The sequence below is a fragment of the Equus przewalskii genome, chromosome 19 (genome assembly GCF_037783145.1).
Source record: "Equus przewalskii isolate Varuska chromosome 19, EquPr2, whole genome shotgun sequence".
NCBI classification, from domain to species: Eukaryota; Metazoa; Chordata; class Mammalia; order Perissodactyla; family Equidae; genus Equus; species Equus przewalskii.
The window spans coordinates 26,867,413-27,009,900 of record NC_091849.1 but is presented as its reverse complement, the minus strand read 5'-3'; the positions used below and the strand labels follow the sequence as shown (position 1 = coordinate 27,009,900).

The window sequence follows — 142,488 nt, the reverse complement described above, 5'->3', positions numbered from 1 at the left end:
GTTCACATGCTTGCTTCAGTGGCCCAAGGTTCGCAGGTTTGGATCCCAGGTGTGGACCTAGCACCACTTGTCAGGCCACGCTGTGGCAGCATCCCACATAAAATAGAGGATGATTGGCACAGATGTTAGCTCAGCAACAATCTTTCTCAAGCAAAAAGAGGAAGATTGGAAACAGATGTTAGCTCAGGGCCAATCTTCCTCACAAATGAATAAATAAATAAATACATGCATACATACATAAATAAATAAAAACAAAAGTGATATGGCAAAATATATGATATAGTCTTTCTCTCAAGGAGACTAAAATGTAATGAGACTATTGCTGTGCAAGAAAATGGTATGAAAGAAGAAATCACTGAAAATCAGTATATCATGTGCTATTTTAAAATCTAGACTGTAGGTGCTTTAGGGTTTAAGAGAATGGTGATAGTATTAACAATTGGGAGAACCATGAAAAAAATTTCAAGGAAGTGAAAATTAGCTAGGCCTGAAAAACACGTAGGATTTGATCCAAAAGGAAGTGAAAAGGGATTCTTCCCATTAGGAGGAAAACATGCATATAGAAACTTGGCAAGAGAATGGAAAATCTGGGCACAATTCTGGAGAAAAAATCATTGTGGTTTTTATTATTAGGCTGACATGGGAGTGGTATAGAAAATTTAAAACTAGGGTTGTTAACCTCAGCTCCAAATTAAAAGTGGCTATTTTTCAGTGTTTCAGTAAACCTCCTCCAATCATATGAAAAAATATTTGTGTGAGTGTGTGTATGATATTACTGGAGAAAGAATTTCTGGCTTTTATCATATTCTCAGAAAGGTCTAAGTTATACCAAACGTACAAATATTGATGTAAAGTTTGAAGATGTTGAAGTTACACAGTTGCTGGTGAAGTGGTAGACAAGTTTCCGGTACTTGTTCAATGAATACGCTTAGGCAACAGAAAACTAACATAGCTTTCTGTCAATGAAATTGTATTTGAGGGAGATAATCACAATAGTTCTCTGTAGGAATGATGAAAATAGGGCAACTTGAAGAGAAGTAAGTTAGTAAGCCAAGTAAACGTTAAGCATTTACAAAACTTATTATTTGCATACTCCTTATTTCTTGATTAAGAAGACTCTTGCAACTAACCTTTTAAAGGCCTCCTTTACCTCTTTGTTCCTAAGTGTATATATAAGGGGGTTCAGCATGGGTGCAATGATTCCATAGAAGAGGGAAACCATCTTTCGCCGGTCTTTGGAGTTAGGTGATGGTGGTTGCAGGTACATGGAGATAGCTGTACCATAAAAAAGTGACACGACAATTAGATGGGAGCCACATGTCCCAAATGCTTTTTGTCTACCTTCAGCAGATTGGATTCTCAACACTGCTTGGGCAATAAAAGCATATGATATAAGAATGAGTGTCAGGGGTATTAGATGGAATACCACACTTACAAAGAATAGTTCAGCCTCATTTGCTGTTGTGTCAACACAGGACAACTTGAGCAGAGCAGGGACTTCACAGAGAAAGTGATCAACTACACGGGAGCCACAGAGTGGCAGCTGGACAGTCAGCGTAGACAACCACACTGAGTTGCCGAAACCAGTAATCCAGGATGAAGCTGCCAACTGGAGGCAGAGCCTTCGGTGCATGACAACTGAGTAATGGAGAGGACGACAAATAGCTACAAACCTATCAAAGGACATGACGGCCAGCAGAACACATTCAGTGGCCCCCAGGGCAAGAAACATGAAAAGCTGAGCCACACAACCACCATAACTAATTACCTTCCTGGCGCTGTATAAATTCACCAGCATTTGTGGAACTGTACTCGTGGTGTAGCAAAGATCTAGGAGTGACAGATTGGTAAGAAAAAAATACATGGGAGTGTGGAGTTTGGAGTCCAGGCATGACACTAGAATAATGGTCAGGTTTCCGAAGATAGTTATGATGTAAGAAATGAAGAAGACCACAAAGAGTGGAAACTCCAGCCATGGTTGATCTGAGAAACCTAAGAGGACGAACTCCTGTGGGATGCTCTCATTTACCCGATTCATGATCAATGTTTCAACTCTTCATTTCCTGAAACATAAAAATTTAGGAAATCAATAAACACACATTTATTGACTATTTTGATTATTTTTAATCACTTTACTACCTGTTTGAAGACATTTACAGAACTGATATTGCTTGTAACATGAAAGATACTTATTTGGAAATGTTCATAATTACCTAAGTATTCTAACATTTAATCTTTCTATATCTGTATCAGCACTTCAAAAATGAAATCAAAAATTTAAAAAATAAATACCTGATTTAAACAATTTTAATAAAACCTGTTCTTTGATTTGTTTTTTTCATTTGGTTGATCTTCATTTGCACTACTTTCCGCCTAGATAGCTATTATTAGGAAGTTTCGGCTACAATCCCTGCCATATTATTTTTTTTCCTAATTTTTCCTCAATGCCAAGGAGATTGTTTTCTCATCTGAAACAATTAAAATGAATTAGACCACCCCCAAAACTATGCAGATAGGTTCTATCAAGCTATCAGACACATTTCAAAGAAACATGTCTTTTGCCTTTTAGGAGTTGGTAGAATCAGAATAAAAAGATGTTATAATATGGAATTTGGAGCCAGACAAGCCTAGGTTCAAGTCTCTTCTGTATAAATCATTAGTTATATCATACTGGGAATGTTTCTTTCTCTCTATGAACTTTAGGCTCCTCATCTATAAATTAGTATAATAATACCTTTCTGCTGTGGTGGTGTGAATGTGAATGAAAGAAACTGCAGTGATCCAAGGTCTCTGAGATGTTCAGAGAGGAAAATCGCCTATGATTTTTAAACTCTAAATATCCTGGAGTTACAAATGGAAAGTGACTTACCTTCCCATTCCCTCCACAACTCCAAAACTGTCAATCTCAACAATAGAGGTGATAGCAACTATCTGATGTGAATTATAAATGTGATCTTTAATGTAAATTGTCTGGCGTAGTGCCACAAACAATGCAAGTGAGAGTACTATAGTCATGCAGGAACTTTGGCACATTTAGAGCAGCGGCTCTTAAGAGCCCTAGGACTGCTGGGCGTACTAACATAAGTCAAAGCTACCAGCTGAAATTTATCCATCTCAAAGTCGTCTCCCTTACTAACACCACCCTCTATTATTTTATTGTGATTTTGTTAGGATAGAAGTGTGAATTTAAGGATAAGAACATAATTTTTGAATTATTGTCGAATGTGTATTTTAATTTTGCTCACGTATTCTTCAGCTCTCAGTACAGAGTGGTAGGGACGATTTTTTTTTTTTAAAGATTTTTTTATTTTTTCCTTTTTCTCCCCAAAGCCCCCCGGTACATAGTTGTGCATTCTTCGTTGTGGGTTCCTCTAGTTGTGGCATGTGGGACGCTGCCTCAGTGTGGTTTGACGAGCAGTGCCATGTCCGCGCCCAGGATTCGAACCGACGAAACACTGGGCCGCCTGCAGCGGAGCGCGCGAACTTAACCACTCGGCCACGGGGCCAGCCCCGGTAGGGACGATTTTTATAGTCCCTCAAAAAATTCCTGTTGCTATACAACTGTCAATAAAATGAAGTATGAGATATAGATATAAATTCAGATATAGATGTGAATGTGCATAAAAGCTGAAATCTTCAAGGAAAAAAACAAGTTTCTGTTCATTTAGCATGCTTCCATGTGTTTTACATAAGGCAATATAATATTGCATATGTCAGTATTCACATATGTGTAAAAATTACCTGGAAGTACACAGAGGTGTTAAAAGTTGTTACCTCCAGGGAGTGGGAATGGAGAGAGAGTAAATAAGACTTTGATATTTAACTTTACTCCCGCTCATTCTAACTTTCAGTAAACAAGTATTATAATACCTTTTACTATAAATATTACTGTATATTATATAATAACTTTAAATGTCTTACTCACTTATACTCTGCATTTTACTACAAGGACCAGCATTGCTTTAGACTTTAATACCATAAAAAAACAAATCTTATAAAAATTTAGCCTTTTGTTTCTTAATGGATTCTTAAAACTGAGTCTGAGTTAAGGCTCCACGTGAAGATTTTCTAAAGGGTGGAGTAGGGGGACATTGGGCATCTTAGTAGCAAAAAAAAAAAAAAAGCCACAGATTAGAAGAATTCTGAAAAGCTGGACAAATGGAATTAGTAAAGGGAGATTTCACAACTTCAGTTTCCTTCAGTTACTCAATTGTTGAAAAAATGTTCTCAAATTCATATAATCGGGGAGACTGTATGCCCCAGCTTACCAGGGCTGCTGAGCTTACTCCTACGGCCCTGATGTAATTACTAAGAGAACCCTTCCATTCTCAGAAGCGTTCTTGTTTGGATGAGGAGTTGTAAGGTCTCCCTAGCTGTAATACTGAAGAGAGAAATAATTTCCTAGTTATTCTTCAGGAGGAATCTCATCATCGAGGACATTGAATTTGTTTCTCCTCCAATCTGAGCCAATGGTCTTTCCTTACTGGCTCTAGACCTGGCATTTCTCCCCTTGAACTCAGCCAAAAGACGGCCTCTCCAAGAAGCCCTCACTGGGAGAGCGGGAATTCAATTCACTTTTCACCATTTCATGCTGAGTTTCAGTAATTACAAAAGTAATGAACTTGCTTTTGTTATTATCAACACAATGCATTGGTTGGTGTGCAGTGTCATAGGTTGTGTCTCTTCATGGTCCACAGTAGTGAGAACATGGGGAAGGGGGAAAAGTATCAGTCCTGGAGAAGGCAGGAGGGGATAACAATGATGGGCCAGAAGGCAAAGCAGGAGAACAAAACTTCTAGGGAGATTGTAGTTCGCCTACTTCTCATATGCTTACTTTTGGGGCAAATTTTCTCCACCTTTCAAACAACCAGTGACTTCAAAATATATCCCCTCTGAAAAAGAGATCTTCCTATTAAAAAGTTGAAATATCATTATGTATTCAGAAGTTCAGTAATTTGTATTGTTATTCTTAATCAGTAACACTAGGTTGGAAGGATTTATTAACAACTGAAACAAACTAAGAAGTCCTTAACTATGTCTGTGAAAGCCCAGCAAGTAGGCTAACTGATTATTTACCTGATTACATCTGTGCAGATGGTGGCCAGTCATGGCCGAGGCCTCAAAAAGCCACACAATCTGTATCTCTGCTCCTGAGTAGAATTCTTTGTGCAGCATCTTCAGAGGCCATTTTTCTCATTTTGAGTAACAGCTATTCCCTTGGTCAACATACGTAGGAACGTCTTTTAACAATGTGAGACACAAAAAGGATCAAAAATAGGTAAGGGAAAGTGAGTATTTTCAAAAGCAGCAGTTGAAAGGAGCTATTTGGACTTTTAGAACTTTCACTATATTTGACTCAGGATATTTCAATTTATATTGCCTAGATAAATAAAATCTATTACACCTCTTTGCCTATATATTGGTTGACATTACATTCTCCAGCCACATACTGGATTTTCTCACTCCATGACTGAGATTCTAGGATTCAGAATGATAAATTTCAACAAAGTCTTGGAAACTTCTTTTTAAGCTTTTACTATGGAAAGAGCATTAAGATAAGAAAGATGACAAGTGTGGTAGTTTTGATCCTGCCACTAAGTCACTGCACAACTGGGAAAGTTTCTCAAAGTCTTTGGAAAGCAATTTAAGCTTCTGTAACACTGGAATTTTCTGTTTTCCATTCAATATAAAAATTGATTGCTTCTAAGTTTTCTCAAATTATCATGCTTCTGTGAATGTATAGAAAGCTTTTATATACTACACTGAGCTCCCATCTTCCTGCTGGCGTATAAGGATAAATAATAGGAGTATTTTATTCACACAACATTGCAATTTGGCTTAGTTAGATGGAAGTTTGTCAATATTTTTTTTCAATTTCATAAAAGATTAATTTGGGCAGAAACCTGAATTAGGAAGCTCAGAGACGTTATTTTCGCCAGCTAGCACATCACCGGCTGAAGGTTAGAACCCAAGACTACACTTCTCTAAAATTTTAATTTTAAGTGATATGATAATAAATAGTTCATAAGAAGAGTGCTCAGAATACTCAAATTTCAGTATGTTTTGTATAATTATTTACAGGAAAGTATTCTACATACCTCCATTTCAAGAATTAGAGAGCGGATGATTCGTGTGTCTGTGTGTTTCCAAGAAGTTTTGAATTCTAACAGAACTAATTAGAAGAATGCAGACTCAACCACCTCTTCATAAGCTATTCAATTGTAAAATGGATATGATGAAGTTTGTTCAACTTCTCCTTGTTCCACACTTTAAGTGGCAAATTCTGAGATCTCCATTCAGGATTAACTCAGAAAATATAAGAATAGGAATAAAATATTGCAGACAACCAGAACATGTTTTTCTGGTATTATATTGGAAAATATTAAGGTATTAACTGTTATTTTCAGAGTTCTCCTCACCAGATGTACAAAATAAATCAGGATAGGGAACTTCCTTTATTAGTGTTAGTCTGTGCTCTAGTTTACAAGGAAAAGTAATAATCCTCATGTGATTTATGTTAATTGACCATGATATCCGATGGGGAGAGAGAGGAGATCTCTGTGAAGTGATCTTTCATTTTCAGCTTAGACTTACTCCACAACACGTTTCTCTAGAGACCATCTCTTCAACTTTTCTCCAAGACAAAAGACAATGACAATAGGGACTAAAAAACTTTATCAAATAAAGATTAAATTTTGTGTCATCAAACCGAGAGATAGCTTCCTTTTCTAATCTACTAAGTGAGTTCTGTGAAGCCACATAGAAAAGAAAACTGCCCATTTGCTTTCAAATTCTATCTGGGGTCAATTCCTATTCGACAAAACAGACATCTATTTAATTTACCATAGAAATATTTTTATTACTTTGTTTTATATATCCAAATATTCTATCTTTTTACATATACATTATATATCCAAATATTCATTATATATCCAAATATTTCTATCTTTTCTTTCACAGATTTTGTATTTCTAGGCTTAGTTAAGAAGCTCTCCATCATTTTAATGTAGTCTTCTAGATTTTGGGGGCAAGATTTAAAAAGCGATTCATATTTTTCTATAGTCTTTTTCATCCTGGATTTACTTTTATATGTTCTACTATGTAGTTCCATATAAATTTTTCAGATGAGTAGACACGGGAAAGATATATTTATAATAATTAAAAAGGTTAGTATCTATAACATGAAGAGTTTTTAAGAAATCCAAGTAAAAACACAAATAACACAATAGAAAAAAAATGCCAAAGAATGTGAATATATAACTCAGAATAACAAATCTATATGAGAAAATTTTGAATTCCAAAATAACGAGGTAAATCTGTTGAAGTAATGATAATAAGCCACTTATTGGATTGAAAAAAAAAACGTATAACCAGCGGTAACTCCTATTCCTAACATTGAGGAAGGGAAAAGCCTACTCTCACAAATTATGGATAGAAATTCAAAGTGTCACTGGAGTTTTAGAAATAAATAGGACAGTTAATCTTGAAAAAAACATATACATCCATCAACCTAGCAATACCATTCATGGAAATCTATCCCATAGAATAAAATTACCAGTATAGAAAGAAACAGGAGCAAGAATTTTTATTGTAACATTGTTTGTAGTGGCCAAAGATGGAGAAATAATTTACTCCCTCAATAGGGAATTGACTGAGTAATAATTACTGTGATATTGAGATATTTCTGAGAAAATGAAGATGCAAGAAAAGTAAAGTGAACTTAACCACATAAAACAATGACTAAAATTCTCTAAATATAATTTTATGCACCATATGCCTGTATGGGATTACATGAGAATGAGAAAAATAAGGAAGGACACTTGTTAGATGCTTAACATGGACAATCCAAAGGGGATAAAGTCTGATATTTGTGGAAGGAGAAGGAAAGGTCATCAAGAGGAACAGGAAAAGAAAACATTGACTTAAACCCCCCAAAATAATATATAATATTCTAAAATTACTCAAACTAATAACAGTTGGTACGTCTGAAAGTATGAGTGGGCATGAGGGTGGGATCAATCAGGGAAAAAATGATGTATGTAACATAAAATTTCCTTTTTTCACAAGTTCTTGTAACATTTAGGTAATTTAAATAAAGTAGTATTTTAAAAAGAAAATAGAAGGCTCAGTAAATAAGAAAATAAGTAAATAAGAAAATTTTAATTTGTAGAATAGACCAAGGTAAACAAACTCAAATTTTTCAGTAGTCCTTAAAGTGAAACATTAAGAAATAATGCCCAGTTATCGAGGGCCAGGAAATAGGAGAGAATCTTCAGAGTTCAATAGTAATACTAACACTATCCTATCAGTGCTCATCGTCCTCACCAATGCCCTACAAAATAGCTACACTTCTGTCTTCATTTTGTTGATTTAGAAACTGAGGCTTAGAGACATTAAACAAACTCCTAAATTCACAGGCTTTTTTGGAAAACCAGGGATAAACTATGAAATCCACACTCTGGTTCATTTGAATTTAATTTCTCCTCCTTGGCTAGTGCCAACCTCTCCCCTCACTCCTTCTTACCCTCATTTGCCAGAGGGCTACTTATTGGCATAGTTCTCTCTTGTTTTGTAAGGGAAGATCTCCTGGAATGCTATAATTTAGTGTATTAATTTCTGACCATCCTACCAACTATCTTATGTCAGAGTGGAACAGACATGGCCACAGTGAAATTTTAGTGACTAACCTTGTGGGTTGGATCCCTCAGGCTATATCTCAGGAAGAACTTCCTATGCAAGGGAGAACTGAGCATTGAGAGAGACAAACCTCTAATAGTACATTAGGAAGCACTAAGTATTAAATACTGAGAGACTAAGTAAAAATCTGAAGACCTATGGGTCAGAGACAATTTCAAACTTAGAGATAATAAAGTCACAACTCATTGCCAAGTAGATATGGAATCTAAAGAACAGCATCTTAGAGAAAAACAAGGGAGGGTCTTGGGCTACTGCCACAAATGTTGATGGGTATTTATGTTTGGATTAATGGTGGCTGAGAACATTGTGTGTGGATGGCAAGGACTAGTTTAAAGTGTAAATGCAAGTAGGATATCCGAACTTCTTTCTCAGTTCCTATTTCCCTTTTCAAGATGGAAAGGTCTAGGCTATCATTGGGTTCAGCATGTAAAGGCTCAGATTAAACTTGAAATATCATGGGATTAGATGGTCTCCTGTGAACTGATATTATGACTCAAACAAATCTTAATTACTGCCCCAGGTGTTAGAGGTGACATGGTTCTGGAAGGATTTGGGCATTTTCATACATGTAATCCTGGCATCTTATCCCAGGAAGTTAGGTACACATTAGGTTAAGGGCACAGCCTAGCTAGGCATCCAAAAAGTAGGAATTCAAGAATGGAGGCTAAATATAAATGCACAGAAAAATTTGTGAATGGTATGAAACTGAGAACCTTACAGAGTTTGATGGCCCTAGAAATAGTATTCTAGTTTGTGGCAGCAAAGGAATGTGTGAGTGTATTAGGAGGAGAGCTGAAGAAATCCTTCACAATATTTATCTCATTCCAATGCCTGAATTGTGTTAGAAGATGCTTTATACTTTTTTCTTTGCACTGGATGCTCAGCAGAAATTATTGAGTGGAAAGAGGCTCTTCCATGTATATAATGATGAATGCTCTGTGGAAAGGAAAAATAGTGAGCGAGAAAACCCATATTTATATAAAAGTTTGGGTTTTTTAGACATTTGCTGAATATGAGAAGCAAATTCTGTGGTAATAACGTAGAAAATCTGAGACAAAGGTCTGTGGAAGATCTGAGACAAAGTTGTCTGGAGTAGGGGGTATAGATGGCCACATAAAAGTTGTGTTTTCTGTAAGAGAATTTCTATAAATGCAGAAAAGACTGGAGATGATGGCTCACATAAAGAAAAATGAGAGTGATGTGGGGAGATGCTGAAATTCTACTAAAGTTATAAAGACAACCCATACTGGAACCCATAAGAGTGGTGATTTTAAAGCAGTGAATACTGAGTTCACCTGGTATGAATAGTACTAATTAACCAAAGGCAACAATGAAGTTTCTTTCAAAAAAGGGCAGTCTAAAGAGTGATTCTCTCACTTTTTCATGATGCTGCAACTAACAGAAAGGAGTTATTTTTGATACAAAGATGAAAGTGCTCTTTTGAGGTTACCTTTTGAAAACAACTCCAGTAGTAAAGCATGTCATTTTTATTGTCACAAAATCTTTATAAAATCATCTTTACATTTCATTTTTTGTTTGTTGCTGGTGTAAATACGATTGATTTTTATGTATTCTTCATTTTTCCAATGACCTTGATAACCTCTCTTAACTATTCATAGTTTCTGTGTAGCCTCTTTTGCATTTTCAATCATGTCATTCCCAAATAATGACAATTACATTCCTTTTTTTTCCCATTTCTTATGCATTTATATATTTTTCTTGTTTTATTGCACCAGGTAGGACCATCAATATAATGCTGAAAAGTGGTGTAAGTGAGCATCCTTGTCTCATCCAGCATTTCACCACTGTGTATGATGCTTGCTGGAGGTTTCTTGTAGATATTCTTTTTCAGCTTAAGGAAATTTCACTCTATTCTTAGTTTGCTAAGATTTTAAAAAATGAATGGGGGTTGAATTTTATCAAATGTTTTGATTGAATTTATAGAGACTTTTTCCCAATTTAAGAAAACTTTGATAAATAACACTAATTGATTTTAAATGTTGCACTGCTCTATTCCTGTGATAAAGTCCACCTGGTTACAAACTCTTGTACTTTCTACAGAATGCTAAATTAAATTTGCTCATAATTGTTTAGGATTTTTATATCTGTTTTCATGGGTGATTGGTCACTGGGTTTCCATTCTTGTAATGTCCTTGTCAGATTTGGTATCCAGATTATGGTGGCCTTATAAAACCACTCATGAAATTGTATGAGTTTGATTTTCAGAGCAACTGTGTAAGAAGTAATCACAAAATCCCTGGGCTGCACAAAAAAAAAACACTTATTTTTGCTTATTAGTTTCTGGGTCAGCTTGATAGTTCTGGTTCCTCAGATCTCATTCCTTTCTGTGGACTGTCTATGGACAGTGAAGTTTGACACGATAATTTTGGTGATCTTGTCTGAAGCCTCAGCTGAGAAAACTGGACCAACCTAGCCCTATTCCATATGTCTCATTCTCCAGCTTGCTATTCTGAGCATGTTCTTAAGGTTAAGTCAGAGGAGCATGAAAGAGAGTTGAAAACATGCAGAGCCTCTGGCATATTCTGTTGACCAAAGCAAATCACAAGACCAATCCAGATTCAAGAGGTCAGGAAATAGACTTCACCTCTTGATGGGAGGAGCTACAAAGTCACACTGCAAATGGCATGAATACAGAGAGGGGTGCAGAACTGGAGAGATTTTGGCAATCAATCTATCACAGTCCACAGTCTTTCTGTATAATATATATAACTACTTTCTTCCAGAATCGCCAAAAATCTGTCCAATCATGGCATCATGCACAAAGTCCAGGATCCCAGGATCTATATGAGGTTTAGATGCAGCTCCTGTTAATCTGTAGACCTACTATAATAAAAACCATGGTGCTCCACCCAGATAACTTCTTCAGATAACCACTTTTCTTCTCCAAAGTGTTGGAAATACTGGCTACTGACGAATCACATCACTAGGATTTCTTTGTTCACGAGGAAATGCCTTGACCAAGGTTATGCCTCCTCTCAACTTTACAAAGGCCCGTTCTCCTTTGCCTCTACTGGGAATATCTTAAAGGCCATTCCAGCTCCAGAACTCCCCAAAAGACTGTCTGAGTTTCAGCCTTAGCTGTAACTGCATTTAGGATTTACCAATAATATGGAAGCTTGCCATCTCTGAGTGGGTCCCAGAGCAGGACAGGGCTCTGCAGTAAGTCCAAACTGCAGCACAGGCATAGTATCCCACGATCTTAGAAGGAGCCATGTGAAATCTCAGGTAAGTCCCAGTAAAAGAGTCGCAGTGCCGCCCTCTAGGGTCTGAAAGCCATCTGCAATAGAAAACCATATGCTTTTCTAAAATCAGCTTTACAGTATTAATGTCTGGTAGGGACAGCGCTCCTTCATAGTTTTAATTTTTCAGTGTCTTCCTAGCTTTTCTTGCATTTTTATTTTTCCATATGAACTTAGTATCAATTTGTTTCAGGCTAATGCTAATGGTCTTTCTTTAGCTCTACCATATTTTATATATTACAATAATGCAACAAACACTTAGTGCTTACTACATGCCAAGAACTGTTCTAAGTGCTTCCATGCATTAAATCATTTAAATATAAAAACAGCCCTTTGAGAATGGCAATATTATTATCCATATTATATAAGTGAAGAAACTGAGATACAGAGACGTTAAATTCAAGGTGGAGATGGGATTCCATTCATTCGAGGAAGTCCTCGTTATTAAACACTTGGACCTTCTCTCTGTGGAATCCACATAACCTCAAAATTAACTTTATCCTGACACACGTCTTTCAGATTTTGGGGAAGACAGAGTGTCTTGGAGCAGCATATATTTTACTGAGACTTTGTGTATGTGATTCTCCAGATAGGGACTATCTGAGTATCGATAGGCTGGAGCTGCATGTGATACCACAGCAAAGGGCCAGGGGAAAAGTGCGTGGTAGTTAGTGAAAATCTCCTAGGACAAACTTCAGAAATTGACATCTTGTGACGCGAGTCTTGATTGCTTATTATTGGACATGGGCTATTGTGATGATACAAGAGGAATTAACTAGGGGGAGCTTATGAAAGCAATATACCATGCTAAGAGGAGTTTGCAAATCTTTCTCCTAGGATTGCATGTCCCATGATTCTGGTGACCGGCACGAAGCTCTACATTCTCTTGCGTCTTTAAGCTAATCTCCACTCCACTCCTATAGAGGGCTACAGCTGAATGAGAAGGGGTTCATGATGTGCTGTGAGGGTTAATTCCAGCATATCTGGAAATAAGAGATATACCTGCCTGGCACTGACCCTAGTCAAGGCAGGAAACATGCTGATTAAGAATGTTGCTGTATAACTGTTGGTGCAAGGAGTTTTAGGAAGGTTTTTACCAGCTTGTCAACATTGTTTATTGATAAGAATGAGATGGATGATTTGCACCTGGTCTCAGTGAAACCTCTGAAGGACTCCGTTGTTGGGTGTGGTTATTTAGCAAGAAGATGTCTATGTGACCAGCAGAGTATAAGAAGCCCCGTCTGAGACTACTTTTGGGGCTCCCTGTTTTCAAGGAGTTCCAGGCATATATGGGTAGTTTCTAATCTGAAACAGAAAGTGCATCCATACAGTTCTTACAGAGAAAGGAAAATTAGACCTCACGCCTGGCTTCTCCAAACCTCTTGTTAGGAAGCAGCCGGTATCTGTGATGCATATCCTTACTTTAATGCTGTTGCTTTTTTGTTTGCTTTCCTAAAATAAACTGTAGATTCTTACGCATTATTTTGGGTCCCGTGAGTCTTCTTTAGCAATGGAACCCTGTCTAACTGCCATTGTTAGTGCACATGACGGTGGTTTTAAAATGGAAAATAGAGGAATTTTCAGAAATGGCTTAATATGGGAAGCCTTCTTGTAGAAGTGAATTTTCAACTGACCATTTAAAAGGTGATATTTATTCAGAAAACACTTAGAGGGTACTTGTGACATACTGAAAGCCTGCCATGTATTTTCACATATTCCATATAATTTAATATATAGGAGAAAAGTAACAGCAAGAGAGAGTTAGGAAAAGCAGGAAAGAATATTTCAGCTAAAATGCTAAACAAATACTAAGATAAATAGGCAGCAAATACTTGTCTTAAATCAAAGAAAGAAAGATTAAATTGTAACATCAGGTCCCAATTAAATTAAATATTCATTTCGAGCCAGATCTGAGGACTAGCCCAGGGCCTTCCCTAAGGAAAATATCAAAGAAGTGGGGGGTACAGAGCCGTTATATACCATCTTGGAACAAAAAGCATACATTGCATATGACAAGAATGTCCCCTTTACAATTGTCATAAGATGCTTAGCTGGCATAGCAGATCAGTGGTCACCGGGTCAGTGGTCACAAGGTGAGCACAGCAGGTCGGTAATTAATACTTAGTTCCCAGGAAGAGATGCTTATCCTTAAAGAAAGGCCGATATGGGGAGAAGTTACATCCCAATCTTTAAAGGCATGATTCTCGTCTTTGGGACATTGTAAATATTTAAAGTAGACATACAGTGCATGCTCAACAAGCCAAATCAGACCCTTCTGGAAAAACACGATCATGCCAAATTAGTTTTAACCCAAATGGCTTCCTAATACACTTCAATATATCATATTGCTTTTTATTTATCACTTTCAAGTATTTAAATAGTAGTTTGTTTCTTCCATTGCTTCAACTGTATTTGAATTTTTAATAATAAAATTGTCACACCTTCTTTCTATTTCACAGTGAAAAGAATAGCAGTGAGAAAAGAACTTGCACAAGCTCCCATGCTCAAAGCTACCTGACTATGAGCATCTGTGCTCACACACTTTGCCTTCTCTCTTAACTATTAGAAACTCTGCCTCCTGTTTAAAACCAAACTATCCCCTCACGCACTGGATCCTATTTCTTTTCATCTTCTCAAGATCATCACTGTTGCAATTTTCTTCTCTCTCTCCTGCATTTTCATTTTACTGCTGTATCATTCCCTTCCCTCCAGTTTATCAACATGTTCTAATTTCTCTCAACTCAAAAATAATTCTCTTTTGATCTTCCATCCCCTTACTATTAACATCCATTTCTCTACTTCCCTTCAGAGTTAGACTCCTCAGAAGGTTTGATTTTATTCACTACCTCCATTTCAGACCCACTTTTCGTCTCTTGTATATACTCTAATCAGGATTTTATTCTATCACTCTACTTGAAACAGCTCTTTGCAGGTTTGCTGGTGAGACCCACATTACTAGATCTACTGGTCAATTTTCATTCCTAATCTCACTTGAACTATTAACAGCATTTTAGACAGTTGATCACTTATTCTTTCTGGAAACACTGTCTACTCTTTCCTTCCAGGAAAACCCATGCTTTTAATTTTCCTCCTACTCACTGAACACTTGTCAATCCCTTTCTATTTTTCCTCCTCATCCTCCTGACCTAAATATTGTGCTTACTACGCCCTCTGCTGGGAGCTCTCTTCTCTCAGGTATCTGCATTGCTTGCTTCCTTATCTCCATCAGGTCTTTGCTTGAACATATTTTCCAAGCTCTTCCTTGACCCTCTCCATTTAAAATCACAGGCCTCCTGTATTTTCTAGCACCCGGCCCTATTATACTCATCTTCACACACTTATGAATGTTACTATCATAAGTTTGCTTTTTTTATTAGTCTATTTTCTCTCTTATCCACCAGAAGGCAAGCTCAATGCAGTAGGCATTTTTTGTGTATTTTGTTCCAATACCCAGAACAATGCCTGGCACTATATATATTTGCTGGATGAGTGAATGAGGAGGAAAAGAGTGAACATAGTCAAAATATAAAATAAGTTAAAGTTGTCTTCAGGGTCCTTGTACCACCCGTCAAGACAACAAGATGGAAAATGATCTGATAATCTGATTAATAAGCATTTATTGAGATATCTTCTCATAGCTCTTAATTTAAAATCACAATGAATATAAACACACACAAGCATATATGTAATATTTATTTCTCCTGGAGGAAGTTTAAGTACCATGGCTAAGAGATACACAACTGTGCACAGTGGGTTGAAATCCTGATGCTCATTTCTACCTAAACATCCATCTGTTCCGTCTGTGTAAAAGATCATTCTGTAAGGATCAGGGATTTATTGATGAAATGAAGAAACTATAGAGGATAAAAATGAAATGTTTCTGCTCTTTTTATTATGGAGAATAGTCTATTATTCCCAGAAGATGGCAGAACAGTTAGAATATATTTGATTCTTCCTACTTTATATATAAGTAAGTAAACTTTATAAACTACTTTGTAAATTAAGTAAAAGGTCATGCTGGGCCATCATCATGTTATTAAGGACATAGTGACCTTTTTTCCCTTAAGATCTGATATTCATCATTCCCTATCACCTATAATAGTGGTTCTAAATTTTTTAGAGAAGAGTGTGATGAAACTTATCCTTTGTGGGGAAAAAGGGAAATTTTGAAGAGAATTAGTCAGGAGTTCCATAGGGAGTTTCCAGAATGGATATATCTATGGAAACTTATACTCTATCTGCTGATCTCCTGCTCCCTGTCCAAGACATTATTAATTCTAAAGTAATGCATCTAAGCAGCACAGAGATGAGATAAAAATTATTGTAATCATTGTTCAATAGAGATTGATTCTAAAAGGATTTTACATTTATTTAGAAATGTATAGTACGTTTTTATGCCAGTAAGACACATAGTATAAGTTGTTTTTCCAGAAGAGATGAGAAATGCCAAGTCTTCAAATTCTGTGCATTGGCTGCATTAATAATGCCCTTAATAAACATCATCATGGCTCAGCATCATCTTTTACTTAGCTTATAAAGTAAGAAGAATCAACTATATTCTAATTTTTCTACCTTCTTATGGAAATAGTTAAAACTAAATTAAAAACCCATTCTTTCAAGCCTTAACTAAACTAAAATAAAATCTAATCTATCTGGACAAAGTATAAGAGTTAGTGCTCAAAAATGGGAAAATATGCACATTGTGCATATTTATTAAGTATTTGGTATTTTTTCTGTGGCCTTTAGATTCACCTTAACTTTCTTAAAGATTTTTAGGGGTTTAAATGAGAAATTGCTAAACCCATCCTTTATCCAGCTCCTAAAGATACCACTGGCAATACTTCCAAATTTTTGAATCCTTATTCACTTGCAGAAATTCTAGCACATTATATGTTTTCCTAGTTTATGAGATGGGATTCAACCAATTAATAATATTTCAGGTCTTAAGAAACATGCCTGCCTTTAAGATTCCTTCATTTGATACAAATCATTCTAATCAATTTCCGTTATAACTGGTGAGGTACTGCAGTCATTAACGTAAATGTGAAGAAATGAACATCCAGAGAACACCCAAGCATAAAGATTCCAACAGTTCCCCAGAGGTCATCTCATTCTTCTCTGCCTCTATCTAAGTTTATCCTTATAACATGTGGGAAAAGTGGAGACTCATAATATTTAAACATTTTGAGCAAAAACATCCTTTAGCCTTCTTTTGTCTTTAATAAAGTATTAACAATTATTGAATATGAACTAGAAATTCTTCCTTCTATATAAAACAAATACCTCATGGTCGTGCTTTATATCTTTTCCTCTCTACTTTCTATTGCCTCAGATAGCCAAATATAAATATCATTAAACTCAATTATATAAATGATGCAAAATATGCAGGATCCATATATAAGTTATAGTATTAGAGGTACTAAGCGCTAGATAATTGAACAATTTATTTTGCCTCTCATTCAGGCATTTGGCACTATAAAGGCACATTTGACCTTTCTAGGAAAAATAAGTATTTTTTTTTTTTGCTACTTCTAAGTTCATTCTTTTCATATATGTTGAGGATGTACTAAGTACAAATCATTAAGATAGAAGCTGGCATATACAAAAGTGCCTGGTGTCTACCTTCATGGCTGGCATTTTGCAAGCATAGGTCACTTTTGGTCTTGGATTGGAGCCCTCCTAGTGATGAATACTTGACTTCGAGGGACTTGAGAGGAGTACAAGTGATTGCCAACTCAGGAACATTGCATTTTCTCAACCTAGCTAAACCACTGAATTCCTCATTAAGTGCTTTGTCAGTCTTTAATGCCAGAACGTCCCTTTATTGGCTGGGTATAACAACATACATAGAAGATGGGTCAAAAGACAATCCTAAAATTTGATCACTTTCTACTAAGCTTCTGCACTCCCCTTCCCTAGCACCTTCTTCATGGCCTCTTTAACATCTTTGTTTCTCAGTGTATAGATCAGGGGGTTGACACTGGGAGTGACAATTGTGTAGAAAAGAGTAAGGAACTTGCCCTGATCCTGGGAATAAGTGTTTGCCGGCTGGAGGTACATGTATATGATGGTACCATAGAAGAGCGAGACAACAATTAAGTGGGAGCTACAGGTGTTGAAGGCTTTTTTTCGCCCGGCAGCTGACTTGATCCTAAAGACTGCTCCTGCAATATAACCATAAGAGATGAGGATGAGGAAGAGTGGTGCCAGGATGATAAAGATTGCCAAGGCAAATGCCAGTGCCTGAAGGGTCATGGTATCTACACAAGCCATGCCAATTAGTGCTGGCATCTCACAGAGAAAGTGGTCCACTCGCATGTGCCCACAGCGGGGTAGCATCAATGTCTGGGGTGCCATTATGAGAGAATTGCTGAAGCCACTCAGCCATGCCACTGAAGCCAGCTGCCCACAGAGACGTGGGTGCATGATGACAGTGTAGTGCAGGGGTTTGCAGACTGCAGCATAGCGGTCATATGCCATGACAGCCAGGAGGACACACTCCACCCCTCCCAGAGCCAGGACAAAGTAGAGCTGGATGGCACAACCCAGATAGCTGATGGTCTTATCTGGACCCCAAAGGTTGTAGAGCATCTGAGGGATGGAGCCTGTGGTGAAACACATGTCTAGAAATGAGAGATTGGCCAAAAAGAAATACATTGGTGTGTGCAGCCGGGAATCCAGAGCAGAAAGCAAGATGATGGTCATGTTGCCAAGAAGAGTCAGCAGATAAAAAGAGAGGACAACCACAAAGAGGATCAGCTCTAGGTGGGGACGGTCAGAGAAGCCGACCAGGAAGAAGCCTTCAAAAGAACTTGTGTTGTCCTTTTCCATCACCTGTGACCACGTATTACCTGTTAGGAGAAAGATGAGTATCTGTGAAGAACACAGACATATTCCCTCAAAATGGAATGACTGGTAAAATGGTAGAACAGAAACTTCCTTGGAAATGCTGGATGCTTAACCCAGAATTTCAATAGCTATTAATTAAGTCATTATTTGGTCTGAAGAGCACAGTATGCAGTGGCTTTTCAGGCTCCTGGCTGTGCCTATTTACCAACATTTTGAATCATTCTTTTCAGTTTGGCAGGGTGTAAAAAGTTACTTTCAAAAGCTGATAATCTTACAAGGGAATAAACACTCAAAATTATCCACTTTTTTTTTAAGGGGAAGCGTCAAATTCTAGTCATATGTAACCTGTGGATGGAAATAGTGGCTTTGTCTCTGGATCAGAGAACTAGGCTTGCTGTTAGGTGAAATCTCATTCTAAACATTGTCTCATCAATATTGGGAAACCTAAAGTCATATCCAAACTCAAAAGGGTACAAATGATCAAGCAAAATCTTAGGAAGAAGATGACCTCTTTATTGTTTATAGCTATACCTCCGATTCATTCACTCCGTTTACTGGAGCCTGACTCTAACATCTCTCCTACCCCTCTACCCAGCCCTGTCCTAAACCTCTGTGATAAAATTGTTTTACGTCACCAAGGTGTATTTTAACCCTGGGATTGGGTGACTTTTCTGAAGTTGTGAATGCTTTCCCATAAAGATGAAAAAGAGATAATGCATTTCCCAGAAGTAAAGAGTTTCCCAGAACTCAACCTCAATGGAATTGACATTCAATGTTCTTTTAACAGCATTTTCTCTCCTCTTACTCACATTTTATTCTTACAAAGAACTCCACTTCCAGGAAGCCTACATTGATTAGTTTATTTATCTGTGTCTTATGATCCCATAGGACTGAAAGATTTTGTATCTTCTATGATACTTTATACTTCAATTATTTGCCAGTGGTTTATGTCCTAGGGTGAGTGTATTGTCCAATGTTAACCAAGGGCAAAGTCTCATGCTAATATTTTTGCATAATTTCCTAAGCAGTTAAGAAGTAATAGAGTTGTGACTCTTATTAAAAGAGAATGTGTTATATCTCTCAGGTGCATTAGGAGGCAAAATAGGGTCAAATCCACTGCTCTAAGAATGCTTTGCCATAATTGAATCATGCTGTGGCATGTGTTCTGAACAACAGATTTAAGATTTTGTACATTAAAACTTTGACACTTATTGGAGATTATAGGATTCTCAAAGTCATCACTCCAGAGGCTGCAAGAAGCTTCTGTAGTGGTGATGAATGGATGCAATAATATCTAGGTGGATAAACAATCCACTGATTGTATAACTGAGGACTGACACTTTTAACCAAGCCAGGATTAAGGGCTTTCCCTCCACTTCTTATAAAATGGAAATTTAAAAACATATATAATGCTTAAGAAAGAACATATATGTATACACGAATGATCTTGGAGTGTAGCTACCAAACTGATGATAATGGATGTCTCTGGAGAGGAAATTGGATTAAAGACTGTGGCTGTCTCTATATCTATAATGTTTTATTTCTTTAAAAATAGCTGGAAGTTTGATCATAAGGAATAACTATTAATTCTGAATGGTGAGTGTATTTTTTGTCTTTTATCTGTATTTTTTCTACTAGTCTTTGTAAATTTCTATATGTTTAACATCTCAAAATATAAAATAAATACAAATTACAAATTATTTAAATGTTAATGTAACTAATATTTATGGACCTTAAGAGCTGAGCACTAAAGTTTGCCATTTGACATAGTTTACCTCATTTCATTCTCAAAGTGACCCCAAGAGGGGTGGGCCCAGGGCCAAGTCGTTACATTGGAGACCTCTGCTTTGGTGGGCGGGGTTTCGCTGGTTCAGATCCCGGGCGGGGATCTAGCACCTCCTCAAACCATGCTGAGGGGGCGTCCCACATAGCAGAACTAGGACCTACAACTGGCATATACAACTGTGTACTAGGGGCCTTTGGGGAGAAGAAAAAGAAGAAGAAAGAAGATTGGCAACAGATGTTAGCTCAGGGTCAATCTTTTAAAAAACAAAAGTAACCCCAGGAGGTCAACAATTTTGTTATTCAATCTTACAAATTAAGCTCCTGAGGCCAAGAGAGTGAAGAAATAAGCTACCCTAGATCACACGGCTGTACATGGAACCGACTGGAATCCCTGAGGTTTTACTCTAGAGATCACTCCATCAATCTCAGCAATCTCATCAATCTCAACACTCATCAATCTCTAACTATAGACTTAGGCAGCACAATAATTATATCGTCTGCTTATAAAGAAACTAAATAAGTTGTAAAACTGAGACTGCAACTCATTTCTTTGAAAAGAAAGAAAACTCCGCTGCACACTTTCAAAAGAAAACTTTGTTGCACAAAGTTTTCGATAAAGTTTTATTGCTTATAAATTGAATAAAGCAGGTAGCAAAGGTGTAGTCACATTTTTATTCAGGAAATGAGATATGTAGCTAAAATTTGCCTGCCAGGATGTCTTAAAACTGCAGTCATTGGGCACAGAAACTCCGTCAGCGTGAACGTAGGCCTGGCATCCTCTGGCCCTTCCAGAAGGGAGGCAGGGCAGCTGTGCTTGGCAGTGACTCTCTCATTCCATGGTTATCATTACTGGGGCCCAGAACAGGCCACCCCAAAATATCGCACAATAGCAAACTGATTATTTTGAATTAAAGTTATTTAAGAAGCAAAAAGGGCTTTCTGATTCTCCCGTCTTTGTTCCTCCTGAAAGCAGGAAATAAATCTCCTACGTGAAAGGTGCCCTCCTTGCATCCTTATCACCAGAGCTGGGGATTCAGGGCCGAGAAGCCTGCATAGACAAACCTTGCTCATTTACTACCTCCAGCCTAAACTCTACTTAAATTCCTCACTAATTATGTACCCCAAGCCTGAGTTTCTTTGTCCTGTCAATTTTTCACAAATTTACGTTTGTTTGTGTAAAAAATATATATACTGCCTATTTTCACTCTCTAAGCATCATTTCTTTATGGTCTCCAATACGTATGTATTAAACTGGATTTTCCTCATGTTAATCTGGTCTTCTGTCCTAACTGTAGATTAGCAGGAAAAAATATTTGTGAAACTAGTTTCTTGGACAAAAGCAACTCTAGTACTCTTTTGAGGATGCCTCTTGCATCCATTTGTTAAGCCGCAAAAAGCTTGTTGGTTTGAGTCACTAGCAAGATCCCACTAAAAACTTCCACTACCTATACGTTAAACTGGATTTTTCTCCTGTTAATCTGGTTTTGTGTCAATTTTATTATTAGTCCACCCATAAGAATACAAGACGGAAAGAAAGGGGATTTTCCCCCACCCCTACAACATACTCAGAATTTCCTTATGTGTGTGTATGCATATATATACACATATGTATATGTACAGGTATATATACATATGTGTATATATATGTATACATATACATATATATATGCTGGCCCTTCCAGAAGAGAGGTCAGGGCAGCTGTGCTTGGCAGTGATGTGTATGTATGTGTATGAATGTTTATCAACTATATAGTAGAGTACAAACCCAAGTTATTTTCTTTTTTATTTTGTTTTCTTTCTTTGCTTTTTATCTTTTTTCTCAGATCAACCAAAGGACCCACAAAGCCTGAGATCATTCAATAGGATTATTCTCATGAATTTTTCATTCTGATACAAAGTTTTCCTAGTTGCTAAACCATCCATTCACTGTCTGCCTTTCTCTTCATATTATCATATCAATATTCAGTCTCTACTCTTCTTTACCAAGCCTTGCCTTAGTGAGGACTGCCTTCTTGCATCTCTGAACTGTAGTAACTAATTGCTGATTCCTCTGTTTGCCAAGAATATTCTTTTAAATGATATATGTGTGTCTACTCTCCGTGTTGGAGTTCAAAGTTCCACTGTTAATACTCAACACTCACAATTACTGAGAGCTCGTTATTCCATATACTCTCACATGATGCAGGACCATAATTAGTATTTTTAGTCTCAAAACTTTTCAATTCAGTAGATTCCACTGCTTTTTAAATTCATGTTTTTTGGAAAGAACTCCATTAAAGGGTTCAAAGTCTCTCTCTGGCTTCCTCATAGAGGGAGTTACATTAAAGCACAGTCTTTAAAATGTAATCAAGCCTATTCAAATAAAGTGCATAGACATTTAGGCTATGAAGTATTGGCATAATAAATCTAATTGCCCATGATTCAGCAATAGTCTAAGGTTCAAAAACAAAACAAAACAAAAAAGACAGATGATTGGATAGAGGTCTAGGTTACGTTTCTTTCTACACAGGATCATTAACTTACCAAATTTGACTGCAACCTCAGAAATGCCATGTCCACCATTCCTTCTCTTTCTTGGGACTTCACTTGGAAGTCCAGGTGGGATGACCATAGTGAAAACAAGAAGAGAAAAATGACATTTAAGAAATTTATGAGAATAGGAAGGAGATAAAGAGGCAACAGGACCCAGCTGAGCTGAATCTGGATGGAGAATGTTGATAAGCGCACAATAGTTATACCACCTGAAGGCCCCAAATATCCACATACCCTCCTTCCACCCCAGATAAGGAGCCAGATAAGGAGCAGCCTGAAGGAAGCTAGGGTATCTCTGATGTACATTCAGCACAGAGAACACTTAAAGATCAAAGGATTCAAGTTTCAAAAGGAAGAAGTTTTTATGGACTTCAAAGTTGATATAGGATTGGGTATTTCCTTTTCTGCTTCACCCTATGGAATAAAACTTCCTTTTCAAAAATTCCCTTAACTAATTATCTCTAACAAAGGTTGGGAAAGCATACAGTCTCAGAGGAAATATCACTCTTCCCAAGACAAACACACACACAAACACACACAGAGGCACATTATAGATTCACCCAAGAGAGAGACTGAGAGAGAGAGCACAAAATCTTCCTCACTGGGTCTCAGTAAGATCAGTAGTTAGTCATGAACATTAAGGCATGGAAAGTGGCCACCTCATACCCAATTCAGAGTAGAAGCTGGAATCAATGAAGAGATGTGGAAGGATCTACATGCGCCTGGTTTCGTTTTATGATGCGTGTCCTCTGCTACTTCCTCAGTGTGTGCAGTGCAAAAAAGTACTATTCTCAGTCCTTTACCATTTTGTTTACTTAAGATTAACTTTCTGTGGAATTTCAAGGTCCATTATAATGAAGCTTAACTTGAATATTTTCCATTTAAGACAGATACATTGAGAAAAGGAGAGCAGATTAAAAAAAAGAGATTGATTTTGACACAATACCAAAAAATCAGCCAAACTACTAAAATAATCTCATTTCAATTTGCCTAGTTTGGTAAAAATTACTAAAATATCTTAGGAAAGTTACTATCTGACTGACAAATGACTTCAGCTGAGTCATTAGAATAAATTAGCAAGTTTTGGTTTTTAAAAAGGACAAAAAATTATAGCGTGCACAGTCAGATGAACCGTTCCCCTGAGAGTTACATCTTATACTTAAGTTATTAGGTGGCATTACCATCTCAGCCTAATATTTTCTCATGAAAACTAGGGAGAAATGCATAGAGAATTTGATGCTTTCAAGAATTTCCTATCTGAAATAATTAGTGCCTCTGAGAAATGAAGGAGATGAGGTTCTCATCAGGTACCTAACTCAATGAAGGATGTGGAATTGGGTAGCCAAAGAAGAAATTCTAGAAGCAATCTTTAAATTTTTTGCCACTTCACTTCCTCCTCTTTTACTAACACTTGGCCTGTCACCACCCCTAACCCATTACAAATATATTTAAACTTCTAACTGATAGAAATATTATAGCAGTGGAAAGAGACTTTCTGTGAAACAAAATAATATAATCCAAGGGTTATAAGCGATTACAAGAGATGCTTCCCAGAATATTACCATATGATTTAATATGTTGTAATATGACATCATAGAAGTTACCAGAAAAAGAAATGAAATCTACAAGTCTCTCATCTTTTACAAGTCAGCCATTTTTTCCATCAAATGCAATTATATTTAAATGAGTTCTCTTTTATTACAATTTAACCTAACTTATTGTCATTGTAGCTTTTGTGGAGGTAAACGACAGATTATTTATAAAACTTTTATCACATGTATTAATAAAATTTGATGTCAAATGTTCATCATTTTTTTCATCCATGTTTCCCAAACCTTCTTTTCTTCTTTTTTTCTTTTTTTAACATTGTATGATTTTAAATTTATTGAGAATTGTTTTATGGCTTAGCAGATGGTGTCTTTTGTTGAATGCTATGTGCACTTTTGTAAAGAATATATACTGTGCTGTTAGTGGTAAAGTGTTCCTTAAATGTCAATTAGGTCCGGTTGGCTATGAGCGCTGTTCAAATCTTTTCTAGCCCTCCTGGTTTTTGTCTACTTCCATCAATTACTGAGAGAAGAATGTTGAAATCCCAAACTGTCACTGTAAATTTGTCTATTTTTCCTTCTAGTACTGTCAAACGTTGCTTTATTTATCTTTGAGCTCTGTTATTGGGAACAAACAGATAGGTCAATTATGTTTCCTTGACTAATAGATTCTGTTATCATTAAAAAAATGCTTCTTTTCATCTCTGGTAAGATTCTTTGTTCTGAAATCTTCTTTATCTGACATTCCACCTTCAGAGTGACCAGTATTTGCATGGTTTATCTGTTCCCAGTCTTTTAAGCTATTTGTAACTTTATATGCAGTCTGACAATCTCTGTCTTTTAATTGTTCTTGGATGCTTTATATTTTATGTTATTGTTGATATGGTTAGGTTTTAACCTACTACCTTGCTATTTGTACTTTGTTCCTTTTCTTTTCTTTTTTTACTATTTTCTTTTGGATTGAGCATTTCTTATTATTCTATTTTATCTCTACTGTTTGTTATATTTTATTGGTTCCTTTAAGGTTTACAATATACACCTTTAACTTATCATAGTCTATCCTCAAATAAAATGCCTCTTCTCATATAATGTAAAACATTTACAACAATGTAATTCCATTTCCTGCTCCCTGTCGTTTGTACTCTTGTCGTCAAGTTTTAATTCTGCATATGTTATAAACCTTACAACACAACCCCCCCATACTTGCTTTTCTTGATTTTTGTCTCTTTGTGATTTGTCTAGTCACCAAGTCTTAAAACATCTCAGTTTTCTCGAGCCATCTCTTTCCCTGAATTCTTATATTCAATAAGTTTCTAAGTCTACCCATAACATCTGTCTTTCACATCTCTGCCTTCTTTTTCATTTCCACTCTCTTTCCCTAGCCCAGTGCCTTGTTAACTTGTCCCTGATGTGTTACAAGAGCCTGTTCATCAGTTCATCTCTAGTGTCTCACTACTCACCGTCATCTTGTACTGTGGTATAAGTGGAGTCTTCCTAAAATATAGGTGTTATCAAGCCATTACTTAAATTCCTGTGGTGACCCTTATTGCCTAGAGAAATATACAAATATTCCCTAATGTTGATGCTGGTTCTGGGCCAACTTACATTCCCAGCTCTACCTAAAAGAGCTTCTGGCCAGCCTGGTGGCAAAGTGGTTAAGTTCACACATTCTGCTTCAGTGGCCCAGGGTTCGCTGGTTCAGATCCCAGGTGTGGACCTACACAATGCTTGTCAAGCCATCCCATGGCAGGTGTCCCACATGAAAAAAGGAAGATGGGAATAGATGTTAGCTTAGGACCTGTCTTCCTCAGCAAAATGAGGCTTGGTGGCAGATGTTAGCTCAGGCCTAATCTTCCTCAAAAAAAAAAAAAAAAAGAAGAAGAAGAAAATAAAAAATAAATTAAAACATAAATAGAAGAGCTTCTGTTTATTTTATACTCCAAATGCACTAAACTACTCACCATTTTTCCTAAACAATAAAAAAATGAATCTTCTCTGGAAGACAATTTGGAATCAAAGAGAAAGAGATTAGCCTTGAGAGAGACAATGGCTCAAACTCCAGCTCAGAAACAATCAATCCAGGCTTAAAAACTAGAAAACCTCGTTTACTATCATTGGGGAAAAATTATTTTGAAGAGTTCCTGTGAAAGTTACATGAGGTAAAAAATATTAATTATCTAGCATTGTCCCTGACATAAAGTAAATCTTTGATAATTTTGACTTTCCTTACTCTATGTCCCCTTGCTTATGATGTTCTCTCAGAGGGGAATGTTCATTCTATTAAAAATAATACTAAAATAATCAAAGTTCAGTTGAAATATTCTTCCTGGAAAATGCTGTTATTCCTCTTTGTTAAACTTGGCTGTTCTTTCATCTGGGTTCCAGAAGCTCTTTATTCACAGTTCTATTTTAGCACTGACTACACTCAATATTGGATTTTAGTTTATTTTAAAGAAAACTTAAAGAGGTGGATTATTAGGAAGTGAATTCTTGATTAAGAGAATAAAATGTATGTAGAGAGAGAGGAGAAGGAAAAATTTAGAGGAGTATAGAAAAATGAAAGAATGGAAATGCTTATGGTGCTTGGTATGTGAGGGTATATGATAGCAGGGGTAGAGGATAGTCAGGTGGAGGGAAAAAAAGACACTTAGCTGATCTAATTAAAAGATATCATAAAGAAACCCCTTTGGTGGAAAATGACATTTTCTAGTGCCTCTATTGTCCACTTACACAAAGGCAAGTGTACAATAAAAAATTATTAGGCATGAAAAGAGCAAGACCATATGATCAGTAATCAAGAATTTTTCTTTAGAAAAATCCATAGAAGGGCCGGCCCTATGGTGTAGTGGTTAAGTTCAGCATATTCTACTTCAGTGGCCCAGGTTCACAGACCTACACCACTCATCAGTCATGCTGTGGCAGCAACCCACATATAAAATAGAGGAAGATTGGCACAGATGTTAGCTCAGGGCTAATCTTCCTCAAGCAAAAAAAGAGGAAGATTGGCAACAAATATTAGCTCAGGGCTGATCTTCCTCAGCACAAAAAAAATAAAGTCCATAGAAAGAAAGCCCTGGATAATTCAGATTTTGAAGTTGAAAATATGGACAAAACAGATGAACTCAAGATAATTTCACCAAAGATAAATATAAACATACGAAACATAAAAAGAATAGAATGTACATTCTAGAAATTAAAAGTAAAATAATTGAAATTAAAAACTCAGTCTGAGTTTAATATTATAAAATAGGAATAGTGACTGGAGGACAAGTAAGTGGGAAAAAACAAAAGTAACACCAAGAAAGAACAAAAGTGAAAACAAATTATGAACATAACCACATATAGGTCCTACACAAACGGTTTAAGATACAAATAGTTAGGGTATCAGAAGGAGACATGAGAAAGAGTGGGGCAGAAACAAAATACAAACAAACAATGGCTAAGAATTTTCCAAAGATAACGAAAACATCAACCAACATATTCAAGGATTTCAGTAAACTCTAAGAAAGATAAACTGAAAAATAAAACTTCATAAAGGTTTATTTTCTTCAACATAATGCCAAAAGCATAATTCATAAAAGAAGAAAATCAATAAATTGGGCTTCACCAAAATTGGAAACATTGCTTTGTGAAAGATCCTGTTAAACGTATAAAAGAACAGAACAGTTCTAGACTAAAAGGAACATATATTTGCAAACTATATATCTGACAAAAGATTTAGAATATGTAAAGAACTCTCAAAACTCAGCAGTAAAAACACAAATAATACAATTAGAAAATGAGCAGAAGACATAACTGACATTTTACTACAGAAGAAATATTGATGGCAAAAACGCACATGAAAGTGTGTTCAACATCATTAGCCATTAGAAAGATGCAAATTAAAACCATAATGAGATCACTATACACTTAAATAAAAGAGCTGAAATTCAAAATAGTGGTAACACTAAATGCTGACAAGAATTCAGAGAAACTAGATATCACATGTATTGTTGGTAGTAATGTAAATAACACAACCACTCTGGAAAATAGTTTTATAAGAAACTAAACATACACTTAACATATGACCCAGCAATCATACCTCTGGACATTTATTCCAGAAAAATAAAACTTATGCTCACACAAAAGTCTAGATGATATGGTTTATAGCAGTTTTGCTTGTAATAGCCAAAACACACAAACAACCTCAATGTCCTTCAGTGGGTGAGTGGTTAAACAAACTAGGCTGCATCCCTACCAGGAAATACTACCAGACAATGAAAAGGAGCAAGCTGTTGATACATGTGACTGCTTGGAAGGATGTCAGGGAATTAAGCTGAGTGAAAAAAGCCAATCTCAAAGGGTTGCATACTGTATGATTCCATTTATGTGACATTCTCAAAATGACAAGATTATAGAGATAGTGAACAGATTAGCGGTTGCCAGGAGTTCAGAATGGGAGTCAGTTAAGAGAGGAAAGAGATGGGAGTTAACTGGTAACAAGAAGGAAGCTTGTGGTGATGGAACAACTGTGTATCTTGATTGTGGCAGTGGTTACACAAATCTACACATGTGACAAAATTGTGTAAACTACATGTACACACAAATGAGTGTATGTGAAACTGGTGAAACCGAGAAAGATTTGTGGCTTGTACCAATGTCAGTTTTCTGGTTTTGTTTTTTTGGGTTTTTTTGAGGAAGATTAGCCCTGAGCTAACTACTGCCAGTCCTCCTCTTTTTTGCTAAGGAAGCCTGGCCCTGAGCCAACATCCGTGTCCTCTACTTTATATGTGGGACGTCTACCACAACATGGTGTGCCAAGCAATGCCGTGTCCGCACCCAGGATCCGAACCTGCCACCCTGGGGCCGCCAAGAAGCGGAACATGCAAACTTAACTGCTGCGCCACCGGGCCAGCCCAGTTTTCTGGTTTTGACATTCTTCTATAGTTACTTGAGATGTTTCATTGGGGAAAACTAAGTGAAAGGTACACAGGACCTCTCTGTATTATTATTTTTGCAACTTCATATAAATCTGTGAATTTTTCAAAATAATTTTTTTTAAACTAGGATGAGGAAGATCTGTATGAACAAATACAGAGTGATTTCCAGGATATATTGTTAGGTGAAAAAACAAAGATCAAAGAGTGTCTATTACATGCTAACCTTTCACAGAAGAAAGAAGAGGCTATAATAAAATATCCATATATCTGCTCTCTTATGCAAAAGGAAATACAAGAAGGATAAACCAGAAACTAATGAGATTGGATATCCATCAGGGGTGAGCATGGAATAGAATGTAGAGAATTGTGGCAGGAGACAGCCTGGTGGCATAGTTGTTAAATTCAAACACTCCGTTTCAGCAGACTAGGATTTGAGGGCCTGGATCCCAGGCGCAGACTTACACATTGTTCATCAAGCCATGACTTGGCCACATCCCACATATCAAAAATAGTGGAGGATTGGCATAGGTGTTAGCTCAGAGACAATTTTCCTCAAGCAAAAAGAGGAAGATTGGTGGCAGACGTTGCCTCAGGGCCAATCTTCCTCACGAAAAAAAATGAAAGAAAGAAAGAATTGGTGAATCGGAATGGTGTGGAAAGGATGAAGGGGATTGACTCTTTTCTGAATATAACATTTTGAGTGGTTCTTACTCTTATAACTTTAATAATGGTTCACATAGTCAAAATTTAAATAAGTAATTAAAGTCAACCAGAATGGAGATTACCCAAAAGGAATACAAACAGTAATAAATGAACCTACTTGTATGACAAATGAGCAGCATAACCTTTCTAAAGGGGATGAGGAAGAAAAGAACTGACCTAAATTAACTTTGGGAAAGAGTATTTGACTACCAGGCAAAGGGCAGACTAGTCTAAGGTTATGACAAAAAGAACTGTACACAAATATTGTACTCTAGTTAGTAAAATTATTATGACCAGGAGTATAGGTTAGCAATTCTGAAACTATTTGTATTGTTATAATTGAGCAAATAATTAAATATATTATGGATCCTGAGAGCCAGCTTTCCCACTGCCAGAGAAAGAAGGTACAAACAAAAAAAAGGAGGGAGGCTAGAATGAACCCTGCGATATTTGATTGGAATCAGAGGCATCAGTATGAACTTGTGGGTACACACACACACACACACACGCACACATACAGAGGGATAGATAAATAAACTAACATATATATGTGTATGTACGTGTGATTATACACATATAGATATATTTCTAAGCTCTGTTTTCTGAGAGAAACTTACTGGGTTTTTAAATATTTTATTAATTATTTTCTCTTACAGTTTTTCCTTTGTTGGTTTTTTTTTTCTTAAAGATTGGCAGCTGAGCTAACAGCTGTTGCCAATCTTCTTTTTTTTTTCTCTTTCTGCTTTTTCTCCCCAAGTCTCCCCAGTATATAGTTGTATATTTTAGTTGTGGGTCCTTCTAGTTGTACTATGTGGGACGCCGCCTCAACTGGCATGATGAGTGGTGCCATGTCCACACCCAGGATCCGAACCAGAGAAACCCTGGGCCACCGGAGCGGAGCGCGCAAACTTAACAACTGGGCCACGGTGTCGGCCTGCTTTGTTGTCTTCTAATAAAGAAATTCGAAGATGACAATGGAGGGTACTCTTTGTGTATGGAAATCAGAAGTCTATAATTTCTCACTTGTTTTATTCAAACATCGCAAAACATCTTTCAAAATTTCAGTTGAGCTTTACCAACTTTTTGAAAAACTTCTTTATATTCCTTTGTGTCCCGGATTCTCTTTTAAGTCTCTGAAAATATACTCCTTCGTTAATTGGAGTCCTTAGAGTGAGTAAGTACCCATATTTTAAGGCTTGAGCAGCAGTAGAATGGCTATCCACTGCCCACATATTTCAGGTGCTTGGCATCATCAGAAATCTTCACATTCCGGCCCTGCGTCTTATGTCATGATGCTGATAAGTCAGTAGGATCAGAAGTCAGACTATTCCTAGAAGCCATTCCTACACCAGAAGGGTTAACAATACCTAACCTATACATAAAAGCGACTATGGACCACATAACTGTATTCTTAAAATAGCTTTCACTTAGCCAGATGGCAAAAATTCTCACAGCTACTGCATTACCACTGGACATGAGAATTACAACAGAGGGAAAATGGAGCGGAAAAGAGAGTGGCCTGAACTAATTATGGATACAATTTTTTTGCAAATGTTACAAAAACACATGTTTGTGTGAACACTTTGTTAGGATCCTTCCCAGAGTCTTGGAAGGGGCCCCATGCAAGTGATAGACTACAAAGATTAAGCTCCATCAGTTTCGTGGTAACTCCATCTCTGACATTGCCCGTGAAGCCACCCAGACCAACAAGATCTGTGCTGCAAAGTGCAAACTTGGCTCAAATCTGAATCAAGAATTCTGCCTCCAGCCAAGATAGAATAGCTTTCAGACGTCTTCAAGAACCAGAAAAGTCATAATAAGTATAAAAAATCATTTGTGTAAAATATCAGAGAGCTACGGAAGCAAAAAAGACAAAAAATGAATATTCAGTTAATATTCCATGGAGTGAAGAACCGTGAAGAACCGTGAAGAAGTCAGCTGAAGGTGCTTTTTCGCTGGGAGAACTTGCGGATTCTGGATGCAAGCAAGAAACTAATAACTTATCTGCAGCTGGTAAAAGGACCACTAGTAGGGAATAAAGAAAAAAACTAAACAAAACTTTGTCATTTCTGTCATGCTAAAGTGACAAAAATGGAGAACTGAGGGCCTGAAATACAAGACAGTTTTCCTCGAAAGGTATTTGACAAGGCTTTAAGTTAAGTAGGGAGGGAAATTAAAAGCTATGCCAAAAACCTCTGAATACACAGCTGAATTTTTAATAGTCTTACGGTACTAAGGAATTAAAGTTTAGAGTTCATGACTAACCCAGAGGATGGATCCGGGTTCATACATTAGTCTCTCAGTTGAAAGACCTCAAAGACTGTACCATAACAATAGGGATAACAGGAGATAGACCAAGCCTTTCCAATATGGCGACCATGTCTTGACTCAGCTTGGGTCCTACCTGCAGACAGGGGCTCAATATCCCACTCTGCCCAGCAAAAGAAAAGATGACCCTTGTCTGGAGGAAAGTATCATCTGAAGACTCCAATTTTTATATGCACTGACAATCAATTCATCCAACAACAGCAGAATTCTAATTCTTTTAAAGGGCACCTGGAATATTTACCAATGGTAAACCATATTCTGGGCTGTATACTAAGCCTCAATGAATTTTCAATGAAGGATTCAAGTCATATAAAGTATGCTCTCTCACATAATGGAATTAAATTGGAAATCATTACTAGAAAGATTTCTGGAAAATCTTCAGATATTGAAAGGATAATAAGGAAATATTTAAAACAACTTTTTGTTAGTAAATTCCTTGGAAAACAAACCACCAAAGCTCATTCAACAAGAAAGAGATAACCTAAATAACCCTACAGCAGTGTTTCTAAGCCACGTGAATTTGCCTCCAAGAGGAAATATGCCAATGTCTGAGAATGTTTCTGACTTTTATAAATGGGGTTGGGTTTGGGGTTTGGGGATGCTACAGGTATCTAGTGGGTAGAAGCCAACTATTTTGCTAAATATCCTACAATGTGTAGGACAACCTCCCACAACCAAAATTATCTAGATCAAAATATTAATAGTCCTGTTGCTGAGAAACTCTGACCTATAGCTATTTAAAAAATTGAATTTGTAGATAAAACCTTCCCACAAAGAAAATTCCACTCCCAGATGGCACTGTTGATGAATTTAACCAATTGCTTAAGAAGGAAATAAGGCCAATTCTCTACAAACACTTCCAGGAAATTGAAGAGGAGGGAATACATTTTATGAAGCTAAGATTATCCTAATATGACAATCAGACACAGATATTCCAAAAAATGACAAAACAATATCCCTCATGTACATAGTTGCTAAAATCCAACCATATATAATACAATACATCATGAGCAAGTCTGGTTTCTCTCAGAGATGTAAGGTTAGTTTAAGATTCAAAAAACGAATCAATATAATTCACCATATTAATAAACTAAAACAGAAAAACCATATAGCTATATCAATACGTGCAAGGAAAAGCATTTGACAAAATATAACATCTGTTACTGGTAAAAAAAACAAAACAAAACAAAACAAAAAGCACTCTGAGTAAACTAAGAATAGAAGGAAATGTTCTCAACCTGATAAAGGACATCTACAGCTAACATTAAACTCAATCATAAAAGGCGGAGTGTGTTCCCCTGAGATGGGAAAAAGGTAGGGATATCCACCTTTGCTATTTTTCTTTATCGTTGGTTGTATTGGTAGTTCTAATAATTCAAGAAAAGAAATAAAAGGCATGCAAATTGGAAAGGAAAAATTTAAAACTCTATTTACCGAAGACTTGATTGCCTATGTAGATTATCTTTGTAGATTATCTATGTAGATTGCCTATGTAGAAAATCTTACAGGAAAGCTACTGGAACTAATAAGTAAATTTAACACGGTTGCAAGATACAACATTAATACACAAAAATCCATTGTATTTCTGTGCACTAGCAATGAACAATTAGAAATTGAAATTTAAAAAATAATACTATTTACAATAGAAACATGAAATATGAAATAGGGATAAGTCTGAGAAAAGATGTACAAGAGCAGTATACTGAAAACTAGAATACATCGCTGAGGGAAATTATGTAAGACTGTTGTATAAATACTGTGGTCAGGATGCAGAAGACTCACAGTGTTAAGATGTCACTTCTTCCCATATTAATTATGGGTTCAATGTTATTGTAAGCAAAATCTCAGCAAGATTTTCTTTATAGAAATTGGGAAGCATATGTAAAATTCAGTCCATTTAAAGGTGAGTAGATAAAAAAAATTGTACATTCATACAATAGAATACTACTTAGTAATAAAAGGGAATGAAATATTGATACATGCAACATAGATGAATCTCAAAATAATTATGCTGAGTGAAAGACACTAGACCAAAAAAAGACAGAGGACATATTGTATGATTACATTAATATAAAATTCTAGAAAATGCAAACTAATCTACAATGACAGAAAACATATTAGTGGCTGCCTGACGACTGTAGAGTGGGAAGGATTGGGAGAGAGGGAGATTCAAAAGCGAGAAATTACAAAGGACGAGAGGAAACCTAAGGTTATGAGAATGCTGTTATTTTGATTGTGTTGATGGTTTGTCAAACTGTACTTATCAAACTTATCAAATCGTACACTTCAATATACTGTTAGGAAAATAAATAGGCAATCCACAGACTGGGAGAAAATATTTATAAATCATACATCTGACAAAGGATCTGTATCCAGAATATATAAAAAATTACTCTTACAAATTAATTATCAAAAGACAAATAATCTAATTTTTTTAATAGGCAAAAGACATTCTGGGGTGTTTTCCAAAACCAAAAATGAATTCTCTGATTCTCTGGACACCAACTGCTTGTTCAACCATTCAATTCAATTCTGACACAAACTATTCAGAGTTATCATCAGTTCCCATAGGTTAAGGGGTTCAATCTCACAAGCTTGGTCCCACTTTAGATGTGAGTAACGTGTCCCAGCCTCCTGTACTTCTGACTGACCAGCTGCAAATCCGGGGTTCCTGCAATGCCCTTCTCGGTTTTGATAATTTGCTACAACAGTTCACAGAGCTCAGGAAGACATTTTCCTTATGTTTACTGGTTTATTGTAAAGGATATTAATGAACAGCCCGATGAAGTGGTACATAGGGTGGGGTCCAGAAGGGTCATAAGTGCAGGAGCTTCTGCCCCCAGGCAGTTGGGGTGTGCCACCCTCCTGACATATGGATGCATTCACCAACCCAGAAACTCTCTGAAACCCATCATTTAGGGAATTTTATGGGAGTTTCATCACGTAAGCATGATTAATTATTAACTTAATTTCCAGCCCATCTCCTCTTCCTGGAAGTTGCGTGGGTGGTGGAGCTGAAATTTCCAGGCTTCTAATGATGGCTTAGTCTTTCTTCCAACCAGCCCCTGTTCTGAAGCTATCAAGGGAGCTGGCCAAGAGTAGCCATATTAGAACAAAAGATGTTCCTATCACCCAGGAAATTCCAAAGGAATTAGGAGCTCCATGTCAGGAACTGAGGACAAAGACTAAATACTTGAACAGAAGACTCTCCTGTCACCCCTACCACTCAGGAAATTACAAAGGTTTTAGGAGTTTTGTCAGGAATGGGGAACAAAGACCAAATATTCATTTCTTACTATGCCACTGACTTGAAGAGACATTTCACAAAAGAAGATATGCGAATGACCAATAGGCACATGAAATAGGGATTGTTGTCATTAGCCAGTAGGGGAATGTATATTGAAACAGTCACTGACTAGTTACCCTGAGGAACTCAAGGGTGGGTTTGGATATTTTAACCATTTTTTGAAATTGCTCTTTTTCCTTTTGTTATGTTAAGGAGATGAAATCACCAACCACCCTGAGCCGGACCAAGCCTCACCACAAGAGCTATGCCTGTGACCTTTGCCTTATTTTTAATGCTAAGATCTCTCCAGGAGGAGCTTAGGACTTACCACCATAACCTGCAGTGTACGTGGAAGCATGTTTCCCAGCTGAGCCTGTGCAAGAGAATATCCATCTATCCCTTTTGAATATTCATTCCCCATCCAAAATAAACACCCCTGCTTCCCTTTGTTTAGAGACACCAAGACTCTGGAAATCATTCCTCATGGTCTCCTATTTGCTGCAAATATTCTTTACTTTGTGAGACAACTACTTCTGGTGTGGAGTCTGATTTAACTCACCAAGAGGGAACCCACTTTAGTTTGGGTAACAAAACCACAATGATATATCTACACACCCACTAGATTAGATAAAATTGAAAAGACTAATGACATCAAATGGTGGCAAGGATATGAAGCATATCTCCAAACATAGTTGGTGTAAGTGTAAAATGGTACCTTTTTTGGGAAAATTATTTGGAAGATTCTGAAAAGCAATTACACACCTTGATATTTACCCAAAAGGAAAGAAAACACATGTCCACAAAAGACTTATACAAGAATACTCACAGCAGCCCCACCCATTAATAATAACACCAAACAAGAAACAATCAAAATATTCTTCAGCAAGAGAATGGATAAACAGGTTATGGTGTATTAATAAAATGGAATATTATTTGGGAAGAGAAATGAACCTACTACTGATATATGCAATAACATGGATGAATTTCAAAAATATATACACAGTTGAAAAATCCAGACAGGAAAGTTTACAAACTATATGTCTTAGTGCATTCAGGCTGCTATAAAAAAATACACAGACCGGGTAGCTTATAAAACAAAAGAAATTTATTTCTCACAGTTCTGGAGGCTATATGATGAATGAGAAGATAGCATCATTTCTGTAGTATTCTTGGCAAAAATGAACAACAAAGAAAAGTCAAATGTCCCAATTGAGAGACATTTTATAAAGTGACAAGCCTATATTCTTGAAAAATGTCGATGTCATAAAAGGCAGGGAAAACTGAAGAATTGTTCCAGATATGAGGAGACTAAAGAGACATGACAACTAAATGCAACACATGATTCTAGTTTGGATTCTGGACCAGAAAGAAAAGGATGGTTATAAAGGACAATTTTACAGCAATCGAGAGAATTTGAATGGCGTCTGTAGATTGGATGGTAGTACTGTATCAGTGTTAATTTCCTGACTGTGATGCTTATACTGGAAAAGTACTAGGAGAGTGCCCTTGTTTTTAGGAAATACACTCTAAAGAATTAAGGGGGACTAGGGCATCGTGTTCACAATTTACTCGCAATATGAAAATGGTTCAAAAGATTTACACATAAACTTTCATATGTGTATACACACACATATGAGAGAGAGAACCATAAAACAGGAGTTGTTTCTTTGTATAAAGGCTTTTATTTTTTGTATGTTTCTTTTGGCAGCATGCAATTAGGTGAGGATACCATTGTCATGACTGCCCTTGCTTGGAGCAAGCTTCACCACTCCCTCTGACTTCTTAGAACACTACCACTCTCTTGAGACTCTAGTATGAAAAGTTCATTTTAAACTTTAGTAGAATTTGACTATATCCCCGCCCCACCCCTATTTCCTCCTAGATAACCCAACATCTCCAGCATTTCATGCTATTTCTTCTGTAATATTGTCACCAATTAATTGCCCTGAGGAACTCAAGGGTGGGTTTGGAAGCATCTAACTCTTTTTCCAAATTGTTTTTTTTCCCTTTTATTATGTTAAGGAGACGCAATCATCAGCTACCCTGAACCAGACCAAGCCTCACCAGAAGAGCACTGCCTATGACCTTTGCCTGATATATTTTTTTAAAGATTGACACCTGAGCTAACAACTGTTGCCAATATTTTTTTTTTTCTGTTTTTTCACCCAAAATTCCCCCAGTACACAGTTGTATATTTCAGTTGTGGGGTCTTCTAGTTGTGGCATGTGGAACACCACCTCAACATAGCTTAATGAGTGGTGCCCTGTCCACGCCCAGGATCCGAACTGGAGAAACCCTGGGCTGCTGAAGCGGAGCGTTTGAACTTAACCACTCAGCCGCGGGGCAGGCCCCCTGCCTTATTTTTAATGCTGAGATCTCTCCAGGAGGAACTTAGGCTTTATTACCATAACCTGCAGTGTACCTGGATGCATGTTTTCCAACTGAGCCTGCACAAGAGAATACCCACCTTTCCCTTTTGAATATTCATTCCCCAATTGAATAAAAGGTCCCTACTTCCCTTTGTTCAGGGACCCCATGAGTTTGGAAATGATTCCACATGGTCTCCTATTTGCTGCAAATATACTCTACCTTAGGAGGCAACTACTTCTAGTAGAGAGTCTGATTCAACTCACCAGGAGGCAAACCCACTTTGGTTTCAGTAACAATATTTCTCTTACAGAAAACACAGCTGGTTTGCCTACCTTGCTACTGCAAACTTTGATTCCTTGCCTACCTCACTCTCGCAGAGCTTTGTTCCAATATTTAATTCATCTTCCATTAAAAAAACTCACAGTCAGAGAGTAACATACCAATTGAGGTTGTTGCCAAAGTTCTTTCCAAGCAAAAGAAGAGAACTATGCTAATAATTTGCTTTCAGAAATATGAGCCCTAATCATAAGAAGGGAGGCACGTGACTCTTTGGGTAACAGTGTCAAAGAAAAAAATAAAACAAAAAAGAACAAAAATGGAACTTCTATGTTATGTAACCAGTTTCCTAACATACTGTATTTTAAGCTCTCGAAGCTTGTTTCTACATCTATGAATCTATAGAGATAATGAATCACTCTCAGAGGGCACTTACAAGGACTGAGTGAAATAATCCTTTCAAAGGACTCAGCACAGTGTCTGGCTAATAATAAACTCAGCAGATCCTTGCCTACTATCAGGAGCTGGATAAGTGAGCATTACTTGGTAATTTCTAAATTTAAGGACTTCCGAAACAATTTCAATTTTTACACACTTGGTTCATTCTGCAGAATAGATATTTATCATTGTTCTCATTTTTCTTAGCCCTTGTTTGCTTTCTTTTTAAACCATAATTTTGTTCATTTAAATTACAACCTATTAAAAAAATCGTAAAAAAAAATTCACAAACTACTACAATTTTTCCCCTGACTATCACCACCCTTACTGCTGCTTTTCTATCCAGAAATAACCATCAGTATTAATTTAAAAAATGTTTTGATAGGAGTGACATCAGCATCATGGTGGAGTGAGCTTTCCCAGTAATCTCTCCTTTCCACCATACAACGAAAAGGACATTCATACTTCAACAGAGAACATCCAAACACAACACAAAAAAAGTCTGAGAGGGGCCGGCCCTGTGGCCCAGTGGTTAAGTTCATGTGCTCTGCTTTGGCAACCCAGGGTTTCGCCAGTTCGGATCCTGGGCACCGATATGGCACCACTCATTAGGCAATTTTGAGGCAGCGTCCCACATAGCACAACTAGAAGGACTCACAACTAAGATATGCAAATAAGTACTGAGGGAATTTGGGGAGAAAAAGCAGGGGAGAAAAAAGATTGGCAACAGTTGTTATCTCAGGTGCCAATCTTTAGATAAAACAAAAACAAAAATACGTCTGAGAGACCCATGCAGCCATACAATGGAGGGCCAAGAGGCTGGAGTCCCCCTTGGAGGAGGTGGAACAAAGTAAGAGAAAACTTTGCTCCCTCCCCTGAAGATTGAGATCTGGGACCACAGGAGGCCTCTGAGAGGAGGGGACATTCGTTGGCAGGAACATCAAGGATCCCCTTGCAGACTAGAGGGAGGCCCTCTACCAGGGCGAAAACTTTTGCAGGGAGTGACTTCATCAAACCAACACCCCAGGAGAGCAGATAGCTAGAGCAGAGCAAGAAAACCCTGAGAGCATGCAGGAGAAACACCCCACGCCCCACCCACCCAGCACCAGCTGCAGCACCTGGGATCTCTGGGGAATGCAGAAGGCTCAGAGTACGTGGCTCTTGACCACCACCCAATGGCAATAGGCATTAACTGTGACAAAATAACACCAGGATGTGAAAAACAAAGCCACTCCCTCTAGCAATATCAAACATTATATTAGATCTCCAGACTAGAGAGAAAATGACAAGTAGCCAGGAATCAGTCCTGAGGACACAGAAATATGTAATCTACTTGACAAAGAATTCAAAATGGCTATCATCAAAAAACTTACTGAGTTAAAAGAGAATGTAGAGAAACAATTCAACGAGCTCAGGAGCTACTTCACAAAAGAGATTGAAACTATAAAGAAGAATCAATCAGAAATATTAGAGATGAAAGACACAATGGAAGAAATAAAACAAAATATGGATTCCCTGAACACTCAAGCAGACATCATAAAGGAGCATATCAGCATAATTGAAGATAGACATGTTGAAGTGCTCCAGATAGAGGGGGAACTAGGACTAAAAAGAAATGAAGAAAGTCTTCGAGAAATATCCAGCTCAATTAGGAAATACAACATAAGAATTATAGGTATTCAAGAAGGAGAAGAGAAGGACAATGGAGCAGAAAGCTTGTTCAAAGAAATAATAGCAAAGAACATCCCAAACTTAGGGAAGGAGATGGAAATCCATGTGGAAGAGGCTATCAGATCTCCTAAATATGTCAATGTAAAAAGACCTACAGCAAGGCATATAATAATGAAACTGACAAAAGTGAACGACAAAGAAAGAATTCTAAGGGCAGCAAGACAGAAGAAAGTAACCTACAAAGGATCCCCTATCAGGCTTTCAAAGAATTTCTCTGCAGAAATCTTACAGGCTAGGAGAGACTAGACTGACATATTCAAATCTTTGAAGGACAAAAACTCACAGCCAAGAATACTCTATCCAGCGAACATATCCTTCATATATGAAGGAGAAATAAAAAATTTCCCAGACAAACAAAAGCTAGGGGAGTTCATAGCCACGAGACCCCCCTCCACCACAGGAAATCCTCAAGAAGGCCCTCATACCTGAAAAAAAAAGGAGAAAGAGGTTACAAAGCACAGAATAAGGAGATAAATAGGTAGACAGAATCAGAACAGGTTAGCAAATACTCAAGTATAGCATTAAAGACAAAGGGAAGGAAAATGCCAAAAACAAAGATAACCTTGTCATTTTAACCACAAACTCACAACACAAGATGGAATAAGATGTGAGAAAAACATCTTAGGAGGGGAAGAGGAAAGGGACTGAATCGTTTTAGTCTAAGGAAATAAGAGGAAATCAGAAAATGGACTGTCTTATCTTGGAGGTTTTGAATACAAACTTCATGGTAACCACTAAACAAAAAAGTAGAACAGAGACACAAATTACAAATAAGGAGAAAACAAAGAAACACATCATAGAAAACTACATAATTCAACTAGTATACCAAAATACACAGGATGAGAAACAAAGGAAATGCAGTAGAACCGGGAAATGAGTGATAAAATGGCAGCATTAAGCCCTCATATATCAATACTCACCCTAAATGTAAATGGATTGAATTCTCCAATAAAAAAACACAGATTGGCGAGATGGATTAAAGAGCAAGACCAAGAAATATGCTGCCCCAGGAAACACATCTCAGCTCCAATGACAAACACAGGCTCAGAATGAAGGAATGGAAGATGATACTCTAAGCTAATGGCAAGCAAAAGAAAGCAGGTGTTGCAATACTTATATCAGACAAAGCAGACTTCAAGATAAGACAGGTAAAGAGAGACAAAGAGGGGTAGTATATAATGATCAAAGGGACACTCCATCAAGAAGAAATAATGCTTATAAATTTCTATGCACACAACACAGGAGCACCAAAGTACGTAAAGCAACTATTAACAAACCTAAAAGAAAATATTAATAATAACACAATAATAGTAGGGGACCTTGACACTCCACTCACATCAATGGATAGATCATCCAGACAGAAAACTAGCAAGCAAACAGTGGAATTAAATGAAAAGCTAGACCAGTTGGACTTAACAGACATACATAGCACACTCCAACCAAAAATAGCAGAATCCACATTCTTCTCAAGTGTGCATGGAACATTCTCAAGGTTAGACCATATGTTGGGAAGCAAGGCAGGCCTCAATAAATTTCAGAAGATTGAAATAATAACAAGCATCTTTTCTAATCACAATGCTATAAAGCTAGATATTAATTACAAGAAAAAAGCTGAGGAAGGGACAAAGATGTGGAGACTAAACAACATGCCATTGAGCAAGCAATGGATCACTGAAGAAATTAAAGGAGAAATCAAAAAACATCTGGAGACAAATGAAAATGAAAACATACCATATCAACTCATATGGGATACAGCAAAAACCATATTAAGAGGGAAATTCACTGCAATACAGGCTCACTTTAACAAACAAGAAAAATTCCAAATAAGCAATCTCAAACTACACCTAACTGAATTAAAAAAGAAGAGCAAACAAAGCCCAAAGTCAGTAGAAGGAGAGAAATAATAAAAGAGCAGAAATAAATGCTATTGAAACAAAAAAGGCAGTAGATAGGATCAATGAAACAAAGAGCTGGTTCTTTGAGAAGATAAACAAAATTGACAAACCCCTAACCAGACTTACAAAGAAAAAGAGAGAGAAAGCTCAGATAAATAAAATTAGAAATGAAAGAGAAGAAATAACAATGGATACCACAGAAATCCAAAGGATTATAAGAGAATACTATGAAAAACTACATGCCCACAAAATGGACAATCTAGAGGAAATGAATAAATTCTTAGACTCTTACAACCTCCCAAAGCTGAATCAAGAAGAAATAGAGAATCTGAGTAGACTAATCACAATTAAAGAAATTGAAACAGTAGTCAAAAGCATCCCAAAGAATAAAAGCCCAGGACCAGACGGCTTCCCCTGGGAATTCTACCAAACTTTCAGAGAGGACTTAATACCTGTCCTTCTTAATACTTATTCCAAAAACTTAGGGAAGATAGAACACTTCCTAACACATTCTACAAGGCCAACATCACTCTGATACCAAAGCCTGACAAGGACAATACAAAAAAGGAAAACTACAGGCCAATATCACTGATGAACATAGATCCAAAAAATCCTCAACAAAACATTGACAAACCTAATACAGCAATACATCAAAAAGATCACACATCCTGACCAAGTGGGATTTATACCAGGGCCACAGGGATGGTTCAACATCCGCAAATCAATCAATGTGATACACTACATTAACAAAATGAGCAATGAAAACCACGTGATCTCTCAATAGACGCAGAGAAAGCATTTGACAAGATCCAACAGCCATTTATGATAAAAACTCTTAACAAAATGGGGATAGAAGGAAATTACCTCACCATAATAAAGGTCATATATGACAAACCCAAAGCCAACATCATACTCAATGGGTAAAAACTGAACGCCATCCCCTGTGAGAACAGGAACAAGACAAGGATGTCCACTATCACCACTCTTATTCAACATAGTACTGGAGATTTTGGCCACAGCAATTAGGCAAGAGAAAGGAATAAAAGGAATTCAAATAGGAAGTGAAGAAGTGAAACTCTCGCTGTTTGCAGATGACATGATCTTACATATAGAAAACCCTAAAGAATCCATCAGAAAACTATTAGAAATAATTAACAACTACAGTAAAGTTGTGGGGTACAAAATCAACCTACAAAAATCAGTTGCATTTCTATACTCTAATAATGAACTTACAGAAAGCTAACTCAAGAATATAATTCCATTTACAATCACAACAAAAAGAATAAAATACCTAGGAATAAATTTAACCTAGGAGGTGAAGGACTTATACAATGAAAACCATAAGACATCACTGAAAGAAATAGATAACGACATAAAGAGATGGAAGAGATTCCATGCACATGGATTGGAAGAATAAACATTGTTAAAATGTCCATACTACCCAAAGCAATCTACAGATTCAATGCAATCCCTATCAGAATCCCAATGACATTCTTCATGGAAATAGAAAAAACAATCCTAAAATTTATGTGGGGTAATCAAAGACCTCGAATTGCTAAAGCAATCCTGAGAAAAAATAACAAAGCTGGAGGCATCACAATCCCTGACTTCAAAATGTACTACAAAGCCATAAGGATCAAAACAGCATGGTACTGGAACAAAAACACAGATCTATGGAACAGAACTGAAAGCCCAGAAATAAAACCACATATCTACCAATAGCTAATCTTCAACAAAGGTGCCAAGAACATGCAATGGAGAAAAGATAATCTCTTCAATAAATGGTAGTGGGAAAACTGGACAGCCGCATGCAAAAGAAGGAAAGTAGAGCATTATCTCACTCCATACACAAAAGTAAACTCAAAACGGATCAAAGACTCGAAGATAAGTCCTGAAACCATAAAATTCCTGGAAGAAAATATAGGTAGTACACTCTTTGACACCGAACTTAAAGGATCTTTTCGAACACTATGGCTTCTCAGACAAGGGAAACAAAAGAAAAAATAAACAAGTGGGATTTCATCAGACTAAGAGCTTCAGCAAGACAAAAGAAACTAGGATCAAAATAAAAAGACCAATTGGAAGAAATTGGGTTCACCAATTGGGAGAAAATATTTTCAAATCATATATATGACAAGAGGTCAATCTCCATAATATATAAGGAACTCACACAACTGAACAATAGAAAAATAAACAGTCTGATCAAAAAATGGGCAGAGGATATGAACAGAAATTTTTTCCAAGAAGATATACAAATGGCCAATAAACACATGAAAAGATGTTCAACATCACTAATCATCTGGGAAATGCAAATCAAAACTATACTAAGATATTACCTTACACCTGTTAAAACGGCTACAATCACTAAGATTAAAAATAGCAAATGTTGGAGAGGGTGTGGAGAAGAGGGAACCCTCATACACTGCTGGTGGCAATGCAAACTGGTGCAGCCACTATGGAAAACTCTATGGAGATTCCGCAAAAAACTAAAAATAGAAATACCATACGATCCAGCTATCCCACTACTGGGTATCTACCCAAACAACTTGAAATCAACAATCTAAAGTAATATATGTACCCCTATGTTCGTTGCAGCACTAGTCACAATAGCCAAGACATGGAAACAATCCAAGTGCCCATCGATTGATGACTGGATAAAGAAGATGTTGTATACATATATACAATAGAATAGTACTCAGCCATAAAAAAAGAGAAAAATCATCCCATTTGCAACAACATGGATGGACCTGGAGTGAACTATGCTAAGCAAAATAAGCCAGGCTGAGAAAGACAAACATCAGATGATTTCACTCATATGCGAAATATAAACAAACATGTAGACAAAGGAAACAGTTTAGTGATTACCAAGGGAAGGGGGGTGGGAGATGGGCACGGGGGTGAAGGGGAGCACTTATATGGTGACAGACAAGAAATAATGCACCACTGAAATTTCACAATGATGTAAACTGTTATGAACTCAATTAAAAAACAATAAAAAATAAATTTTCAAAAAAGTTAAAGTTAACTTTCTGCTCTTTTAAATCAACTAACGAAAAGCTTGAAGAATCAAAAAAAAATGTTTGGATATACACAAAGTCTAAATTTGTTTTTTTTCCAGTTTTTCTTCATGCTCCTTCATCCTCTTCCTCTCTGCATATTGCCCTCTGCCCCTCTCCGGGATATTCATGTTAATTACCTAAGAAGCAGCCTTTCTTGCTGTTCTAGGGAAAAACATATTTTCTCATGTAATCTCATACAGACACACAATACATAATAAAATCATATTTTGGTTGTTTTCAATCATTATTTTATAAAATTAGGACCATGTTATGTACATTTTTCTGCATTTCTGTTTGCTCATTCAACTATGCCTCAGGAAAACATATCCAAGACATTTGTTAGAGCTATAATTCCTTATTTCACATGGATGAATATTTCCCATTCTGTTAATATATTAAGTATTTAGCAAATTTTCTATCAAAGCATGCTATATTTTTCTCCATCTTTGGCCATTAAATCATTTCTACATCAAACATGATTGTCCATTTGTCCTTATATACTGTTAGATTCTTTTCTATGGGAAAGATTCCTAAGAGTAACAGCTCTAGGTCGAGAAAATATGCCATTTTTAGTAGCCATTGCCATATTTTTCCCCAGAAAGCCTGTAATACTTTGAATTTCCTCCAGTAATCTCTGAGTAGCCTTTTACCTTCATTCTCATTAGCAATAGAATTCCATTATCCTTTTTCTTCCAATCCGGTGAAGAGTTTTATCGTTACTTTAATACAACCTTCTCTATTTGAGAATTTTGTCATATTTTCTATAGCTATTGGTCATGTGGATTTGCTGTTCTCTATATTGTCTATTCCTATAATTTGTCATTTTCCTATTGGGCCATTTGTGGGGTTTTTTTTTTCAAATTTGTTAAAAAATTGTTTTTTCTATTTAATAGATCCTTATCTTTTTCAGAATTATAAATAAATGTCTTCCAAATCTACTCATCTGGAAAAGAAACTGAAATGAATTTGCATATTATAGGACATAAAAAATAAATATTTATTCTGGCAGGATTAGAGACGCTAATATAAAAAGAAAGAAAAATTTAAATCTTACAAGAGTATATACACAACCTTGAGTTGAAGAGAAGCTTAAGGAATCAAGCCTAGAAATATAAAAAACCATGAAAGAAAAGATGGATCTATTGTCTCTATATTAATTTTTTAAACTGTTTTACGTGAAATGTATCATAAACCAAATTAACAAGAGATTATCTTAAGGTAAATTAAATAGAAGTCTATTTTCTGATACGGAAATATAGAAATATAGAGAATGTTACATGACCTCAGATGGATTCTTAGAGAATTTACACATGGAATAAAGAATTCCTTCCTGAAAGAAGTGGCTTTAGAGAAGTCAATGAGTAGTTTACAAACGAATACTAATCTCAATTCAATAGCACAAAATTCAAACTCTGTTTGATGTTTTAGTCCCCATTGTCCTTCCTATTGTCTTAGAGTTGTTGAAGATTCAGTCCCTGGAGGAAGAGTTTGCTGAGCAAATCAACGGCAAAGAGGAATATCACTTCAGAGATCTCCTCTCTCCTCCCATTGGGTATGCGGTGAATTACTATAAACTATGGGGGAAGAGTTTGCAATTTATTGTTTAAGATTTCTGCCAGAGACCAAAACCAACAGCAATAGTATTGATAGAGACAGTGTGCCATACTTTGATCCATTTTGCGAAACTGGTTGGAAAAAAACCTCTGAAAACAGCAGTGGATGCCCTAATTCCAAGTGATGTGATTCCAGAACACCACATTCTGGCCATCTGTGACACCGTCATTCTAGTTGTGTCTGAATGGAGACCTCATGACTTGCCATAAATTGAGTGTAATTAAAAGAAGTTGAATGAATTTCATCAAACCAGTTCTACAACTAAATAATATATGATGACATTATTGTATCTGTGAACTTTAAATTAGTCTTATTCGAATTCAAGGCTTCTTGGATATAAAAATAAATTGAGCTATCACCAATGCTTAAAATGGAGGTAAGTAGAACACATTTCAAAAAATCACTATGCAAAATCTGAGTGCTTTAAGCACTCAGTTCATGTTCTGTATATGTTTTAAATCTAAGCAAAGACAAAATTATCTGCTAGGAAAAATCTGATTCATTCAGCTTCAGCTTCTATGAATATATAAATATATACACTCTTCATATATATATATGTGTATTATATATAATGTTATTTTGAATGTATTTGTATTCTCTATGGGAAATAAGAACTTTATAGCAGGTCAGTCTTAGGTTCTAGTCTTCAGTCTGCTACTTACCAGCTCTAGGACCTGGGGAAAGTAACTTCTCTGAACATATAAATTCAGTTTCTGCTCACAAAATTAATCTTTCATGAACAGGAAAATTTCCTTTTACAAACTTTCTTGTATTGCTAAGCTAGGTTACAATGTATCAGCTGTGACAATCACTCTTATCGTTCATCCTTATACTCCAGCAAGAAGACGGTATCTATGTGAAACTTAGAAGTCTATGTCATAGGGATATGAGATAATTTGAGAAAACCTAAAAGTAAACAGTTTTTATGCTGAAAGGAAAATATCAACCCCATCATGTTACAGAAGATAAAAGTGACATCCAAAACTTTTAGCTAATTTGTCCACTTAATGACTCTCTGGCAGATTTGGGCCTAAAACTCTTGTTACCTCTTCTGTCTTGATACTCTGTCCATAGTGCAGCTTACAAAGATGCTTCCAAGGCTCTGTTGAACCTTCTCTTTTTGAATGTTCAAGTTCAGATACGGAATGAGAGAATTCAATAGAGAGATGACAGACATAAGGTCAACCAATATACAGGTTTAAAAGGCGGTGATGACGTGTATTCACCTAGGCAAGTATTCTAAACTGTGGGTTTAGAAATTTTAGAAATATAGTAGAACGTTTAAAATGTGTAAGAGTAACAGAAACAGAATACAAGAGAATAAGCAAAGTTGATACTTTAGAGTCAATAAACTTTCAGGCAAGAAAACTGAAAATCACATGTATACATATAATTCTGTCAATTCTAAAATGCCATTAATTGCAAGATTAGTAGCTTTTGATTATGACAGCTTTATGACAAGATGCAATATCACATTAAATGTGTGCATTGATTGCTTGACCTATCCAAATATCAAATATATTAAAATATGAATAATGGAGTTCAGAGAATTTACTTTACACATACAGAGGAACATTTTCCCTGTACAATATGCGCATTTGCCTGTAGGTATGTGTGTGTGCCTGCACATGCCTATAAACACACTTGTCAATAGTTTTTCAGCCAATTAGATGCAAAATGCCCCATCATCCTTTAGAAAAGTTCCTTACAGATTCAGACTTGATGTTAAGAAAGTATGAAGTTAAATTTCTTTTAAAGGTTTGTACCCTCGGGGATCAAAGTCTTAAACAAAAGCAATGCTAATCTGAGAGCAGGGTACAGACAGTAAATTGGTGAGTGGGGAGATTTTAAACAATGTATTATGAGAGTAATGTCTGCTTATTAAAAATTAGAAAGAAGAAAAACAGGTAAACTTACAAATAACGCCTCGTTTACTCCTACTCCTCCCCATTTCCCAGGAGTAGTACTTCCTTCTCTATTCTTCAGCGTAACTTTTGATTATAAATTAGTACTTCTCTCTGTATGTATATATAAAAATATGCTTTATTTCTTTTTTAAATTGAGGGTATCATACTTTACAAATGTTCAATATCTGCCTTTTTTCATGTAAACATACATTTGAACATCATCTCCCAGCTGTATCTGTGACTATGTATCTCAGATTTCTTAGATGAGAGCAAGGGGACATTTTTTAGGGGACTAACAGTTCTAGAATAAGTTCAACAAAATTAAAAGACATTGCTAACGTTTTGATGAACATGAGTTATAGTGAAAAATGTATATTTTCATACTGATAAAATAATAAAATAATTTAGAGTGTTCTGTTAAGATTTCTTTGGAATGAATACATTTCAGCAGGTAGAGTTGACAGATTGGTACCTCCAGAAAATGCAGGGCCCTTAATAGCCTTTGCCCAAAGCACTCCAGAGTTCTTGCATCGATACCACTATTTACAAATGAGGAGCTTGAAGATCAGAGGATAAAAAACACTCCCAAGGTAACGCGACTATGTAGGCAGACTAGACATATGAGCCCAGGCCCATCCACTTCAAATTTCATGTTTACTCCATAAATAATCCTATAAGAATTCTGAGTTTCCAAAAGAAAAAGGATATATCTGTTTAAATTGTGTCTGATAACTTACTAGATTCTGTCTACATTGTTTTTTTCAAGAGGGGGAGTAAGATTTAAACAATTTTAACAAATTCATACAAACAGGTAATCTTATTGGCATTAAGGAGAAATTAGAATGAATTCAAGTGACAGGAACTGTGTCTATGTCTACCTAATAGTAGGGATCTAGGTAGAAGGAAATGAGAACAATGAACTTAGAAAATAACAAAAGGTCAAAACAAAACAAAAGGTCAAGGGTCAATTCTGTGAATGTGGAAACTGGCGATATGCTTTAAAATTTTTAAATTCATTTTGCTCACGTGCTATTATACAGAAACACTTTTGAAATACTTGGAAAGATATTTATTTTGTTATCAATACATTTTTCACATTATTAATAGCATCAGTCTGTAAATCTATGCAAATTCTTGGCAAAATGATTATAACTGACAATAAAGAAATATGTTTATGAACTCACTGAGTTTATATTTCAGGGAACCAAGAGTTGAAGCATTTAACATGAATCAGGTAAATGAGAGTGTCCCACAAGAGTTCATCCTCTTAGGCTTCTCAGATAGACCGTGGCTGGAGCTTCCACTCTTTGTGGTATTCCTGGTTTCCTATATCTTGACCATCTTTGGCAATTTGGCAATAATTCTCGTGTCACGTCTGGATTCCAAACTCCACACCCCCATGTATTTTTTTCTGACTAATCTCTCACTCCTGGACCTTTGCTATACCACAAGTACAGTTCCACAAATGCTGGTAAACATATGCAACAGCAGGAAAGTAATTAGTTATGGTGGCTGTGTGGCCCAACTTTTCATTTTCCTGGCCTTGGGTTCCACTGAATGTCTTCTCCTGGCCGTCATGTCCTTTGATAGGTTTGTAGCTATTTGTTGCCCTCTCCATTACTCAGTGATCATGCACCAAAGACTCTGCCTCCAGTTGGCAGCTGCATCCTGGATTAGTGGCTTCAGTAACTCAGTATTGCAGTCCACTTTGACTCTTCAGATGCCGCTTTGTGGCCATAAAGAAGTGGATCACTTCTTCTGCGAAGTCCCTGCTCTGCTCAAGCTGTCATGTGTAGACACAACAGCAAATGAGGCTGAACTATTCTTTATCAGTGTGCTATTTCTTCTAATACCCGTGGCACTCATTCTTATATCATATGCTTTTATTGTCCAAGCAGTGTTGAGAATAAGGTCAGCTGAAGGTCGACGAAAGGCATTTGGAACATGTGGCTCCCATCTAATTGTGGTGTCACTTTTTTATGGCACTGCTATCTATATGTATCTGCAACCACCATCCCCTGCCTCCAAGGACCGGGGAAAGATGGTGTCCCTTTTTTACGGAATCATCACACCCATGTTGAACCCCCTTATATACACACTTAGAAACAAAGATGTAAAGGGAGCATTTAAGAGGTCGATTGCAAGGGCCTCATCAATCAAGAAATGGGAATATCCAAATAATAGGCCTCGTTAAAGACTTGAAGTTTACTTATTTTAAAAATGTAATTCTCTCCACATTGCTTTATTCTCACTACTCTTAGAACTATAATGGCGATCTTCCTCAAATAAAATGTCATTGATAGAAAACTACATTTATTTTCTACTGTCTAAATATATTGATTGCACAAGTCCTGAGAACTGGTCTGTTATGACCCCCTAAAATAGTGTAAACTTACAAGATCTCAAGCTTTATACCACTGGTTGGTACACTTGGAGAAGAGTCTTAAACTTCTGTGAGACCATAAAAAAAGCTGAAGAAACAAAACATTTTTATACACATGCAAATGCATTCACACACCATGAACTTTTTTTCAACTGTAGGAGTCTAACAGAAGTCCCTAAAACCATCCGTACTCCCCTCCTCTTGATTATAAATATAAGGTCCATAGCCCTAGCTTAAATTTTTAACACCGTTCCCACATCAGCGTAATACTAAAATCCACAATGATTTTTCCTCCACAGTTTTGCCTAGACCTTTCATTCTCTTGTTTGTATATTTTCCACTCCCAAATTGAAACATGCTATTCTATTTTATCTACCAGATAAAATTGTAGCTACATTTTAGACCTGAACCAAATCTGTGTTTTTTGAAAATTTTCTCATGATTCCCCTATTGTCTGTGTTATTTCTCTCCTTTTAACTCCTAGAGCACTTAGAGTTTAAATCGTAAAAATAGCACATCATATAATGATTTCCATTGCTTGTTTAATGCATTTTTCTTGTGCAAGAAGAACAACTTATTAAGTCCCTTTTTGTTCCCTTGAGGTAGCATAGACTGTAATTTGTACTTCTTCCATGTGGCCTTCAGAGCTCACCAAAGTGCTAAGGAAAAAACACACTGAGTTGGTTATTTTGTTGGTTTTATGATTTGTCACACTGTAATCATTTTAACTGTTTTCTTCACTATCCTTTTTCGCATTTTTTTCTTCTGCTAAATATATTGCAAAAGCAGAAAATACAATAACTGAAATATACAATACACACATTTCTCCTTAAGACCTTACAGAAACAACATACCTTGCTGCCTCAGTGTAATTCTAACACAACACAATGGATCTTGAAAGTTTAACGTGCATCAGACTCACCTGAATGGCTTTTAGCATTCATATCATTGAGAGTCACCCCACCCCCACGCCCAAAGTTTCTAAGGCAGAGGGGGCAGGGAGGGCTGGGAATTTGCGTTTCTAATTTCTAATTGAATTAATGCTGACAAGGGACCACACTTTAAAGACTGCTATGCTAATAATTAAAATAAATAAAGATGCCTTGTTGAGTTCCTATCTTTTATCTTTATCAATGACAATTATCATTAAAGGGAAAATAAAAACAAACACTGAAAGAGTGCATTGAAATTTGAGAGGACATTCCCCAATGAAGAAGTGTTCATATTTTGAAATCCAAATAAATCACATACTGGACCTCCAGAGATATATTTTGATGTGATCAAAGTCAGCGTCAGTGACCGTTAAAGAATTGTGAGAAAATAGCAATGAAACTAGAGTACTGGAAATCAAGGTATTTTACATTTTTTGAAATGATCCACTAATTGATTCAACTTACCACATTATTTACTGGGAAGTTTTAAAATGATTTTAACAAAATTCTACAAATATTTTACTATCAGTTGCTTTGAGATTTTTAAATGTAATATATAAAAATATATGTGTTATATATAATTAGAGTGTTTTATATATTTTAAAATATGTTTTAATTATTAAATATATTATTTGATGTACTATGTTATTTATTATTTAATGTAATATACTATTTAATATATTATTTAATGTACTTGATATATTATTTAAAAGTATACATTTATTATATATATTATATATAACTAGAATCTACTCTGGATTCATTTAGGTCAACAAATAATAACCTCACTTTGTCTATTTTCATAGAAGTACTAGACTGAAATAGTAAGGAAATGTTATATATGTATAATACATCTCAATTTCTGAGAAGAATTTGAAAACAATTACTATCATATAGTTTTGTATAATATGGAGCAATAATGACTAAGATGGTAAAGTAGTTCTATTTGTTCTTATCTGCTTGTAAAACCTTCACTCAAAAGGCAATTGATAAAATGTTATCACTCTGGAAGGAAGGTACTATTGTTACAGGACTTATATTTTTTCACCCTACTAGAATATGCACTTATCAATAACTTGTATGAACTTAAAGACGACGGGCATAATAGACCAAAAGAGACACTAAACTGAGAGAAATTGATAATTCTATAGAAGTCAGAAATAAAGTTTAAAAATAAAAGTAATAAAAAATGAGTGAAATTTAACATAAATTAATACTGTATAAATTAATATAATTCATATTCTATACTACAGGATAGTAGAAATATGACTCACAGTGAGTCCTATAAAATCTCAGCTGAGAACATACTGATGGTAAAACATGTTGATTTTTAGAGGCTGGCCCTGTGGCCTAGTGGTCAAGTTCAGTGTGCTCTACTTCAGTGGCCTGGGTTTGGTTCCTGGGCTTAGACCGACCCCACTCATTGGTGGCCATGCTGGGGCAGCAACCTACATACAAAATAGACTAAGACTGGCAACAGGTGTTAGCTCAGGGCAAATCTTCCTCAGCAAAAAATAAATAAATAAAAATGCATATTTTTGGCTTCAGTTCTAGAATTCACATTTTAAGAGATACATTGTAGAAATAAAATGCTTCTGCAGAATAATGACCAGAGAATTGAGGAATCAGAACATCATTCCTCTTGATGAATTATTGAAGACATAGATTTGTTTAAACAGAGTAGAAAATGCTTTGACAAAGCATGATACAATAGTTCTCTTTAAGTATTTAAAGGGCAGTCATGCACAGAGTATAATTTGTTCCATAAAGGTTAGAATTCCTACTAATGGGTAAAAATAAAACAGATTTTAGCATGATATAAGAAAGAACTCACCAAAAAATTAACATTATACCATGATGAAATAGTTGAACACTTCTGGCGATGTGGGAAAATAGAAACCTATATAAAATAGAGATCAAATTAAATAATCTATCTAACACCTTCTCTCTTTAAATTCTGTTTAGGAATTTCCTATAGTTAAATCACATTTGCCATAACTATTTCTGTTAATGACCAAAGGAACAAAAATAGACATAGAGAAAGTGATAGATATAACCAAGCCAAGTTTGGGGAAATGTCATGTAGAAGAAATTGAGTTGATTCTTGTGGCTTCTGAGGAAGGAGCTAGGCAGAAGTTTCTCTGATTCAACATATGAAAGTCAACACTGGAAAAAATGGAATAGCTTGAATCGGTAAATATCTCTGTGGAGATATAATTTTCAAATCCTGGAGGGAAGTTGGACTACATGACTTGTAAGATCCTTTTTAACCCAAAAAGTCTACAGCTCTGTCAATAACAGTATAGGAGGGATTTGGTTAGATATAAAAAATAACTTCCTAAAGATAAAATTTGTGATATAGTGAAATATTTAAATAAAGGTAACAAGGAAGTAGTCAACTGTATTAGTTCCCTAGGGCTGTCATAACCAATTACCACATAACTCATGGCTTAAAACGACAGAAATTTATTGTCTCACAGTTCTGGAGGCCAGAAGTCTGAAATGAAGGTGTCATTGTTGTCATACCCCCTCTGGAAGCTGTGGGAGGTAGGGAAAAGATCTGCTCCTTGCCTTTTTCAGTTTCTAGTAGCTGCTAGACTGCCTTGATATTCCTTGATTTGTGGTCGCATCGCTCTCATCTCTGCCTCCACTTTCATATCTCTTTCTCCTCTGTGTGTGCCCCAGTCAAATCTCCCTCTGCCTCTCTTATATACATATGACGGCATTTAGAGCCACCCAGGTAATCTAGGAAAAACTCCTCTCCTCAAGCTGCTTGACTTAATCACATCTTTTGCCACATAAGGTAACGTTCACAGGCTTTAGGGATTAGGAGGTGAACGTATCTTTGGGGAGAGTCATCATTCAACTTATTACGCCATCTATAACCTTCAAGACTATGTAGCCCAGCATCCCCTGAAGAAAGGAGGATAACGTTAACTTTTAAGAGGGGTTTTTTTTTAGATTCTTAAGCAAATTAGCAAGAAGCAAACTTTATTCCTACTGCTGGCAAACTCACTATCTTATTATCATTAGAATTTTTAAACTATATACATTTTCCTCTTTAAAACCATAGAACAGACAGATTATATTTTTTCAGTACATACATTGAATTGGCCATTGGGGAAAAGTTGGTGGAAAAATAAAACTCTTGTGCAGATATGAGAAATTAATATAATTGATATTGTTTTTAAAAGTTTTATGAACATTAGAATCATATAGATAGCAGTTATTAAAAAGATAATAGAATTTGTGTATTTGTGTATAATTTAAACATAGACACAAAATACACTGTTGTATTTACACTTTCACTTGTCTCCATTATGTATGTTAATAATAACAATCATAGTCACTGTAGGGACCTGGAATTGGCCACACCAAGATATGTGTCTTTGGCATCAGGATTATTTGAGGCTGATTGCTTTTGATAAACTGGGACAGGGAAGGAGGCTCTGAGGAATGGAACTTGCCCTTTGTTAGGACACATTTACATTTGTAAGGTAAATCTCTATCTGTAAAAGGTGCCTCCCACTCTGTACTAGGAAGAAGAAAGGAGATGACCTTCTCTCTAGAAACTCTTAATCAATACCAAAGGCAAGGACTTAAATCTGCATTTTATTGTGCTTCTCTGGTAACCTCCTGTAACTGACTTCTCTCCCCCTCCCAACGTTGGGCTCTCCTTAAAGATTAAGCATCTTTTTTTCAGGCTGGGAACCGATTGTGGCTCTCATCTGTGACCCCCCCAGCCTGAGGCAACACACCTGCCATCCTGAGGCGTTCACTGGGACAGCAGACCTATCTGTCGTTTCCATCCAGCGCTGTGCTGACAGAGCAGCCTCGTGACTATTGTAAAAGGGACATTTCAATCATATGTGAAGCACCCTGTTTGGGGGTATATAACCACTCTGTGCACCCTGATGCGGGGTCGGTGAGCCGAGGAGTCGAAAGAAAGATTTCTTAGACTCTTAAGATCTGGCAGTAGTGCTCTTTTATTTAGAGACTAGAATAGCATAGGGACAGGACCCATGAGCAGTCAGAGCTTCTGCTGCTGCCATGGGAACATGACCCATGGGCAGTCAGAGCTGCTGCATGGGGACAGGACCCACGGGCAGTCAGAGATGCTGCTGGCATGGGGAGCTGCTGCTGCCACCGCTGGCATGGGGACAGGACACATGGGCAGGCAGAGCTGCTGCCAGCATGTTGCTGTTGCTGCTGCCACTTCTGCTGCAAAGTTGGGTGGAGAGTAAGGCTAAATTTAAGGCATAGGTATGTGAGTTATCTCTTTACAAGACAAAGGAAAGAATCTGTAAAAAAGTTAAAATGGTATCAGTGCCTGTAGGGTCCGGCCATTTGGCGGTCCCACAACTTTTAGATAAGAATCAAACCGGATTGAGTAAATGGCAGAAGTCACCGCTTGAATATTATCCTCAGCTAAAGACAAAGGAGGATTTGGGGGGGCGGGGGTCAGTTACATGAGGTTGCCAGACAGTAAACGACTTAAGTCCTTGCCTCTGGCATTGATTAAGAGTTTCTAGAGATAAGGCCATCCCCCTTCTTCCTGGCACAGAGAGGGAGGAATCTTCACAGATAGAGGTTTCCCTTAGCAAGGTAAATGTTTCCCAACAAAGGGACATGCAAATTCCACACCTCGAGCCTGCTTCTCATCTGTAGTTTTAAAACTAACCAGCCTAAAAATCCTCATCACACCCCACTTCTTCGGTGCCCTTTCTTCCTTTGGGAAGAAAGGCCCCGGGCCATGGTTCCTCATAAAGCTTTGTTTAATTTTCTCTTGCTATTCTGTCTCATGTGAATTTAATTCGTTCTCCAGCCAGACGAACCCACATTTGGGAAGAGGAAATGTCTTCCTCCCCTACATCCCACAGACATATAATAGGTTTTTTTTACTTCATTTTCAGTACCAAAGTTTGCCCAATGTTATACTCCAAGGAAAAGACACAGATTGTTAGGTTGAATTTAAAAAGCAAGACACATTGTATGCTGCCTATAAAAAATATACTTTAAATAAAAAGACATAGGTAAGTAAATAGTAAAAGATTGGAAAAAAGAAAACGATGCTAACACGAGTCAGAAGAAAGCTGGATTGGCTATATTATTATAAGACAAAGTAGATTTCAGAGCAAGGAATATTTCCAAGAGCATAGAAAATCATTTGGTAATAATAAAGGAGTCAATTCATCAAAAGGACATGTGAATCCTAACATTATATGTATAACAGAACTTCAAAATTCATAAAGAATAATCTGATAGAAATGAAAGAAGTAGACAAGTTCACAATTATAGTTGGAGATTTCAGCATCCTTCCCTCAATGATTGATAGAACAAGCAGAGAGAAAATCAGTAAGCATATAGAAGGTTTGAACAATACTATTGTAGGGGAGGAAGACACTTCCTCTTCCCAAATGTGGGTTCATCTGGCCAGAGAACGAATTAAATTCACATGAGACAGAATTTCAAGAGAAAATTAAACAAAGCTTTATGAGGAACCATGGCCTGGGGTCTTTCTTCCTGAAGAGCACCGAAGTGGGGTGCACAGAGTGGTTATATACCCCCAAACAGGGTGTTTCACATATGATTGAAATGTCCCTCCCACAATAGTCACAAGATTGCCCTGTCGGCACAGCGCTTGATGGACACAGCAGGTAATGGGTCTGCTATCTCGGCGGGTGTAGCCGAAGGCAAGTCTACTGTCTTGAGCTGGGTGGTCACAGGTGAGCGCAGCAATCAGTTCCTAGCCTAAGGAAAGATGCTTAATCCTTAAAGAAATGCCAATCTTGGGAGGGGGAGGGAAGTCAGTTACAGGAGGTTACCAGAGAAGCACAATAAAATGCAGATTTAAATCCCTGCCTTTGGTATTGCTTAAGAGTTTCTAGAAAGAAGGTCATCTCCTTTCTTCTTCCTGGTACAGAGAGGGAGGCACCTTTTACAGATAGAGATTTACCTTACAAATGTAAATGTGTCCTAACAAAGGGCAAGTTCCATTCCTCAGAGCCTCCTTCCCTGTCCCAGTTTATCAAAAGCAATCAGCCTCAAATAATCCTGATGCCAAAGAGACATATCTTGGTGTGGCCATTTCCAGGTCCCCTACACTATCAACAAAAGTGATCTGTTTAACATTAATAGACAACTCCACCCGACAACAGCAAAATATACATTATTTTCAAGTGCACACAGAACATTTACCATGATCCAAATGTGTCAATATATTAAAAGCATTCAAATCACACAACATAGGTCCTCTGACAACAATAAAATTAAATGAGATATCAATAGGAGGAGGATATCTGGGAAATCTCCAAATTCCCAAATATTTGGAAATTAATAACATATTTCTAAATAACACATGGGGCAAATAGAAAAATTAAAATGGAACTTAGAAAGTATTTTGAATTGAATGAAAAGGAAAATACAACATATCAATGTTGAGACATGCAGATCTCTTTTTTTTAAGAATGAGAGAAAGAGGGCGTAAAATTTTTGCCATCTTCATATTTGCTGCTTTCTGTAAAATCTGCACCGTAATTTTTACCATGTCACTACTTTTCTAGACTAATATTGGCAAGTTTAGAACACATTATCTAACTCTTGAATATGTTAATGACTGTTACTAAATATTTTAGAATAAGTTTGTAAAACTAGGAAAAGATAAAGCTTTCTGATATGTGAACAACCCATTTCACAATTTTCCTCAGTGTTGAAGCATGTTCTTCAGTTTTGCTATAATACAATTTGTTGCTATGAAAATCTGCTTAAGACCATTTCCTATAATAGCCAATATAACCCAACTCATTACATCTAACAGAACCTCAGAATAAGGTTTCTTTTCTGAGTTTATCCAGATGGATGGTCAAGGGCAGAATGGTAAAGAAGTGGCATGTTCTGCAGAGGTTGACTGTGGCCTTGGACATGTTATTTAACCTGTCTGTTTTCTTGTCCCTAAAAGGTTGCATTATGTATGATGTGGTTTGTTGATTGAGCTCAATTGTTCATAGATATATATATGTAAAGTTTTCTTTATAATTTTTTGTCAGCTGCTGAATTTTTTTAGGTTACATTAGAGTTTTAATTAAATAGGTTACTTTAAAGTTTCAAATTTTTTTCTGAGGGCACATGGTGTATTTATTACCTCCTGAGCATTTGCTGATTGAAGTACAATAATATATCTCTTTCTTCTTCTCTCTCCATGTTTTAAATAAAAATATTCAGGTCTGGTTAACAAGGGGAAATTTTTTTGTAGCTCACCCAAAACCAAGAGAATGGATCTTAACTACCGAGCAGTGCATTTGTGGGGACCTGGAATTGGCCGCCCCAAGATATGTCTCTTTGGCATCAGGATTATTTGAGGCTGATTGCTTTTGATAAACTGGGACAGGGAAGGAGGCTCTGAGGAATGGAACTTGCCCTTCCTTAGGACACATTTACATTTGTAAGGTAAATTTCTATCTGTAAAAGGTGCCCCCCTCTCTGTACCAGGAAGAAGAAAGGAGATGACCTTCTCTCCAAAAACTCTTAATCAATACCAAAGGCAAGGACTAAAATCTGCATTTTATTGTGCTAGTCTGGTAACCTCCTGTAACTAACTTCCCTCCCCCTCCCAACTTTGGCATTTCTTAAGGATTAAGCATCTTTCCTTAGGCTAGGAACTGATTGCTGCGCTCACCTGTGACCACCCAGCTCCAGACATAGACTTGCCTCCTGCTGTCCCCACCGAGATAGCAGACCATTACCTGCTGTGTCCATCAAGCACTGTGCCGACAGGGCAATCTTGTGACTATTGTGGGAGGGACATTTCAATCACATGTGAAACACCCTGTTTGGGGGTATATAACCACTATATGCACCCCACTTCTTTGGTGCCCTTTCTTCCTTTGGGAAGAAAGGCCCCGGGCCATGGTTCCTCATAAAGCTTTGTTTAATTTTCTCTTGCTATTCTGTCTCATGTGAATTTAATTCATTCTCCGGCCAGACGAACCCACATTTGGGGAGAGGAAATGTCCTCCTCCCCTACACATTAACGAGTACATAAATGAATGAAAGCTAAATAAATTTTTAAGGCAAAGAGGTTTAAAAATTACAAGATAATTCCACTTATAAATATTTATGAAATTATTCATATAGCTTACATGAAATATCTTTTGTAAACAATAAACAATGTTATGACTTCCAACACTCCCTCACATTTCATAAAAATCACAAAGCTCATGAAAATCTCTATTCAGGCAACAGAGTTGGTGATAATATCATCCTGGTGCATGATTTGTCCTACTTCATCTTCAGCTTTTTGAAGGGCGTTGCCCATAGGCGCAGTGACTATGGGAAAACACGTATTAGGTGTTGTAAGCATAAGAGAATTTTAGTTCAGTTATAGATGTTTATTTCCATGGCCCCTAGTTTATATCCCTGAATTTCATAAATACCCACATGCACAATTTTTCATGTTTAACTTCTCTAAAAATTATGGTTCATCTCATAATCACTGTTGGCCAGGAGGCAGTCATGACACAGTTGCTATCGCAATTGTGAATTGCAATACGTGAATTTCATTGTTACTCCTGAAAGCCTAACTGGATAGCCTCACATGTTAATAGGAGTGGGCTTACCTTAGACCAAGATTTATTAACTTTGGGTCCATGGAACCCTACAAGGCCCATGAGTGGACTTCAAAGGGTCAGGGAAACCCTCAAAAGATGTGCACACTTTTATGTGTAGTTAGAGTGACCAACAGTCTCAGTTTGCCCTGGACTCTCTAGGGTTTAGCATTGAAAGTTCTATGTCCTGGGAAACCATTTGGTCCTGGGAAAACGGGGGTAGTTGGTTACCCTATGTGTAACTAGACATATCTCTGGAGAAAACATCAATAATTTTCATCAGATGACATCAAAATAGTTTAACTTTTTACTTAGGCTCAACCCCTGGCTACTATTCTTCAGGAAGAGGTTGGATTTTTCTGATTTTCAAGTTACCTCTTTGGTCAGGGCCAGCTTCAGCCATCTTTGATAACTGACATTCAAATAGGTATACTTGTATCTGTTTCTACGTACATCCTTCGCAGATACCTCTAACCTCCCATACACACACACATCAACTTATGAGTATTTAGACTAACTTATGAATATTCAGTCTCACAGATCTGAAACCTGAGTGCCTTTACTGAGAATTAGACTGGACAAGAAGATATTTGACAGATACTTTGTAATCCAGTTGAGTTAGTAGTCAAATTTTAAAAAGTCAGCTGAAATCTAGGAAGAAGAAATCACATATAATATATAACCAGGTAGGTGATGGAAAATCCATCCAAGGTCACCTTTATGACCTACATTAAGTGAGGTCATAAAGGTGGGTGGGGCCCTGATCCAATTGGATTGGTGAGGTTGTAAGAAGAGACACTAGAGTTCTCTCTCTCTCGACACACACACAAAGAGGTCATGTGAGCACACAGATTAGGTAGCTGCCTAAAAGCCAAGAGAAGGGACCTCGGAATAAAGCCTACTTTACTAGCACCTTGATCTTGCACTTCCCAGCCTCCAGATCTGTGAGAAATAAATTTCTGTTGTTTAAGCCACCCGGTCTGTGGTATTTTGTTATGGCGGCCACAGCAGATTGATACAATGTTCAAGGTCTGCCCATCCTTCTGTATTCCCTGTCCCTGAAAACGGAAGCGGTTTCCTCTCAGTGGCCCCCGTAGGAAACTTGAAAGTCAACCTTTACTGGTTTCTGCAATTTAATTTTGAAACTGTCTTTTCCAGAGTTTTGGCCTCTCTTGACTGACCAGCTGCCCCTATTCTCCATGAATTTCTTCTTCTGAAGTCAACACTGGATGATCTTAAGGATATAATATGCCGATTTCTTGTGGGAATAATGGAAAGGGACATAAGAGATAGTCTATAGTTTAGATTCTAGACCAACTTCCAAACGGTATGGTTGCGGTAACCAGAATCTAAAAAGAGAAATGAAGCTATTCTAAAGAGAAGCACCAGGATTTTCTTCTCAGTGTCACCCCTTAGGACCCAATGATCTGAGTCAGGGTACTTAACTTTAGCGAATCCTCGTCTTTTCCTTTTGTTTATTTTGGTCATCTGGAAAATGGAAGTAATATTTGTGTTTCAAGGTTGCCGTGAGGATCACGTGAGGAAATTACCATATATGTGATTTGCACACAGGAGTGCACGAGAGAAGTCTAGAAGGATAAACAGCAAAATAACTTTAGTAATGGTTATTCCTGGGTGGTGAATTTCCAGTCATTTTGGGAGTAATTTTATCTCTTAAAAGATGTTTTTCTGTAGTCGATATGTGTTACATAATAAAAAAATAAAACAATAAAAGAAAAAGGAAAAGTGTGCAAGGGATATGATCAAAGTTTTCTCAAATTATAAAATGTTTTCTAAGAAAGAGAAAAAATGTTTAACTTCATGGGCAAGGAAATGCAAGCGATGAAATTCTACTTTTTAAAGTTTTAACTTAGCAAATATATTAAATGTGAAACCCTATGCAGAAGAAGCTGCACTTGACATAATTACCAAAAAACATGCTGTTGGGGCCTTTCTTGTTCAAAAGAGAATGCTAACTCAGATCCTCTTGACACTAAACACAAACAAAACATCTACACACTGTCACCAGAAAGTTCTCAAATGCCCTTCAGATTGATTTCACCTCCTCTGTAAAGACTTCTTCCTCTACCCTTGTTCACACGCGGGCATCTCGCAATACTTTACACTGTGTCTTTTAAAATACTGCATAGCCATCACTTCCCAGATGCCTCTTATCCCTAAAACTGAAGTCACTTGAAGTTGAAACTGTCTTCTCTTCATCACTCATTTTGTGACTCCTCTGTGCCTGGTACAGGGCTTCAGACACCCTGGATCTCCATAAAGTTGAGTGGCAATTATGTATTTTTATATTAATAAGTGTCGACACAAAATAACCAATAACCATTCTACAGGTAAGAGAAATAAGGTGAGTTTATTATGAGCCAGAGTGAGGATTATAACCCAGGAAGGCCTCAGAAAGCGTTCCAGAGAAGCATGGTTTTCAGTACAGTCTTATATTTTTTAGAACAAAAAGGATACATTAAATACACCCAGGATACATTTTCAAAGCTTCAAAGAGGTCTTTAGTTGCAAATTAGCAGGTCAACATGACCCTGATGTTGGGAAAGGGACTGATACAGGCATTACCACAGGGCATAGGAGGGGAGGTATGGTTCTCACGTTAAGAGAGTGCATTCTTTACTTTAATGGTTAAAGCAGATCTACAACCTATGTTTGATAGGCCATAACGCAGCCTTCTTTAGTTCAAGCTGAATCAGTTTGAACTTGAATAGTTATCCCATATACCTCAATATGTGAAAATCTCTTGACATAAGGTATAAATATTCCTATATTCAATTCCTGATTTCATTCATTATCATTGAGTGACTGAGGACAAGTGACTTAACCTCTCTACTCCCTCAACTGAAAAATTAGGACAGCAATCCTGGCTTTGGAGGGTCTTTTAGAGGTGCTCAGGGAAGTACGCACTGAGTGTATTTTACGTGGCCAGAACTTCAATGGCATTTTCCTTTTTTTTTTTTTTTTTCACTGAATAGTATGCCATTTTATGGATGTATTATCATTTGTTTATCCATTTTCCTGTTGGAGGACATCTTGGTTGCTTCCAGTTTTCAGTGCTCATGAATAAAGTTTCTATAAACATTGATGCACAGGTTCTTTTTTAAAGCTCCAGTCACCCTGGGGATGTCAACCTAAATAAAGAAGTAAACTGAGGCAAGCCCAAATTACCAGAAATTGAGTTTACTTGGGAATAGCAGAGGAAATTGATGTCAGGAAATGTATGCTGTAGCAAGCTACAGGCAAGTTCATTAAGGGTTTAGGGTGGGCTGTATTTATAGCAAGGAGGGCAAAGAGGAGGAAGTCCAGCCAGAGTTCAAGCAGTAAGTTCACTGGTTTGAGGATGGGGAGAGATTCTTGGCCAATGTTCATTGGTCAGGAGATAAGTCTTGGTCTTCTTCAATCAGGCATTTATGGGAAATCAGTCTTTCCATTCTTAAATTTCCTTCCTCTGAAAGTGTATGCATGAAATTCTCCATTGCATATCCTCTGGCTCCATTTTAGATTGAAATCCTCTCACAGGGACAAGGATTTGAATCTCACCACCGCCCAGGGGTCCTGGGACTAAACATGCACATTCCCTGACCTCTGGGATTTTCACTTCTTAGAAATTTTCTCCTTGTCCATCAGCTTGTTACTGAACCAGGTTCATTTTTGCCCACCTCCCAGAAAGCCAAACACTGAGATGACGAGATTGCAGCAGAGAGAGGATTTACTCACATGGCAGCCACATGAGGAAGCGAGAGCATGAGCCTCACATTCACTTCCCCGAAAACAGGGACTCAGGGATATTTATGGGATGGGGACAAGGTGGTCTGAAATGTGGAGGTAGGTGATTGGAGGTGAGGAGAGGTGAGGTAACTGATGATCTGAGCAAGCGTAGTCAGACTTCATGCCTCTTCAGAGGGCACATGCTCACAAAACGGTGGCGTTAGCATGATCTGAGGGTGAAGTTTTTAGCCTGTTGACGTCAAAAGGCCAACTATCAGACCTCTGTGCGGGCCCAGTTGATGAGTTGGTGGTCTCGACTGGCCTGAAGTGGACAAGCAGTTCTAATTCCTGAAAAACAGGTCATACATCCATTACCATGGTGACCCAGGCTCCAGGAAGATGTTATCCATAGGAGCCTAGTGGGAGTCAGATAGCATATTCCTAAACAACACAGTTAACAATGGGCAGATTAAACAGCTAAAAGCTATAATCAGTAATTGCAAAAAGGAAAAAAACTTCAGTTCCTAGCTACTTAATCATCAACGGTTATTTGCCGGTTTCAAGCTTACCTCCTCAGATTAATGAAGACCAAGCCTGCCCCAGGGAGAAAAGCCCAAGGCATCCTGCCCTATATACTGATCTATGTCATCCTCCTGGGAAGCATAGGATGTCCTGACCTGATCTGATCTGATTCTTATCCAAAGTTATAGGACCCCTGATAACCAGACCCCACCTGCACTGATCCCATTTTAAAGAATTTTTTACATGATCTTTCCTTTGTCTTCTAAAGAAACAACTTGCATACCTATGCCTTATAAATTTAGCCCAACCCTCAACTCATTGCAGCTTTTCACTGCCCATGGATCCTGTCCCCATGTTACTCCCTGCTACTCTCTGAATAAAGGAGCACCACTACCAGACCTTGAGAATCCAAGAAATCTTCCTTTTGACTCCTCGGCTTGCTGAGCCTGCATCAAGATGAGCCTCCCCCACACCTGTAAATTCACTGTCTTCCACCTTTGAGCACACTTTTCTCTCTCCCAGGGGAACTTCCTATTCAGCATCCAACAGACAGCAAAATTATTTCCTCCACATTTTTGCAAACCTGGTTTCCACTGCCTGGATGCCTCTGGGAAAGAGAAAGAGGCAGAGCAGGGTTGGGAACAGGAAAAGCTCCTCTTTCACCCTCACGGAGTAGAAGTTACTCTTTCGTAAGAGAAATTTACATTTATAAGATAAATCTCCATTTGTAAGAGTGTCTCCCACTCTGTCCCATGAACAGGAGAATGACAAAAATCTCTGGAAAGTCTTATCAATGGAGAAGGCACCAACATAAATCTGCATAACAACCTTATCCTTCTTTATTGTGCTTTGCCTGAAAATCTCCCATAACTAGATTCCCATTCCCCCTCCAACATCTTTCTTTTGTCGTTAGCTGCAGATGGTATTTAAGGTGGTGGCTTGAGTCACTTCTGGGACTTACTCAGTTTTCCTGGGTCTCTCCCCTGTATACAGGAGGTATACATGTTATTAAACTTCTGTTTGCTTTTCTCCTGTTAGTCTGTCTTTTTATTACAGGGGTGTCTCAGCCAAGAACCTAGAAGGATAGATGGAAAATTATTTCCGCCCCTCTACAGGTATGACAGCAGGGAGGCTGGTGTGCCTTAGTGAAGTGAGCAAGGGAGAGAAGAGTAGGAGGCAGACTAGAGGTAGAGGTATGAAGATGTTGATGCAAAATAATCAATAACCATTCTATAGATAAGAGAGGTAAGGTGACCTTGACTTGAGCCAGGCTGAGGACTATAACCCAGGAAGGGAGTCTTCACAAAGGAAGAAAGCATTCTGGAGAAGCATGGTTTTCAGTACAGTTTTATACCTCTTTAGAACAAAGAACATACATTAAACACTCCAAGGATACATATTCATCAAAGTTTCACAGAGGTATTCAGCTGCAAACTAGCAGGTCAATATGACCCTGATGTCCAGGAAAGGGAACTTACCTTCAGGAGTATTAATACGGGCATTACTGACACTGGTGGGCATAGGAGGGGAAGTATGCATCCTTATCTTCAAAGAGGGCATTCTTTACTTTGAGATAATGTTTAATGCATTCTTTACTTTAATGGTTAAAGCAGATGTACAATGTATGTTTGATAGGTCATAGTCAGGCTTTTTAGTTCGAGCCAAATCAGTTTTGAACCAGAATAGCTACCTCATATACCTCAATATGTGAAAATCTCATGTCAAAGGGAATCAGAATATGCCACCTCAAAATACGCCACTTTAGTATATGGATTATTTTGTGCTGAAGGCAATGGAGAATCAACAGATGCAGAAAGAAACCTTGGAGTTTCCCTTAGCTGACTAAAAGCAGAAAAATCTGAGAAATGAGGACTGCCATAAAGCTCTACTCTGGGGGAATTTTATGGCCATGAAGAAGATGGAAAGTCAGCACCAAGATGAGTCTGCACAAACAAACGTTACTAAAACAACCTTTATCTTCTGTTAATTTCCCCATATATTTCCTTTCCACAATTTATCACTCCTACAAGCCCAAACCTCTCTTTCGTTTGTCAAGTTATTTCTCCACCATTTTTCACCCCTTTTGAAATGATATATCAGCTTCCATGTCTAGCTACTTCCTTGGCTTTTTCACTTATTTTCTGTGGAGCACCTGTGCACATAAAATTAAAAATAAAATCTGTGTGCCTTTTCTCCTGTTAATGTCTTTTGTCAGTTTAATTCCATCTTTGAAGATAAGGATGCATACTTCCCCTCCTGTGCCCTCCAGTATCAGTAATGCCCGTATTAATACTCCTGAAGGTAAGTTCCCTTTCCTGGACATCAGGGTCATATTGTCCCAGTTACTGAACATAAGAGGGTAGAGGGAAAGCTTTTTCCTCCCCTTCAGGTAGGATGGGCCACTGTAGGATTTGTCTTTCACAGTGGGTGAGAGGGTGCCACTGGAAGTTATGAATAGAGCAGGGACATGACAGATTATAATACAAACAGGGCAGAAGCAGGGAGAGAAGTCAGGAGAGTATTGCAATAATTTAGGTAAGAGATGCTGGTGGCATGGACCAGGGCGGTAATGATACAGATGGTGAGCAGTGGTGAGATTTGGGGTACATTTTGAACGGAGAGCTGACACTGCTGAAAGATTAGACATGGCCTATGAGAGAAAGAGAGGAGTCAAGAATAATTCCAGTTTCCAGATATCCTCTTCTCAAGTCTGTGGGGATGACTGAAGAGGAGCAGACTATGCCAACCCAAAATATGCCACTTTGGCATATGGATTTTTTTTTTTTTTGAGGAAGATTAGCCCTGACCTAACATCTGCTGCCAATCTTCCTCTTTTTGCTGAGGAAGGCTGGCCCTGAGCTAACATCCGTGCCCATCTTCCTCCACTTTATATGCAGGAGGCCTGCCATAACATGGCTTGCCCAGCGGTGCCATGTCTGCACCTGGGATCCGAACCAGCGGACCCCGGGCGGCCGAAGCGGAACGTGCACACTTAACTGCTGCACCACTGGGCTGGCCCCATATGGATTATTTTTAATTAAAGGTATTTGAGAAACAGCCAGTGGAATAAGGACACTCCTTTTACTCTGTCTCATGTCATTTTTACTGTTAGACCAGCAACAGAACCTAGAAGAGTAGAAAGAAAATTTTTCCTCTTCTACAATCATTTCGAATTAAAGTTAATTAAGAAATAGCCAGTACAAGAAGGACATTCTCACACTCCTTTCTCCCCCTGAAAGCAGGAAATAAATCTCCCATGTGAAAGATACCCTCCTTTGTACCGGAAGAGTAGAAGGCATCCTTATCACCAGAAGCAGGGAATTTAGGGCCGAGAAGGTTGTATAAACCCACCTGGTTACTTCGTTAATTTACTACCCCAAGCCCAAACTCTTTGTCTTGTCAATCTTCACAAATGTATTGTTTCTATTGTCTAAAAGATATAAAAGCTGCCTGCTTTGGTCATTTCTTTGAGTCTTATATCTTTATGGGGCTCCCACATATAAGAAATTAGTTTTTCTCCTGTTAATCTGTCTTACGTCAATTTGCTTATTAGACCAGCCAAAGAACCTAGAAGGGAAGAAGGGAAAAGTTTTCCACCCCTACACCTGCATCATGGCTCACGTCCAGTAGAAGAAAAAGGAAATCTCTTTCAGTTCTTCAGTAGAAGTCCTTATCTTCAAGGTGAGTAGGTCGACATGAGTATGTGCCCATTTGGACCAAAGACAATACAGCCGGGGGAAGCCCTGCATCGAGTAGGTTAAGCCTGGATTTCTGAAGCAATTACTGCCAACAGGGTATGGCAGTGCCCTGATTATGGTTCTTTAGGTGTGGTATGACCTGAGAATTTGTTACAAATGCAAATTCTTGGGCCCTACCCCAACTTACTGAATTAGAAACTCTAGAGTTTGTGGCCCAGCAATCTGTGTGTAACTGATACCAGCTCAACACAAGGTTGACATAAGGGAAGCCACATTATAGAAAAGAGACCATATTGTAACTTTGAGTGACCTCTGACTAACTAACCCAACTGGATTGGCACCCTCCAGGAGATATACATGCTCTTTAGATTTCATGGCCCCTCCCAGCTGCAATAAGGTGATCACTTTGTTCTTTTGAGTTCCCTGGTAATGTGATGACCCCCAGACAGAGATTCTATGCTAATATCCAGGACAACTGAAAGATCTGGTGTGGCCACTCCCAGTCTGCAAAACCAGAGGGTCAACATTCCTATCCCCCTCCCCTATAACCCACTGGCCTATATAACTGCTTCAAGATCTGTGGCCCCCCTTAAGGTGGCTCTTAGTTAGTCCCCCATCTTCCTCCTTGTTGGCAAGCTATAATAAAAACCCTTTCTCTCCTACCACCTTGCCTCTCAACTGTTGGCTTGTCTTGTGCTGAAGAAGACCCCCTTTCATGGTAACATAACAAGCCCTCTAGGGGATTCTGATGCATGCTGAAGTTTGAGAACCACTGGTTCAAACTAATTGGAAGATCTTGAGGTTGGAGCTTTGTATTGTTAATTTGAAGAGGCAAAAGATGAATGCTGAGGAGTCAATCAACATTGTGCCCCTCAAGGGTGTACTATATGTACTGTTGGGGAAGTGGGAGAACCCCCCCCCCCCTACTTTTCCTTAAGGTTCTTATGGCTGGTCAAATAATTAAAGAGGCAGGTTAGCAGGAGAAAATCAAACGAAGTTTAATAGCATGTATACATGGGAGAAACCCAGGGGAAACTGAGTAACTCAGCCATCTGGCTAAGGGTGCTTGTTTAAATATCTTCAGCTACAGACAAAGATGATATTGGGGCTAGTGATTTGGAATTTCAGAGGGGAAGCCAATTTACATGGAGATGGAATGCAAATGTTTGTTAAACAGGTTTTTCTGGGCCCAAAAACGGGTTTGTTAGTGTCTTTTTATCACATCTATATTACATTATACTATAGCCATCATATGGTATGAGCTCCTTCCTGGAACAGGCCTTCTATGTTAAATTCTTTTAGGTAGTTTTTGGGGGGAGGTCGGATGCTCTTCCTGAGTCTTCTGAGCTTTTATTGTCTTCAGCTCAACATAATGCGCATACATGAGTGGTACATCTTGGGGCGGCCTGCCTTAACGACATCATACAACACCAAGATAAGAGGCGCAAATTCATTCATTTGTTCAACTGATAAATACTTACTGAGCATCTAGTAGGTGCCTGCATGGTTTCAGGCATTGTAGATACACCAGGCATCTGTTTGAGGTCTCTAATCTGGTAAGAGGACAGAAAATAAAAGTAAAACTTATGGTATGTCAGAAGGAACTAACTGCTATAAAGAAAAGCACAAAGCCAGAAAAAGGGGAGGATGTGTATGTTTTTCTGAGGGAGGGTGTTGTCTGTCAAATAGAGTGTTCAGGAAAGCCCTCAAGGATAAGATGACATAATTCATAATAATAATGACATAATAATAATAATAGACACTCTTAAAGAGGAGAGAGACTGAAGGAGATGAGAGACCTGGCTAAATATCTGGGGGAAGAGCTTTATGGGCATAGGGAAGAGACACTGTAAATGCTTGTTCTGGGCTTGTGCTTGGAGGGTTCTGAAGAGCTGCATGGTTCATGGTTGGAGCCCAGTGAACAAGGCCTGGAGTGAGAAGAGATGAGGTGTGTGTCGGGGGAGGCAGGCATGGAGTGCCTTGTGCATGACTTTAAGGAATACAGGTTAACGTATATCCAGTTACACATTATCTCCTCCTCTCCCCTAATCTAAGCTGAGGCCCCATGTGTTGCCGTCATACAGGAGAGGCTGCAGCTCCTGAAGAGGGTAGGAGTGAGAATGAATGAATGAGCAGCACGGGGAGGATGGTACTTAATGAAGACAACCTTCCCAGTTAAGAGGGAGAAGAGAGACACCAGAGCTACTGGAGAAGAGATTCATCCTCGGCCCAAAGCCTGAAATTGAGTGTAAATGCATGTGTGTGTGCACAAGCTTCTGGGGAGTGTGTCCAGATCTTTTATCACATTTTTGCAGGGATCTGTGTACCCACATGTTAAGAACTTCTCACTCTAAGGGAAGATGATCAGAAGCAGCAGACCAGCGCCCTTGGCTTTGAGCAATGGTGAGCTTTTAAAGGTGTGTTTAACTTCTGAGTTTAGCCCTTGTGTTTGTACTCAGAGACGGCAGAATTTCCCTGAAAAAGAAAAGGATTGCTGGGAAAATTTGCACTTCATGGGAAAATTAAAGCATACCCTTCTGTGTCACCTGATTCTGGTTCTAGGGGAGCTATTTTACAACTCTGTAAATTGTAGGTAACTGACAGCAATAGAAAATAATTCGTGTCATACACATGCAAATTAATTCTGTCCCGTGATGGGACATTTTCCCCCTTCCCAGCTCCCTTGGGCCCCCCTCCCCGCTACTGAAAAGCCAGTTTTGACCTTATTTACGCATTCTTTTCAGTATTCCTGATGTATAAATGACACCCATTCTTTGCATTTTCCTGTGAACTGGTAGGACCACCTCATCGGTTACCCCGTTAATCAGTAAAGTAAAATCTTCTAAAAGAGGTTCCTTTTTATATTTGTCTGAAAGTCATGATCGTACCTTTATTGGGAAAATTATCTTTTAACGAGACTTTTGTTCGCGATTTGACTGGAAGGAGTTTCTCGTGCCACCTCCATAGCCGTGGCAACCGAAGCAGACGGCAAACCCACAGAATTCCTTAATCCCCAGTGATCAACAGACAACAACGCTGGGCTCCAGTTTCCCTTCCCCTTCCCTCTGGCTCCTCCCCTCCCTTTGCTCCCCCTTTCCCCTCCTTCTTCCTCTCCTCGGGTCTCTTCCTCTTCGATCCTCCTCTTCCTTTTCTTCTTTCTGTCCCGCCCTTGTTCCCCGTTTCTTCTACTCTTCTTCCTTTCAGGAGCTGCCCGGGCGTGGAGCCTCCTCAAAAACACAAAATATTCCCCGCCTCCCGAGCAAACTAGGGAATTAGGCATCCAAGGCTTCCGGGGATGCTGAAAAGTCCGGAGCCTCAGAGCACTCCGCAGTTAGATACCCAGGGCCCTCGAGCTGCGGCGGAAAAGATGCCGAGGGTGCTAGATGCCTCGCTAGTTGCGGGGCCGAGGGGCTAGTGTCGCCGGAGTGGTCCGAGGGCGCCGCTGAGACGCGCCAGGGACTGGCCGCCCACGCCAGGGCCGGTCGACCCTGTCGCGGGGGACGCTCCGAACTTGCAGTGAAAGGGGGATTTTCCTGAGAAGAAACGAAGAAGGAGCATTATGAGGTTCTAGTGAATAAGAGCGAAAAAGGAAGCATCTTTTTGTAAAGGAAATATAAATATTTCGATAAAAATAAAGGAGAAAACATTTCCATTCTTAGCAGGGAGGTTTTTCTCGCCGAGCATTGGTGGTTCAGTGGTAGAATTCTCGCCTGCCACGCGGGAGGCCCGGGTTCGATTCCCGGCCAATGCAGCGGTGTGTCTGAGACTTTTTCTTTTTCCTAATTCTCCCAATCATCTTGGAAAGGCTCCAGTTTAGAAGACGAATACTCTTTACATTTGAATTTTGACCTAATCTTACATTCTGTGACAATAAGACCTGGCTCGATTCTGCCAGGTGAAAAGGACAGGTTGGCGACGGGCTGTTTTCCTAATAGGATGGTCGAAATTTTGCTTTCAGAATATTTGAAGTCAATGTACTCTGGATTCATCTACCTGTTTGAAGCATGAGTATAACCAATGAATGACGTCTGAATTAAAAAAAAAATCATTTTTTTACATATGGAAGCAGCAACCTTTAAAGGAACATAGAATAAAAGACTTACTTCAAAGCCACTGTCGCATGTCTAGCAGAGTGGCGCAGCGGAAGCGTGCTGGGCCCATAACCCAGAGGTCGATGGATCGAAACCATCCTCTGCTAGTTGTTTGTTTTCCCCCTGGAATATATTGGAAGCATTTAAAATGTAACCGTCCCAACTCTGTACCTAAAAAGACCTTGGGCAACCGCAGGGCAAGTATATTCAGCCCACGGATGGCTTGTGGTCAAAATAATTCACAAATCGTAAAGGTTTTAATTAAGAAATGTCAAGTGCTCCGTCTCAGAAAGCAGAAAATTAATAAGAACCCATCAGCTGCAAGGTCTCCATTTTTACCTGCTCCCATACTGTAAACAAGAATGCACATTTAGAGTTCAAAAGAACCGTATATCACTAATTTCAGTTTTAGAGACTCAGTTATAGGGAGTTGGGAGTATTTAACGACTCTCCCAACAATCCCTCCCTTTTTGTTCCGTTTTCCTCCTTAGCACTTATCACTATGTAGTATACAGTATATTTTATTTATCCATTTAGTATTTTCTCCCCCATGGGACATAAATTCACAAGAGCAGAGATTTTTGTCTCTTTTGCCACTGTGGTTGCTATAGTATCCAGAACACAGTGTGGCTCGTGTTAGGCGCTGGTGATTTGGTAAATATGTTAAAAGTTGCAATTTCTAATACACCAAACACCAATTTTGACATTATTTTTCACCTTCTTCTTCTACCTTTTAAAAAATTACAGAAGAGTACAAAAATGGCCACACAGAATTGATCTACTATTTAACATTATGGCATATTCGCTACAAATCTCTCTTATATTTAAAGAAAAAATAAACCCACATAAAACTGAAGTACTCTTCAACTGCTTCCCCACTCCTAATATCCCCTTTCTCAGGGCAAATCTCATGAATTTGATGTGCATCTCTCCCATTTCGTTTTTTTTTTTAATGACTAATTTTCATTTGCAAAGAGGCTAGGAACACCTAGCATGAATGCTTTCATTTAAATAACACAATGTTTATGTTCAAAAGCATTTATTTTATGAATATCCACATCAAAGGCTTTCTTTTACAATGCTGTTGATATTAAGTCTATTTCTGTGTGTTAATTTATGACAGATTACATACAAGCATACCTAATGTTTACACAGGTGTCTAGAATGGGAGGTCAAAGGGCTATATTTGATTTTCAGTCGGTTACAAAATGGAGGCAACATCTTTATCAACTTGGCAATACAGGTTTTAGAAATCCTGTCATTAAAGTTCTTTTATTGATTGTATTTAATTGTTTTGTCACATGAAATTCCCATCACAGTAAAGAACCACAGTATTCAGTTTAGATGCTAGGTGAGACCCCATTCCATTTTCACTTTGCCTACATAATATGCCCATATAATTCCCACCTGAAATGAATTTTAAAACACTATTCTCAGTGAGAATCTTTCTACTCTCACAGATCACCAGAGGCACATGTGATTAATCTAAAAGAAAAAAATTGCCAAGAATGATGAAATATTATTCGCTATTTTCTCCTGGGTTCTTTTTAAGAAATGGATTTTCAGTTTGTTCTTGGATAATGTAAAAATAGATTGAGCATCTTCTCAAAGAGGTAAATTATTTACCTCCTAATCTTCTACAAGGCACTAATTCTGCTCTCTAAGAAGAGTTTCTTATTAACAAGCATAAAAATGAAAAGAGAACACCTGTATTAAGATAGTCATTTTGAAAAGAACCAGAGACCGTGGGGCCTCAAAGCACACTCTCTGTATATAGCACTGCTTTTTCCCAAGATTGAAACGAAGCTCGTCATATGTTACATTTGCTAGCGACAGTTAACAAATAACCCTCATGAGATTGATTTATGTTTACCACCAGATTATTTCTGCTAGAAGAGACTTCTAAGATCACTTTTAGTTGAGGAACAAGGGACCAGGAAGATCAGACAACCCCTTCCTTGCAGCTGCAGAGGAACAGATCCTGTAGGGCTTCATAAAATGGACCTGGCCACTGATGTTTCTGATGAAGGATTTTCAAAGACATCAACTTCAGAGATTGTTACTATGACCTATGAAAGTAACATTTAAATTCTGTCTGTACGTGATTTTCTCTTTAAAAATATATTGCCCTAGTAATAAGATGCTAATTGGCATCTCCTTTTTGCCTCAAGATCATTATCTTTGTGATATTTCTTTGTCAAATCAGAAGACAATTGATTCTTCCTACTTCACCCATATGTGTGGAGGTAAAATAAAAAAAATTAAATAAAATCAATGACTCACTAGATAGATAGCTGATTTAAACAGAATTCGAGAGTAGAATTTGAGAGCATATGCTTCATTTAAATAGACATAAGGGGCTAAAAAGGGAGAAAGAGAAGCTGGGTTCAGGGAACAAGGGTAGATCATTTGCGGCAGGCAGGGATACCAGGCAGGGAAGAGGCGGAGCTTCAGTTTAAGATCCTTGTGGCCTCTACCTTCCTCTTTCCTCTTACTCATTTTGTTCAGAAGAGATGGGAAGGAACACTAAAGAAAAGGGAGGGAATTTTGAGACAGGACCAAAGAAAAGTAGGTAGAGGAGAACATATTACAATAAGACAAATGTAACATAATTAGAAAAGAATAGGTTTATTTATTCAGATAAGTATTCATCCACAATAAACAACGCGAAACACCTTTCACCATTTTTACCTCATTACTGGTGGTGAGCTTGAAGAATTTTAATTTTTTTTAGCTCACTTCTTTATCCATTTACTTAACTTGCAGAAAGTAGCTCTTGAATGTCTGCTGTGTGCGTGAGCCCGTGCTCTGCCCAGAGCTGCCCAGTGAGGAACAAATACTTTTCAGCTGAGGAGTTAGGAAGCTGCGGAGATCTGGGCATTGGACCTGGGCTGTGGTGGCAGGGAAAGTATACTGGGCAGCTTGTCATGGGCACAGAAATCCCTGTTAATGTCCAGAGATCTCCAGCTGTGAGATTAACGGTTTGATGAAGCTTGCAGACATTTTTGGTTTACTCTGCACCATGTTATATATTTTTTATTCATCACCCATATTGAAAATTTAGAATATTCCTTATTAAAATGCATATCCTCTTGGAAAACTGAAAGACTCACTGTCCCTGGGCCTGCAGCCCCACAAGGCAACAATCAAGAGAAATCGCGTTGCACGGGCTTCGTATTTCTCAGTTCCCACGTGTTAGCTGGCATTTATCAACATCCTTGGCCTCCGGTTGTTCTTACAGCAGTATCAAGATAGGAAACTATGCTATTAAAATGGGGAAAATGAAATACAGTGTCGAAAGTCTGTGTGCTTCAAGAAAAATAGCAAAGAGCTCCTTTGTGGAGATGAGGCATGGATTCTAATATCCAGCCAGTTTTGCTCTTGTCTGCTGGGCCCTTGTGAGCATTTGACTTAACCACCAGTTTAGGGAATATCACAACTATCTCTTTAGCCCCAGTTTAACTTAAATGTAGACATTTTATGAAAGACAATTTGGAATAGAAGGTTGAGATCAAAGCATGGAGAGTGGCCTTAAGTGTTGAACTGTGTTCCCCTCAAATTTATGTTTGAGCCCTAACCCCAATGTGACAGTATTTGGAAATAAGGCCTTTGAAGAGGTAATTAAGGTTAAATTAGGTCATAAGGGTGGGATGCTAATCCACTAGAACTGCCCATGCGCAGACAAAAGACCATGTGAGGACACAGCAGGACAGCCAGCTGCCAGCCAAGGAGACAGGCCTCAGGGGAAACCAGTCCTGCCAACACCTTGTTCTTGGACTCCTGGCCTCCAGAACTGGGAGAAAATAAATTTCTGTTGTTCAAGCCACCTGGTGTGTAGTATTTTGTTGTCGCAGCCCCAGCAAACTAATACATGCATTTTAATAGACGTTTGGACTTGGCTAAGCAGTAGACACTGTCAAAGGAGGACTAAGAACAGAAACATTTGGAAAGGAAAGGAAAAGTCTCCCTTCAAAGAGGGCAGAGCATTAGACTTTGGGGAAAACACACACACACACACACACACACACACACACACACACGGGCAAACACACACGTATTTAAGGGGGAGGGAACCTGCAAAATGACCAAGGTTACCAAGTTTACATTGGCCTGTTTATGGTGGAAAAATTGCAAGTTAGTCACCTCATAATTATAAGCCCTGACATATCTTCAAAGAGCAGCCCAGCAAACATTACGGGTATCATTGTTTTGTCAGGTGTTTAGGTTTACAGGAAACGTTCAAGCGTTTACTACTTTGAGGACCAGAACTAGAGAGCACATAACCCTATCATTTTTAATTTATTTTAGTGTGCACAGTATTTTGGTTTTTGATTTTTTTTATTTGGACAGCTCTGACCAAACCACAAAACTCAACACGGCTTTCACCCTCTCTCACCCCCTCTCATGCCCACGAGTCAGTCTTGGAGAAAATGAACTCCAGTGGTTGAAGGGAGACAGAAATGGCAACTCTCACCTACCCCAACTCACTGATTGTCAGCGGAAAGTTGCTGTTAGGAAGGAAGCGTTTCGATTGGATCTGGAAAACACAGCGCCTTGGACCTGTGCTTCTGCCTTTTTGCCACAAGATGGCAGAAGAGGGCAATAGTTCTATGCCGTCCACACTGAGTGTAATGATCTCTCATGATCTCTCAAGGACGGAGGGAAAAAAATCTGTCAGAAAGAGAGCAAAGAACAAAAGGAGGAGATGAGTATGATGCCGACGAGTGCAGGAACACGATGAAATTAGGGGACTGCTCTCCACCAAGTTGGGTAGCTGTCGGTAGGCTCTGTTGTCAACCCCCAAGCCTTAATGACTGGCGCAGGGACAGGGGAAAGAGAACTCCATTCTAGGGAAGTGAATGACAAAGCCCCTGACCTGTTGGCATGACTTCGGGGAGGTTTGTTGCCTGCGACAGGAACAAGACTGTTCGTCTGAGATTGAATCCATTCCCACAGCTTAAAGGAAAGTGACAATAGAGAAATACAGGGAAAATTAAGGGATGATTTTGAAGCCTGGAGTAGGGATGCGGGTGGAGGGCTTGTTATTTTGTGTTAATGAAAAAATAGATTTACAATACCAATCACTTGCTCAAGGGAGGGGATGACAGGGTGGCAGAGGATGTTAACGATTTGAAATGCAAGAAAGGAGAATTTAGGCACTATTGAAAGATGCAGGGGAGGGGGAAATTGAAGGACTTTCCTCTTTCCACAGTGCTTTGGAAGTCTGCACTCCCTGGAATTGCTAGCTAGCCCACGCTTTTAGACCATTTTCTGTCTCTGTGGTTTTTTTCTGCTTTTCTTTAAACACTGGGTTCTCTGATTTCTGTCGCAGGATTCCTAACCGTGAACTCTCAAATCTCATCCTGAAAACTGCCCTCCTGCCCCTTCACCGATGAGGCCAGGCATACCTCACAGCCAAGGCATTCTGATTAAACATTGGGAGAACGCGGCTTTTCCAAGTTGCTGGATTCCTTGTCAAATATTTTATGCTTAAGGAGCTTCCTCGACCTTTAATGTTCCCGCTGCTCTTTGACATAAATAATTTCAATTCACCCTAATATCTCCGTAGGGTACGCAGGGTTGATGTTAGTGACTATTCGGTGGTGTGTGGGAAATGGGCACACACAAGTTAACTTCGCTCAGTATCCGACTGCAGAAGACAGAATGTTAATTTTCAGTTTATGACTCTGGCTCCGGAGTCTGGTGCACTCCCGCGGATAACGAAGTCATAGTTTTACTTTCCAGAGAACCTCTCAGAACAGCACAACCCGACAACAGACTATGTGGCAAATGGCAGCCCATGGCGGGCTTTTCAAATAGTACCGCTGCCCAATCAGGAACTGGTACGTCAACTTGCATTGATACAGTGTAGGCAAAAGCGAAAGTTTTGCTATCGTAGGACAAAATTGAAATTCTTTTTCAAAGGGCGTCAAAGGAGCAGTGACATTTGCATCCCACTGCGCCTAAATGTTTAGCCAAAACGCGCGTGGCGGGCTTTTTAACATTTTACCCTCCTTTCCAGTTTTCTTCTGCTCCCAAACCAGCCCCCAACCCTTCTAAGAGAAAGTAGACTACAGACAAAATGCACCAGCTATTTCTCTGAAAGTGTGGGTGGCTCTGAAAAGAGCCTTTGGGTTGTGGGTAGTTGTGGGTAGCTGCCGGCAGGCTCACTTGGAGCTGGTGTACTTGGTGACGGCCTTGGTGCCCTCCGACACAGCGTGCTTGGCCAGCTCCCCGGGCAGCAGCAGGCGCACGGCCGTCTGGATCTCCCTGGAGGTGATGGTCGAGCGCTTGTTGTAATGCGCCAGGCGCGACGCCTCGCCCGCGATGCGCTCGAAGATGTCGTTGACGAACGAGTTCATGATGCCCATGGCCTTGGACGAGATGCCGGTGTCGGGGTGGACCTGCTTCAGCACCTTGTACACGTAGATGGAGTAGCTCTCCTTGCGGCTGCGCTTGCGCTTCTTGCCATCCTTCTTCTGCGCCTTGGTCACCGCCTTCTTGGAGCCCTTCTTCGGGGCAGGGGCGGATTTAGCTGGCTCCGGCATAATAGAAATGAGTTAAGTCCTCTAGAAACAAAGAATGTGCGCCAGGTGGGTCCTGACGTTTTTATTTACAACTGCATATGTAAATGAGATATAGCAAAGTCCTACGTCTGATTGGCAGATACCAGGGATGACGTCCACGTCAATATTGTCCAATCAGAACACGCATTCAAGGAACTGTATTTGTATTGCTTAAAATAGAACTTCAGCTTTAGCCAATGAAGCAGCTTCTTTTTCGCGCCGAGCTGCAGCTATAAAGTGTGCATCTTTCTACTTTCTATTCAGTCACCTCTGGGGTAGATCACAGATATTCCATTATGTCTGGACGAGGCAAGCAGGGCGGCAAAGCTCGCGCCAAGGCCAAGACCCGCTCTTCTCGGGCCGGGCTGCAGTTCCCCGTGGGCCGAGTGCACCGCCTGCTCCGCAAGGGCAACTACGCCGAGCGGGTCGGGGCCGGCGCGCCGGTGTACCTGGCGGCGGTGCTGGAGTACCTGACGGCCGAGATCCTGGAGCTGGCGGGCAACGCGGCCCGCGACAACAAGAAGACGCGCATCATCCCGCGCCACCTGCAGCTGGCCATCCGCAACGACGAGGAGCTCAACAAGCTGCTGGGCAAAGTGACCATCGCGCAGGGTGGTGTGCTGCCCAACATCCAGGCCGTGCTGCTGCCCAAGAAGACCGAGAGTCATCACAAAGCCAAGGGCAAGTAAAGTCTGCATTCATACTTAAGTTTCTAAGACAAAAGGCTCTTTTCAGAGCCACCCACCATTTCTGTGGAAGAACTGAGCACTTTGTTCTACCTAAGTTTTTAAAACATTAAGTATCTAATCTCTTTTGGTTTGACCAAGTTAACTCAAGAAGGGTAAAGATCATTCAGTTTGTAGTTCGTTCAATCATAAGGCCATGAAACCCTCACTTTTGTTGTCCCCTCCCGAGGAATACACCGTTCTGGGTAGCTAAAAAGCAGATTTCTAGTGGTTTGCTTCAGCAAATAGTTAAATATTATGCCAATTTTCTTGGTTTTCTTTCTGAGTCTATCACTGGCAGAACTTGAAAGTCCATTGGTCAACTACAACCGTCTTAAATTCCAACGCTCTTTTCAGTGCTACCCCTATTTACAGGAAAAGCTCTAACACTAATCAATATAAATCTATCACCACTCCATACCTGCTGACTAAATTAAGTACACAATTTACATATTTAATAGTCCAATCAGCTGTTTGATTGCATCAAAATCAGTTAATGAAGATGCCATAACCACTCACTGGTATTTAGTCACGGACGTATCAAGCTCCCCGTTCCCCACACCGTGCTGGGCAAACTAAAGTTCTGATGTTCCAGGGGGCCGGTGTGCCAGAGGCTATTTGAGAATTTTCTTTGTTCTAGGTCTTGGTACAGTTATTAAAAGCAGAACTTAATGGTGCGGTTACGAAACGGTACTACTTTTTAGAGAGACTAACGAAGATATTCTGCTGTAAATCTTTTCCACTTTGAAAAGGGAAAAAAGCTCCAATGAAACTGCATTTCTTAAAGGACAGTTTAGGCGCTGACTTCCACAAATTCCAGGTCAGATTCCCTTTTCACTGGTGGAATCTTAATATTTTGCTCGAAAACAGTAAACTCAGACACGATGGAGTACAGCATGGAAAACAAAACCTTTTCCGCGGTGGTAAGAACCAAATGAAGATTAGATTAAGAACCAATCAGGTTACGCCTGCAACCATTCTGACCAATCAGGATCGGATCATCAGTATAAAGCCTGGTTCGGCATCAATTCTCCAGTTGCTCGTTTCTGCAGCATAAGTTCTCTAGCTATGGCTCGTACGAAGCAGACAGCTCGCAAGTCCACCGGCGGCAAGGCGCCCCGCAAGCAGCTGGCCACCAAGGCGGCCCGCAAGAGCGCGCCGGCCACGGGCGGCGTGAAGAAGCCCCACCGCTACCGGCCCGGCACGGTGGCCCTGCGCGAGATCCGCCGCTACCAGAAGTCCACCGAGCTGCTGATCCGCAAGCTGCCCTTCCAGCGCCTGGTGCGCGAGATCGCGCAGGACTTCAAGACCGACCTGCGCTTCCAGAGCTCGGCCGTGATGGCGCTGCAGGAGGCGTGCGAGGCCTACCTGGTGGGGCTCTTCGAGGACACCAACCTGTGCGCCATCCACGCCAAGCGCGTCACCATCATGCCCAAGGACATCCAGCTTGCGCGCCGCATCCGCGGGGAGAGGGCCTAGACTGTCCTTCCTAAGCTTTGTGGGGTGAGCATTTGTCTTTTCCCTAAAGGCTCTTTTCAGAGCCACTTCCATTTTCATTCAAAATTGCTGCTGCACTACTCGTTTGGGTATTTAAAATGTAAGCTCGGGGAAGTGTTGAGGAAAATTCCGAAGAAAGAACGGAGTTTTCTCCAATAACTAGGGCATCTTATTTTCCCATGTGCAAAATATGTTCCATAAATGTGACTGCTAAGACCGTATGTGCTGTAGAATTAGCTTCTTAAGCAAGGTAACAGCAGTCACCCTTTAAATGCAACAGTGTCTCTGCACGGTCGTCAGTTGGACCCTTGCGACCGCTTTGACTCAAATAATCCACATGTAAAGAATTAAAGGGAATCAGTTAACAGGAAAGGAACTTTGCCAATGCCAATCAAGTAAAATAGGGTTCACAGCAATAGACAATTGGCACCTCCCTCCCTCCCTCCCTCCCTCCCTCCCCCACCGCGGGTATAAACAATCTGGGAGAAAATTTCTGGTTAAGTTTGTTCTCCGATGTATCCACACCACGTGGAAAAGCACCTTGCATGTTGGATCGTTCTGTAAAAGTAAACTGATTTGAAATGGACGGGTTTCTTCTAGGTTAAGTTGGACAATGTTGGGTTTTTGCCTACTATCTAGCAGTATGGGCAGACCTCCCATTCTCTTACTGATACTCAGTTTCTTTTATACAACTCCAATAAAAACAAAAACCTAGAATTTGGCTGAAACTAGCTCTTTACCAAGAAAACAGGCTAGTGTTCAGACTGAGCGTTTTTGTTCTGAGAATTGAGTTCCTCGTTGTTTAGCAGTAACACCTGGTAACTCTATAGCATAAAGCAATGAAATGTCTACTCTCCTTCACAACCATTCTAAGATTGTGACATAAAATTAGCAAATTAGCCCTCTTTTTTGTTTCCCAGCTTCCAGGAGCCTGTAATGCAGATGTGTGCGTGAGGAGTCATCCACAGGCACCATGCCATCAACATCTGGATGCTGAGCCCTGGAAGCCAATCATTTGACATACTGGTGACTTCCCTGAGGTAGAAGCCACAGTGAGACCATTTGGGGTAGTGACACCCACTATCCCACCTGAGAGCACCCCTATGACTCATATCCCTTACATGACGATGCTCACGTTTGCAATACTAGCTCCGGGAGAGTGTTCCCTCCAACTCTGTGTGAACCTATGTTTTAAGTCAAATAAGTTTTGCCCCATTTTCTCTCCCAATAGACTGTACATGTCATAAGGCTAAAGATTTTTTGTTCTGTTCACTGTTGTATATCTAGAATAGAAAAAGCCTGACACTATATTCTAGTTGAATGAATGTATTGTTAATTTTCTACCTTTTAGACACAAGGTAGCTCCCAGGCAGCCTCAGGGAGTTGCTGAGCACTTCCCACCTCCTGCATTAGACATTTCATCCCAGATAGTTTTTGTCGCCACTATTTTGATTCCCACGGTAAGTAGATAAAATATCAATGACAACTATGTAAAGCTTTACAGTTTCCAAAGTATTCTCACATCTTTTTTGTATGTGAACCTGACAGTAGCTCCTGGAGTTTAGACAGGACGTATATTACTCCCTCAGTAGCTCTAGAAGTATGTTTTTGCCAAAGTGTCCAAGTATTAGGGGACAAAGACGGTAGATCTCAGTTTGGGATTCTCTCAACAAATCCTAAAAGGGAAGGAGGAGATCTGGATAAGCCTTCAATGGTTGTAGGAAAATAAAGAAGAATTAGTTTAAAAAAAACCAAGCTGGCCAGAGGCAGAAAGCCCTGTTTTCCTTTAAGTGGACAGCAGAAGTTAGGCTGTTGTCTTCCAACTCCTCAGCAAGGACATCTGCTGGGTTTTGTGAGGCTTTTGAGATCCGAACTTCAGATCTCAGGAGTGTACTATGACTCTGTAAGGACATGTTCTATTTGAAGCCTAAGTTTGGGCATATATAAGATGGTTTTTGGAAATGATCAAAAAGTCTTTGATAATCTTCCCTTCAAAAAAGTGGGGCCTAATTCCTCTCCCCTTGAGATTGGGCTGTATTTAGAGACTGGCTTCTAGTGAACAGAATAAAGCAAATGGCATGACGTCAAAAGGATGGTGAGCTACTGCAGAGACGAGGTCATAAGGGGTACTGTGCTCCCCACTTGCGCTCTCTCAGGTGACTTGCTCTGAGCAAGCCTGGCTGCCATGTTGGGAGGACACTCAGGCAGCCCTGTGGAGAGGGCTGCGTGATGAGAATCTGATGCCTTTTCCAACAGGCACTGAGGAACTACCAACAGCCCACGTGAGAGAGCCATCTCTGGCCCCAGTCAAACCTTGGGTCACCACAGCCCCTGCTGACAGCTTCACTCCACTTCTTGAGAGACCCTGAAGCAGGCCCATCCAGCTAATCACTTTCTCATTCCTGACCTTCAGAAACTGTGTGAGATAATATATTTATTGTTTTAAGCTGCTAAGTTCTTGGGTAATTCATTACACAACAATAAATAAAGGATGCCATAGAAAAGACAAGAATAGTTAGGAGACAGCAGATAGACTCCACTGGTCTGGGTGAGACGGCCACATCCCGCAGTGCTGCACCTCCCCACAGGGAAGGCTGGACTCACAGGAACTTGCCTTAGTCATTGCTCACGAAGTAGCAGGATTCTCTTTTCCTGCTGTCCAGAGAGGCTGGAGACCAGCTTAGGACTGCTAAGGATCTAGAAAGAGGATGAAATCTATTGGCTGTTCAGGTAGGGCTGTGTTGCAGGTATGTACCTGGTATGATCACTTCTAGCTATCAACTTTGGAGGGGAAAAAAAAATCTCACTTTTTTTTCTTTTAGTTCACCTAGCAAAGAGTAAGACTCCAAGGAATCAGATTCCACGTGACCAGACGTTGACTTACAAATCACCATTCAATATTTTTTTTAAAAAATTTGCCATTTCCCAGCAGAATAGCTAACAATTAAAATTTGTATGTCCTTCACTTTATAAAGCTTTTTTACATTTATTGTCAAATTTGATTATTAAAAGAAAATTGTGAAGTAAGTTGCAACTGGGAAACCCTAATTAAGGCCCAGCTATTTCACAAAGAGGAGTTCTTGGCTTGGGAAGGATGGCATTAATGCAGCCTGGGCTAGAGACTACAGCTGAATCCTTCCTGCTCTCTCTCAGGAGCCAGCCCTTCTTTATGGACAACTTCTACTTGTCAGAGGTACCATTTCTAACGGTCAGATATACTTGTTAAACAAACCATTACACATCATTATTCTGTGACTCTCCTTTTTCCAGACCCCACACCAATATAGGTTAACAATCAATTAGATTACAGGTTATGTTAGATGCCATTTTCCTTAACTATGAAATGAATGCTTTATTTCCTTGAGACTTGCTAGCAAGGTTAAGTGCAGTAATACAAGAAAGTGTCTAGCTCAGTGCCCCAGAGAACATATTAGTTACACAATACGTACTCATTGAACCTAATTTCATCTCGGAATCTTAGTTTGGTGCACTTCTCATAGAACTGGGGAAATACAACCAAATCCTCTGATAAGATTAGATTGAGGAGTCACTGTTGTCATTGATTGAGATTTTAGAAACAATCCAATTTGATCAGTAACACATAAGCAAGTCATTTTACTGATGTGACTTCTGCTGATGGCCAATCCTATTTCTTTGATGATATCTGTTAGTTTCTGTCTCACAAGTTGAAATTTCTCCATGGTCTCTTCCAATTCTGGACACTATTTGGAACACAGGAACGATCTCTGCTTAGCAGGCAGGAAAGATGTTGACACAATTAGATGAGAAAAAATGCTTTCAGAACTGCTCTCCCCCAAACACCCCTCCAGAAAGCTTGAAGCTCTGAGAGGACATAAACAGGAAAGCAAGCAAAGTCATGAAGAATTCATTATAAATGAAGCTTGGATGATACTCACTCTGCAATGGGATCTGCAGCCAAAAGTCTTTCCCACTGATGTGGTTCTCGTTATGAAAGAGGTTCTGAAATGTAAAAAATGGATATTTTATATATCTTTGCCAATGATAATAAGGTTTCTGATATGGACAAGATTAGAAATAGTATAGGAACTGGTAGAAGCTACATTAATTTTTTTTACCTACATTAGTGGCCTGGAAGAGGGTTTATAGGAATGATAGTTCTGTGTAAAGAAATATGCCTTGAGTGTATTTATCTCTTATCTTGAAGAAAAAATCTCAGGTTTTAAATGAAGATACGTGAATGGTTAATAATTATATGAAAAATTTTTAACTCCACTTGTACTCAGATAAACGCAAAGTAAAACAACAATGATTAACACCCATCAGATTGGCAAAATCAGAAAGCTGGGTATAGTATAACCAAGTGTGGGTATGGGAGGTAGAACTTACTTTCATGTGTTGGTTTACTGATGATGGTTTTGCATGAGATATTTTGAAGAACTGGCTAACTTACTTAGTACAACTGGGTGCACCCAGGATGATGCCCCAAGGAAACTCTCCTATAGACCCATAAGAGGACAAACCAAGAATATTCATTAAAGTGCTATTTGTGATAGCAGGAAGATAGACATAATTCAAGAGAATGAATAAATAAAATATAATGGATGCATAATAAGAAATACTCTTTCTTCGAAGGTCAAGAAACAAGTAAATGGCAAAAACAAGACTTGAACCCAAGGCTCAGTCAACCTTGCCACTGTCATTCAGTTTATTCCTGAACACACCTGTGCAGGATCTCCAACAACATTTTCTCACTCTACTTCCAAATAACTGGAAATAACCACCAAAACCAAAGGCACCAAATCTAAGTACTTCTTAAAGAACATGACTTCAGAACACCAGTGGCTTAGTCTGCTTGGGCTGCTATAACAGAATATCATAGAATGGGTGGCTTATAAACAGGAGAAATTTATTTCTCACAGTTCTGGAGGTGGGAAGTCCAAGATCAAGGCACTGTCAGATTCAGTGTCTCCTGAGAGCCCACTTCTTGGATCACAGGGGGCCATCTTCTTCTCGCTGTGTCCTCACATGGTGGAAGAGAGGATGGATTGCTGGGGTCTCTTTTATAGAGGCATTAATCACATTTATGAGGGCTCCTTGCTTATGACCTAAGCACCTCCCAATGGCCCCACTTCCAAATACCGTCATATTAGGGATTAGGTTTCAATATATGAACTTTGGGGAACAGAAACATTTAGTCTATGCCAACCAGTCTGCTTTTAAGAATAGAAGCTTAGGAACTGTGTTCTTAGCCTCTGTCCCTGTTCTGAAGCCAGGAGGATGAAAGAGTGGGGGACCCCACACCAGGGACCCTCACCTTCATTTTGACTCTTGTTCTCTCAATAACCAACCCTGGAAATGTTACTAAGGTGAGGTGAGTGAAAGAGAATCAGAGTTCCTGGCAACTATTGTTTGATATATTTCAAATATGGAAACCAGTTAAATTAAGAGAAACTTAGAAGGGAATATGAAAACCATCATCGGTCATATGGTAGTAAGAAATTGAGGAAACAAGGCAGGGCATTACATAAAACAAGGAAGGAGTGCCAGGCTGAAAAGCTGTGTATTTTGGAGAACACATTTAGGTCTTGAGAGAGTCTGAGGAGAAAGTAAGGGGTTTCTCTGATAAAAGAGTTTTGCAAATCAGGTTTCCAGCTATGAGGAGACAAGTATGGCAGAGTGAACTTCAGGAAAGAGGGTGTGGTAACACGGAGAGGAAGAGGCCTGGGAAGACAGTGGATTCTGTGTCTTCAAACTTCTTTAACTGGTCTTAATAGCACGTGGAGGCATAGAAGCTTAAGGCAGCTTAAGGATGAGAGAAGGGATGGTGACTGCTCTGAGGTGTGATGCTTCCATGCTTCCATCCTTCCATGTCTCATATTTAAGGGTCTGATCTGGTAAAAGGCCAATATATGTGGAAGGGTGAGACGCTACGGAATGGAAGAGAAGATTTGAGAGGATAAGTTCATGGAGTGGAAAACACTCCAAAGGGCTAGTGGTGTTTTGGATTAGTATATGTGTGTTTATGCATGAGTGTGTATGTGTTTTGGGGACAGGAGAAACGAGAATTAGGAGAGCTACTAATTACCAGTAAGCAAATTAATTTTATGAAGAACAATGAAAGAAAGGTGAAAGAGCTGTAAAACACAAGGTACCAGCCAATTCCGAACCTTAATCAAAACAAACCAAACAAAATCAGGTGTCAAGGAAATAATATGTAGCATATCAAATTGAAAATATAACAATAGTGAAAAGGCTTGAACCCAAAACTTGAAACTAATAACGTTAAGAAATTGTCAACTAAACAAATATGGATCAGTAAGAAACCCCCATAACACTGGAAAGGCAAGTACACCCCATTTATTCTTCTAATTAAGGAGGAAAGGAATCCTGTGGAATTTAAAACTCTATCAATATTTCTTTTGGAAAAGAATCTCTCTCCTAAAGTGAGAAAAAAGGATCCTGATGCGGGGTCGGTGAGCCGAGGAGTCGAAAGAAAGATTTCTTAGACTCTTAAGATCTGGCAGTAGTGCTCTTTTATTTAGAGAATAGTGTAGCATGGGGACAGGACCCATGGGCAGGCAGAGCTGGTGCGTGGGGACAGGACGCACGGGCAGTCAGAGCTCCTGCTGCTGCTGCAAAGTTGGGTGGAGAGTAAGGCTAAATTTAAGGCATAGGTATGTGAGTTATCTCTTTACAAGACAAAGAATATGTAAAAAAGTTAAAATGGTATCAGTGCCCGTATGGTCTGGCCATTAGGCGGTCCCACAACTTTTAGATAAGAATCAAACCAGATTGAGTAAATGGCAGAAGTCACCGCTTGAATTTTATCCTCGGCTAAAGACAAAGGAGGATTTGGGGGAGGCGGGGGGGGGGGGGGGGGCAGTTACAAGAGGTTGCCAGACAGTAACCAACTTAAGTTCTTGCCTCTGGCATTGATTAAGAGCTTCTAGAGATAAGACCATCCCCCCTTCTTCCTGGCACAGAGAGGGAGGCATTTTCACAGATAGAGGTTTCCCTTAGAAATGTAAATGTTTCCCAACAAAGGGGCAAACAAATTCCACTCCTTGGAGCCTGAATCTCATCTGTAGTTTTAAAACTAACCAGCCTAAAAATCCTCATCATAAGCCATTTTAAAATTAAGCAGCCTAAAAATCCTCATCAGATCCTAAGTATTTATCCCAATTATTCGACAAGAATTTTTTGGGCAACTCATGTCAGTTAGCATTATTATTTGCTAAGAAAAACAAAAAGGAAGCATTTTCATAGTACTTAATTTAAATGGAAGAAGATTCTTAAGTTCTTTTTAAGCTAAGAAACACACAGAGTCAGTCTATGTGTTTCCTCTGCAGGTGGGAGAAGAGAATTAACAAAGTATCTAATTTAACAAAACGAGTTATAACTTTTGAAAGATAGATGTGAATATCAATCTTTCCAGGGCAAAGCACTGTCAAAGCAACCAAACCAAATTACAGATCTTTCAGAGTATGTTACCTTCACCAGATAAAGGAGCACTGATAAGTTATTTTCAGTGTTTCAAGACCTTGTCCTGAAAAGATTGGCCTTAACATATTCAAGAACAGCTGCTAGCACGAAGCAAAATGCTGCCTGGTTTTTCTATAGTTGCAAGGGAAGAGGATCTCTGAGATTATTCCACCAGCTGATACAAGGTTTACACCTTCAAGGTTAAGCACTCAGATGCCAATATGACCCAGGGAGAAAAAGAGGCCAGACTGCAAACACAATAAAAAATAGATGAATAGAACATGGGCATGTAATGTTTTGCACATACAGTAGTCATAAAGACCTTGGAAACTGACTCCTAGAATAAAATTAGATATTTGTTAAGGAGCAAATAATCAATCACTCACTTTGAAATAGAAAGGGTAAACATTACTGTTGCTGGGGAAAAGAGAAAGGTGAACGTGTGTGGAAGAAGGCAAAGTTTCCTGGGAGAAATGGAATTTGATACCTGGAAGACAAACCAGGGCCAGAGGGAGGTGATTCCAAACAGCTGGAGTCATGGAAATCATCCACCGCTCGATCTTTCAGTTTCTTTTCCTGGGACAGAGTCGTTCCTGATCTCTACTTTATGCACTTTATTTGAAAATTGAAGGTACAAGGTTTCTGGGTGTTGATTTCCCCGTTCAACAAAGAAGGGAAGGGGGAAGAGGGAGCTCTGAAAGGCGTTTTCACTAGCTCATCGACTCGTCAAGGAACTGGTGGGTAAAGCTGATCTTCTTCAAATTTCCTAAAGTGTTTCTAAGCCGGATGAAGAAAATTTGAAAAACCCAGTTCTCTCCCCAAAATGTGGCAGCGAGAGAGGAAAGGGAAAGCTAGACGATAGGATGACTAAAAGGTAATGAAAAGTGTAGAAAAGTCAAGTTGAGAAAGGTGAGGAACTCCACCTTGAGGCTATCTATAATTAGGCAGCATTAATTGCAGTCAGCCACTTCTCAGGCTAATCGAGATTATACAAAGGCACTTTGCATACGAGAAGGTTTCACAAACGCTCCCAAATGCCTGTAATCACAGCTCTCGATGGGCCACTCAATTTCAGCAGCCACAAGGCGCTAGAGCAATCGATTCTAAGAGGTGACAGGAACAAAACAGACAGCAAGGCCTGACCCAGACAAAGGAATGGCTTCCAGCAGTGGGAAAGCGCAAAACACTGTAGGGGGAGAAATTAGACAGAAATTTTTAATTAGGCATGTCTTTGGGCCAGAGTTTAAGCACCGCCCTTTCCATTTTTCCTGAAAACATGGGCAGGGCTTCGGGTCTGTGAATTCACTGAGCGGATATAGCTGGCTCGGGGCAGTTCTCAAACAGGTCCGACATACCACTATATAAAACACTGCTGCAGAGTCTTGAAAGGTTGTATTTGCGTCAGCTGCAGACATGTCAGGTCGTGGTAAAGGCGGCAAGGGTCTGGGCAAAGGAGGCGCCAAGCGCCACCGTAAGGTGCTGCGGGACAACATCCAGGGCATCACCAAGCCCGCCATCCGGCGCCTGGCCAGACGCGGCGGCGTCAAGCGCATCTCCGGCCTCATCTACGAGGAGACTCGCGGGGTGCTCAAGGTCTTCCTGGAGAACGTCATCCGGGACGCGGTCACCTACACCGAGCACGCCAAGCGCAAGACGGTCACCGCTATGGACGTGGTCTACGCGCTCAAGCGCCAGGGGCGCACCCTCTACGGCTTCGGCGGCTAAATTTGTCTTAACTCACTGTTTTGCTACTCAAAGGCCCTTCTTAGGGCCACCCACAAGATCTGTTAAAGAGCTGTAGGCATTTTTCAAGTGCTCCGTTTTTCAGCAGGCAACAGCTTCGGGTTGCTGTTTTCCGGGAATTTATGATCTGTAATAGTAATGTCCATAAAACGGCTTGCGTTTCGGTAGCCTCCCACCTCAGCCCCCGCCCCTCCAGCATCTTCATCACCTAGCAAAGTGACGTTATCCAGCCAATGTTAAACATACGCTACCTGTTTTTACAATGATTAAGCGACAGGCGAGCTCATATTTACTGTCGACAACATTCGCGCTACAGTGGCAAGGGCAGAGTAAAGACAATACGGCCCTCTGCCTAAAATGCTATGACTTTTTAAAGGTAAAAGTTGCTTAACCCTTGTTTTAGTAAGCTTTGGTTCCTAAGCACTCTGAAATTTCAGAATACTGGCGTAGCTCATAGTGGCTAGAATTTCAAGCCGCTTCAATGCTTTCATGTAACATTCTCAGTTCCCTTTCATGTTATGTCTTTTTGTCAAGAATCCAGTCATGAAACCTTTCGTTTAAAATTAGTGCAAGGTACTTTCAGATTCTGAAGACAACATTTTCTTGAGAATCTTGATGCATCCTAGAGGCTTTTTAAAAAGCCAGGAAGATACTTTGCACATTATCTTAGGTGAAGTCGAGGCGGGAAAATGCTTCCTTTCTTTACTGAATTAAACCAAGAACCAATTCTGTGGGCGGGGCAGGGTGAGGCAGCAGTCTGCTGTCGAATCAGAACGCGAGGGGCATTATAAATACTGGGACGGCTCGCTCTTACTCTCATTAGTGCTAAGTAGTTGGCTCTGCTTCACTATGGCTCGCACAAAGCAGACAGCTCGCAAGTCCACCGGCGGCAAGGCGCCCCGCAAGCAGCTGGCCACCAAGGCGGCCCGCAAGAGCGCGCCGGCCACGGGCGGCGTGAAGAAGCCCCACCGCTACCGGCCCGGCACGGTGGCCCTGCGCGAGATCCGCCGCTACCAGAAGTCCACCGAGCTGCTGATCCGCAAGCTGCCCTTCCAGCGCCTGGTGCGCGAGATCGCGCAGGACTTCAAGACCGACCTGCGCTTCCAGAGCTCGGCCGTGATGGCGCTGCAGGAGGCGTGCGAGGCCTACCTGGTGGGGCTCTTCGAGGACACCAACCTGTGCGCCATCCACGCCAAGCGCGTCACCATCATGCCCAAGGACATCCAGCTCGCGCGCCGCATCCGCGGAGAAAGAGCTTAAGCTTTCCTAGTGCTAATTTGACATGTCTACCAAAAGGCTCTTTTCAGAGCCCCTCAGTTGTCACCAAAAAGGAGCTGTTCTGAACAACATGCAGTGGCCCCATATGAAAGAAAATGCGAAGTGTTTTGATGGGATAGTTATTGTGGGTTCAGTTACTTGGGAGAATAGCCTGTGGAGGTGGCTGTGTATTGTGTAAACCCAACAACTTCATTCCATGGGAACTCCTTGCTCATACTCTGCGCAGTGAGGAGCTGTTTTCTGGATAAGCATTCTTAAAATGGTACAACCATTTCATAAACACTGGGCTACACGAAGTTACTGAAGGGAAGGGGACTCATGCCTTTAGGAAAGTTGTAGTTCAACTTACTGTGGATAATGGTGCAAATGACAAGTGTAGCTTAATTTTGCCAAAATATCCCTGTAATTTGACTTAAAATGTATCTCTTAATCTTTTCTGTGACACTAAGAAATAGAACAAGTATTGTCATGAGTGTTTAAAAAATTTGGTAGCTTTTTTGTTGCTTTGTAATGTTTAATAAAGCATTTGTTCTGGGCTCTGCATGTGTCTGATTATACGGTACATGGTGGGCCCACAAAGGCCTGGATGCTTTGACTTGCAGGTTGTCGACTGCAAAATGAGCTCCCATTAGCTAAAAAAAAAAAACAAAAAATTTGCCCAAGTGTTTTCAAAATGTGTCTGTCAGTTTAGGAAGTTGGATTTTCATATTTTAGATGTTTTTCTCCAAATAGAGAATAAAACGGAATTAAAGATGTCATTTTAAAGTTTTTCATTGTTTGCACACTTAAATTTTAGGTTTTCTAACCAAATTGGAGTCCTTATTAATGTTGTCCAAAATGTTCAGCTTTTTAAAAAGTCTCTTCACTTGCTTTTCATGTATGGCTATCATTGCCTCATTTTGCTGTTTACCTTTTTGGGGTACTCATCCTAACTCCAGGAGGTAGCAGTTATGTGAAGGCAAGTTTTCTCCTGAGTGTTTGCAGGCAGGTCAGCCACCTGGGCCTGCCTTTCTTTCCCCTATGTTCATATTTGCCCTTCCAGAGAAGCATTTTGGAAACTCTTGGACCTGATTCAGCAAAATGGTTCTGATCCATGGAGCCAGAAGCCTACAGACTAATTTAGAGCTCCTTTAGTGGCTGGCTGTTAGGTGTGGGGACAATATGATGCCGCCCCTTCCAAGCTTCAAAGATGCTTGTCTCTCTCCACCCCTTCTAGGATCTCACCATCATAACAGAGCTGAGGCCAGGTGTTCTAGGTTCAAACTCAGAGCTGCCAATTACTAGCCGTATAGGCTTTGGCAAATTACTCATCCTCTTTCTGGGACTAAGCTGGTACAGCTGTAGAATGTGACTAATTGAAACTTGTAGAGCATCTTAGGTTAGTTCCTGGCACTTAGTAAATGCTCAGTGAGTGTTAGTTCTTATTGTTATAACCCTCTCCTGCCCCTTAAACATGGAGGGTTTTTTTCTCTCCGGAGCTTCTGAAAGGTTTGTGATAAAAACAGAGGAAATGCTTGATCAGAACATTTTCTTGTTAAAATCTTTTAGTTCTCAATTTGCATTGTTCTGAAAAAGGCAAATCTGTAGCAATATATCAACTGTGTCTACATGGAGGAGTTCAAAATACAGCAAAAGGGGCAGATAGTAAATAGTTTAGTTAGGTTTTGCAGGCCACATATGGTCTCTGCCACATCTTTCTTTTCTAACACAATTTTAAAATATAAAAATCATTCTTAGCTTGAGGGTCATACAAAAACAAGCCACCGTCCAGATTTGGCCATGGTTAAATAAAATTTCAACTCCAGGAGCTCCTGGAGAGAAGATGGAGTGTGTTGGTTAACAGTTTTTCACAGGGAAGCACTGACTGCTGATTGCATTAGAGATCCTAGCTATTACCTCATCTACTGTTGTCCAGGCACAAAATCCTGTCCATTCTCCATCCCACCCCCAAATAAATAGCAAACTTCACTCTCCATTCCAACTTATGATTGTTGCCTCAACTCCCTCAGATGTTAGCGTTTTCCTGAATTCTTCAGAACCTCTGTATATAACCTCCTGTCCTTCAATACCCAATCCACCCTTCTCATAGTCAGTAGTCAATTATTTTTCTAAAATACACATCTATCTTCACTTAAGCACATAAAAAAAATCCACGTTGATGTCTTCTGGTTGTTTACAAAAGAGGGTATTCCTAACGGTGCAATTTGTTCAGTGTTGATGGAGGCAAGGAGTTTGAGTGAGAGCGTTGGGAAGAGCACCTTGAAAACCTGACAAAGTCCCATGTCATCTAAACAGTTTGTGCTCTTGAGGGCTACTGGAAGAAGGTTTCAGAGTTTTTCTAAAGCGCATTATCTGGGCTAAGCATTTTTCATCCTTATTTAATGGATTTACATAGGAACTAAAGGGACAAAGCATCTCAATCAAAAACATACCGAATTTAAGTTTGAATTTGAATCCAAGTCTTCAGATCCTGAAGCCAAAGCAATTTCTATTCTTCCTGCTGCAAAGTGGAAGAAATCACTCTGGCAATTGAACTTTTCCAGGCTACAAAATACTATTCTCTAAAGACATTGGCATGTGGAAACTCCCAGGAGGCAGAACCGGTTTTTAAAGTAAGGTCTATGTGGTTAACTTGGAGCTGTAGGCAACCAGCCACCCTATGCCTGTGTTACTTGCTACAGTTTGAAACAAAGTTTATGCCCAAACCAAGTAGCCTAGTGTCTTTCCTCCTGCAAAAATCAAAGGCCTAATTTAGGGACAAATCCTTTTAAAAAACGTTCGCTTGATACTTAATAGAAATTTATCGCAACGTGCAACTAACTAGCGCGATGCCTGAAGCCAGGTGGATTCATATGAAAAGCTGAAGGGATTTTTAAAAATATCTCTCATCAACTGCGCGTGACTCATGAAAACACAAACAAATACGTGAACCTGAAGGCTGTTTTCCTCCTTTGGAGCTTCAAAGCCTCAAATTTTGTACTATTATTTTCAGCATTTAATCAAATTTTGGGGACTAAGAAACACAATTTGGGAGTCCAACCGGGAGAGGCGGCTGCCTGAGGGCGGTGGATTGGCCGCTCCACCAATCACAGGGCAGCACCGGCTTATATAAGTCCCGGGCCCGAGCACTACAGCATTGCAAAACTTGCTCTTTGGATTTTGAATCTCTCTTCCTCTAGCGGGTACTCTCATCACTATGTCGGAAACCGCTCCTGCTGAGACGGCTGCCCCGGCGCCGGTGGAGAAGTCTCCTGCCAAGAAGAAGGCAGCCAAGAAATCCGCGAGCGGTGGCGCGGCTAAGCGCAAGGCTACCGGGCCTCCAGTCTCTGAGCTGATCACTAAGGCGGTGGCCGCCTCCAAGGAGCGCAATGGCCTGTCTTTGGCTGCACTGAAGAAAGCCCTCGCGGCTGGCGGCTACGACGTGGAGAAGAACAACAGCCGCATCAAGTTGGGCCTCAGGAGCCTGGTGAGCAAGGGCACCCTGGTGCAGACCAAGGGCACCGGCGCTTCGGGCTCCTTCAAGCTCAACAAGAAGGCGGCTTCCGGGGAGGCGAAACCCAAGACCAAGAAGGCGGGGGCAGCAAAAGCCAAAAAGCCCGCAGGGGCCACCCCTAAGAAGCCCAAGAAGGCCGCGGGAGCCAAGAAAGCTGTGAAGAAGACCCCCAAGAAGGCCAAGAAGCCCGCGGCCGCTGGTGTCAAGAAAGTGGCTAAGAGCCCCAAGAAGGCCAAAGCTGCCGCCAAGCCGAAGAAGGCTGCCAAGAGCCCCGCCAAACCCAAGGCAGTGAAGCCGAAGGCGGCGAAGCCCAAAGCCTCGAAGCCTAAGGCAGCCAAGCCCAAAGCTGCAAAGGCGAAGAAGGCGGCTCCCAAGAAGAAGTAGGTAGTCGGCGTTTAGGACTGACAAAACCCCAAAGGCTCTTTTCAGAGCCACCCAGAGGTCTCCGAAAATAGCTGTGCACTGAGTCACCTATGCAATCATTGTCACGTTCTCACCGGTTTACACAAGAGCTGTGAAACAGTACATTTTTTTTCTTGACGTGACATAGGTATTCGCAGCTTTTCTCTTGCTTGTGGTCGTTTTAAAGCGAAACTGTTGATGTTCGCTAATGGCATAGTAAGCAAAGTTCAGGCGTTTAAATCCTAAACCCATAGGAGTTAGGAGCCGTTGCCAGTGGCACCCCCTGTAAAACTGTCCCAGAAATCTTGTATGAGTCGGTGACGGTCGCTTTTTAAGATGTTTGAATTCTCGGTGCGTAACAAGGGAGAGGCTGAAATTTGAAAATCCCGCGCCGCGTTACCATTGGGCAATTCCTGCCCAATCGGCAGTCCTACTTAGATATATGTGCCACCTAAATGCCAGTTAATATACTACTTTAGGTGATTGACTGGCAGTATATGCATCCATATAAGCCACAAGATCTAACCAGGGGAGGAGAGGGGCAAATATCCTATACGTGAACGCTATGGTGCATTTAATATTTTAAAACTAAATCGACACAGAATAGAAAGTTAGCTGGTACAGCTGTGGAGGTATATACTGAATTTTGCTTTTTCTGAACGGATATGTAAAATTGAATTTAGTGCTTGGACACATAAATTGTAAGCTCAACAAAACATTACGTGTTGGTCATTTTTCTTTGACTTTTAAAGTCTATTGCAGTAATCAAGATAAATACCAACTTCTAACTACCCTTACCCATTTCAGGGCCTAATACTGTTCTTTCCTAACAAAATTCCTGTTTTTTGCAGACGCTCCAAGGAAAGCACTATAGTAGGGATCCAAGAATCCTAACATGGCATGTAAAATCTGAATATGAAAAGTTACTCCTTAAAATTACTTGCTAAACTTGTAGAAGAAACGATTTCCTTCTCCCAGTCAACAGTGACAACCAGATTAAGTGAAACTATTGTCCCAGCTCTTCTGTAGAAATAGTAGGTGGCTCTGAAAAGAGCCTTTGGTTCGGAAGAGGTTGTTACTGAGGCCTTACTTGCCCTTGGCTTTGTGGTGGCTCTCGGTCTTCTTGGGCAGCAGCACGGCCTGGATGTTGGGCAGCACACCGCCCTGCGCGATGGTCACTTTGCCCAGCAGCTTGTTGAGCTCCTCGTCGTTGCGGATGGCCAGCTGCAGGTGGCGCGGGATGATGCGCGTCTTCTTGTTGTCGCGGGCCGCGTTGCCCGCCAGCTCCAGGATCTCGGCCGTCAGGTACTCCAGCACCGCCGCCAGGTACACCGGCGCGCCGGCCCCGACCCGCTCGGCGTAGTTGCCCTTGCGGAGCAGGCGGTGCACTCGGCCCACGGGGAACTGCAGCCCGGCCCGAGAAGAGCGGGTCTTGGCCTTGGCGCGAGCTTTGCCGCCCTGCTTGCCTCGTCCAGACATCGTTGAACAGCACTAAGCAGAGAAAGTATAATCTGAATTAAACCACTCAAAGCTGCAACACTTATAGTCTTTACTGGGCGCGAAAAGGAAGCTGTGTCATTGGCTAAACTTACGGTTTCACTTAAACCAATGGAACTGTGGTTTTGAAATACTTTATTTTCATTGGACAAATATGTGACGTCATCCAGATTTCACCACCAATCAGACACGTGATTTTGTCAATCACCCTATTTGCATAAGAAACTGTAAATAAAGGGGATACCTACCACGCCACACTCATTCTTCCTTACTTTTCCGTGTCTTTGGCAGTTGCTTTTCGTCATGCCAGAGCCCGCCAAGTCTGCCCCTGCCCCGAAGAAGGGCTCCAAGAAGGCGGTGACCAAAGTCCAGAAGAAGGACGGCAAGAAGCGCAAGCGCAGCCGCAAGGAGAGCTACTCCATCTACGTGTACAAGGTGCTGAAGCAGGTCCACCCCGACACCGGCATCTCGTCCAAGGCCATGGGCATCATGAACTCGTTCGTCAACGACATCTTCGAGCGCATCGCGGGCGAGGCGTCGCGCCTGGCGCATTACAACAAGCGCTCGACCATCACCTCCAGGGAAATCCAGACGGCCGTGCGCCTGCTGCTGCCCGGGGAGCTGGCCAAGCACGCCGTGTCGGAGGGCACCAAGGCCGTCACCAAGTACACCAGCTCCAAGTGAGCCTGCCGGCAACTACCCACAACCCAAAGGCTCTTTTCAGAGCCATCCACGCTTTCTAAAGAGAACTGGCACCCAGTTTATCCCGTTTTAGAGGAAGACAAAGGCAGGTCTTAATCCGAACCCTTTATTGTTCCTAATTTTGTACAAAAGTTAATTTTTGGTCTTGTGTGTTTTAAGTAAGATTTTTTTGTGTGCATTACAAAGATCAAATCCAAAGTGAATTTTGTTGTGCTTATTTCACTTAGTATCCAGACTCAGTGCTGAGAGTCACTGATTAAATTTGTGGCTAAAAGATTTCAAATGCTCTTTCATGTGAAAAAAAAAAACCCCTAACAACTCTTAGTGAAAATCATTGGATGAACATCTACTTCCTTTACAGGTTACACCACCATTTTTCATCTCTACCCACCAACAGTAGGATGCCCTGAATATCACACCAGTAATAATTAGTATACTTTTAAAAAATTTTATCCTTGTGCTTCCTGGCTTTTTTTGTGTGTGTATGAGGAAGATTGGCCCTGAGCTAATACCTGTTGCCAATCCTCTTTTTGCTTGAGGAAGATTGTCACTGAGCTAACATCTGTGCCCATCTTCCTCCGTTTGTGTGCGATGCTGCCACAGCATGGCTTGACCAGCGGCGCTCATTCCTCGGTCAGGATCTGAACCTGTGAATCCAGGGCCACCGAAGAGGAGCACAAGAGCTTAACCACTATGCCACTGGGCCGACCCCTTCACTTGCCTTTTAATGTTTCACCACTTTTCAGGATGGCATTTCTGTACACTGATTTTTACATGGTCAAAATTTTTCTTGGGAAAAAAGTTTTAAAATGTAGGTCAGTTTCTTTTCTGAGTCAAGTCAACTCCATGATACATTTCATTGTATTCCCCCCCTCACCTTTTTTTTTTTTTCTATAATAAGGGAGACATTCTAAATGAAATGGCAATCTTTTTGAACTAAGAAAGAGAGAGAGTGGCAGGAGGGCATTTTCCCCCCGAGGGAAGCACAATCTCCCATGTTTAGGCAGGTGTTTTAGAGCTTGTTCAAGAATCAATGTGGGAATACAAGTCCCTACGACTCTAGAGACCATCAGATATTAAGATCTTAAAGTCCAGCATCTTTATTGTCTTTCTAGCTATTACTCAATCTTTTTCCATTAAAGGACAGTAGGCCCTAGAAGGGCTTGTGTGAATAAAAAGCACAAAATTTTGGCTGAACTCTTTGAGCTCAGAGAGCAAAAGACAGAGTTAAGAAACCAAATCCACTGACACAGACTGTGGCTGTCTTCCCTCCAGCCTTGATAAAGTGGCTGGAAACACTTGGATAATAGTAATGAGGTTTAATATTAGTCCATTTCCTTACTACATCAATCAATATCGAATATAAAATTACTACTATTACTGATGCAGTGAAGAAATCAACTAAATTAGGCTCACAAAGGTACAATTATTTCCTGAAATGTACCTTAGAGCTGTTCTCTTGATGTAAAGTCCCTGTTCGTCTACCATCCAAATCCTGTCTTTCCTTCAAAGCCAACCCCAAATCTAATATCCTCTGAAATCTTCCCTGATTATTCCAGTTTGCATTTGTTTCCCTTCTTGAAGCTTCTCTAGAGTTTTTTCTTTCCTGTTTCCTGTTTCAACCTCTTCCACATCCATACACCTTGCCTATGTGCAAACTGGGACCTCCCTCTCTTTCCCGTATCTTTGCAATTTCATCTCCATTAGACCTAATAATTTCAGAAGTGTAATTTATTTCTAAATAGTCTTCTTATAATACTTAACATTTTTGTTTTTGTTTTATAATCCTTTTTTTTCCTTTGGTGAGGAAGATTGCCCTGAGTTAACATATGTTGCCAATCTTCCTCTTTTTGCTTGAAGATTGTCCCTGAGCTAACATCGGTGCCAATCTTCTTCTACTTTGTATGTGGGATGCTGCCAAAGCATGGATTGATGAGCAGTGTGTAGGTCCGAAACCAGAATCTGCACTGCCTGAACCGCAGGTTGTGGAAATGGAGCACGTGAACTTAACCGCTATGCCAATGCTTTTTTAACTGACATTACCTATCTCCTCTATTATGGTTGGTCTATGAGACCTATAGTGGTACCCAGTTTTGAAATTAGGAGACCAATTCCTAAAATATTTGGCTACTTACTTCAAGAGGCCAGCATTTTGACTTCTCTGAAACCCATTTTCAGTATCAGTAAATTGGAGATAACAGCAATTCATAGTCACATGACTATTGGGAGAATGGGTGAAAATGCTTTGTGAGCGCTTTAAGAATTGTGGATTATTATGCACAAATATATTTTTATATATTAAAAATGAATCTTATACATTTATTTAGTATTTGAAAGGGTTAGGACATTTTCACTTACTCATCGAACTGAATCTCAAAGTTCAGCCCATACAGTGTTGACTATAGTTGTTTCCTAGTTCATTTTTAAATTCAGTAAATATTTGTTGGCTACATATTATTTCCCAGAAACTTCTCTAGGCACCGGAATTATAGCAGTGAACTAAACAGAAAAAGAGTCATGGATTCATAGAGTTTATTTTCTCTGATATGTCAATATGGGAACAGACGAACACATAACAAAAAGAGTGTGAGAAGATATTAAATGTTTGGGAGGAAGACAGAGCATAAAATGAAGATAGGGAGTGGTTTTGTGTTTTCCCCTTTAAATAATATAATCACAGAATGCTCATCAAAAAGGTGAAATTTTAACACCTATGAGATGAGGGAGTGTGCCATTGGGGAAGATTATTCTAGGCAGAAAGAAGAAGGAACAAGTAAAGAAGCTCTGTGGTATATCTGAAGTGGGGAGGTGGCAGTGTTGAGGGGTGAGGAATACCTGGTTTTAGTCAAGGCACAGCAGGTGGCCAATGTGGCTGGAATGGAGGGAGCAAGGAAGAAAGTTGTTGGAGGTGGGGTAACTGAGGTAGGAAGGGGGCTTTCCAGAATGTGTAGGACCCTATATGACAGAATAATGGCTTTGGATTTTATTGTGATATATTTCAAATTCTTAGTAGCTGCAGAAAGCTGTGGATTTGGGGTGATCAGCTGTGACTCATCTCAACCCATGATTAAGGACTTCAAAGGGACAACATGCAAGGTGCTCTGTGTGTGAGCATCATTTTGCTTCTTGGCTAAAACCTCCTAGGGAGGTTAGAGGAAAGGAGGATTCCTAGGTTAAGTCAGGGCATCAGGGACCCCAGAGAATTACCAGACCCTTTCCTACAGATATGAGCTCTAGGCCCTTTACTCACAATATTTACTTTTTGTTCCAGAACAGTATCCTTCTCCACAGCCTCCTGAACTGAGCAAATTCTTGTGGGAAAATCACCAATTTTGAACCTGCTTCCAGCTGGGGTCACCAGGGACCACACAAACCGAGGGCCTCTGGCAAATAAGACTGTCTTTCAAATACTAAATGCCATGCCCACCATTTAATACGTATGTCCACTCCTGAATTTTAACTTTTCTGCCACTTTTTTCTTTAACTTTTTCTGGCTGACCTTATTTCCACCTTGTCTCAAGCCAAGAGAGCAAAATCTCTCATATTTCTTGTCATGGTACATTGTCCATAAAACTAGCTAATAATCAAATGACCGCTCTCACTGGATCAGTTACATATTCCCAGTTTCTCATTCCTCTTGCATCCAGTGGTTCATTGGTGGTAGAACTTTGGAAAAAAATATGTCATTGCCTTGCTTCCACCTCAGAGATTGTAATTTAATTGATCAGGAGAGAGGCCTGGGCATCTAGTCTATTTGAAACTCCTCAGATAATGCTAATGGCTATGGGGGTGGAGAGGAACACTGTGCCAACCATTGGAAGTAGCCTCTAAGGTCGCCCAGTGACATCCTGCCTTCTGATATTTGTGCCTTTGTGTAGCCCTTCCCACATTGTACTAGGGTTAGCCAACAAAATATGGCAGAAGTGATGGCACGTCACTTCCAAGGTTAAATAAGAGACTTCCATCTTCATCCCTCACACTCTGTCTTGGATCACTTGCTCCTGAGGAAGGAGAAGGAAGCCAGCCCTTGTCGTAAGTAACCCTACGGAGATGCCCACATGGTGAGGACTGAAGCCTCCAGCCAACAGCCATATGAGAGAGCCTTTTCTTGGACCTTGGGAGGGAGCTCCAGTCCCAGTCAAGCCCTTCTTCCCAGGTTGAACCTCCTCCAAGAAACTTTCCTGATTGCCATGTTCCAGAATAATATTTACTTCTCCAAATTCTTACAGCAGTTAATATTAAATATAGTTTAATGTTATGTTATTATTATTACTTATATACACAATATTATATTTCATATAACTTCACTTATATATTTATAATATATAAATTTTCTATATTATCTAATATAATTAGCATTATATTAATAAGATATAATTTATATATTTATATACCATATCTAGATATATAATTTATTTAGAAATATAAAATGTCATCATAGTATCATTTTGCTATGTACTGTTTTGACATTGCTTACATTGTTTTATTCAGTAGTGTTCACACTTGAGTCATTTGAGTGCCACTTTTACAAATTTTTTTCTTTTTGTTATATCTAGGTACAATCCATACTATTATTTACTTAAGATTTTTCTTTAAATATACTCTTTAGAAGATGAAATCAATTTATTTTAAAAGACAACTTTACATCCCTACTCTAGTGGAAAATTTCTACCTCTGACCATAAACAGAAGGTCAATGTAAAACAATATTTTTAAAATATACATATTATTTAATGCCAGTTTTATGCTGTTTGCTGCCTACTACTTTGAGCCTGAGAGTCGTTCTTTGTCATACAGTTAGAAAAGGGGGGTGAGGAGGTGTTAAAACATGATAGTCAGGCCTTAAAGACCCTCAGCACGAAACTGGCTCTTCTCCAGTTACTTGAAGATTTAAATAGAGTAGGAAAGAGAATGATATATTCACTCTCTGTTGCAACATTTCAAACACCAAAGTCCGGGGACTAGCCCCAGGGCTGAGTGGTTAAGTTCGTGCGCTCGGCAGCAGGCGGCCCAGTGTTTCGTTGGCCTGAATCCTGGGCGCGGAGATGGCACTGCTCATCAAACCACGCTGAGGCAGTGTCCCACATGCCACAACTAGAAGGACCCACAACGAAGAATATACAACTACCTACCGGGGGGCTTTGGGGAGAAAAAGGAAAAAAAAAAAATAAAATCTTTTAAAAACAAAAACAAAAACAAATACCAAAGTCCACATACTACTTACAACAATTTCCCATGCCCCCAGTGGTACTTCATACAGATCTGGGAAAATGCCAGTTTAATTAATGTATTATTTAATTGAGCCACTATTATATGCCTAACTCAGGAAATATAAAAATATACAACCCAGAGAAGCTCACATTGTGGTGGAACACATAAAAATTATACTTATTTTTATTTCTCACACTATTTAACAAATACTTATTTTCTTGAAAGAAAAAAATCTATACAATGCCTTTTTCGTAGTAACTTTCACATAGGAACCTCATCCAGGTCCAAGAACGTGCTCGGAAGCAGTGTACATCATCTCATAAAGTCCTTCTGAGAAAACTGGGGCCTTATTATTGGCTCCATTTTGCAGAAAATCAAGAGAATCACAGGCTCGTTAAATTTTCCAAGATACCCAGCCAGCAACCATGGAGTAGAGCATCAGTCTCCAAAGAGTTTCCAGGGCCTGTGCTCCTTCCATCTGTTTAGGCTGCTTGAGTAGCTTCTTTATTAATGTGGACTATCAGAATGACCTGCTTTGGTGCTCTACCCAGTTTTTATATTTTCAGTATTTTATTCTCATTCTTGTTTTTCTCTTGCTTATTGCCCTATACATCTGGAAATTCTTGATTCAGTTTTCTCTAATACATTGCTATTTGTGGGACTACTGAACATCAGAGTTTACAGTATGGCTCTGCACTTAAGGATCTGCCCTCAAGGAAAAAACTGTACAGCGCTTACATCTTGCTTTTGGAATATGGATGAAAAATAACTTTATCAGCTGGCATTTATTAAGTGTGTACTATCTTCTAGACACTGTACGTTCTCTAATTTATTTTTCCAATCCAATGAGGCAAGTACTAGCAGTATCTTAGGTTTACAGACAAACAGACAGATGATTCAGAATGTCACATTATATTAATGTGTTGGCTGCTATATTAGTTTGCTATGGCTGCCACAGCAAGTTACCCCAGACTGGGTGGCTTCAACAATAGGAATTTATTTTCTCACAGTTCTGGAGGCTAGAAGTTCGACATCAAGGAGCCAGCAGGTTTGCTTCCTTCTGAAGGCTGTGCGGGAAGGATCTGCTCCAGGCCTCTCTCCTTGGCTTACAGACGGCCATCTTCTCCCTCTGTCTTCGCATGTCTTCCCTCTGTACATGCCTATGCCCAAATGTCCTTTTCTTTAAAGGACACTTTTCATATTGGAGAAGGGCCCACCCTCAAGACCTCATTTTAATTTAATTACCTCTTTAAAGACTCTATTCCCAAATACAGTTACTGTGGCACTGTGGTTAGAACTTCAACATAAAAATGTAGGGGCGGCATGGATATAATTCACCCCGTATCAGCTGCCTTCCTTTAAGTAGAATAGCCATAGAAATCAGGGGTGCTCTGGACTAGGCCTAGCTTTGGTTCTTTGACAAAAAGCAATGAGACTGACAAGAGGAACTAAGAATAAGGAAAAGTTAATGTTTAAACTGCTATTTCAAAAAAATCTATTGAAAATAATTAAACAACATTCGTGTGTCATCTACAGTGATACCTTTTAGTCTTCACGTGCGCAAATCTGGACCGCTACCCTCTGGGAGCGAGAGCATAGAGGGTCTTCCCATTGGGGCTGCTGCTTCAGAGAGATGACTCTCATGGTCTATTTCATGACAGCCTTGAAGGCAGAAATTACGGTTAGATGTGAGATATACTAGTAGCTCCATTCAGGGGCCTGGCCCGGTGGTGTAGTGGTTAAGTTCGTACACTCCATCCCGGAGTTTGCAGTTTCAGATCCTGGGTGTGGACCCACACACCGCTCATCAAGCCGTGCTGTGGTGGCAGCCCACATACAAAAAATAGAGGAAGGTGGGCACAGATGTTAGCACAGGGCCAATCTTCCCCACCAATAATAATAATAATAATAATAATAATAATAAAATAATAATAACTCCATCCATTGGGCAAGTTTCTCTCTGCTCTTTGGCAGCACGATTTAGCTGCAAATTGGCACACATTTCAGACAAATGATATACAGGGTGTCTGCAAGCACTATGTGATTGCAATTTTTGAACGTTAACTTTTGGAAAAGTTACATATAGATTTTAGTTTATCTTAATTTCAGTACAATATTCAACAGGGAGACTTTGCTATACATGCTTGTTGCCCTCAGGAAAGGAAAACATTATTAATTGTATGATGATAGGGAGGAGTTATATGACCCTCCAAAGAGAATTTGACCAGAGTTCCCCAAGAAAAAGTTTCCATTTTATTTTTTTCCTGTCCTTGGGAACAAAAGGAGGAAAAACATTTTTTAAGTAAAGAATGGCATCTTATTTGTGCTATTAAAACAAATATGAACAGCTCATCTCCATTTATTTCAAAAGAATTTAGTTTGATGGTATAACAACAGACCACAGAATCTATCATTTTTACAGTGAAGGTCACTGCCATGAGGTTCATAAACAGACTCTGTCATTGATCCTCCAGCTACTTAGACAAAGTACTCCCCTTTTCTGTGCATCAGTTTATTCATCTATAAAATAGATACAGAATGATAGCAGCCTTAAAGGTCTATTGCAGGCCATTCATCACCTTCCTGCAGAGAATGAACTGACGGCAGGGATACTGGAGCAGCAGGGCACAGTGCAGACGAATTTGTATGTATTCTTCTATAGTTCTTAACTCCATCAAATTACAAGTGAAAAGTTATTTAAATTATGGTTTGTAGCTTGTAGAAGTCTGTGGGTGGGAGTAAGCAACTACTGCAGGTTGATACAGCTGAAGAACTAGGCATCCCAACTTAAGAAGTCAGGACGGTATTCAAAGATTTCCCTCCATCTAGATTTTCCAATCCAACAAAAACACATTAGAGGATCATCAGGGCGGCAGAACTGGTGAAGCCATTGTAGATGTCACTCTTAGCTCTCTGATGAACTCAGTGTTCTGATGGCTTGAGAAGAATCGTCTTAGTGCAAGAAGTGGTGGATGTAATTGTAGAAAACAGGGTGGAAGTGAAAGTTCAAGGAAGAAAGATGTGATTAGCAGATAAAAATGTCCTAGTTGGTGAGGTGAAGATGTTTGAGTGGTTGAATGTTAAGCTCCTTGGTGTGGACCCTGCAAAAATATAGAGCCAGAATGAAATGCCTATACTTCAAGAAATTTGACTCAAATATGACATATACTTTTTTAGGTACATCCTATTTCCTTTACCAATAAGGTGGTGGAATTAATCTCTGTGTTTTTAAACTTTGTACTTCACAGACACTTTAACTATAAAAGTTACTGATTTCTTTAAATTTATAAACATGACTTCTTGACTCAACAGTATAGTGTTTAGTCTCTTCCTCTAGTCCTATGACCAGTTATTTATTTACATTCAATTGGCCATCTCTTTTCTTTGGTCATTCACAACTAACTCACCATGGCAACTGATTTGCTAACTTGAGCATCATTAGTGAGAACTTGAGTTAGTACATGAGGAATCCATCCCTGGACCAGAGGGAATGACTGTACCGGCCCATATCAATTTTATACAACTGCATTTTAAAGATTTTAAGGATTGGAAGTCCTAGAGAAATTTAGGTGCTGACGTTCAAAAAGCATGTTAATGACTACTATACTATTGATTATATTTCCAGTAATGGTAGACTAGACAACTCAAATCAACCCTAACGCTTAAAACAACTACAAAACAATCTGATTGAAGGGATCAGGCAGCTATCAAGAGAATGAAGAATTACAGAGCCAAGAATCGGAAAAAGAAGAAAACCCAGAGTATTATGCAGCTGGAAAATAAGACAGAAGGAAAAGCTTCATATGCTGTTATGGAATGATCTTCAAGATATATATTGTCAGTGAAAAAAGCACGTTAGAGAAAATGGTGTGTAAGATGTTACTGTTTATCTAATAGAGGGCTGTTAAGAATACATGCATATATTGCTTATAATTAACAAACAATGGAAAGATAAACCATAGTATGAAAAGTTGACCTTGGGACTACGTAGAATATTTTATGTAATAATAAAACCAAATTTTAAAAACCCAATCCTCAAACATAAACAGCAAAATGAAGCAAATGGATCTGTGTATCCAGATGGCAACATAAGCACACAGGAAGGAATGTTCCAAATACTTTTAAAAAACAGTAGTTCCAGCATTCCTAGTGTGACATACCCTAAGGCAGAAGCTCTCAAACTGTCCAGTCTCATGACCCATTTACACTCTTAAAAAGTGCTGAGGATCCAAAGACATTGTGTTTCCACAGGTTATAGCTATTGACATTCACCTTATTAGAAATTAAAACTCGGAAAATATTTATCAGTTCATTTTAAAATTACAATAATAAAGCCATTTTAACATATCTATTCTACAAAGATAGCTATATTTTTCAAAATAACAAAAGATTTAGTAAGAAGAGTAGCATTGTTTTACATTTTGCAAATATCTTTAATGTCTGGCTTAATAAAAGAAAAAGATTCTTGTATTTGTTTCTGCATTCAATCTGTTGCAATATAACTGTCAAGTGAAAATGACAGTGGAAAAGGAAAGTAAGTTTCAAGATAATTATGAAAACAATTTTCTCCTCACAGATCCACCAAAAGGGTCTCAGGGACTTTCAGGGTCCCCAGACCACAGTTTGAGAATCACTGCCTTTAGGACAAAAAAGAAAGCAAACCTTTCATTTATTTATTTAGTAACCATATTGTTGGTGGTACCATTGGGGTGGCTGTGTCAGAAGCTGATACACAGGATAATTTGAGAATGCCTCAGGAATTAGAGTTTGGATTCCCAACAAAGGCAGTCATTAAACTGAAATTTGCTCTTCTGAAATGAAATTTCAGTGAGTGAAGCATCAGTGGGTTTCTCAGGGAGCTCTTTTTTGAGCCTTGATCTATAGGACTGCAGGAGGTGGAGCTTTCGCTAATGTAAGTACAACAGAATCTTAATAGCGAGAGAATGGGTGCTCTCTGGGGCGCATGATGCTGATCTCAGCCATGTAGGGATCAATGACCTGGGAAAAGATGAATTGTGAGATGTGCAGTGTGAACTTCATATTCAGTTCATCATAGTATTTGTTCCAATTGATTGTTATCATGGATTCTTGGCTTTTTACATGCTGAATCTATTCCAATTAACAGCGATTTTTCTGTTTAATCTTAATTCTCAGATTAGCACTACTTACACAGTGGGGATTCTTTCAGTCTTTCTTGCCTCTCTCCTGCTCTTTTTTTTTTTTTTTGTATGGAAGATTGGCAACAGATGTTAGCTCAGGGCCAATATTCCTCTATTTTATGTGAGAGGCGCCACAGCGTGCCTTGGCAAGTGGTGCTAGGTCTGTGCCCGGAATACGGGAATCCCCGGGCACGGAAGCAGAGCCTGTTAATTTAACTACTCCACCACTGGGCCGGCCCCTATTGCTCTAACTCTTTTTATTGTTAATCCAGAGATCTGAGATCATCCTTGCTTTCAGTCAGTATGATGTCCTAGACTCATCGGGAATTCCCTTGCCTCAAAACTTGTAATCAGTTCCTCTTCAAGGACTTTAGCTTCTTGCACAGAGAGAGAAATCTCCATAGCAGGGTTTATGTTCGATTATTCTGCACGAGTGCTGATGTACCCAGCTAGCTCAGGGGACTTTGAGACCACTTTAATGACAGATTAAAAATACTGTTTGTAAAGGCTAAGTGCATGTTACCCTTTACACTGAAAGTTTTTTATCTTGTCCTAGCATAAAATACTTTTTTAATCTAACTCATTTTTCTTCCTGAGCTAACAGCTTCGAAAAAATTTTAGAAAGCATACAATGGACTCTTATCCAGGTACATATTAAAAGAATTCTCATGATACATTAAGAATTTTAATATTCCACTTTGATGGGCTAGCCCAGTGGTGTAGCTGTTAAGTTCCAGTGCTCACTTGGGGGCCCTGGGTTCTCCAGTTTGGATCCTGGGTGCAGACCTACACACCACTCGTCAAGCCATGCTGTGGCAGCATCACACATAGAACCAGAAGGACATACAACTAGGATATACAACTATGTACTGGGGCTTTGGGGAGAAAAAACCCCCCAAAACCATTGCCATAATATTCCACTTTGAGCTTTTGCAAAAATTAATATAGTCCACAGCTAATAAATATGAGAATACTCTTACTATGGTGGGGTTTTTTTTCAATGTATAGTTCCAAATGATTCTCCCTGTCATTATCATCTGCACACCAGTTATTTCTAAAAAATGGAATTTTAACATTTCTAACCACTCTTACTCCAAGAGGACACCAAAAAATACAAAGGCCTTGAGTGTCCTGTTTCTGATTATTCCATTAATTCCACTAAATATGTATATGTAAAATATATGTATAATATCTATATTTCAGTGTATGTTTGAATGCATAAAGTGCATTTTGCTTCATGGACTATATAGCTAAAATTTGGAAGGATAGGATCTATCTATACTCCCCTTCTCCCTACTGTTCTGTACCATGAGCATGAAGTATTTGGAGACTGGACAGACTATGCCTCTGTGTTTTTTGGCACCTTCTTGGAATAAGAATTTTGTAAAAATTATAATATAAAATATTTTAGTGTATATGTCTACAAATAATACATATTTTATATGTATATATTATATACATCATAAATATATGCACATATATAAGCACATATGCACTCATAATGATTTTAATTGCAGGCAGCATTGAATTTCAATTTCTTAAGGCTTTTGCCAAATACAAATACATTAACACATACAGAATACCTTAATATTCCACTGATTTATTTTCAAGACGTCAGTTAAAAATGTTGGAAACAAACAAGTAAATTAAGATGAAGCTACAGTGAAATCAAATTAATAAAGAATTATTTTTAAAAGGCTGGTGTTACATTTATACAATGGTATCTTTCAAATTTGAGTGGGAGAATTTTATATGGTTCCATATTCTCAAAACACTGTTTCACAAGAACCAACTGGTAAAAGACACTGGTATATTTGGATTATAACATATTTTAGATGCAGCTCCATATTTACATCACATATACATACCCCTAATATTAATTAAAGTGCAACTTGATAGTTTTCTTTTTGTTAGACAAGCGCGGGAACTTCAGACACTCACCATCATCAAACATTTAGTTCTATGCTGATCCTGAATATTTGCATGAATAGGCCATCCTTATACTCTCAATTTTATACTCTGTATTGCTTTCACAATTAAAGCAGACATGATATAAAAAATCATTTTTAAAGAATTAAAACACATCAAAAATGTCAATTTATTAATGGATCTGTTCTTCATTCTAAGCATCTGAGGAAATCCTCTGGGAAATATTTTGTTTCTATGTTTTATTATAACATATGTTAAAATTATTCTTTTTAAAGTCATGTCTAATATAAAAATTCAGAAATTTGGAATTATAAACAAATTATAAAGGAATATTATTTATTTTAATAAGCACATTAATTAATAATTTAACTGTTACATTAATTGATTTGATTGAACTATCAATTTAATTAATTTATTGAGATAATTAATATTCATTACTTTGATATAATATACATTTTATATAATATTATATATTATAAATAATTATAAATAAATTATAAATACAGTTTCCAAAAAGATATAGTCCAGACCTATTCAATCTGAATGTGAGACGAAGATTCAAAGTAGTGTGCCTCTTCCCCGGTCTCAAGACCTTAGCCTTGAGAGACTTTTCACGGTAGGCAGTCATTTACATCTTGCCATATGGCAAATTAAACATATTAAGTCACCTATATATTTTCATAGGCAGTTTGAACAAACAGGAAATTTGGCATCAAGTGGTCAATTGGTAGAATAGCATATGTTTTGTTGTTCTTGAGTGACAAGATAGTTCAGAAGTCAACTAGCTAAATACGTAAGAAATGCATAAACAACTATATGTTGCTTTATCTTTGCCTTTTTTTTTAAGACTTTATTTTAGGTTCACAGCAAAATTAAGAGGAAGGTACAGAGATTTCCCATATACTTTTTGTCCCCACATATGCATAGCCTCCCTCATTATCAACATCTCTCACCACGATGGTACATTTGTTATAACTGATGGACCTACGCTGACACATCACAATCTCCCAAAGTTCATAATACATTAAGCTTCCCTCTTAGTGTTGTACATTCTGTGGTTTGGACAAATGTATAATGAAATGTATCCATCATTATAGTATCATATAGAATTTTTTTTCTAAAGATTGACACCTGAGCTAACAACTGTTGCCAATCTTCTTTTTTTTTTTTCTGCTTTTTAATCCCCAAATCTCCTCAGTGCATAGTTGTGTATTTTCACTTGTAGGTCCTTCTTGTTGTGGCACGTGGGATGCCACCTCAACGTGGCCTGATGAGTGGTGCCATGTCCGCCCCCAGGATCCAAACCAGCGAAACCCTGGGCCGCAGGAAATAGAGTGCGCCAACTTAACCACTCGGCCATGGGGCTGGCCTCTCATATAGAATATTTTCACTGCCCTAAAAATCTATTCTCCACCAATTCATCTCTCCCTCCCCCCAAACGCCTAGTAACCATTGATCTTTTCACTGCCTCTATAGTTTTTGCCTTTCTCAACATATCATACAGTTGGAATCATATAGTATGTAGCATTTTCAGATTGGTTTCTTCCACTACTAATATACATTTAAAGTTCCTCCATGTCTTCTCATGGCTTCACATCTCATTTCTTTTTAGCACTGAATGATACTCCATTGTCTGAATGCACCACAGTTAATATTTATCCATTCACCTACTGAAGGACATCTTTGTTGCTTCCAAGTTTTGGTAATTATGAATAAAGCTGCTATAAACATCCACGTGCAGGTTTTGCATGTACACAAGCTTCAACTCCTTTGGGTGAATATCAAGGAGCACACTGCTGGATAGTATTGTTTAATAAACTACATTAAGCATTGACCTCACAGGTCATCCATGAACACAGGTTGCAACCCCCACTGCTTCTCCAAATGGCTGCACTAGGACCTGGCCTGAGTCTCTGCCCTTGGGTCTTGAAATTTAAAGGTTCGCCTCAAATTAATATCCTTGGCATCCCAGTGTAACCTTACAGCTTTTCACAATTTCTCCATCAAAAATAATTGCTTATTTCTAATGTAAACACAGACCTTTGGCTGAGGCTCTTAAGTTATTCTTCCTTCTATCAGGTGTGGGAATTGTTACAAACCTGCAGTGGGTGGGGTTATTTGTCCTCAGAGTCTATCCCCATCTAGTTCTTAGCATTGTTCTTTGCATTTTTAGGCCCTTAATAAACCCTTAATTTGAATCAGTCACATCATTGACCCCTAGGAATACTTATGTGAGTGTTCAACTCTATAGGAGTTGATAGAAATTTTTTTTTTTCCTTTTTCTCCCCAAAGCCCCCCGGTACATAGTTGTGTATTCTTCGTTGTGGGTTCTTCTACTTGTGGCATGTGGGACGCTGCCTCAGCGTGGTCTGATGAGCAGTGCCATGTCCGCGCCCAGGATTCGAACTAACGAAACACTGGGCCGCCTGCAGCGGAGCGCGCGAACTTAACCACTCAGCCACGGGGCCAGCCCCTGATAGAAATTTTTTATCACTATTCAGGTCTGGAAAAATTTCCTTGTGTTTTTGTTAATTTGTTTGTTTTTTACTACCACACCTCTTCTTTACTTCACGAAGTCTCCCAACAGGCAGCATTTTTATGATTTAGTGACAATATCAGAAAAGGTGAACCTCTGAAATAGAAGTTAAAAGGTGTTAGGAAATGGATAAACTAGTCATCTGTAGAAGCAATACCCATTTGAGAAGGTTTGGATATTTTTGGAGGATGAGATGCGTGCGTGTTCCGCATCAGGGAATCTAAAATGTAACTAAGATAAGTGGTAGCCAAATTAAAGTGCCCAATATAATGTCATAACTGAAGGATGGTAAACTACATGGAATCTAGACAGGAGTAAAAAAAGAGTTAAGCTTTGTCAGTACATTTTGAACAATCTCCGTGGAAGGAAGTGCTGTTTCCAATGACAAAAACATAAATTTCTCTAGGCTGAACAAAGGCCATTTTCAGGTGACATAACTTGGAAAAACTGTCCTTCAGAGTCTCTGATCTATTTCTATGCTCCAATCAGTTCCCTTTCTGTTCTATAAATTGTTCTTTAGGGAAAAAAAATAATTGACCTAAAATTATTTGGGGCAAATCACATGAATTCTTGAAGATACTAAGTATAAACCCCAGTGTAAAACAATAAAGTGACATCCAGGTTTGGATTAGCTCAAATCAATTTCCCAAGGCTGATCAATGATGGCATAAATTAATCAAGATAACTTCAGCAACAAAGGGTTAGACCCTTACCTTAGCTCACCAAGGTGCAAATAACCCACAAAATCTAGCTTTGAGTTTTTTTTTTAAATTTTTCTCACCCTCTCTTTTAGAAATTTTAACTTTCTAACTACTGGAGTGTAATGAACTTGACATGTAAACCTTGTATAGAGGGGCCACCAATTTCTTCTGCATGCTCCTTTCTATTCTGCCCACAGGCTTTAGCCGGCCCCTCCTTCATATTCTTCTAGACATCTTCCCCGCTGACAATTCCAAGTCATCAAGCACTCTCTGATAGACCAAACTTATATATATATGTGAATATATGTATATATGAATACCTATATATATATATATATGACTATATGGAGAAAATATATATATATATATATCCTGGGCCTGGAGAATGTGTTTAGGTAACTTAATCTCTCTAAATGCTCTTCCCATTTCCTCTCCTGAATTTCATCTGCTGTTTCCTCATTCTGTAAAACAAAACAATATCAGAATTTTCTGCCAATGATCTGAATTAATGGATGAATGGACAGGATCAAAGGCACATGTACTCTGAAAAGTAGTGATGAAAAAAACCCCAAATGTATGGCGAGTATACTGTCCTCAAATATCTTGAGAGGGACATGGTAGGAGAGAAGATACATAAATGAAAAAGTATAATTTCTCTTCTAACAGAATTGAGGGAGGGATATACATACATATATATTTAAATACATAAAATATATACAAAATACACACATGCACATGTATATATACACACCGCCATCAGGGAGCTGTCACAGAGATTTTGAGAAGCTGTATAAACAGGAAGTTTACAAGAGCTAGAGGAGCTGGAGGAGCTGGAGGGGGCAGCTACTGACTCTAACTGTAGCCAAAATCTTGAGTGTTTTAAGTCCACAGGCCATTTTAATGACCTCTGTCTTCCTTTTCTCCTACTCTTTAAAAGAATGTTAATATTATCTAGAGAAACACTATTAGGTTCTCACGTATGAACTTTCCTTTTTGACAAATATACGATGCCTAGAAGTTGTTTCTATACACAGGTTGTTTCCCTCTCTATTCTATTTTTCAGCACAGTATCTGATACATAAAGGGAATCCATGTAACGTCCACTTAAAGTATAAAGCAAAGTACATAAAACACTCATGATAGAACTGCTAATCCCAAATCTAGAATGTCGGCGTATTTACTGTTTTTTCCCTATCCCCTTGCTCTGCCTTTATCCCTGAGGTACCCACTGCCTGATATTTTAAAAAATTTATTCATGAAGTTCTCTTTAACAGATACTTTGGTTCTATTTTTGAGCTTTATAAAATGTTATATATGAAACTTCTGAGATTTATGTTTCTGAAATTCAGCCAAGTACTGTGTATTTCAATTATTTTCTCTGCTATATGATATCCCATTGTGTGAATATACCTCAATAAATGTGTTTGTTCTTTTGGCCATGAACGTGTGGTTGCTTCTATTTTGCTGTTAAGAATAACGCTACTCCATTTTGTATGTCTCCTGTTGCGTGTGCACACAATATTCTCATGTAAACACCTCAGAGTGAAATTATCAGTGGAGTGTTGTAACTGGATAAAAGGTATCGTCAAAAACCTTCAGCTGATACGGTTCAACGTGGAAGCGTTTCCATGCCGTTTTCCGGCAAAAACCCAATAGTTTTAAATATGCCATTCCTGAGGGCTTAAAATGGAGATGGATTTTGACTTCCTGAATTGGCGAGGGGGTGAGGGAACAGCCCTTCTCCTGCTCTACTTCCCAGTTTCTTAAAATTTCTTCCACTTAATAGAGAAATAGTAAATGCAAGTCACACAGAGAGAAAAATATGCAGCAGACCCTGACAGAAAGGGTAGCGAGTAAAACCTAACCCCTTTCGTAGGGGAATTTCACTCAGAGAAATGAGGAGAGGGTGAAATGGCAGATTTCCTACCACAAAGCCACACTTCCCAGAATTCTCCCAATTAGGACAGACTCGCAAAGGGAAATCGGTGGTTAATTTCAAACTGCCCGCGCAGCGTCTGGATTGGCTCTCGGTGTCAACGCGGCGCCTGACTGACGCGTAAATTGGGTTCACTTCCATTTTTTTTCTTCTGCCTTTCTAAGTTAGTATGTGGCAAATACAAAGTCAGGGAAAGGGAAGAGAGCCACCACAGCCCCCAAACGTAAACTCAAATAATTGAGACGATCTGTATGTTTCTTAGAGTGTGCCAAGCGCTTCATTAGTTCAGGCACGCGGCAAAATGAAGGACAGCGCTCAAGGAATTGCTGGCGAAAACTTCTGCTAGGGTAACATTTTTAAAGGTGAGCGGATTTTGTTTGGGGACAAAGGGTACATTGTTTTTCTTTACTACATTTATCTAATGAACGTGATGCTTGTTCATAAATGTCTCGAGCGTTGCTGCATCACGTACATTGTAGTGAAAATAAACTCGAACAAGATCAAGATGTGGAAACGCGGAAACGGTTCCTCTGTAGCAAATAAGAAACACTTACCGCTGTAAAAAGCGAGTGCCAGTTCTCTTTGGAATACTGAGTGGCTCTGAAAAGAGCCTTTGGGGTGTGGGCCTAGCTTGACGAGTCACTCCGCTGCAGACGGGCTCACTTGGAGCTGGTGTACTTGGTGACGGCCTTGGTGCCCTCGGACACGGCGTGCTTGGCCAGCTCCCCGGGCAGCAGCAGGCGCACGGCCGTCTGGATCTCCCTGGAGGTGATGGTCGAGCGCTTGTTGTAATGCGCCAGGCGCGACGCCTCGCCCGCGATGCGCTCGAAGATGTCGTTGACGAACGAGTTCATGATGCCCATGGCCTTGGACGAGATGCCGGTGTCGGGGTGGACCTGCTTCAGCACCTTGTACACGTAGACGGAGTAGCTCTCCTTGCGGCTGCGCTTGCGCTTCTTGCCGTCCTTCTTCTGCGCCTTGGTCACCGCCTTCTTGGAGCCCTTCTTCGGAGCAGGGGCCGACTTAGAAGGTTCAGGCATGGTCGACAACGATGGCAGGAACACCAGAGGGTAATAAGAAGAATGAGTATGAGACTGTAAATGTCCTCTTCATTCACTACTTCTTATACAAAGAAGGCCGTGAATAAAGTCCTGTCTCTGATTGGTGGAGAATCCTTGAAACGTCATGTTGATTTTGCCCAATCAAAATAAACGTATTTCAAAACCACGATTCCATTGGTTTAAGTGAAATTGTAGTTTTAGCCAATAGTACACTTTCATTTTCGCGCCCAGTAAAGACTATAAGTAATGTAGCTCTGGTTGGCTCAATTCAGACATTAGTCTGGTCAGTGGTTACACCCTCATCATGTCCGGACGAGGCAAGCAGGGCGGCAAAGCTCGCGCCAAGGCCAAGACCCGCTCTTCTCGAGCTGGTCTGCAGTTCCCCGTGGGCCGAGTGCACCGCCTGCTCCGCAAGGGCAACTACTCCGAACGGGTCGGGGCCGGTGCTCCCGTGTACCTGGCGGCGGTGCTGGAGTACCTGACGGCCGAGATCCTGGAGCTGGCGGGCAACGCGGCCCGCGACAACAAGAAGACGCGCATCATCCCGCGCCACCTGCAGCTGGCCATCCGCAACGACGAGGAGCTCAACAAGCTGCTGGGCAAAGTGACCATCGCGCAGGGTGGTGTGCTGCCCAACATCCAGGCCGTGCTGCTGCCCAAGAAGACCGAGAGCCACCACAAGGCCAAGGGCAAGTAGAAGTCTGGCATAGCGTGCAGCTTATATCTCCTGTCCAAACCAAAAGGCTCTTTTCAGAGCCAACCACTTTATCACAAAAGTGAGCTGTGTCTTCAAGTGACATTGTTCCAGGATAGCAGCGAGATGTTGAATATGAACTAATACTATAAAGAAAGTTTGACTAAGTCATTTAAAAAGTATATTGTTTTATTTTCCTAAGGCCCTGAATTAGTTTGCCTTGTAAAGAACAAAACCTTTACTGAATAAATACAGCTTGAATTTGATAGACCCGCTAGGGCAAAATTTGGATATCCTGGTGATAACCTGTGTAGGATTAAATGTCCATCTGGGACAAAAATTGAGCACCCTATGATTTGGTCTTTGAATCTAAGGACACCTCACCCTCCAAAATGGGGATGCTGTAGTAATCCAGGCAGGTAAATTCCTCGTTTCGGTATCAGTTCAGGCAGAGAATACAATTCATAAAGGACTGTTTACATAAATGGTAGTGAAGTAAAGGTGGTGTGGAATTGATTAGGAAGGTCGTGTGCCTTAACAACAAATATTACGAAAGGTGGACATTGTAAATCAGATTCTTTACCTTACCACATCAGGATCATATAGTCCTGATATTGCCGATTTTTGCTGTCCCCTTCCCCCACCATCATCACTCACAGCCTTCTCAGATCACCAAGTCACCCCAGCTAGAGAGCCTTCAATTCCTCTCCACCTAAGTGCACATCAGCTAGTTTAGTTTTTCCTCATGAATATATCTTAATGGAAATGAATTTCTATGGCATTTCTAGTCCATTGGAATAAACATATTTTCCAAGTCTTGAAATATTTGTATTTCCTATATTTAAATCTCAACTACAATCACATGCAAATAATATTCCTTGGAATAAAAGTGATTGCAGCAATCACAAAAAGGAGGTAAATACTACCTTTCTTTCCTTTTCTTTTTAGTTTATGATTATTTGATGTTGCAGTACCCAAATCCTGATTTCTGTGAATCTTATTATTCAGTTTTTCCCTCTTAAAAAGTCATCTGCATTATTTGTGTAAGTTTTAAACAACTATTTCTCTTCAACTAGAAATGTCAAGTAGAATAAGTGAAATAGCTCCAAAGGAGACCCCCTTGACTTCTTTCGTTTTTAATAATATAATATTATGTTGTTCTTATTATTGATGTTGGTGATGCAATTACTAGCACTTGCTTTATTGCATTGTTTCTGTTCCCCCCTTTAAGAACCACCACATTGTTAAAATCATACCATTATAATTATTGTTGTGGTTTTGATTTATCAAATCAATGAACCTATAATCAAATAACTGACAAATGAATATAAATTTTTATATTTTAGGTAAAATAAAATATTCAAGTGTGATATGTATATCATTGTTTATAATTCCACATTTTTTGAATTAATTGACTATTACGCCAATCTCATTGGAAAAAGCACCTACGAGTTTACTTGATACATGAACAGAAACTATCCGCATAATCAGAAACAAATTAAAACTTGGATTTAAAAGTGAAGATAACAAAACTTTCAAAAAAATCTTGCTGGGGCCGGCCCAGTTGCCGGGTGGTTAAGTTTGGTGCACTCCACATTGGTGGCCCAGATTTGGTTCTCTGGTGTGGACCTACATCATTCATCAGCCATGCTGTGGCGGTGACTCACATACAAGACAGAGGAAGATTAGCCACAGAGGGTAGCTCAGGATGAATTTTCCTCAAGCAAAAAGAGGAAGATTGGTGACAGATGTTAGCTTAGGCAAACGTTCCTCAGCAAAAAAAAAAAAAAAAAAAGTCTTGCTAAAATAATTTAGATATTTTTAATTGCAATTAAATCCTGAAGAAGTTTTTAGAATGTCATGGTTTATACTTTAAAGTTATTTTCATAAAAGGAAAAGTTCAATTTCAGTGGCAGAAGATTTATGAAAGTATTATTTAAACTTCCTTTCTGGAGTTAGTCTTCTTATTAATTTCTCTCCTTACAGACTCTGGACAACTACGAAAGCACCCCACAGTGTCTTTCCATATTAGATTTATTGTGCATCTTATCCACTAATTTACAAAGTCCCTTAGAGACTGAGTTTTATTTATATTTACATCTCCCTAGACCCTAGTTTAATGACAAGCCCATAAAATACGGTCAACAAATTTGTTAATTTCATAATAAAATTAAGTGATATAAAATAAGAGCAAAAAAGAAGTTGAGGTTAAATGAGGATAAGATTGCATACAGGAAAATGTAGGGATTGTTAAATGAATATTCAAAGTAGTTAAAATGGAGGAGGCCGACTTAAGATCAGAGGGGTCCATGGCGCAAAGACCAGTTGGAAAGACTTATCCTGCCTTATCACTTCACCATAGTAATTTATCTGGAAAAAGGTTGATCTGGATGACCTTGTTAATTGAGTCTACCTCCTGCTTCTTCCAATCTATCAACAACCTCATATTTAAATAAATGCTACTGATTTTAATGAAAATTAATTACCTACCGGAATAATGAAAAAGCTTGAGTGACTTTGGGGTCCAGTAGTTTGGAGGAAGGCAGGGACACTGGACAAGGGGCAAAAACTAAAGGCAGAGAATTAGGGAGCTCCCAACAATACACATTTCTGAGGCTCCCAAATAATGCCTTTCTCCTAAGATTGTTTTTTGTAGTTTTTATAAGTTTCTCCTTTTCCAGACTTTTATCTCTGCTTACTACTGCAACTGTTTATATAAAAATATTAATTTTACTGCTGTAGTGGTAGTGTCTGAGGGTGGGGTTTTGGTAAAGATGGAGCAGGAATGGGTCCTTTACTGTGACTATCCTCCACTTATATTTTTAGTTGTTAGGATACTAATTAAAAACTGTTTCAAAATAGAGAATACTTGATAAAAATTTACATCCATATATCAGAAATTTGCACAGAAGAACAAGGTAATAGATGTTTATTTTATTCAGGCTAATAAATATTAAAATATACTTTGACCAAAAATAAATGTCAATAAAAATCTATAAATGCATGTTTAAAATGACTCTGGACTTGGTGTTAATAACAGATATGTAGTAAAAACAAATGTTATTTAATATATTATTTAATATGAAATATACAATATTTTAATGTATCTTTTTATTATTTATTAATGTAAATATATTTTAATATATTTGATAGATATATAAATGAAGAACCTAGGAGGGTAAAGGAAAATTTGTCCCTCCCCCACACTTTCCAGGTTCTTTTGACTGGTCTATTAATTAAATTAACATAACACAGATTAACAGGAGAAAAACAAATTTCATTTCTTATGTACTGGAGCCTCACATAAACATAAGAGGTTCCAGGGCAGTTAGGCAATTGAGGATTATATGCCATCCTGAGATTTGGAGAAGGGGATGGGGGCCTGAGGCTTCAATGGGAAGGAAGACAATTCACAGGAAGAAGGAAAGAGCAAATGTTTGATAAACAAATGTTTGTCAAGCTATGCAGAGACAATGGGACACAGAGAGGAATTTGAAGAAACAGGCCCTGCCAATCTCCCCCACAGTTTACCACACTAGCCCATAATTTTCGTAGTTATCTCTGGTGATAGCTCTCTTCCTGGACCAGGCCCCCTATCTAAATTCATTCAGGCAGTTAACAAGGAGGTAAAAAGCTCTTCCTCAGTCTCCTGGGCCTTAATTGTCTTCAGCTTAAAATAATCTACATGCCAAAGTGGCACATTCTGGGAATACTGGTTCTGAACCCATTCAATATAAATACAGAATATTTTAAATCTAGTTACTAAAAATAAAAATTACTTATTATATTAAATAGAGGTAGGCTCTATATTCAGTATTTTATAACAGTTATCTCCATTAATTCTTACAGTAACTTCATGAAGTAAGTACTCTTCCTACTCCAATACAACTTTATAGATGAGCAAAGATTTTAGACAGCATAAGCAAGTCAGCTAAAATTTGGTCAGTAGAGAAGATTTAATTTAAGACCAGGTTTTTCTAACTGCAACGTTTCAGCTTGTAACCACTTTTCAAACAAACAATTGAAGAATGAGAGGTTACGTTAAAATAGTTATTGGAGTTTTAAAAATTACATTAGTGTTGAAACAATTTCAGAGGATAACCCTATATTTGTTGGGGGGGAAATAAAAAAGAAAATTCACTGTATGAATAAAAGATTATTCCATTTTAAATATTGTATGAAAATCAAATCTTTAGTTTGGTCACTAAAAAATAAAAGGCTTTTAAAAAAACTAGAAACACCAAGTTTCTGGATATGAGAACTTGATTTTTAAAGGATTTTAATTCTATTCCAATTAATTTATAAAGTTAATGCAATTATGATTAAAAGCCCAAAGGAAATTGTTTTCAAAGTCCACAAAATGATTGCCCAAAAGAGGAATCTTGTGAAACTAGATTAGGAAATTTTGAAAATAAATAATGAGAACTGCGGTACCAAATTATGATCTCTAATACAACTACAGTTTAAATTTTTTGATGTAATAGAAAAGAATAACTTGGGGGAAGGAAAATTATTTTCCCTCCACCCTTCTGGTTTCTGTGACTGAGACACTCTCCCACCCTGGTAATAAGTCCGATTAACAAGAGACAAACAGAAGTTTAATAACATGTACATCTCATGTACATTGTGGGAGATCAGAATTGGCCACCCCAAAATGTATCTCTTTGCCTTGCCTTGATTATTTTTAAGAACAAAAGACTCTGAATGAGACTTTGACCTTCCCCCTAACTGCCTGAAAGAATTTAAGAGAGAAGAGCTTCCTGTCCCCGGGACAAGCCATCACCATAGATAACTCTGGGTATCCATAGACCGTGAGGGTCCTTGTTAAGCCCATTCTTATCAAAGTTCTGTCTACCAAACACTTGCTTTTCCCTTTCCGTGTGAATTGCCTTCCTCCCCTTTGAAGCCCCAAACCACTATCCCCAACACTCTCCTCTGTCTTTAGCCAAAAATAGTAGTTAAGGGAACAGCCTCCCCCATTTTGGTGAGTTGCTCAGTTTTCCTGAGTGTCTCCCATGTATACAGCTTTGTTTGATTTTCTCCTGTTATTCTGTCTCAGATGAATTTAATTCATAGCCCAGACAGAAGGACCTAGAGTGGGTAGAGGATTTGTCTTCCTCCCCTACAATATGTGCATGGGAGACACCAAGGAGAACTTAGTAAAATTCCCCTAAATGCCCCAAGCCACCACCTTAAAAGACATCTTCAGCTAAAGACAAAAGAAAGATGTTGGGGTGAGGGGATGAAAGGGAAGTGGGGAGAGGGGGAGACCAGTTATAGTGAGGCAGGAACCAGCCTAATGAGACAAGGCCATCTGCAAGGCCCCAGGCCTAATGAGATAAGGCCCTAACAAGATGGGCCTTAACCAATAGGCAGGCTAGGAGATTCAGACAGAGGCCACCAAGATCCCCATTCCACAGCCTCAGGGCTTTCCTGGGTTTAGGCATGTGCCCCAGCACCCAGGAGTCCACTGAATGTGACCCTAGGCCCATCACCATAGTAAAAAGCACACCCAGGGGTAGAGAGCTAGCGTGTTAATGATACATGCATCACATGAGGTGGCATATTGAACAACAGCACAGGTGCAGGGAAAGCCCACCTCTACATGCCATCACAAGGCACTCCTCCCCAGCCTTGGCCTAATAAAATCCCCACAATCCCGCTCCCTAACGAGCTGGCCAGCTGCCCCTTTCCTTTCTGTACCTGCTTTGTTGTGCCTCTCCTGTGCACAAGCTAATAAAACTTTTACTTTTCTGCTCCCATTGGTTGTCTCTCTTGATTTCTATCCTGGGAAACAACAAGAACTCAATGTTCTGGTAACAATAGGAGGTTGCTAGGAGAAGCTCAGTGAACAAGGGTAAAGTTGTTAGGTAGATTTAAGTTCTGTATTTTCTTCACTGATGAGAATTTCTTGTGATTTAGAGTCATCATTCTGTTCCTGGTACACAAAGGGAGATACCCTTACCAATGGAGATTTCCCTTATAAGTGTAAATTCCCCTTACAAAAGGCTAAATTCTAATGTTTTTAGAGCTTCTCCTGTATATTTTTTCTCAAAAACAATCCTTATGAGAAACAGGCATATTTTAGAGTGGCACATTTTGCTACCCTTCATTAGAATTTTCAGTATAGTATAGTATACCCAAGTATAGTGAAGAAGTAAACTTATGTTAAATGTGGAAAAAGTGAATTATTTAAAAAACTAAAACTGGCTGCTAGGGAATTGGTTAAAATTGTACTATGGAGAATTCATAAGAAGGAATAATAAGCAGACACTAAAAATAACTTTTTTCACTCTCTGGGCTCAGAGCTACTTTGCAGTGACATGGCTAAACACACCAAACAGGTAGGAGTCATTGGTAAATATGCTGTCCATCATGGTGCCTCTCAGGAAAATGGTGAAGAAAATTGAAATCAGCCGTCACGCCATGTACACTTGTTCCTTCTGTGGCAAAACCAAGAGGAAGAGACGGGCTGTGGGGATCTGCCACTGTGGTTCCTGCATGAAAACGGCAGCTGGTGTCACCTTGACCTGCAATCCCTCTTCTGCAGTCACAGCAAAGTCTGCCATCAGAAGACTGAAGGAACTGACAGACCAGTAGAAGCTTTGCCGTTTCAAACATTGTTAGCCTATAACAAATGGGTTCATTTAAGTAACAAGAAAAAAATTCTTTTTTCTCCTTAGATAAGGGAAATTGAGTAACATATAATGTGTAAAGAGGTTCCAAAACTCCAAGTCTGCCATTGTGCAAATTTTCTTTGAAAAAATATGTACATCTATCTCTTCACCAAGACATTGAATTAGCTAGCAGTGGTGATCTCTGCATGGTGGGATAACGGGTTGTTGTTCTTTTATTGCTTATCCTTTTTTGTATTTTCCACAACATCAATGTTTTGCGTTCTCATTCAAAAGTAATTTTTAAAGTCTTAAGACGTGGTAACAAAATAGTTACTACGGTTCAAAACAGTACAAGGGAACATAAAAAGGCCTGTGTGTTGCCAGTAGATGCCCCTCCCCCACTCAGGGGAGAATTCCCGCCTCCTTTCTTGCGTTCTCAATTCGGTCCGCCAACGGACCTATAAAGGCCTGCATCGGCCGGCGCGGCGACAAAGCGTTGTGGGGTTTTGTCTCTCACCATGTCTGGTCGTGGCAAAGGCGGCAAGGGCCTGGGCAAAGGCGGCGCCAAGCGCCACCGTAAGGTGCTGCGGGACAACATCCAGGGCATCACCAAGCCCGCCATCCGGCGCCTGGCCCGGCGTGGCGGCGTCAAGCGCATCTCCGGCCTCATCTACGAGGAGACCCGCGGGGTGCTCAAGGTCTTCCTGGAGAACGTCATCCGGGACGCGGTCACCTACACCGAGCACGCCAAGCGCAAGACGGTCACCGCCATGGACGTGGTCTACGCGCTCAAGCGCCAGGGGCGCACCCTTTACGGCTTCGGCGGCTGAGTGTTCGCTCTGTCAACTCCGTTCACGTAACAAAAGGCCCTTTTCAGGGCCCCTCACCCTGTCATCTGAGGAGCGGTGACGCTGGCTTGACATTCATATTTCGTGGAGCTAAGTGTCCAGACCACAACAGGCTGGAGTGGAGTCACTCCTCTGCGTCGCCATTTAACGCCGGGCGGAGTCGCCTGCGTGCTCCACCGCACCCGTGTTCAGCAGAGGTCCCCACTGCTGTTTACCAGCCTTTTAACCAACAACTTTTACAAGTGCAGTTAGTAGGGGATCTTGATTTAGTTTGCTCAAGGAGATAAGCTTGTGGGGAGTCTTTAGAGGTTGCTATGTTCCGTCTAAATGTAAAACGTGTCTAGTCGACTCAGGAGGTCACTGGTATATTCAATGTGCCTGGAGGAACAGTAAATAACCTATTGCTGGTCTCAGTCATGTTTACCACAACGAGTGGAGAGAACAGTTTAAATTACTAATAGACTTGAATGTGTAAAAGTATTGAACAATGACGCTCATAATCGGCACTCGCTAATTTACGTGGTGAAATGTCATTGGTGATTACAAACTCGTCAGAGACAGTTACAGGAACTGATTCAGATACAGCAAAAGTACAAAGTTTATGCACCACGTGTGGAGGACAGATGTGTTCTGAGACATTTTTTTCTTAATTTGAGTTTATCACTAATGTAAACATGTGTACATGAGAAATGCATTTATTTTTAGCTCTTGAAAAATTGTCAGATCTGGCATCGATGACCAGACCCATGTCTACTTGGGACATAAAGAATAATCTCTTCATTTAGGATGTAAAAAAGAAAAAAATAATTTAAAAGTTAAGATGTAAATATCTTGTTTTACAACTTTACTACCAAAGTGATGCAAGATGGTAAAAGGTTTAAGCACAACTATTAGAAGCCGATGGCTTGGGATCAAAGCTATGCCTACAGTTTCTAACTGTGAGAACAGGCTAAATTACCTATCTTTTCTGGCCTCAGTTTCTTCATTTAAACAATCACGTGATGACGATAGTAATAACTAGCTCAAAGGATTGTGAGGATTAGTGAGTTGATAAATGAAAAGTGCTTAAATACCAGTGCCTGACACAGTAAGTGCAACATGAAGCATTTATTATTACTCATTTATGCCTCGACTCTAATTGCATCTGACTTTGTGACCACTGGGTGTGAGCAACTGTATTTAACCATCACATTCCAGTCAAGATTCAGCTAACCATTGCATGATTAGATTAGGAGACATTCTAGTCTCCGTTATGGTGCTATTGGAAATACCCTAATGTCCGATGTTTTTTTCAAACAATTTTTGCAAATGGAGATTGAAGAGGTTCAGAATAGGCCTCCCCAAGATGTGCTACTTTGACATGTTGAATGTTTTGAGCTAAAGGCAATGGAGACCTGGCAGGCTCAAGAGAAACTTTACCTCTCCCTTAAAGAATTCAAATTGAGAAGCTTGCCCATAATGAGCTATTACTGGAAATAAATTTTTTCTGACCTGTCTGTATGGCGTCTAATTACTGAACATCTGTTCTTATTGTTCTGTGAATCACCCTCATCTCTGAAGCACCAGGTCCTCTTGCCTCAAGATGGCATAAATACCTCATTTTACCCCTCTGTGTTCAAACCTCTCAAGTATGTGGGGTCTGTGACTCTCTCATGCATGTGGGGTTCTCTTATGTATGAAACTAAATTTTATTTTTTCCTGTTAATCTATCTTATTTTGATTTATTAGACCAGCTGAAAGAACCCTGAAGGGTAGAGGAAAATTCTTCCTCACCAACAAGGTATTATCTTGATTATTTCTACAATATCATAACTGTTTGTATTCACAGTCTGGGTGGTAAATGAAGGACAGGACAAGCCTTCCTTCGCTTTCCAAGAGTGCATTCAGCATAACTGGATAGGTTTGCTGTGACTTTTGTTTTCCCCTAACTCCATGTTCTCACTAACTTTCTATTAATCTCATCTCATTTTTCTGAATAGAATAGAATTTAACTGCCAAAAAGAAACCCAGACATCATGTGGACCAGAGATCTCTTATGTGACAACATGTAAGAATTACGTGGAAAAGTTTTTCATTTGTTTAAATATCAATTACTAGTTCTTTCTCTAGACCAATTCAATCAGAATTTCTGGGGTTGGGTTACCTCAGATATGACTCATTAGTCCTTCCCATTGATACTGGTCCCACAGATCTTTTCCAATCTAGGAGGACATCTCAGTCTTTTAAAACCATTGTTTTATCAATTTCAACTTTAAATAAGAGAACACACTCAAAGGCTGTAGAACTGTAAGCCCCAAAGCTCTGAGCCACATTAAGGGACAAAGGATCAATCCTTTGGTGTAATGAGAGGCTACAGGTTCTGTTCAAGAGTTCAGGTTCTTACCTTTCTCCCAAGAGAGGATTTAGTTCAAAGCTCACAGGTTTATTTTATATATGGTTAATGCATCAAAGTTTGTTGCATAAAAAGATCTTGCTATAAACATCTGCTAGGTTCAGTGGTCAGAGACAAGACATCAAAAGCCTAAGACAACAGCTTAGCTTTACTTTCCAGCTGTACTGGGAAAACTACTTCTAAAAAGAAACCGTAGTCTTTACTCTAAAATCAAACCAAAAGTGTAATGACTAAATGCCCTGAGATTTAGCATGTATTACTTAACATAGATTTGTTAAGGACTCTACCTTAGAGAGTATACCTTAATAGAGTCAGTTAGGAGGGGTCTCTGTTGATAGCATCAGGAACATTACTTAATTCATTTAGTCACTAAATATTACTGATTGACTGCTGGCTTCAGCCACTGTGCTTGGCCCTGGTGATACAGCAAAGAAAAAAATTCCTGTCCTCATAGTATTTATTTTTTACTAGGGAAAGACAGAAAATAAACTAATACAAAAATCACTTTGCTGCATACAGTGGCCGATTACTAGCCTTCATTTTATTTGACCTATTGGAAACATTGACATAATTGACCCCACAATTTCTCTGTGATATATTTTCTTCACCTGGTTCTATTTTACCGGAGGCTCTGTATCTATTGCTGGTTCATCTTTTCTCCCAAAACCCTTAAGGTTGGGGGACACAGGGCTAAGTTTTTACTACTTCTCTCTCTATGCTCACTCTTTGGAGATCTCACCAGGCTCAGGCTTTAAATACCATCTGTACATCAATGACTTCCAATTTTATATCTCCAACCCAGCCTTCTCTCCCAAACTCTAGACTTGTACCCAACTCCCTACTTTCTTTCTTCCTGTGGATGTTTAATAGACATCTGAAGGTTAACACGTCCAAAATAGAACCAATATTCCCCCCTACTAATCTCCTTTCATGAAAAGACTTCTCCATTCAGTTAATAATAACTTCATCCTTGTCCTTTTTCATACTTACATTCAATTCTTCCAGAAATCCTCTTGGTTTTGCCTTCAAAATATGTATGGAAACTGATCAATTCTCAATACCAAAATGCTACCACTCTGGTGTGAGGACTATCATCTTTCCCTTAGATTACTGGCTTCAGTCTCCTCAGCGGTTTCCCTGCTTCCACTTTTGATTCCCCACTGTCCTGTGGGAAATTACCTTGGTGCCCTGGTAGCCTTCAAATACTACACTACCAGGCGAGCTCCCCGGACACAAAAAGATTCAGATAAAATGCTGGGGATGCATGGTTTTTAAAGTCAATTTAAACACATAGCATGAAACAAGGGGAAAGACCTGGGGTAAGATAAGACTTAGGATAAGGGTGCAAGGAGATGAACCACAGTAGCTGAACCATGGGTTAAATAACGTTCAGATATGTTTCTCTCTGCTGTATGAGCCTTCCTGACGGTGTGCAAGCAAGGTGTGATTATGAAGACAGGAGTCCAGGTTTGGGCAAGAAAGTCCACAAACACAGGGTACCCTTGGCCAATGACAGGCATTTAGTCTATTGGAGATGATTATGGCTGGCCACAGTTGTTGCTCACGGTCTGCCTGTCCGATAGCCATGGGTTTTAGTTGTGTATCTTGGGCAAAGGACACATGGGGCCAGAATGGCTATCCCAAATATATTTAGTGTATCATGAATATTTATTGCCTCCAGTATCTCATGTGTCCAGGTTATCAAGTACAGCTAGTGCCTCAGGAATATTACGCATCTCTCGGTCCTTTATTCCTTTCTCTGTATACTTAACACACACATGCTCTACTTTCTAACTACTAATATGTATTTAATGCATCTTATGAATTTCAGCCATCACATTTCTTTCTCCGTAGCAGAAATAAAACTCTGCAAATAGTATAAGAAATACATATTTCAACATGTTTAGAAAACCAAGATCAAGGACTTATCAAATATAATCAGGCCATTAGGTATTTTATAAAACAGTACTTTAAATTTTATCTTTTGTTCAAGTTGCTCTGTTTTAATGACATAGTTGTGAAAAGGGATAAAGGCCTACTTGTTTTAAGGAGGATCAATTAGTTTTAAGCCTATGTTAATAATCACATTCCTGTGAAAAAGCATTTTGTATAAAATCCAATCACTCTTCTGTGTTGTTTTGTACACAGGCCAATCAATATGTATCATACTTTCTACAGAGTCATTATTCCTAAGTACTCCTGACAATTATCAGAAGTTCTTCTAATAGAGTATCTTTCTAAAATTTTAGGAATCAGTTTGAAAAAGACAGCAACTGAAAGTATAAGAAGGCTTTAGTAAAGAAACTTTAACAACAATCAAATCAGTTCATTCATCCTAAGTCATTAATTCTTACTTTTCTGATCTTGGGTTAGGTAGCCTGCTTCTAATATGGCTTGGAAAATCTTAAATCAGTTCTGTGGTAGAGTCTGACAGGTACCTGGTACGGTTATTTATTAAAGTTCTTTTGATGCTCTGGAAAACTCAATTTCAGATCTGTATTTTGTAGCAGGAACGTTTAGAGATAAGTGTTTGGAGAAACAGTAACCATCTGTTGATGATAAGAGAGAATATATCTGGTTAATTTAGTAGATTAATCAATATTATAATATGGAGTAAGATAGAATCCTCTATTTAGGTCTAGTGAAGACACTGACAAATCTCCAAGGGCCTTCTGATATAGCCCATAAAGTATTTGCTATTATTGCCACCAAATGAGAAGGGCATTTATACCCAGGAACAAAATCTGTTGGCAGTTTTCTGTTAGTATTTCATATGAATATAAGTATGCTCTATCCGACTTAAAAAGTATAATTGCTAAAAAAAAAAAAAAAAAAGGGAGAAGGCCGGCCCGGTGGTGCAGTTGTTAAGTGCCCCCATTCCGCTTCAGCAGCCCGGGGTTCGCCGGTTCAGATCCCAGATGTGGACATGGCACCACTTGACAAGCCATGCTGTGGCAGGCATCCCACATATAAAGTAGAGGAAGATGGGAACGGATGTTAGCTCAGGGCCACTCTTCCTCAGCAAAAAGAGGAGGATTGATAGCAGATGTTAGCTCAGGGCTAGTCTTCCTTAAAAAAAAAAAGGATACTTGTTAAACATTTATATTAACATTTTATCGAGTTAACTTAGGGATGTGTTTCCTTTTTTTGATTTGCCCTCTTTTTTTATATGGCACAATATATAGCAGAACAGTTCTCATAATTGTATACAGCTAATTACAAACATAAAGTAAATCTTTGCTTATAAAATGAGAGAGCAAATATTATGTGTGGCCTAGTGGCCACTTGGGAAACTACAAAAATAGTTTAGATATGAGTAACACCTTAACGGTTTTATTATTCAAAATTTGAGGCCTGGATTTAGAAAAGATAATATCAAAAATTTTCTAATATTTCTTTACATCAGGCTAAGAATGGAGGTCATAGATTTCTAAAGAAAAATGCTAAAATAATAGCTGTAAAAATAGCACTTAAATTGTGCACAGAATACTTCAGGATTTTTTTGGTGCTTGTTTGGTTCTTAAGAATCAAGAGATGTCAAAGTTATTCAAGAAATCAATGAAAAGCCACAAACAGATAATAGACCCTCAGAAGGTGACGGGAAAATATAGTTAAAAACAAAATCTCCTGATCCAGAAAAACCTCTCCACAGAAGTAATAGAATCACAAGTTTTATTATTGAACAAGCATCAACCCAGAATGTGATGCACGTCACGGACAGTCTGCTAAAGGGATTGCAAAGACAGAAAGACATCTCTCATACAGCTAAGTTGGTACGTCCCACTCAAAACAGGAAAGTTTTGCAATTTGGCGTCATGTGATAGCTGATAGGCCCACCTCCTCCAAGGAACCTGGGAGATAAGAGTGTTCTCTTCCTTAACGATTCTATTTCAGAGATGCCTCTAGAGTCCTTGAGGAAACATTCCTGAATTGAGAGAGTGGCTAGATGCTGATTTAGCATTTCATTTTACAAAGGTTAACTCTTGGGGGGGCAAGGGAATTTTTAAAGTTTTTAACTTCAGCCTCCAAATATATAAATCTGGTCATTGTCTTCTCTTTTTATGTACATGTGGGCAATTGTTACTTTAGTCTGTGTATCTGCATTCGTCAAGCTTTCCAGCAACACCCAAGTTTTCATCTTGGGTTTCTTCCTATGGTTTCTAAGACCTCCTCTGGGAGGATGCAAAGGCCTTCTCTGAGTTTAGGCCTGGATTTATCTCCTAATGTCTTGTTTAATTCCTTTTCCACTCTGTACCAATGGTCTCTTTTGAGTAGCCCTCCTGGGTTAGAGGGCTGCCTTGTATTTTTTTCATCCTAGAGAACATTTCTATAATTCGACCTCATTTCCTTATAATTTAGTTAAAAGCCATTTTAATTGCATCCCACCCTCACCAATTGTTCTGTGGGATGTTACTTAAGTTAGCATGTAATTGCTCTACCAGCTTTCTACACTGAGTGCTAACTAGGACTAGAACAAGGGGCCAATGACATACTTGGTCTATCAAAGAGACATGAAAGGGTAAGTATCATTGGTCACAATTGTAGCTTGCAAATTAGCCTGTTTTACAGCCATGAGTTTTATTTGTTTCTTGAGCAGAAGACAGATGGCACCAAAATAGGTGTCACCAAATTGTGGTGGAATTTTAAGTCCTCATGTCTGACCAGGCCACATCTCAGGAATTAGGGCTAAGGTGTCAGGTGGACTTCTCATTCCTTCTATCCCATTCTAACATACACGATGTACCTTATTTACAAATCAGAGAATACTATTCTGCTCAAACCTAAAACCCATGTACTTGGATGTTTTCTTCTGACTCTGTCCTATCACGCTTTCTATTAAAATGGAAACATCCCACTAGAGTACTGTTACCCGATGAAACACTTAACAAATCTGAATTCAATGCAACTACAAGCAAACGACCAACTTTTGCTTTCTCCCTAACCCAAGAACGATACATAAGATAAAGTCAGCAATTAGGAATGTAAAGCCAGAAATAGAACGCAAAACCCACGGGCAAACTAGCATCACTGCTCCTCAGGTGAAAGGGTGGGGGCCCTGAAAAGGGCCTTTCAATTTGTCAAGGGAAAAGAGACGAAAGCACTCAGCCGCCGAAGCCGTAGAGGGTGCGCCCCTGGCGCTTGAGCGCGTAGACCACGTCCATGGCGGTGACCGTCTTGCGCTTGGCGTGCTCGGTGTAGGTGACCGCGTCCCGGATGACGTTCTCCAGGAAGACCTTGAGCACCCCGCGAGTCTCCTCGTAGATGAGGCCGGAGATGCGCTTGACGCCGCCACGCCGGGCCAGGCGCCGGATGGCGGGCTTGGTGATGCCCTGGATGTTGTCCCGCAGCACCTTACGGTGGCGCTTGGCGCCGCCTTTGCCCAGGCCCTTACCGCCTTTGCCACGACCAGACATGGTGAGAGACAAAACCCCACAACGCTTTGTCGCCGCGCCGGCCGATGCAGGCCTTTATAGGTCCGTTGGCGGACCGAATTGAGAACGCAAGAAAGGAGGCGGGAATTCTCCCCTGAGTGGGGGAGGGGCATCTACTGGCAACACACAGGCCTTTTTATGTTCCCTTGTACTGTGTTTTGAACCGTAGTAACTAGTTACCAAGCCTTAAGACTTTAAAAATTGCTTTGGAATGGGAATGCAAAATTAAAAATTTACGTGGAGAAAATGAAAAACGTGATTGTCTTCATAATATCCCATCACAAGCATGTTCTATGATACATTTAAAAATCTCTAGTAGTTAACAATAATGTGCTTTCTAATTTTTTTCTGTTTTCAAGGAGACCTGTACATAAAAAACATCGTTTACTCTCTCCTAAGAGGCTTATATCCTTTCTCCTCTTTTCCTAGTAAGATGGTATTTAAACCTAAATTCTAAGCAGCCTCTTTGAGATATTCATTTTTCCTAGGCTATCTCTCATGTATACATGTTAACAAACTTGTTTGTTTCTCTCTTGTTAATCTGTCTTTTATTACAGGGGTCTCAGCCAAGAAGTTAGAGGGGTACTTTTCCCTCTCCTACATAATTCACATTTATTCTATATGCACGTCTTAGTCTAAATAAAGCACCTATAACAATCTTTACTTTGTTTAAACTTCTAATACCTTTGCATAAATCTTTACCTAGAATTGCATGTTTTAAAACAACTCCTAAACAGTATCTTATAGCTAAAATAAGGATATAATCACATAAGATCCTCCTTAAGGCTTCTTCTCAATTTCCCCACCTTCAAATATCACCATTGTATCAATAAAGAGAATATTCCATATATAGAGTTAAAATCAAGTTATAGTAAGCATAGACAAAAGATATGAAAGAAGAAAGGGAGGGAAGTTTGTCATTACTTTTGTTAGAAAGACTTCTTGAAAGCCTCAGGAAGTTTCTTAATCTTGAGCCGAAAAGAACAGAGTCTTTGCCCTAAACCACTGTATTTTGCTGAGTGTGCCTACCCTTTCCCAAAACATGGGGCCCAAAATTCATCTGACTTTTGCTCTTTTATTATTCCACAAGAAATTCAAGTATATTTAGCATCTCTAGTAGGACTTAGTCTCTTCTAGACGTTCCACAGTTCTCATGAGACTAACAACAGAAGTAGACTTTTCTTTTCAAAGAACTTAACTCCTGCTTCAGAATAATCAGCTGCGACATTTGGATTTAAATGTGAGTTTGTTAACAATCTTGGCACACTGGAATAGAATACACCCAAGCAAACTGAGGGCATGAAGACTGTAGCCGAGGCAAAAATTTCTCCTCTATCAGGGTCTCTGGTTGGCCTAAGACCTCAAGTGACGTAAAGCGGATTAACAGGAGAAAAGCATACAAATTTCATTGATTTTTTACATGTACATGGGAGCCTTCACAAGAGAATAAAGACCTGAAGAAATGACCAGAGCAGGAAGCTTTTATACCTTTTAGACAAAGAAACAATTAAATTTGTGAAGAATTGAGGAGACAAAGGGGTTTGGACCAGGGATAGCAAATGGTGAAGAAGTAACAAGATTTGTTTATTCAGCCTTCTGCCCTAAAATCCTGTCTGTGGTGATAAGGATGTTTCCTTCCCTCCTGGTACAGGGAGGGTGTCTTTCACATGGGAGATTTATCTCCGGCTTTCAGGAAAGAAGTGGAGGGAGACCAGAGTGACCTTCCTCCTTCTGCCATTTTCTCAAACTCCTTCGGCTAAAGATATTCAGTATGTCAAGGCACCATATTTTGGCGTGGTGCATCTTGAAGCTCATCAGAATGAACAATGGCAAGTCTCTGTTTCTCCCAAACTCACCTCCTGAAACCCCTTTCTAGAGCACATAGATTGCCAGGCTGAAAGCTGGACATCATTCCAGGCTTGTCCTTCTTCACCTTCCCCTGTAGGTCAGTCTGCAGCAAGCCCTAATCTTTCTGCCTCCTTTATCTGCTAAATCCCCCTTTCCTGCCCTCTTCCTCCTCTTTCTGACTGCTGTCTCTGTCTTAGTTCAGACCCTCACCACTGGCTGTTTTTTCCAGCCTCTTGAACTTGGATCTCTCCCACTTCCAATTTACTCTCAACAGAGCCATCAGAATATAAATCTGAATCATACATTTTACAAGATTTTGAAATCTGCATAGACTCCACCTTCCCCTGGTAGATAAACTTTATAGCCTTCTTCAAGGTGTACAAAGGCCCTCAGTATCATAAGGTCCCCCTCCCACCTCCTGCTTACCTGTCTGCATTTATCTCCAGCCATTCCAGTGTCTCGCAACTCTAAAGGATTACTTCAGCCTACTCTGTGTTCAGATTTCTCAGCCTAGAGTACCCTTCCCCTCCCCCACTACAGGATTTTATCAAATTAGGCAGGCTCCACTTTGCTTCCTTCCCAGTTTCTTTAGAGTTATTTTCTTAACTATTTCATCTGAGGATGCTGGGACTTGCCCATTGCAGGAATATTTCTTAGCACATATTAGGCATTCAAGAGCAGTTTTCTGAATAAATGTGAAGGAGTGAATAATGGTGGATGGATTGAATAAGCAAATCTTGAAGTTTTCCTCAAGAACAAGTACACGCACCACGCTGTACTTTGTTTCCTGCAATCTACACTCTCCAATTCCTTACTCTTGAGTAAAGATAGAACAATAATTCTTCCCCAGGTTTCTGCCACTAGTAACCTAATGCAACCCCCTAAACCAAACATGCTCTTTGGCTTCCCCCGTCATCAATGGCACCAGGCTTTTCTGTGAACATAGAAAAGACACATTGCTTTACTGGATATGTTCATTCAAAGAGAACTGAAGAGGTGGAGAAGGAAAAGAAATTTTGAGCTTTCCAACTCTTCACTCAGCCTGACACAAAGAAAGGACTCAGGTTTACTTTTCAAACCATGCTTGTTACACCACAACTAAAAGCTATTTAATGCCTTTAACAATGCTTATAATTTTACAGAAGGGGATGGGAGGTGGTGGACCAGGGTGGGGTAAATTGTATGGAGAGGTAACTAGGCGAGAAACAGAAAACAGAACACAACCTAAATTATGCTGTCTCATAACTCAAGTCACCAAGTCTTGTCAGCACTGTTATCTTTAAGATTACCTTAACTTCCGACGATAAAGACGGAGATTTTGATATTGAACCTGAAGTGAGGTTGCTCACCTGTTGCACAGCAAGCCAATCTGACACGAGATGTAGTGGAAGAAAGTAGGAATTTTATTATAGCACAGTGCTGAGTAAGGAAAAAGGGAAGTTAATGCTGAAAGCCCAAACTCCCCGAAAAGCTAAAAGTAAGGGTTTTTATTTGGGGCTTTATGTGGGGTGGGGGGGCACATGGCCTTGTTGGTTGGAGCTTTTCCACCAGCCTGTGTTTGGCCTTGAGACTACTTGCAGAGGAGGAAGAAGAGATGAGAATCCAGGTGGTTGTCCTTGGCCATTTGTCTTCACGGCAGATAGTGGATTCTGCAGCCAGGAAGTTAAGGAGTAAGCAGAAAATTAGTGCTTTGGTTTTAATCCCATAGATGCTGAGCTTAATGTAGGGAAACCCATATCAGGGCGAGTGTCACTATTAAAAAGATTGCATAAGGTTGTGAGCCTGCTACATGTTGAGGAGCAAGCACTCAAACACAGTGTGAAGAGTGCTCCCCGCCTTCTCAACTGAGACCAACTTCCGGATAATGCTCCGACTCCGAACTACAGCTCCAAATGCAATAACCAGCGTTGTCTATCCAGAGAAAAACTGAAAGGAACCCCCAGAAACGGTCCTGACGTCCGGGCTACTCTCACTACACCGCAGGATTTTCAAATACGCAGCCCAAAGGGCAGAGGCATTATTTCCATTTAATTAAGTACAAGAAATTTGAGAATAAAAGGCAACTGGAACTTAAAAGTGGAAAAATATAGATACGCGAAGCCAGTCCCAAAGGATACCTAAAAAAATTACTTCACCTGGTTATTTATACTTACATAGTTCAATGAAAAATAAAACCGCCAATTTTGCTTTACACAGAAAAATAAACGTAATAGCGAACAAGCTCTTTCTTGGGAAGTGTTAGGTGGCTCTGAAAAGAGCCTTTGGGTTCGACAGTGCCTACATTGGTCTACTTGGAGCTGGTGTACTTGGTGACGGCCTTGGTGCCCTCCGACACCGCGTGCTTGGCCAGCTCCCCGGGCAGCAGCAGGCGCACGGCCGTCTGGATCTCCCTGGAGGTGATGGTCGAGCGCTTGTTGTAATGCGCCAGGCGCGACGCCTCGCCCGCGATGCGCTCGAAGATGTCGTTGACGAACGAGTTCATGATGCCCATGGCCTTGGACGAGATGCCGGTGTCGGGGTGGACCTGCTTCAGCACCTTGTACACGTAGACCGAGTAGCTCTCCTTGCGGCTGCGCTTGCGCTTCTTGCCGTCCTTCTTCTGCGCCTTGGTCACCGCCTTCTTGGAGCCCTTCTTCGGGGCCGGAGCGGACTTGGCGGGCTCAGGCATTCTGAACAGCTGCAAAGGTAAATGCACAAGTAGAAAGACCACAAGCGGCACCTCTTTAATTACAGTCTCTTATGCAAATGAGGTGGAGTAAAGCTCTCTGGTGATTGGTGGTTACTCTTGGGTGACGTCATCTGGTTTCGCCCAATCAAGATACTATTCTGCACAGTCGCGTTTCCATTGGTCTAAATGAAAATGAAGCATGAGCCAATCATACAGCTTGCTTTTCGCGCCCAGCAGGGCCTATAAAATATGCATTTCAGCACTTTCGTTTCAGTCAATCCTGACAACAGCTGCTGCATCCTTAACGATGTCTGGACGAGGCAAGCAGGGCGGCAAAGCTCGCGCCAAGGCCAAGACCCGCTCTTCTCGGGCCGGGCTGCAGTTCCCCGTGGGCCGAGTGCACCGCCTGCTCCGCAAGGGCAACTACGCCGAGCGGGTCGGGGCCGGCGCGCCGGTGTACCTGGCGGCGGTGCTGGAGTACCTGACGGCCGAGATCCTGGAGCTGGCGGGCAACGCGGCCCGCGACAACAAGAAGACGCGCATCATCCCGCGCCACCTGCAGCTGGCCATCCGCAACGACGAGGAGCTCAACAAGCTGCTGGGCAAAGTGACCATCGCGCAGGGCGGTGTGCTGCCCAACATCCAGGCCGTGCTGCTGCCCAAGAAGACCGAGAGCCACCACAAGGCCAAGGGCAAGTAGAAGTCGACTCGTTTTGCAGCAACTCAAATCTCCCAGTCAAACCAAAGGCTCTTTTCAGAGCCACCTTCCATTTTCTTGGAAGAACTGAGCACTAGCTTTTAAAGCTTGACTTGTGAAACGCAATATAGGTAATTGGATTAGTCTCGTAACTCGTTGTGTGATGTAGAGTCTGCTCACTCTCAGATGTCATTACCCCCCCTTCGCCATCACGAGCCTGTAAGTGAAGGAAAGTACTGGCCGGCGAGCTATTTGCTTTCTGAGAGGCAAATGTGGCAGTTTTAAAACACTTGTTTTCTGGCTTTTATTAAAAACATCCCGCAGATCCAGAGGTCAACTCAAACTTCTATGCTAGGCCAGAGGCCACTTTTGGAGCCTTTGGATTTGTGAGAAAGACCTAGTTTCATGTCTAAATTTGTTTCACATTCTTAAACTAAGGGCATTTTAAATCAGCTTTTTTATTGGAAAAATCAACTGAGGTGCTTGATAAAGTGATCATGTCAGGATAAAAATTCTAAATTCTGCTTTTAAAATGTGGTTTTCTTTGTCTTTTTATTGTGACTTAAAGATCTTGTTGAAACACGCATGGAATTAAATTCTCCTTTTTTAATAGTTGGTAACTTCTAACCCTGGGATGGGGGATTAGGTGTATCAGGTATCATGCAAGGGACCTATCCTATGGGCTTTGCCAGTTGCTAGTGAGAACTATTGGATGTGGATGGAAACTCAGGGAGTGATTCAGCTTGTCCTAACCAGAAGTTACTGGTGATGGAGAATTAGATTCATTAAGAGCTAAGGATTTACAAGTAACTCGTTTAAATTAGAGACATACACACTGCTTCATGACCATGATGAAACCAGCACCCCACTGCCCCAAATTAATGAGACAGTAGATTTCTGTTACAACTTTGAATTTCTAGGATAGTAGAACAAGAAATTATGCTACAGTGAAATTATATTATCTTAAAATGAAAAGAAATCCTTGTAAGGATGCATTTGTCTGTGAAGTTATTAGCCCTAGAATTCCTCATATGCAAATCAGAGTTTTCTTGCTGAAAAATAAAAAAAATTCTTAAACTTTTAAGTGTTCAAAGAATAGAAAATTGAGGGGAGAGGATACAGAATTGAGCTGTCTAGTATAGTAACCTCTAGCCAATTGTGGCTATTGATCACTGGACACGTGGCTAGTCTGACTTAAGAAGTGCTATACATGTATGATACACACTGGATTTTGAAGACTTAGTGCAAAGTAAAAAGGAATTTAAAATATCGAAGAATTTTGTTGATTACATGGGAATATTTTGGGTGTATTGAGTTAAGTAAAATACATAGTATTAAAAGTAATTTCTCCTGGATTTATTTTGTTCTCATGTGGATCCTAGAAAAATTTCTAGTGTAGCTCGCATGTCTACTGGAAATCTCTGGCATAGAGTGAATAACTTTACAGGGAAAACAGAAAAAAATGTTGAGGGCATGGTACCTAAGAATATCAGAGGGTTTAAGGCACAACAAATAAAAATTCCGAGTCCTTTAACCAATCCCGTGACAGTTGGGTAGTTCTGGCCTCCTTTTGTCCAATCAGCTTCTGACTGTCACTATAAATAATGCGGCCAGCCTTCACTTTTTACACGAATCGAACGTTCAGGCCATGGCTCGCACAAAGCAGACGGCTCGCAAGTCCACCGGCGGCAAGGCGCCGCGCAAGCAGCTGGCCACCAAGGCGGCCCGCAAGAGCGCGCCGGCCACGGGCGGCGTGAAGAAGCCCCACCGCTACCGGCCCGGCACGGTGGCCCTGCGCGAGATCCGCCGCTACCAGAAGTCCACCGAGCTGCTGATCCGCAAGCTGCCCTTCCAGCGCCTGGTGCGCGAGATCGCGCAGGACTTCAAGACCGACCTGCGCTTCCAGAGCTCGGCCGTGATGGCGCTGCAGGAGGCGTGCGAGGCCTACCTGGTGGGGCTGTTTGAGGACACCAATCTCTGCGCCATCCACGCCAAGCGCGTCACCATCATGCCCAAGGACATCCAGCTCGCGCGTCGCATTCGCGGGGAAAGGGCCTGAGCCTCAAGGTCTCCCATTCATCCCCAAAGGCTCTTTTCAGAGCCGCCCACATGTACACGGAAAAGGACTGTTTCCTTGTAATCCTTACTGATGCTCGTTTTATCCGTGGCACATAATCCCAGTTTCCTGGCATTTTATAATCTAGTTTTTCAGACTGGAAGCTCCTCCAGCAGGGACTGTATCTGGCAGTTAAGTTCCCTACAGGTGCTCTTCTCTGTCGTGACCGGCTACTGCCCCAATTTACACTACCAGTTTTAGCTGTGGTGTAGGTTAATCCTTTTTCCCTAATACACAAATCTCATCCAAGCATTCAAGTAGGCTTTACTGCACATTGACTTGTATAGGTATGTCATCTGTATCTATCAACTTGGAAACAAGTGGAAAGAATATAGTTTCATTCTTAGTACTTTTTAAAAAATTAGATAACTAGTGCAACGTTAAACCATCTACTCGTGATCACCCTCATTACCTTCCTGTGAGTGGGGTCATGGGGAGTAGTAGAACCTATGATTTTCCATGTCTGAAGTAAGGGTGATGCTAATACGTTACCAATTTAAACTGTTTTGATACCTCCTATTTGAATCAGCATCTTAAGCAAAATAAAAGAGTCCCCTTTCAGTAATCAGTCTTCCTCTGGAAAGGAGGATAAAATACTTGGAGGGAAGCAGTGACCTCCCTGCCAGCCCGCCCTCCTTGAGGGCCCTACTGATCCAAACTAAAGCCAGTTTCTAAACAGGTTGGTATTGAGTGTGTAAGCAGTGCCTTCTTTCCTTCTGGGGTGGGAAACAGAGCTAGCTATTTATAAGTCAGGGAGGGTCCACAACAGAGATAGCCATTTCTACACTGATCACTACTTTTGCTGGCTGGATAGGGTACCCTATCCTGGAGATAGGCAGTCAATATATTTCTCTGAATTAATCTTTCAGTTCTGATTTTATGAAGATTTATTCAGTGGCAGTGAGTAGGTCTAGTTATGTGGACATTTCTAAGGATGTGGACACAGATACTTCATGTCTCTCAAACACTCCATGTGTTGAACTGTCTGTTAGCCTTCTACAGGAGCTCTTTCTGGACTTTCAACTTGCTTTCATCACACCATACAAGGAATTATTTTGGTATAGTGATGGCACACAAAAAAAGAATATTCAATGACACCAGACCATTTAGGCTCATGCTAGTAGGTAGATGGTGATGCCAAGTACAAAGATAAAAATCATTAGGGAAGTAGTGATGATGAGTGTGGGATATGATTTTGAGTTTTGTGGAGATATTCAAGAATTTCAGAAAGTAGATGAATATTTATGTCGAAACTCAGGAGATAAGTCTAGGATGGACGTAAAGATTTGGGAGTCATTAGTACAGAAAAAGTGTTTAGAACCAGCCCTGATGGCCCAGTGGTTAAAGTTCAGCGCGCTTGGCTTCCACGGCCTGCCTGGGTTCGGTTCCCCCAACGCGGAACCACATTCCTCGTGTCAGTAGCCACGCTGTAGCGGGAGATCAGATAGAAAAACCAGAAAAACTTACAACTATACAAAGCTATGTAATGGGCTTTGGTGGGGGGCCGGGAGGGAGGCGGGAGTGGTTGGGGAGGGGGTGGGAAAAAAAAAAAGAGAAAGATTGGTAATAGATCTTAGTTTAGGGCGAATCGCCCCTGTGGAAAAATAAAAGGAAAAAAGTATTTAAAACCAAGAGAGCGGCCTACAGATCCCTTCTGGTTTCTTCCTATGTCTTGTAACCTCTTATTACCAGTATCAAACTTCTTGTCATTTGTCCGCATATATCAGAAACCATGAGTCTGGTGATGCTTATTTTCTGCTGGAATCCCTATCCTTTCCTCTAATTCCCAAATCCCTTTAATCCTCAGATCAGACGTTCACCTCTATGCTTTTCTAATATCCTGTGCTTACTTCTCTTGCTACATTGTGTCCTTGTTAATTGTTTACTTTTGTATGTTTCTCCCATTAGACTGAGTTTCTGTAGGACAGGCAGTGTTTTATTAACATTGTATCCTCAATGCGTGATACCTAAGTGTGAAATAAATATCTATGGGAAGCTTAAGTATGTTAGAATGAAAGAGGAAACAAAAGAAATAGTCTTTGTGTCTGTTTTTTGAAATTGCAAAACTGGCAAGCGTCATGTTTGGATCTTTTCCAAGGCCTAGAATAAAAGGACCTTGTTATG

General features: G+C 39.6%; 18 protein-coding genes, 1 long non-coding RNA gene and 2 other non-coding genes across 21 annotated transcripts; 13 read left to right on the top strand and 8 right to left on the bottom strand.

The window, feature by feature from the left end:
* Positions 1–1,096: 1,096 nt before the first annotated feature.
* LOC103540226 (olfactory receptor 2B6) lies at positions 1,097–2,038 on the bottom strand. Its single transcript, XM_008506775.2, has one exon. The coding sequence runs from the start codon at positions 2,036–2,038 to the stop codon at positions 1,097–1,099; it is 942 nt and encodes a 313-aa protein (XP_008504997.2).
* Positions 2,039–17,849: 15,811 nt separating this feature from the next.
* Positions 17,850–18,788, bottom strand: LOC103540229 (putative olfactory receptor 2W6). The gene has a single exon (XM_070585267.1). The coding sequence runs from the start codon at positions 18,786–18,788 to the stop codon at positions 17,850–17,852; it is 939 nt and encodes a 312-aa protein (XP_070441368.1).
* A 31,632-nt stretch (positions 18,789–50,420) lies between these two features.
* LOC103544674 (olfactory receptor 2B2-like) lies at positions 50,421–51,389 on the top strand. Its single transcript, XM_008511481.1, has one exon. It carries the CDS (start codon positions 50,421–50,423, stop codon positions 51,387–51,389), a length of 969 nt encoding a protein of 322 aa, XP_008509703.1.
* A 13,436-nt stretch (positions 51,390–64,825) lies between these two features.
* On the bottom strand, positions 64,826–72,138 carry LOC139077453 (uncharacterized). The gene is made up of 3 exons (XR_011529995.1): positions 71,951–72,138; positions 70,544–70,615; positions 64,826–65,190 (listed from the first exon to the last, which is right to left on the bottom strand). It is a non-coding gene; the product is annotated as an uncharacterized lncRNA (long non-coding RNA).
* A 604-nt stretch (positions 72,139–72,742) lies between these two features.
* On the top strand, positions 72,743–72,813 carry TRNAG-GCC (transfer RNA glycine (anticodon GCC)). The gene has a single exon. It is a non-coding gene; the product is annotated as a tRNA-Gly (tRNA).
* A 375-nt stretch (positions 72,814–73,188) lies between these two features.
* Positions 73,189–73,260, top strand: TRNAM-CAU (transfer RNA methionine (anticodon CAU)). Its single transcript has one exon. It is a non-coding gene; the product is annotated as a tRNA-Met (tRNA).
* Positions 73,261–77,472: 4,212 nt separating this feature from the next.
* LOC103565439 (histone H2B type 2-E) lies at positions 77,473–80,221 on the bottom strand. The gene is made up of 2 exons (XM_070585365.1): positions 78,562–80,221; positions 77,473–77,824 (listed from the first exon to the last, which is right to left on the bottom strand). The coding sequence occupies exon 1, from the start codon at positions 79,699–79,701 to the stop codon at positions 79,321–79,323; it is 381 nt and encodes a 126-aa protein (XP_070441466.1). The 5' UTR covers positions 79,702–80,221; the 3' UTR covers positions 77,473–77,824; positions 78,562–79,320.
* On the bottom strand, positions 77,473–125,173 carry LOC103565456 (histone H2A type 1-like). The gene is made up of 5 exons (XM_008541500.2): positions 124,881–125,173; positions 124,084–124,374; positions 97,412–97,812; positions 85,859–85,922; positions 77,473–77,824 (listed from the first exon to the last, which is right to left on the bottom strand). The coding sequence occupies exons 2-5, from the start codon at positions 124,099–124,101 to the stop codon at positions 77,762–77,764; spliced, it is 546 nt and encodes a 181-aa protein (XP_008539722.2). The 5' UTR covers positions 124,102–124,374; positions 124,881–125,173; the 3' UTR covers positions 77,473–77,761.
* Positions 80,016–80,463, top strand: LOC139077434 (histone H2A type 1). Its single transcript, XM_070585356.1, has one exon. It carries the CDS (start codon positions 80,016–80,018, stop codon positions 80,406–80,408), a length of 393 nt encoding a protein of 130 aa, XP_070441457.1. The 3' UTR covers positions 80,409–80,463.
* Positions 81,456–83,251, top strand: LOC103547606 (histone H3.1). The gene is made up of 2 exons (XM_070585352.1): positions 81,456–81,947; positions 82,862–83,251. Exon 1 carries the CDS (start codon positions 81,513–81,515, stop codon positions 81,921–81,923), a length of 411 nt encoding a protein of 136 aa, XP_070441453.1. The 5' UTR covers positions 81,456–81,512; the 3' UTR covers positions 81,924–81,947; positions 82,862–83,251.
* Positions 90,819–92,110, top strand: LOC139077438 (histone H4). Its single transcript, XM_070585371.1, has one exon. It carries the CDS (start codon positions 90,819–90,821, stop codon positions 91,128–91,130), a length of 312 nt encoding a protein of 103 aa, XP_070441472.1. The 3' UTR covers positions 91,131–92,110.
* Positions 91,998–92,464, top strand: LOC103565451 (histone H3.1). The gene has a single exon (XM_008541498.2). It carries the CDS (start codon positions 91,998–92,000, stop codon positions 92,406–92,408), a length of 411 nt encoding a protein of 136 aa, XP_008539720.1. The 3' UTR covers positions 92,409–92,464.
* H1-5 (H1.5 linker histone, cluster member) lies at positions 95,568–96,357 on the top strand. Its single transcript, XM_070585307.1, has one exon. The coding sequence runs from the start codon at positions 95,623–95,625 to the stop codon at positions 96,301–96,303; it is 681 nt and encodes a 226-aa protein (XP_070441408.1). The 5' UTR covers positions 95,568–95,622; the 3' UTR covers positions 96,304–96,357.
* Positions 97,803–98,551, top strand: LOC103565458 (histone H2B type 2-E). The gene has a single exon (XM_008541501.2). The coding sequence runs from the start codon at positions 98,122–98,124 to the stop codon at positions 98,500–98,502; it is 381 nt and encodes a 126-aa protein (XP_008539723.2). The 5' UTR covers positions 97,803–98,121; the 3' UTR covers positions 98,503–98,551.
* LOC103565449 (histone H2B type 1-N) lies at positions 106,074–117,120 on the bottom strand. The gene is made up of 2 exons (XM_008541494.2): positions 116,546–117,120; positions 106,074–106,831 (listed from the first exon to the last, which is right to left on the bottom strand). Exon 1 carries the CDS (start codon positions 117,029–117,031, stop codon positions 116,651–116,653), a length of 381 nt encoding a protein of 126 aa, XP_008539716.2. The 5' UTR covers positions 117,032–117,120; the 3' UTR covers positions 106,074–106,831; positions 116,546–116,650.
* Positions 117,137–117,815, top strand: LOC103565448 (histone H2A type 1-D). The gene has a single exon (XM_070585355.1). The coding sequence runs from the start codon at positions 117,357–117,359 to the stop codon at positions 117,747–117,749; it is 393 nt and encodes a 130-aa protein (XP_070441456.1). The 5' UTR covers positions 117,137–117,356; the 3' UTR covers positions 117,750–117,815.
* Positions 124,808–125,249, top strand: LOC103565445 (histone H4). The gene has a single exon (XM_070585369.1). The coding sequence runs from the start codon at positions 124,882–124,884 to the stop codon at positions 125,191–125,193; it is 312 nt and encodes a 103-aa protein (XP_070441470.1). The 5' UTR covers positions 124,808–124,881; the 3' UTR covers positions 125,194–125,249.
* Positions 125,250–132,651: 7,402 nt separating this feature from the next.
* On the bottom strand, positions 132,652–133,086 carry LOC103565444 (histone H4). The gene has a single exon (XM_008541492.2). It carries the CDS (start codon positions 133,015–133,017, stop codon positions 132,706–132,708), a length of 312 nt encoding a protein of 103 aa, XP_008539714.1. The 5' UTR covers positions 133,018–133,086; the 3' UTR covers positions 132,652–132,705.
* A 3,179-nt stretch (positions 133,087–136,265) lies between these two features.
* LOC103565443 (histone H2B type 1-C/E/F/G/I) lies at positions 136,266–137,587 on the bottom strand. The gene is made up of 2 exons (XM_008541491.2): positions 137,165–137,587; positions 136,266–136,532 (listed from the first exon to the last, which is right to left on the bottom strand). The coding sequence occupies exon 1, from the start codon at positions 137,549–137,551 to the stop codon at positions 137,171–137,173; it is 381 nt and encodes a 126-aa protein (XP_008539713.2). The 5' UTR covers positions 137,552–137,587; the 3' UTR covers positions 136,266–136,532; positions 137,165–137,170.
* Positions 137,588–137,858: 271 nt separating this feature from the next.
* LOC103565442 (histone H2A type 1) lies at positions 137,859–138,319 on the top strand. Its single transcript, XM_008541490.2, has one exon. The coding sequence runs from the start codon at positions 137,859–137,861 to the stop codon at positions 138,249–138,251; it is 393 nt and encodes a 130-aa protein (XP_008539712.2). The 3' UTR covers positions 138,252–138,319.
* Positions 138,320–138,832: 513 nt separating this feature from the next.
* On the top strand, positions 138,833–140,356 carry H3C10 (H3 clustered histone 10). Its single transcript, XM_070585353.1, has one exon. The coding sequence runs from the start codon at positions 139,897–139,899 to the stop codon at positions 140,305–140,307; it is 411 nt and encodes a 136-aa protein (XP_070441454.1). The 5' UTR covers positions 138,833–139,896; the 3' UTR covers positions 140,308–140,356.
* Positions 140,357–142,488: the final 2,132 nt, after the last annotated feature.

What these genes read in the sequence shown, in the direction of transcription:
- LOC103565442 (XM_008541490.2), top strand. Translation starts at nt 137,859, where the DNA reads ATGTCTGGACGAGGCAAGCAGGGCGGCAAAGCTCGCGCCAAGGCCAAG.
- LOC103540229 (XM_070585267.1), bottom strand. Translation starts at nt 18,788, where the DNA reads ATGGAAAAGGACAACACAAGTTCTTTTGAAGGCTTCTTCCTGGTCGGC.
- LOC103544674 (XM_008511481.1), top strand. Translation starts at nt 50,421, where the DNA reads ATGAATCAGGTAAATGAGAGTGTCCCACAAGAGTTCATCCTCTTAGGC.
- LOC103565445 (XM_070585369.1), top strand. Translation starts at nt 124,882, where the DNA reads ATGTCTGGTCGTGGCAAAGGCGGCAAGGGCCTGGGCAAAGGCGGCGCC.
- LOC103565451 (XM_008541498.2), top strand. Translation starts at nt 91,998, where the DNA reads ATGGCTCGCACAAAGCAGACAGCTCGCAAGTCCACCGGCGGCAAGGCG.
- H3C10 (XM_070585353.1), top strand. Translation starts at nt 139,897, where the DNA reads ATGGCTCGCACAAAGCAGACGGCTCGCAAGTCCACCGGCGGCAAGGCG.
- LOC103565448 (XM_070585355.1), top strand. Translation starts at nt 117,357, where the DNA reads ATGTCCGGACGAGGCAAGCAGGGCGGCAAAGCTCGCGCCAAGGCCAAG.
- LOC103540226 (XM_008506775.2), bottom strand. Translation starts at nt 2,038, where the DNA reads ATGAATCGGGTAAATGAGAGCATCCCACAGGAGTTCGTCCTCTTAGGT.
- H1-5 (XM_070585307.1), top strand. Translation starts at nt 95,623, where the DNA reads ATGTCGGAAACCGCTCCTGCTGAGACGGCTGCCCCGGCGCCGGTGGAG.
- LOC139077434 (XM_070585356.1), top strand. Translation starts at nt 80,016, where the DNA reads ATGTCTGGACGAGGCAAGCAGGGCGGCAAAGCTCGCGCCAAGGCCAAG.
- LOC103565449 (XM_008541494.2), bottom strand. Translation starts at nt 117,031, where the DNA reads ATGCCTGAACCTTCTAAGTCGGCCCCTGCTCCGAAGAAGGGCTCCAAG.
- LOC103565456 (XM_008541500.2), bottom strand. An exon ending in CACCACAAAGCCAAGGGCAA is followed by an intron (nt 85,923 to 97,411) that starts GTAAGGCCTCAG and finishes TTTACATTTCAG; the next exon opens with AACCTCTTTCATAACGAGAA. An exon ending in GCTGCAGATCCCATTGCAGA is followed by an intron (nt 77,825 to 85,858) that starts GTGAGTATCATC and finishes TCTTTCTGACAG; the next exon opens with ATTTTTTTCCCTCCGTCCTT.
- LOC103565439 (XM_070585365.1), bottom strand. Translation starts at nt 79,701, where the DNA reads ATGCCGGAGCCAGCTAAATCCGCCCCTGCCCCGAAGAAGGGCTCCAAG.
- LOC103565444 (XM_008541492.2), bottom strand. Translation starts at nt 133,017, where the DNA reads ATGTCTGGTCGTGGCAAAGGCGGTAAGGGCCTGGGCAAAGGCGGCGCC.
- LOC103547606 (XM_070585352.1), top strand. Translation starts at nt 81,513, where the DNA reads ATGGCTCGTACGAAGCAGACAGCTCGCAAGTCCACCGGCGGCAAGGCG.
- LOC103565458 (XM_008541501.2), top strand. Translation starts at nt 98,122, where the DNA reads ATGCCAGAGCCCGCCAAGTCTGCCCCTGCCCCGAAGAAGGGCTCCAAG.
- LOC139077438 (XM_070585371.1), top strand. Translation starts at nt 90,819, where the DNA reads ATGTCAGGTCGTGGTAAAGGCGGCAAGGGTCTGGGCAAAGGAGGCGCC.
- LOC103565443 (XM_008541491.2), bottom strand. Translation starts at nt 137,551, where the DNA reads ATGCCTGAGCCCGCCAAGTCCGCTCCGGCCCCGAAGAAGGGCTCCAAG.